The following is a 130,082-nucleotide window of genomic DNA, read 5'->3' as shown; positions in this document are numbered from 1 at the left end:
TAAAATTATGACAGTTTTTTTCTTAATTAAGTTATGACACTTTTATTTGTAAATACAATCCTTTTTTTGGAGTTTTTTTGTTTATAATACAATCCTTTGTTACAAGGAAATGGTGCAGTAGTTTCTTAAGCTCTAATTAAAATATTTAAAACGTACAAATGAGACGTAATGATTAAAACTGACACTTTAAAAAACTTATAATTTTATGTTGGAATTGATATTTAAATAATTAAATTAGTTGAACTAACGAATGTCGTCCACGATAACGCGTTTTTGACCCCAAAAAAATATCAGAAAGCCACCTACTGATGCCATCAGCTAAAGAACTGCAAAGTGTTCGTTAAACACGCAAAGAAGTGAGATCACAAAGAGTGGGGTTTACAAGAAGATCATTAAGAAACAAAAGATTATTAACAAAGTTACTTTTTGAGCTTATATAATATAGAACATAGAAAACTTGTGCCAAAGAAAAGGAATTCGTATTAGTGGTCTTAATCACGTACTATACTACATTTGTGCACTGTGTCATTCAACTAGATTTTGGAGCTTATATATATATGTATCTCGAATCTTCTATTATACATGAACAATTGTGAAATACTGGATTATATACTTCATTATGGATTTGATTTCAGCAACAAACTTATAAATTTGTATAGTAAAAGTCAACGTAATTTATGATTATTGATGTTCGAACTTTCATTTTCTTAAAATTTTACACAAATAATTAAAAATGATATATAATTATAATTCAATGATCTGATTGATCAAATTCATGTCTTATATAAAATTATTCAATAGTGTAATAATTAATGTAATTTCACCTATGTCATTTGATTCATCATAGTATGTTTTTCTTAATTTATATATAAAAAATCGATTAAAAAAGTTAAAGACAATAAAACACAAATGAGAACTTAATTAAATTATACTAAGGAATTTTGAAAAAAAAACTCTTAACTAGATATGTATTAATTAATTAAATATAAAAAAGAAGTGAACAAAAATTATATGTTAATAAATTTAATATTATTAATTAAATTTTTAATTTTCAAAAATTGGTTAAAAGAATATTGATTAACTTTGGTGGGGAGATGAGTTGTTGTGGAACAAAACAAAATGCAACATGTCAAAGTCACACTACTTAAATGAATCTTTTGGAATTTAATTAAAATAAGTAGGTAAACAACCCCTTATTATTGACAACAAAAAATAGGTAGGAAAATGATACTTCCTTCGTTCTTTTATATATATATATCCAATTACTTAATTTATCAAAATTAAACAAAATAATTGATTTAATTAATAATAAAAAAAATTGTTTTAAATTAATAATTTTTTTAAAAATTATTCTTATTATTAATATTTTTTTCTTCTAATGATTTATTAATACATTTTTTTAATGAGAGATATTTTTAATATAAAAATAATTAATGAAAAAACATTATGAATTCAATCTTATAAAAAAAAAGCATTAATCCAAATTTGAATTTTATAAATAAGAACATAGAGAGTAATACTAGATAACTTAAATTTTGTCGTATTAATGATGGTTAGGATGAATGTGCCATTTGAAATGGACAATAATGTGTTGACCTCACATTATTAGGTGCTTATCTCAAAATATAATTAATGACCCTACAATGTTATTCATAAACCTCTTACTCACAATCCACGTGGGGGCAGTGTATCCAAGAGCTAGAGTTTCATTTTTCAATGGATCCCTCCCAACCATTCAAAACGTTACTAGCTAGCATTGCATTATTATGCCTACAAATGAGTGTGGGAATGGCATAGGTTGTTTTCAATTTTCATTTTCCTTCATCATTCATCCTTCTTTACTATTCTTTTGACCATTCTTTTGAAATCGGATCCTTGTACAGTCGACACTTTGATCAAAGAATCACCATTCCCTAGTTATCCTTGAGAGAATCGATTATAATAAAAATGAATGTACAATCTTATTATTCCTTCTAAACAAGTTACCCTAGATAACCATCTCATTAAACAGCACATTGGTTCACCCGTGCAACCAAAAAATGGAGGTCAATGTTAAAGATTACCTTGGTCTGTGCATGTGCTATTGACCTGAGAAGAATTTTAAAATAGTGCTCTGCTCTTGGTTTTCACAGTGTTGCATGCTCTCTATTTGTTCTTGCTCTTCCTTTTATCCTTCCCGAATCCAATTATAATTAAAAAATAAGTATAAAATTGAACTTGTTGATGAGTTTATTGATTTTTATTCTAAATTTTGGCAATCTAGTTCACTTTCACATCAATAGTGAGTTAGGAAAATAGACCTTACGATTCTGTAAAAAGAAATTATTTCCGTACACTCTATATGGTCGTACCAACCGTGTTCAAAACCAATCCCTCCCGTGTTCTCCTCTGCGCTTGTTTTTATATCTCACCGACACTTCACCTATCAAGGGTTACAAGTAAAAATAGGCAGTGCCGTGTACTATTTTAAATTAAACACTTAAATATGAATTTAGTTCATGTAAATTTGTGTTTTATCCACAAGAATTAAAGATAAATATGAAGGAAGTTATAATTCATTTTTATTTTATTTTCAGTCATTATAATTTATAAGTTTGTTTCTCTAAAAAAAAAAATTGGTCCTTGTAAGCTTTGAGTTTAACTTCTGTTTCTGCCACTCTTTATTATTATTATTTTCTAAATCATATAACCTCCCCACTTATCAGATTCAGTTCACATCATTGTTAGGGCGACCAAAATTGCACATGGAATATTAATAGGAAACTAGATGTAAAATTAATCCACGAGGTTTTTATTATTGCTAAACTAATTCATATCGTTTATTTCTTTATATACTACCCTTGTTCCCATGAGTCAGAAAAAAAAAAACATTTGTTCCCATGAAACTGTTTATTTTTGTTATGTTCATTAAAAGGACAATAGTTTCTTTTTACAGAAAAAGATTATATCATTTTGTATAAAAAAAAATCACATCAATTACAAATTCTTTATTCAGCATCAAATGGTTCTATATCCTAAATCAAAATTTTAATTTATTTATAGGCCATAAATAAAGCTTATTAAAGAAATACACCTATATATACCTTGTGTTCCTTAATCCTTAGCAATTTCCTGCGGGTAGAAGAATAACAAAAAGTCCAACATGACAGCTACATCACTAATGCAGAACAGAATCTGCAACCCATAAAGAACAGTTACAGTTTGGGCCCAATTCCTGAGACAGAAATAAAACAAATAGAGATTTTATTTCTCTTCAAATTACGAATCTAATCGTGAAGATAGTGGGAGCAAAAAATTATGAGAATTGATTGGAGATTTTTAGGAATCCATTGTTTTTCAAAGGCCCGTTGGAATCACACAGTGTAGTAGTAGAAGTAGGATGCATTATAGTCATAGAACGTGTGTTTAAAAATAAGAACACAAACCTTTGGAGTATTCATTCAGAATCTAGCAGCGTCACTTGTATCTAAAATTGATCTATCCCACCAAAATGCAAATCCTCATGAGTCATGGCTGATGGCTGGCAAATGGACTCTGCTGGGAAAAATTGAGTATAGCTCATCTCTTATTTTGGAATGTTAGTGCTATATATGTTTCTAATAAATCTAACACTTTTAAGAACTCAAAAATATTATCTAAAAAAAAAGAACTCTAAAATATTTAATAGTCTTCCTTAACTAATTACAAATTTCATTAAAAAGGATATAAAAGAAAACTTGAGAGAAATAAAGATATATTTATTACTAGTTATTTTAAATTATTCACAATACTTCAAAATGTGGGTTAATGGTATTTTTAGTCCTTGAAATTTTTTGAATTTTGGTTTTAGTCTATATTTTTTAAAATACACTAACTTTAGTCTCAGTATAAGGGGAAGATGTTGACTTTAAGGATTAAAGCTTGGATATTTTTTGAAAAATGGAGAGACAAAAACGATTTGTTTTAAAAAGAGATGAAAGTCAATTTAAAAAAAAACAGAATTAAAAACACTATTAATCCTTAAAATTTCAATTTGATAAGCAAATTTATTGTCTGAACAAGTTTGAATTAACATTTTCTATTTGAAAACTTATACTCAAAATATTCTTACTGAGATTTTGAAAATATAAATTTATTTATAATGTTATAAAAAAAATTAAAATTGATCTATCAAATTTAATTATGAGATGATTTTCCTATATTTTAAATTAATATAATATTCATGCACACTTTTTATTGAGTATATGTATAAAGTAATTGACAATCTATGACAATGTGATCTTTTTTACATTGTTTGTGTATTTTAATTAAATTTACATATGTAATATAATTAAACATTTTAAAATAATTTATAATAATAAATACTTAAGATTGTCATTAATACTAATTAAGTTAGTTTTTATTTTGTATGTAGAGTTAGATAGACACATAATGTTTTTCTTAGGATTAGGCACCATTGAATGCTATGCTCTGCCCCAACTTTAATTCTAACGTATTGGCAAATGAAAAATTATGTATGGATATCCAATATGAACCTAGTGAAAAACCGATAAAAGTATATGATTTGATAAAAAAAAATGATAATTTGTCAGGTATTTAAAAAATATAAGTATCCATATATCATCATTTTTAGGAAATGTTGTCATGGATCCCAGCATCACTTATATCGAATCTATTAAAGGTTAATATTTTATAGGGCCAAGGCTGGGCCTCATGGTACTTCATAGTCCTAATAGTACTTTATTATTGTTTAGAAATGAACTGTCACTGGATCAAAATAAAAAGAGAGCAACGAACCATACGTAATAGAAAAATGGCTATTGTATCCTGCACTATATTATACCTCTTGTTATATTTTGAAAAGTTAATTCTAGAATATAAATTTATATTTCGGAATAAACTTTTCAAAATATAAAAGGTGTTTCATGTAATAGTCAGAGTGTAAGATATAAATGCCTAGAAAAAGGTCTATGAGTTTCTCACCGGAATTGGGGGTGGTCCAAAATGAGCCTATCTTATACACTAATTTCGAATTTCTCAGTTTTGTCGGCATAAATGGCTTCGTTTCCCTTCCTCTTTTGCTACGTTAATTCATGTGTCAAATTTTGTGACATCAAATTCGTTCTCTTTGCCCATTTATCCGCCTCCTATTTTATCTTGAAAGAAAATAAGAAATATAGTATATATTCCTTATCCTAGTGGGTTGCAAGATTTTATTGACGTCAAAATTGTGGATCGAGATTTTGTTATTAGAGTTTATATAGTTACATAAATTAGCTTGTATATAGTATTAAGTTTAAGGAAAGGAAGATCCCTTGCCAAACCATGGCAAAATTCAGAGGGCAAATACATGATGACTAAATAAGTTTAGGAGCATGTCTTTGAAATGCAGATGGCGATTTTGTTGCTGCAAGAACGTCATTCCATGCTGGTCCCATTCCCATTGCTGAAGCTCAAGCTTCATCCCTTCTAGCAGATATCAACTGGGTCATTGACTTGAGGCTACACAACGTGATCTTTGACAGCGTTCACAATAGCACAAACATGATATCAGCTGGGCTTCATTTCAAATGCTTGTAAACAGAAACTTAGTTTTGTAAACAATTTATCCATGAGTTTGATTCTTAGATAAGTCAATCAAGTTGTTCATACTCTTGGAAAGGCAGCTCTATTGTATGCTAATTCACAGTTTATTGATACTCCCCTTAATTTTGTCAATTTTTTGCTTATTAATTAAACGATGTATTTTGAAGTAAAAATGAACAAGAACAGATAAATAGATGGTGACTAGGGCCAGATGCAGAAAAGTTGTATAGTGGGAACAAAAAAAATAATATATTATATTTTTATAAAAGAAAAATATTATAAATATTTATAAAATACATAATTTTGTGATAAACAAAAATCCAAATTACTCATAATTGGATCAATGTGTGTTTGTTTCAATGACTTATATGTGTTTAGAATTACAGGAGTAGAACAGTAAAAATTAGAAGGATAAAACAATAAAATTAATATCAATTTTTTTTATTTCTTAATTATAACTTTTTACATTCATCTAAATAAAATTTATATAAAGAGGATTTAACTCACCGGGTTGATAGGAGATAGGAGATGTGAGTGTTATAAATTTTCTCTAATGTTGTGTTCAATTTCTATACTAATAACACATGTATTTCTTTCTTTTCTAAACATTTCTTTGGTACGTCCTCATTTAACGGTGTTCATTTCTGTTAATTTTTTAATTGATTTACAATTATACCCTCCCACAATGGTAAAAAAACAACTTTTCAGTCTCTTTCCAACATTTCTCATATTATTTCTCCCTCTACCCGGATACTTTCTCATATTCTTTCTCTCACATCTCATGCGATTTTATCATGTTTACTGTTAATTTTGTTCATCATTTTCTTGCTATTGGAATCTTTGTTGATTTAACTCGGTTTAGTGCTTTCATTTTTGCGGATGTGATGCTAAAATTATTGAGTGGTTTAGTGGAGATTCATCGTTGAAAATTCATTTAACTAAATTGGCTATGGATGAAATTTTGATGTTCTATTGGTGGTTTCTGCAAAATGGAATCATACCAAGAAGGGATGGATTTTGTGTAGGATGGAAAAAAAGAGAGGAGAAAATGCATGTGTAATGAGAATAAATCTCAAGAGAGATGACTGTAATTTTTTACTCTAAATAATATTATACAATTAATGTTTTTTATAAAGTATTATACAATTAATATTATAGACATGCATTTAATGTATGTATTTATAATACAAACATATATATTTAATGTACCAAATAGTATTAATCTATATATTTAATGTTGGATTTCTGCCCACTCATTTCTCTGTTAATAAATAAAATGTCTTTTTAACATTGAATTTTCATTAAAGAAAACAAATTATATCATATTATTTTCAGTCTAACTCACAAGATATAACTTATTTGAATTGAGAAATAAACAAAATCTGTAATTTTGTACACAAGGCTCTTGTGCATGGCCCGGTATCCCACAGTCTTTATTTTAATCATTTCTCTTTCTTTCCACACTATTTTGTCCTGTGAAACCTTCAACTTCAAATAGAAATTAAGATCTATATAAATTCAACCTGAGTTTATAAGATCAAACCATTTGTCACAACAGGCATGCACTGCTTAACTGGTCAGCCTAGCCCAAAGCCCGAACCATGTTTCCTTTTTCCTCTCTAGTAATTATATATTGTTTTGTACAGATGTGAGAGATAACTAGTAAATAAACCATAAATATATATATTTTTGTGGGAAAAAAGAAGAAGAATGCTTCAAGTTAAAAGCATTTATCCGGGATTCTAAACTTCAAAGATTGAGTTTAAAAGTTAAAAATGGATATTGATGGAGATGTTACACGAAGCTTGGTCCAAGACCATGCCCATCAACAAATGATGTTGTTTGAAACTTGAGGGGGTCAAGGTTATTTTTTAAAAGAATTGCAGCTCACCTACCATTACACGCACGTAATGACCTTATTAAGTAATATTATTTTAATTTAAATATTATAAAGAAAAAAACGTTAATGGACAATTACCTTGAACAGCTGTGACTTGACTGAGATATCTCCAACCAACGACTCCGCCAAATTTACTACTCGTAACTTCTAATCAAGCTTCTAGCATTAAAATCACCTGTGATTTATTTATTTATTTATATATTATTTCTTGCAATTTTCTTACGCTAAATATTTTTCAATATAGGTCATAACACATGTCAATCTCCCAAGCAACAAGCCACTCAATGGGGGAAAAAATAGGGCTGGGCTGGGAACGAATAAAAAGTTTGTCATATAAAATAAAAGTCTTCATATATGAGCCAATCGGTGACGAATTCAGGGCTTAATATTCAAATTAATGCAACTATTTCGAAGCTTTTTATACCTTCCCCACCAAGCATGCTTACGTAGGTCCTGGTGTGGTTCTTCTAACTATTTTAAACGTCTCTTTTTATTTAGTTGTTAAAAGAATTCAAAAAGGGTTTAGGGCATAACAAATACGATTAAGCTTGTTCACACATTATTAATGAAATACGGTACTCCTTGAATAATACAATGACGGAAATATAATTAAGCTATAAACACATAAGAACGTGCATGTATTATGTAGCTCTATAGAGTATAATGTGCAAAATATTCATAGGAGTTATAAGATTGATTTAATAGTTGAAAGAAAAATAAATTATGTGTTCAAATATCTTTTACAAACTAACAAGTAACATTTGAAAAAAAGTACAAAACATTCCTACCTCTTTATTTTTGTTGAGTTGCTTAAGTCTTGGTAAATCCAACATACCCAATTTCATCGGATGCATGCCCATGAAGGAAAGGTAAATCCGATATACATTCAACTAAACCACGGAAAGTAAAACTTAATTAAATCGGAGTTGTATGTCTCTGGCAGTAAAAAAAAAAAGAGTTGTATGTAAATACGCATAATTTTCTTTTCGTATTTCATTAAAATTACATTAATGGCATTTGTTAATACAACAATTAGTAACCATATACGTTTAATATACTATTTAGTATTTGCAACCCATTTTTATATTGAATGACTTTTATGTGAACACTAATTTAGTTAAACAGCGAACGAACTTGTATAGATTATTTAGTAATATAAACATACAGTAATAATAATATAAAAAATGTTAAAATTAAAGGCATGTTATTACAATCTTTTATATCATCAATTCAAAATAGATCTACACATCATTACGGTAAATTTTTACCAATTACCACCTCGTTTGTTTGACTTCAAAATAGATTTCCAAGATGACTTCCCCAAGTGACTTCAAACATGTTTTTTTAAAGCAAGACTTCAGACATGTTATTAATTAATAAGGCTCCTTAATTTCTTCAATTATTTTTCTTTATCTGTACCTGTACGATCAAAATGCACGGCTTTGAAACTTTAAAAGTCTGACCATTACGTTCTCAGCCCTGAATTGAATTCACATATTTTTTAAAAAAAAATTGTAAGATGGTAAACGAAAGAATTAAAATTATATTCATAATTTTTTTTACTAATTAAAAAACACTCACTTGATTGTTTAGAAAATAATTTTTTAATTTCTATCATTTTTTAATCATTACTTGAAATAAAATTTTTTAAAAGGTTAGTTTATAACTTACAATTTTTTATATTTTTTTATTCTTAATATATTTATCAAATTTTCTATACATCCTTTTGAATAAATCGTGATTTTATTATTTTTCAATCACTTTATGATTTTTAATTATTTCAATAGTTAATTTTATTAAATACTTATAATTTAATAAGTTAATTTTTCAACTTTCAATTAACTTTTCAGTTTTCAATTAGTTTTGGGTCAAAAATAGTACGAGTATATTTCACTTGCTCCATTTTAAAATATAAAATACACTGACCTTCAAGCTTTTTTTTAAAAAAATTAACAAAAAGAAAGAAAAACTAACTTAATGAGCTTAATAGTTTTACTAAATTATATATTGGTTGCTGAAAAATTGATGCAATAATACTCAAAACCATTATTATTTTTTTGTTGAGTAAAATTAGAATAAAAAGTTTAATATTTTATATTGAAAACCTAAAATGCTACTTCTTTTGAAAAAATAAAAAGAAAATTATAAATAACAACGAAGTTGTCACTAATATTTTTCTTTCCTTCACATATATATAACATGTCAAATTAGTGAATTTACATGTGATGAAGAACATACAGTTGATCAATGCATGCTAAACGATCGATATAAAAATGAGAAGTAAGACTTTTCTTTTAAAGGATTATTAATTCACTTTTCTTTTAAAGGATTATTAATTCACCTACTCAATATATATTTGGTTTCCAATTAACTTGGATGACAAAATTTATTTTGACTTTTTTTTTAGTTTACAGAAATTTATTTTGACTCTATCACATGTTGAATTAATAATTTGAATGTGCACTTTTTTTTTCCGTCGACGGTACGATCAGCATGCACGTACTGCTTTTGAAAGCTTTTAATAGTATTATAAAAGTTTCTGTCACAAATTAGTCTTATAATTACGTTCACATAAAGTTACGTATCGTGACATATTACATGAGTCATATGGGATCCATATTTACGTGTATTATGGATGGTATATAATCAAGTGAAAATGGAAAACTTTCACAGCTTCACATACACACACATTTTAATATTTAAAAGTATGAATATATTAAACTTTTTTATTCTGTTACACACACATATTAACCTTTATACAATAATTAAACTAATTAATTGTAAGCATTTTTAATTTTTAAGAAGTGTGAATATATTAAACTTTATTATTCTTTTACGGACACACATGTTTGAAGTGGTAAGGTATTCACCAACCAATCTTGAAATAGTCACCATATCATTTAGCCTTTATACAAGAATTAAAATAATTAATTATAAGCATTTTTAACTTTTAAAAAGTATGAATATATTAAACTTTATTATTCTCTTACTTTATTAATATTTTATCATTTTACTTGGTAGAAATATTAAAAATGAACATGAAGGGAAATAAATAATAATTAACATTTTTTAATAGATAAATAATTAAAATTGCTGAACACTCGTGAAGTTTAACGAGTGTTTTTCTTGCTATTATATTTAGCCTGTACATGTTGCACATGGAAACATAGATATAGGTTGACACATAATTAACGTTGGAGGGCTTCTACTCTAGAACTGGAAGATAATGGAGGGTGCTGAGAAACAAGTATAACTGTATAAGTTCCGAAGGTGATAACTGATAAAAATGACAGGGAAAGAAATATTAAAGAGAATCTATTTTTCAACATTTCCTTTAAATTAAAAACTAAGGTGTAGAGACTAAGCTGAGAGCTGAGGCAAATTAAAGGCTATTTTTTTATGCTAAGCCTTTGGTTCATCAAAATAAAAGGATTCTAACTAATTTATGTGTTACAATATAACCTGGTCAGCTTGTACTGGGTTCATCATCTGTAGTCTGAATTCTGAAAGGATAAATAATACTTATTTATGTGTGACTCTGATTTTTTTCAGATAGGCAGTGACACACATCATCTATGACATGTCTTCACAGGTGAAGAAACAAAGAAGGGTATTGTGGGATTTTCCATTTAATAAACTGGTGTTATTATAACCGACTTCAGCTGTTACCTAATGAGAAAAAAAGGGGGTGTGAACACAGGCAAAGTAGATAGAAAGCAAGCAAAAACAATAGCTACATTAAACAAGAATCGCGTGGTACAAATTGACTAGTTAAACACATGTTTTTTAACTATAAAATATTGTAATTCCATGGTTTAGTGTTAATTAATCAATATACTCCAAATTACTCGTTTCACCTTTTCAGTACTTGTGCTAGAGTTGTCCGGAAAAAGTCAGTAACTCAACAAAAGGTTTCAAAATTAGTGATAATTAATTAAAGTACTTCAAATTTCTTTTTTTGGCTGACCAAGTACTCCAAAGTCTAAATTACTCGTTTCATATTTTTGAATTTCTTTATTTTAATCAGCAAATAAATTATGTGTATTAATAATAAGGTAGCAGAGGTACCGAAAAGCATTCACAGAAAGAACAGAGTCCTACATAAAAATGATGCATGAATAAAGAATAACCAGGACTACAACAAATTGGTAGAAGGAGCGCCATCTCCCCCCAAGCATGAGTTCGTTAATGATTACCAAATTCCCTTTCCCCATTCATCAACTAGACTTGTACTTAATCATAGCAAATATTCCCTATGTTTTCCAACTTCTGTTTAACAAGTAAGGAAAATGTCAATCACAGGGCAAAAATTTGGAATACGTCGTAAAATCGCCGTACCCGTACTTACTAAAATAACGAAAGTGAAAAAAAAAATAAGTGACTTAATTATTAATTTGATTCTTTTATTTATTGAAAATGTTTAATTATTTTTTTATTTCTAAAAGTTTTAATCAAGTCCTTTATTTTTATAAAAGACCTTCCTCAATGTGATTCTTTATTTTTAAATTGTCTCAACGTGTTCCTTTATTTTTATAAAAAACCTCACGCAATTGAAATCTAAAGAACTAAAATTATATAATTACAATATCTAAGTAACCAAAAATACAATTAAGTTTTGTTTGTTATATTAACTATGTACAAAGAGAAGTAAGAATAAGAATTAACTAAGTGAGTCTAGATCATATAATCACACATCAATGATTGGAATCAAAAGTCAGATAAAGAACACATTGCTATTTTAAGAAAATTGTATTTTTTTTTAATGTTGAAATCATATATATTTATTAGTTATTAATTTAGTTTCTCATAATATATAACAAAATCGTGATGGTTGATTAAGTATCAAAGTGAATAATATTTTGAATATAATGATCTTATTAATACTAATGGACTTAAGGTCAAAACCTTTCTGAGTTAGAAGGATGCCATAAGCAACTTTTATTTATCCTTAACACCTCGAGAACTTGCTCTAAGTATGTAAAAAAGTTTCATGTTAATTAGGAGTATAAATTAAGAATACCTGATTTATAAATATCATTATTTCTTGAGTTAAATATTCACTTTTTTAAGATAAAATTAGATTGTCTTGTCTAACATTAAAGTGAATAATACTTTAAATATGATAACTCTAATTATTTCAACATAGTTCAAGTCGAAACAATATATATAATTTAATTCAAAAGTTATTTATTATTTTTCTAACAAATATTCTAAAAAGGTATAAAATGAGACAAGTCAGTCAATAGACTTGAAAGTTTGTTATCGTTGGACATAGCCCTCAAAACACTTACATGCAGAACTAACAAAGGGGTTTCTCATTGCCTTTTTCTTAATTTAGGAATTATTGCATACGTAACATTAAAATGTCTTAAGCGGAAGTGAAATTTGGTAGAATTAGAAACTAGAAATTCAATTGTTATTCATTTTAGAAGGAAAAAAAATACAATTTGCTTTCAGAACCATATTATATTAATTAAAGTTTGATTTCAAATACAATAAAATTATCTCTAATATTCTGCGTAGATTTTGGTTTTATATTTATAATTATTTTTATAAATTAATCTCATGTTATTAAATTCTTACTCTTTTAATGATCAATACCTTAATGATTTAAATTACGAGAACCATCTTTTTTAAAATTAAAAATAATTTATTTGTTAAGAATAATTTAATTTTTATGAATATAAATAAAAAGAACATAAATAAAATTAACAATGAAAATCTAAAAATGGTTATAAATGTTAAAATATAAATTTTATTTCCAAACTTAATATATAATATTCAAACATATTGTATTTTTCAATATTATTTTTTCTCTAGTTTTTATTGCACCATTTTTTCTCTTTCCTTGATATATCTTTTTATTTATTATTTAAATACAATCGTCCTTAATAATATTTCAGGTTCAGCAGTGAATTTTTTACTTGTGGTTTGACCGGCGTATGGAGTGACCGCCAGAATGGAAAAAAAGTGGCAGCGTATAACGCGTGGCACCCTCTGTGGGTCCCATTATGAAATCGGAAACCCTTTGACGCGCTACTCCTCCTCCTCCACACGCCTCTGTACTGTGCGGTGCCGTTTTTAACTTTCCTGCTCAAAAACATTTTTTGTCTCTTTCATTCACTACCTCATTTTTTATAACTCAGATTACTTTACTGATTCTCTCATTTATTTTTTTATCTCACCGTTTAAATTAATTTGATTGGTTTTATCGTCTAAATTTAATCATATAATTTAAACGTGTATTTTGTGACAGCTTAAAATTATCACTTCAGTAATTTTAAGTAGTTACAAAATACAGGTTTTTAATATCGTTTGTCCAATTTACATGTCATGTCATGATAAATTGAATCGATTTTAAAAATTAGAAGATTAAGTTTAATTCAAAAAATTAAAAAATCAAATCCAACATAAAAAATAGATTAGAGATGATTAGTAAATTAATTTAACTTTTTTATATTCTATGTCCTATTTCGTTCTTAAGAATTCCTATATATCATAATTATGTAATTACATCCCAATAAAAACTAATTAAATAACAAAAGTTAAGGATAGGCATAAAAAAAAGAATGTAGGTGTAAAGAAAAAGTTATGGAAAATTTAAAGCACTCCCAACACTTATGTACCAACCAAACAGATTCAATTTATAATATCTGAGATTTAAAAAGTATTGACTCGAAGTTACTGTATTGTGGAAGACTACTGGGAGTGGAAATCTATGCGGAATGTATACTTCAAATTTCAAACAGTGTTTTATCACTTTAAATCACTTCTGTTAGCTTTTTAAAGTGACTTGAATGAGATTGAGTATAAGGGAAATAAGTTCTTAGTTTAAGATCACATACATCTTTCGATGAGAAACATATTTAGGATTCAAATTCATTTTTTTTTGTTAAATTAAAATTAATCTATCAACTCAGTAACTATAGAAGTGAAAGAATTACTAACTTTTGCACGTGCATGTGTTTTTTACTCTTAATTATTTAATATGCCAATATTACTTTTTAATCAAAATATTTAAACTATTACATGCTTTTGGCACATCTAGTTTTCTTTTATATAATGGAATCTTTTGTTTAAAAAAATATAAATTACTTCAAACTTATTTTTAATCAAAATAAATTTATAAAATCTAGATCATATAAAATCAAGCCGCCAAACACATGGGCTCTCAAAGGAAATATACTAGCTAGTTGTGGTAGCTTTTAAAACAAATAATTTTTCTAAACTTCATGGAAACTCAATACTCCCCTTAAAAGTAATATTTTTTATATGAAAAATAAGCGTTAGAAAAATGTAACCCTTGCTCGTTCTATTTTAGATCAAAATCCAAAATGATTTTCTGAATACTATAGATTCTAAAAATAACATTATAAAAACATTTCAAACAAGTACACTTTTGCTCAATCAAGCAGTCTAAAAAGCTTACTCGTTGATTTTTTTAAGAAAAAAAATAACTTTTTTTTTTATTGTTTGTTTATTGGAAAGGCATGAAAAAATGCACCATTATTCCTCTAACATGGACATGACCTAATCTGGACAAAATTCCTCTTCCTCTGCAATAAAGGGTATTGATTTATTGCTTGTTAGCTAAAGCACATGTTAATGCTAACTAATGCTAATAATCAAAAACTGAGTTGGGTGTATGGAATTGGTTGCATTAGCTTAGTTCCGCTTGCGTTTCTTGACTTGTACGCGTCTTCCAATTTCCATGTGAATGCCAATTCTAATTTTGCTGACTGACTCAAATGAGGCAGCCACAATAGTTGAAATAAATTACTCATAATTAAACACATTCTCCAAGTTGACTCCCACCCAAACTTGCGGAGAATGCTAATGCCCTGTGTAATAATCTATTGCACAATAAAAGACTATGGGGAAACAAAATAGAACAATTAAAAAAAGGAACAAAAGTTGAGAATCTTCTAACGTTGACTACGAAATTTTGTTACACTTAACAAATATTTGTTTGTTAACTCAATATATGCTTCGATTAAGATCCCTTAATTATTCAATCATCAGCTACATTTATTTCCAGCCACATGATAACGATGTACCGGATAAGAAGCCTTCTCTTTGCCCCGTTAAGGCTTATAGAAAGTATTCAGAAACTTAAATTGGAAGTCTACGATTATTCGTTTTGGAAGAATTATAAAGTTTTAGTTTTGTTTTAAAAGTTAGCTTAAAAGAACTTCTCCAGTTAATTTAACATAAATGTGCTTAGTTCATTCCGTACTATGGAATTATATATAACAAATATTTGCATATTTGATTTCAGGTCTAACATCCCATACCGTGCATTAAAAAAAAAAAACAGAAGTTATAGAGTTATTTTTATTTGGAGGTAGAAAAGAATGATGTATTTGGATAGAAAATTTTAATTGAAGAAAATAATTTATTAGAGAATTTAAATTTCTTTAATCTAAAATTCATTATATGAATGTTTTTATATGAAAGAATTTAAATTTTTAAAATTTTAAAACAAAATTTTAAACAACTAAAAATGTGGAATTTTAATTTCCTTTTAAAATGTGAAAAATTGAAATTTTCTTCTTAATAGAAGAATTTTCACTTAAAAGCTTCCGAAATTTGTTCTTGAACTTGAGATTCTTCCTCCATGCCAATGATCCTCTTCTTCAAGAAACACCGTCCTCGTAGAACATCGCGTGTGGGCGTAGGATACACGTAGAATTGCACCCGCCAGTCATGAGAGCAGTCGTCGCTATCCATCACACGGCGGAGGTGCTCGCCGACACGGAGGACCTGAGTCATGCCTTACGCCGTTGACAGGAATGTGTGATCGGATGTAATGGTGTATACCGCCGTGTCCTGATTTTCCTGTGACTTTTCATACCGCATCAATGTTATTTTCTTTGAAAGCACACCAAACATATCTTTTATTCTCTTTGCATTCATTTTCTTTCACCTTCACAATTTTAATTTTTTTCATCCAAACACAAAATTTTAAAAATAAAAGAATTTCAATTGAAATATTTAAAATTCTTAAAATTTAAAATTTATCAGAATTTTGAATTTTCTCGTCCAAATACATAATATAATGTTAAATCAAACACTCGTTACATCGATAAAATTTCAAACCTTACAAGCAAAATATCATAAAGTCCGTCTTAAATTCATAACATTTAACATTACCCGATAGTTGAAACTTCAAACATCTGATTTTGAGAATATAAATACACAATTTTTTTTGTATACCTCAACATAATGAATTGATGCTTGTGAATTCGAAGTTATATTAACATTTTCATCGAAAAATAATATATATGAACCTTGAAGCCAACTTGTGATGGGAAACATAAGATTGCATAATGCTTAAACTTTTAACTAAATATTCGTATCTAATGGAGTATACATAATTAAATACCACTACCGTACCGTATGTCTACGTCGTGGGGTAAAAAATACGGTCAACCCCGTTGGTGTGGGCTGACGACATTACAACGCAAGCAAACCAAAACGGATGAAAGAAAGAGGTTGTTAGACACACCGTTTGGTTAAACCGGCCAACAATAATATTCTTTCTGATCCTTCACTTCAACCATAAAAATCAGGTTTGCAACTTTGTATTTGAAAAAAAAAATAAAGCAAAAAAAGAAAAAAAACAAAAGTGTTTTTGAAGCCTTGAGTTGCACAAAGAGACAGGTGTGAAAGGGATGGTCGTTTGAAAACCTGGTCGACTTTTACAATTCGTAATTTTACTTTTTGGAACAAATCAAATTGCTTGTTCATGGCAAACGTAATGGAAGCTTCCTCTCACTGGGAGGCTGGACCCAGTGGTGACACACATAACGCGCCTTTTATAATTGATCTTTTAAGAGGTGTTTCTATGTCAATAAAAAATTATACCTTTTTTAATTTTAATTGAGACTAGAGAATAAAAAACAAGTAAATGTTAATTAGTGTGGACAAGAAATATTTTTATTGAGAAAAAAATTATAATATTTATATTTTTTACATTTTTTTATAATTTAAATAATAAATACTTTTTTTAATTCTTTAATTAACTCCCTTGAACCTATGGTAAGTGACATCCTAATGAATATCATAATGTATAATAAATTCATACTTTTACATGAATTAATTAGAGCATCTAGATATTTAGTTGTTCTAATTTAAGATTTAACCCCTTACTGTTTGTTGTTTTGTTTTTGATTTTCTTCTCTCAGACTTTAGTCATCGTTGGACATCAACTACTCAACTACCAAAACCCATCCACCCTTATAATAACCCCCCCTCACCCCTCTTTCTCTCTCACAACCTGCTCCAGTTCATTAAACTCGTTTTTTGCTAGAAGCAGGAAGAGAAGAGAAACAAACAAACCACAAAATAATCAATTGAGCTACTTACTATAAGATTTAGATCTCCCAACAGAGAGTTTCACAAAATTGCCAAGTACCCTTTTCAGGATCAAGGAAGAGAATCAAGAACCAACAAAAGGTGTTGTTCATTGTTGTAGTTGTTTGTAACTGTAGCAACAGGAAGATGGTTGGAAAGTTGGTTGTGGTGAGGCTTGTGTTGGCCATATCTGTGTTGAGCTCTCTCCTTCTGACAACCTCGGCACAGACAGCATGCAAGGGCCAGGCCTTCACCGAAAACAAGGTTTTCACCACATGCCGTGATCTTCCTCACCTATCCTCGTACCTCCACTGGACCTTTGACCAGGCCACAGGGAAGTTGGACATAGCCTTCAGACACACAGGAATCTCTGGAACAGACAAGTGGGTTGCATGGGCTATCAATCCCAGCAACAACCTCAATTCAGCTATGACGGGAGCACAAGCTCTGGTGGCTATCATACCATCTAGCGGTGCCCCAAATGCATATACTTCTTCCATTGCAAATCCCGGAACCACACTGGCAGAGGGAGCCATCTCTTATAATCACTCAGGATTGACGGCTACCCATCAGAGCACTGAGGTCACCATCTATGCTACCCTCACTCTTCCCAGTGGTACCACCACTTTGGTCCACCTTTGGAACGATGGTCCTGTGTCTTCTGGTACCCCTGCAATGCATTCTATGACTTCTTCCAACACCCAATCCAAGGAAAGCTTGGATCTTCTTTCTGGCTCCAGTCAAGCAGGAAGTGGGAATTCACTTAGGAGAAGAAGAAATGTAAGTACCTGTTATTCTACTTGCTTTTTTTTTTTTCCGACAAATGTTGGTTTTGTTAGAGAGGGGATTGAACCCACCACCTTTCCCTTCCCCCTTAACCATCCAATCCACCTTATACTCCCTGCATGGTTTCCTTGGCATCAAACCATAAGGGATGTTTGGAAATTCGTTTTCTTCTTTTTTAGGGAGAACAATTGAAGAGTGTGTGTTGATTTGTTCAGGTCCATGGAGTGCTGAATGCACTGAGCTGGGGGATTTTGATGCCCGTTGGTGCCATAATAGCAAGGTATTTGAAGGTGTTCAAATCTGCAGACCCTGCTTGGTTTTACCTTCATGTTACATGCCAAACCTCTGCCTACATAGTTGGTGTTGCTGGGTGGGGAACTGGTCTCAAACTCGGAAGTGACTCGGTTGGTATTAAGTATAACACCCATAGAGCACTCGGGATCACCCTCTTCTGCCTTGGAACCCTTCAGGTATATGACTTAGGAAATGTTCTTGATTTGTTTGTTTCTTAAGCCTCTTCGGAATGTTATGGGACTCACATATATTTTGTTGAATACAGGTTTTTGCTCTGCTTTTGAGGCCCAACAAAGACCACAAAATCAGAATCTACTGGAACATTTACCACTACGCCGTTGGATACTCCACCATAATCATCAGTATCATCAACGTCTTTAAAGGGTTTGATGCATTGGAGACTTCTGTAGGGGATCGCTACAATGACTGGAAGCATGCTTACATTGGCATCATTGCAGCTTTGGGTGGCATTGCTGTGCTTTTGGAGGCCTACACATGGATTGTTGTGTTGAAGAGGAGGAACTCAGAGAACAAGACAGCACATGGTGTCAATGGAACAAATGGGTATGGTTCTAGAGGACAGCAGGTGTAAGGGAAAGTGGCCTCATAGATACTGGATTTTTGGCTTCTGAATTCTACTTATATGAGTTTGGTTGTTAAAACTTAAACACTTTCTGTTTGTATATTTGTTCACTTATATGGAGTGTATTTAGGACACTCCCAGTAGCTTAGAGTCTGGTTTTGATATAAAATTCTTTCATAGGATAGACAGTGAGTTCCTGGGACATGGTTTTCAGAGGATACCTTGTATCGATTTTTCTTCATATTTGTATTTATTGTTTACTTTTGTCTTACTCTTTCTCCATACCTTCCAGTTTCAAATATCTTTGCTTGTTATGTTATCTCTCTGGGTTAGATGGCCTAGTGGTATTCAATTTTTCTTTGTTCCTTTCGGTTGGGGGCAACAGCCTAGTGGATTTTATTGCATGTACAATTTGGTAAAGCTCTTCCAAAAACTTTTGTATCGAATTGAATTTCTTTTGGTCATATTGGACTTCAACAGTGGAGCTGTGAATCGCATAAAGGCTATAAAGAATACAGCCTGTACATGACATATTTTGGTGAGCATTATTGACCAAACCTCTTGGGAATCGTTTGAATTTATCAAACCGAAGGGATGGATGCATTATGCTCCCTTTCTGTCATATTCCTTCCTCTACTTGGACATTTGGACCATTACCTGGCTTTACACTATTCCGCATCAATCATTTTCTATATTTAATACACCGTTTTCCCCTTTTTCTGAGAGTTTGAAAACCGAACCCACAAGCGGGAGTGCACGCCATCTTATTTTAATTAGCAATGAGTTGCTAATTGCATTTCTTCTCGTATTTCGGCCAAACTTTTTTAACACCGAGCCAAGAGACAAAGGCACTAGGCCATAGCGGTATCACAGTAAATTAGATAAGAAAATGTCAAAAGAATCGCAGCATAATCTAAGGCGGAAGTTTACGGGAAACCTCTCATACCCCATGTGAATGGAATTAATTTAAAGCGAGTTGCATCGTTAACACGTGAAACATTTAATCAGAATTAGAGTATATATGCTCAAACAATCACATTACCATCAAATTCTGCCATTGTAACGCTATTTTCACTAATTTTTTTCTGCAACACTTTCTACAGAGAGAAAAAGAGATAGAAACCAAAGAGAAATGTGACATAAAATAAATAATGTGATGAAAAGAGATAGAAGAAAAAAAATGAATTGCTAAAAAAGATTATGAAATTTTTCAGTGAAAATAACATTACTTATTCTATTATTAGATAAAAAATTGTTGGCCTTGCTAAATAACTGTACTCAACCCTTTTATTTAATGGGAGCATTCTCTACCCAATCACCGATGATGAAAAAAATGTGTCAAAAGAGCGTGTTTTAACATTCTTAATATACTGATATTTTAGCAATGTAATATAAAAGGAATTGTACTCGTTTGAAAGGATTTAAAGTGATTTACTATTGAATACTTTGGATTCACAGAAGTTAAAAATTCTAAAACATTTTTATCAGGCAACTTTTACCAAAAACTGAGAATCTTAAAAATTATTTGGGCAAAAGCTAAACGAACTAACAAAGATGGCTTATATGATAAGTTCTTGCCATTGATTAATAGTAAATTTCTCAAACCATTTGGCGCAGAGTATCAACAAGTGCATCTTTTAAGAAAGAGTTTGAAGCTGCTACTCGCTGAGATGTTATGTCAAAATCTGCACCGGACCTGAAGTAAGTGAAACATCAGATGTTGACATAAGCACGAAATCTTTCCAGCATATCTATGCAACTTTGTGTTATAGCTTTCTAAAGTGCTAGTAAGTCCTGTCAACGGTGCATAAAATAATAAAATATGACACAATGCATGTCCATCCAACAATATCTACATAACTGTCCACAAGATGAAGATGCATCATGCTAAGAGCCAAATGGACTATATACCTAACTGTGCGGAGACTATCTAGAACTAAATACTTAGTCCCTTCGTGAAGAATAAGGATATCTAAGCAAAGTTACTTACGGATCAAATACAACACCTCCAGCTTCTCTAACAATGACAGCACCACCTGCTACATCCCTGGAAAAGGAAAGAGGCCTTGTGAATCACATTATCACATTGCCAAACATTAATGTAGAAGGAGATATTCATTCATACCAAGGACCACCAAAGCCAAGTTCAAAGAATACATCCAGCCTTCCACATGCAATTCCACAAAGATTCAGAGCGCAGGAGCCACTCATTCGAAGAGATCTCACCTGACATAGAGAAGGTGTGGTTATGGCAGAATCAGTAATATCACCTTAGTCCAATAGATTTTATGGAAAGTCCCAGCTTTACCTTGAAAAGCAAGCTTTTAATCCTATTGGTAGAGGCATCTACTGTTTCTTGGTCACGTTTTGTTCCGGCCTGCTCTTTCAGAAGGGAAAAACATTGAATTTCAAGTTTGTCTTGATTCAAAAGGCAAAATATTTATGTGGATCTGACCAATAATCTTAGACTTCCAATTCAAGTTAGTATAAGATAACCTTACTAACCAAAAGGATTTGTAGTAATTAAGCACAATAATGCGGGTAAAAAACACATGCATACTCAGTGGGGATGCAATCTGCTAAAAGATCACATTGGTATTTTGGGATGTTTTCAATTTCCCAAGATTAAAATATACTCATACAAAACACAAATTTCACTTCCAAAATTAGATTCTTATTATTTATTCAACAACTCACAGTTATTGCCGGAACAAAATGAAATGTCCGGAATTTGTTGCTTTCAACAAACAACACTCAAACGATTACATAGTTATGATATGTATACATAGGGAATAAGCTTAAAACTTGGAAGATTTAGGTGGCATACAGGAATCAAAATATAAGGCTCTAATGTAATTTGCCTTCCCTAACATGATTTCAAATCATTTTAAAACACATCTAGACGTGGAGGAGTTAGTAAAAAAATTTAATTCAGTACGGGCAAATTACAGACATACAAATAATTTGATACATCCATTTTTTTAGTATAATATTTTTTGTGGAAATAGAGACACTTCAGAGTATTATGATTTAAATGGGTTCAGCAGCAATGGCCATGACTTATGCATAGTGTCATAATTGGGTGTTAGACCAACCAAACGCAGGACATAAACAAGGTTTATTACTATTCACTGAGTGGGTTTATATTTAGCTAACTTGATCAACTGAAAGAAGCACTCTCACTTAGAAGGCCATTCCACACATTGATATTTTGCAGCAAAGTATATTTCTCAGTTCCATGTGTTATCAACACAAGTGCACAATAAGAAGAGGGAGGGAAATACCCTTCATTGATACAAAAAAAAATATGAAAAGAAAAATAGATTTCACATAGTAAACTATAACAGGTTGGACTTACCTCAGTTGCAAGAAGGGAGCTGATTAGTTCAGTTTGAGACGATACTGTGAAATTTGAATGCATAAGCATAACATTTAAATTAACAACAATCATTCAAACAATAAAGAACAGATGACACACCTTTTATGGGATTCCCATTCAAAAAGGCACCTTTTCCACGGATTCCAGTAAAAAGCTACACACAGCAATCCCAAATTTTAATTTGTATACTAAGCAACAGAGGAAAATTAAACCACAAACAAAAAAAAAAATACATGCAGAATTTTAACATTGTATAAAACTTTGCATGTTTCTAACTTATGGAAATTTTAATTGTTTTGTAGTCAATCACTAATAAAGCATCAGTATGGGGGAAGATTGCTCACCTCATTAATTATTGGATTGTATACAACACCAATCGTAGGAGTTTTTCCAATTGTGAGACCAATGGAGACACAAACAAAGGGGAACCTACAAAGTACAAATAGTAGAATTATAGTCAACCAATATGGAAATATTAGTGTATAACTAATCCATTGTCAACTTAAACATCAGAATTCATGATTACCCATGCACAAAGTTAGTAGTTCCATCCAGGGGATCAACTATCCACGTGGGTTCATCTGTAAGTTCTGTGGTGCCATAGGCAGCCGTGGTTTCTTCCCCGATGAACTAAGAACACCAATTTAAATGAACTTAAGGAAATATATACTGGCAAAAAAGAGAAAATAGCCACCCATCTTAAACTTGAGTAATGATTATATGTACGGCTGTTCAGTTTGAAGGAGATATGAATCGACCTTGTGAGTGGGATAAAGCTGTTTGAGATTATTAAATATGAGTTCTTCACATGCTTTATCAGTTTCTGTGACCAAATCAACCTGTACATCACATTAAAACAGTAAAATAAAGTAAGCAAAATAGAGATCATTCAATGCATAACAGTCAAAATGAACTTTCAAAATAGACAAAGACAATAGACAACTTCATGTAATAACATCCTCTTTGCATAGTGGCTTCGCATAATAACAATCTCTTTCTTTGTATTTGCATGACTCATTTATCACCCTTTCGGCACACACAGCCAGAACACACATCACAGAGCACATGCACAGGACACAACAAAAAAATAGGGAGATAACAGCAAAAACAAAAAACAGAGTGTAGGGGACCGCTGGACCAGCAGGACTTCGAATAATGAATGTGATCAGAAATAAAATACTATGAAACCCAGAAAATATGAAGCACGTGAAGTGTGTTGGAGTCTGGAGGGAGGGGGGAGACATTAATTGAATTGATGCAGGGCGAAGCATGGCCCTTAGTTGGAGATTATTACTATGTGAATACACCTTGGATTGTGATAAGCATGATATGTCTAGATGAGTTGAGCACTTATCGGCTAGAACTTATTTGGTTCTTCATGTGTTGGAACCAAGGGCATTTCATGTTCATAGGTCCTAAAAGTTTTGATAGTTACCATACTTTAAAGATCAGATGAATTCATTAACAAAATTGCTAAGAGTACAGAATCAGATTATGTCCATAATAATCAACGATATGAAAGAATCATATAAGGATTGTCTGAAGTATTTGTCTCTTGAAAGCTCGTACTACCTCGTTCAAAATCAAACATGATACACTTATGGTATGTTTGGAACGAATTATGTAACATGGATCCGATACTCTCTCTCCACGTCCAATACTCTCATTACGGAGAAGCAAGTATTTGTCACTTATGTTTTGACGAGGTTAATCACGTTAAAGAATTGAAAGCAAACACGCACTTAGATTTTAAAGTTTGCAATGTGCTCAGTGCACTGAAGTATAAAGACAAAAAGTACTAAATGAAGTTGTGTCATTTCAATACAAAAAGAAGAAAAACAATAAAACAAAATACAATAAATCTCTGAAAAGTAGATTGTCTCCCAAATAAAGCAACTGTACGAACCATTAGGGTAGACCTACTGGTGGGGAGTTTGGGGTAGTATGGATGAGATTCTAGGTTCAAACTTCGCAATTACAGCCACAATGCAAAGGTTTTTGAGGTCTCCACAATCACATTGCAACTGTGGTTGTGGCCCCCATCAGCTGCATTTTTTGCAATATTAAGAATCTTGACAAAACCGCAATTGCAACTGTGGCTCAATTTTAAAACCTTAATTGAAATTATAAGATTTTAGGTACAGAGGATGAAAAGACAGATAAAAGAGACTGAATCATCTGAAATTGATTTTAACTTCATATGATTACAATGCAATGATAAAACTTAGACTAACCCTTATTTATACTAATATTATATCATAATTCTAATTTCTAACTAAACAAGGAGACAGATCATGAAATACAAGGAAATAAAAAAAAATACATCTTAGGAAACAATTGCTAAGATAGTACAAATATTAGATAAGGAATTGTTGTGGAGGCTTATGACTTGGACCAGGTGAAGGAGAGTGAGGGGCATGCCGAGAATGCCCAAGCACATTGTTTATCCCGATTTGAAAACTTGATTAGTCACTAAAAGTTTAATTTAACACAAATACTAAAACAAAAGCTGGTAGAAGCATGCACTAGTGGAAAGGAGAGAATGCAAGGAAACCTGTCCTTTGTGTTCGACGTTTTTGGTCTGGTAGAAGCCTTTTCGAATAATCTGGAAAAATGGAAATCAATAGAATACAATTCATTACAAGAGAGTCAGAAAGCGAAAACGAATCAATGGAGAGGCGTAGAATGAAAACGAAGTTACCTCGCCAGCTTTCTGAGCCGCGTCGACCGCAGATGCGAGGAATTCTGAGAGCGATTCTACAGATTAAATTCAGTCAGTGAAGTGAGTGAAGTTTATAATTAATAATAATTAAGTACGAGATCCCACATCATAGATTAAAGGAGAGAAAGATAATGAGATTTATAGGTACCATTGTCAACCATTTTCTTCTTCAATTGTTGAAACTGAGACTCAGAAAGAAAAGGTACTGAAATGGGATGATGTAGTAGAGGCTGTGCTTTCTTCTTGCGCTTTCCTTTTCACGTACTACACTCTGTCTATCCAGTTCTCACTACTACACAAGCACATCAAACCGCAACTGTGTGCTATATATATATATATATATATAACACTACATTTTGGAAAACAACTAAATTCACTATTAAATAAGTTTTTATATAAATTATTCTATAATTGAAAAAAATTGAATGGAATTCTTTTCATGCAAGTAAGAAAATTTTCAAAAGATAAAAACAAGTTATTGACATATAACATTTTTTTTTAACTTCTCCCAAAACTTATACAAGTGTTTATATCATAAAGTAATTCTGAACAAATTTTAGTTAAGTTCTTTTAAATGCATTTATATCATGATTTTCTTATAAGTACTATCTTTATTTGGAAATTTACTTTTATTGGTTTTTGGTTAAAAAAATGATTTGGATTTAGACTTTTAAGTTTGTTTCACAAATTCCAGTCCTTAAATTTTGGAAATGATTTTAATCATTATTTACTGTTGCTAACAGAAAACTGTATTTTTTATTATTAAAGCTTTAAAAATAGAAGCAGTGTGAATGGCATATGGAATATGCTCAAGATTATACTGATGCGTTGTTTTGGTTCCGCGCCATATAGTTTTCCAAGTTCTAGGTTCCGTCGTCATGTTCATATATGTACCAAACATATACCTGAGAAAGTGGGGATGATTGGCACATTGGGCCCCCCTTATTGCATGATTCTCTTTTATTGGTTCGTAAAAGCCTCCTCTCAAGTCTCAACCACAAATGAAGAAAAGCTCCACCCTTAATATTGTTGCAAAATAGAGAAAAGGGGATCATGAATACTTTTTGGATTGTGGGCTTGAAGAAGTTGACTGCTAGCTCTTCATCCTTCCAAGAAAAAATGCAATTATGTTTTCCATTTTTGGGAACTTAGGTTGGAAATCATGTTATTTGAAATTGACCAGCATCAAGGAAACAAGTCATGGACGCAACTCAATAAAGCCAGTGTAGACTGCAAACTACCAAAACTTCTCAACTAGTGTTCATGATGAAGTCTTTCGAGTACCATCTCATCCCATGGGCAGTTCTCACTCTCAACTTCCAAAAAATTTCATAATGCCAAGAGCAAGTTCTCAGCCACATTCTTATTGGTTGTAATTTGTTGAAAATCACAATAAATTGCAAGTTCCACATCTTATTTAATTATTTTTTTCCTAATTTTACAATTTTTAATAAATTCAATTATTTTTTTCCTAATTTTATAATTTTTAATAAATTTTAACTATGAAAGAGAATTTAATGTGTTCCTTACACTCATATCCACAAAATACTAGAATATATCCTAAACAAGCAGCATAACGTCATCACCCATAAGTAGTAGTTAAACAAATGTGATTGTGAGATTATTGCATGACCTTGCACAATTAATAATTTACACGGCAGCTTGGAAGACCTTATTACTAACACCTACAAAGACACTAATAATGTAGGCTCATTTAAGCAATTTATTTATCTACAATTTTAAAGGGCGGTTACAAAATTACAGAAAGGAAGCATCGAAGTCTGTATGAAACGGATCGTCTCATCGTGATAAAAGACTAACAGAACTATTACAATACACAATTCGCTAAAGTGAAATGCCACACATTGCAACTTTGCCACTTAACACAATTTGCAGTTCAGGTGCGTCGCTGTTTCCTTGTTTAAAGAGCTTCAATTTCCCTCATCACTTGAGCTTTGTCAGCTTCAAATTGTTCATCCTCTGCACAATCACAACACATTAAAAGCTGATCATCAGAAACTGATAATTGATACTATAAAAGCAACTAAACTATCAAGAGATGACATCACTTACCTTTGTCAATTTTGAAGTCTTCCAACAGTCTCAGCATCTTACTTTTGTTCGCAACAAATATACCGACGATATCAGCTGGCTTATGTTGGTTAGCAGCAAATAGCTGTTATGACAATAAATCATCAATAAACGCCTGATTAAGAGCAGTCACTTCCAAATGTGTGCTATAAAATTGTTATAGTACCTTGAAAACATGAAATGCTTCAATCTGTATGCTCTTGCTTGACTCCTGCAGAAAGAAATCAGCACTGGACCCATAAAATGCCACTTTAAACACATTCCAATTTCTTAATTTTCTCTCATTTAGACATACTATCATCAGAAACTCAATTTGAGCATTAATTAGTGTTTAGTATTCTAATATTGATGCGTAAACAAACTGCAACAATAGCAGCAGGGTGAAGAGCTATATATTTTGACTGAACTGATGCACTTTCACGGCAAAATAATAAAGACGGGAATAATATAACAAGGATACATAAGGATTGGAAGACAGGCAGCACACAAGCAAGGCAAGAAGGTAAGTAATAAGACATGTCATTTAAGTTTTATGTAAAGGACCCATACTCTTAGAAGATTCATTAAAATCCTCAAGTTGTCTCTTGAGCTCACATATCTTGTCATTACGGCTGAATTTGAACGATCAAGTAACATATCTCCCAACAACTGTGAAAGAGAAAGAAATCAACTCAGCCATCATATATGCATCAATTCAACATGAAACTAACATTAATTAAACAGCAGACTGCAAAATCCAAATTTCTCTGGGGAAAAACAAAGGAAAACCACTAGCAATGTAAACGTTGACTAGATGGGATTTAAAAAAAAAAAAAAAAAGTTCAGGAACACTCAGGTCAAATGAACTATAATTGCATACACAAACAAGTGAAGATTTCTCATACCCAAATTAATTCCCTAATTTATTTTCCCTAACATCAGCCAGCTTGCTTCGGTCAATGTTTGTACAAATTAGCAAGTATAGTTGAGATCAAAGTAAAATTTATATGGATAGACCAAAAAAATTTATAGAACCTTGACAGCTTGACGCCTTGTAATATAATTGGAAGATTCCAACAGCTTAGTGTTATATTCTGCGAAAAACTGAAAGCAGGCAACAAAAAAGTAAGTAGTAGTTGATTAGTAATTGACATATAACTACTTAAATAAACCAGGTACAAATAACACATTAATATAAACTGACAACCAGACAATTATATGTATGCGGCAAAAAGTTATGAAACAAATCTTAAAAATGTAGTATTTTTAAAAAAATAACATCCCTAAATATAGTGAAGGAACATGCTTGTCTGGTTAGCAATCATTTAAGAAAATTAAACAAGTGAATAACCACAAAAACGAATATGGCTATTTGATAGAAAATATGTTCATCCACCATGCATGCAGAATAATTTTCCAGAAGTGCGCATTTTTATCTTTACAGAAGTCAATGTTTAAAAGCAGAGAAACAAAAAATATAGATCTACTAGGACCATGCCATATGAATGAAAAGAATAAAATTTACAATAGTAGTCAGAACTAGAGGTTCTAAAATTGTTTTGTCAGATTATAATTTATACCCAAAGCATTACCCGTCAAAACTAAAATCAAAATCAAAGTCATGCCCATATTAGCACCAAATTAGAAACTCTAATATGAGAACCTTAATCAACCAAATGTGTCACCCATGCATATTATCTAGCAATAGAAAGTAAGGAAAAGAAAAAAGGTGGCATACAAGTGTATAAATTAAAATTAAAATGCTACTTTATACTTGGGTTGAAGGGGAACCTACCCATTCATAATTCTTGGAAAGGAATTCAGCCACAGTAGATTTATGTCTTGTCAAGAGCTCCTGAAACAACACAACGCCATATGGCATTGACTCTTTGCAAAAGAGTGCATGGCACAAAATAAGGAAACTGTGATCACAAGTTCTTTCACACAATACCCACCTTAAAGGTTGCTGCAGCATCTGCAGCAATGTCAAAATTTGGAAGTTGGATATAGTCAAAAAACTTCTTCATACGAGGTGAGTTCAGGACATATCTGATACAAAATCATGAAGAATTACAGCAACACATTAGTTATGATGGGAAAAAAATTATAAGACCTAGGTCATTTTCCCTTTTCTAATTCCAGTGTTCAGTTCTTTATGAGCTTACTACACATCACCGTCCTCATTTGGCATGAATCTAGAAGTGCACTTAAATGAAAAGTATAGGAACCAAAAGTGCCAGTATATAACTAGAAAATGCAATACTATTCTAACAGAGATTACAACCCTGACAGTTTCTAACAGTCATCAATCGTTAATAAGCTTTTAGCTAGATAGCACACAAAACACGGTGAATTTGTCACATTCTTTTTTCTTACTTTGCAACAATCTGGTGTCTTATGCACTCCCTCAGCATCGCACCATAGTGTAAAGCCATATCTTGGTTTTCATAGCTGAAAGGCAACAATTGTAAGTCATTTGCATACTCGAATTAGAGTCTATAAGGGTAAACGTAATTTAATGAGAACCACAATATGAAACATAAGAAATAACATGGGCATCACGAGATGTAAACAAGACATACATTCGACAAAACTAAATTTAAAAATCACAAATCCAGTGATCAGGGACATGAGATTGTCATGTCTAATTGATGGAGATATTAAATTCTCAAGGTTGGTAAAAAAAAAAATTATTTCAGTTCATTTGATCAAGCAGAAGAGTTCACCATACTAGAACAAGAATCAAGAAACCAAAAGTGTCATCCAATGTTTTCTTACCCAACTATCAAAATATCCATAAGATCCATATTTTTCTCCAGGTAATCAGATGCAATCAACTTAAACTGAACCTGTTGCCTTTGTAAATTTGCAACAACTTGAGTGGCATCTTTTCTGGCCTGCAAAGCCCATAGTCTCCAAGTTACCAAATAGTAAACAATTGCAGTACAGCATCAAAATAAACATGTGATTCCACACATCACCCAGATTCTTATTTCTTAATAAGCATACCAATCCTACAAAGGGTATCTAACAGCATCAAACAGTGCAAATATCAGGAGGTCTATCATAAATTTCTTTACTACCTCCAAATTCAATTTTGGAAGACACTTGATAAGCAGTCGCAACGTATCCTCCTTAAAGAACTCCTGAGTCAACTGCGCACAGGCTTCAGACACTGGTTCAGATTCACTATTTCCATACAGGATTGACTTTAGCTCCCTGATATTTTTAAATAGCTCGGACATCTGCTGTTAGATAGACCACACAAACATCAAATAAGAATGGGTGGGGGTGACTTCGCTGGCACAAGAAGCCAAGATCCAAGAAAAAAAAAACAAACAAAATAATTCCAGCAGTTCATTTTTGCTCACACAAATTCTACTACTGCTCGTATAATGCCTGATGATGGCATGTCAAGCTCAATTATACTCGCAAAACCGAACAACTGAACAAAAATTGCAATACTAAAACACGAGCATCAACCACCAACAATTGAAATATTTAAAACAAATCATCACCTACTACAGTGATTAATCATATTATGTTCTAAACTAAACTAACGTTCTCATAAGATACAGTAGCAATTATCAAGATAAAGAACATCATAAACAGCACAGTGGTTATTCTGATGCACCAATCAAGACTCTAAGGTTCCGCTCAACGGTGATGTAATGATGTTATTAAGCATTGGGAATTCAAATAAAGAGCTTTTTTTTATTTAATCAGAGAGCAAGCACAATAGCAGAGAGTTTAGTTGAGATCAGACTCACGAAAAAAAAATTTAAAAAGTATAAAAATTTAAATTTTGAGATCTAAAGATAATGAAACGAGATGAACCTTCTCTTCACGTTTGCTTTCGCGGGTTTCGGGGCTGCGATCAACAAAGAGCAGAAGATCTCTGGTCTGGCGCACTACATCTGCAGGAGTGCGAGGCTTGGACTTGAAGAGACCCTTCATCTTCGTGCTCTGTTTAAATTTCTTTCCTCTGAAATCCCAAACAATGATTAGGGTTTCTGATTCGGGAGAGCAGAAGAAAAAAGGGGGCAAAATGAGAACAAGATGAATCCCGATATTTTTGTGAATAAAAATGTAATTTTTATTTATTATGTTTGAGATTTTGTTGGAAAATTATGGAGGAGAGGATAAAATCCACACTGAGCAAGCATGGATACAAAACGATCAGCTACAGGATTAAGATTCGACCTAACACTAACACCAGAAAAAACAACCCTGCTTTCATAATTCATCTCTCCGAATTTTATTTAACTGCTTCAGCTTCAGCAAAACTAAAAATACTCACATTTAGCAAAAGCTTAAACTAATTAAATTGTAAATAAAAGTCCACTGCTGTAACAGAGCAGCAGATTTCTCACCTAATAATTTGTTTTTTTTTTTTTTAACGAAAGAACGGTTCGTCGCTGTTATTGTCCATTCATCTGTAACTATGTATACCTATTTTATGCATGTAATTACATTCTTAAATTTTTATTTTATTCTTATAATTTTTATTTTTTTTTAAAATCATTCACTGATTTTTATTATTTTTTTATTTTATTATTTGAGAGAATATAGGTAAAGAAAAGGAAAAAAATTATTTTATTATTTTATTTTTAACCCAACTCTTTCTTGAATAAGAAATATATTGCACCAATAAGACAAGATAAATAATATAATAAGGAAATCATATTCTACTAATGCACCAAACATTGATGAGATAGGACAAGTATTATTGAGAACATCACATCTCTCGTTTTGGTACAAGTTTTGAAAACCCATTCTCAAGAATTGTTGATTCATAGGGATACATTTTTATTTTTTTTACATTTAACTCGCTTTTCATTTCCACATGCAAAGGTGAGTAGCTTACGTTTCCATGAAAATGAAAATAACTTTTTGGAGTGATTACCTTTCTCCACTTCACTATTTCATATTTCCTTCTCCACTTTCAATTTTTTCTTAATTTTCCAATTAAATAAAGATTTTTTTTAAATTAATAAATATCAATTAAATATGTTAATTGGTAACATTGCTAGAACTAGTATTCATAGGAATGTTATTAAATTTATTATATTAGAGTTGATTTGTGCTTCGAAGTAGTATAGATAATTTTAAAATTATTAATAATATTTTAAGCTTAAATGATAGTTTCTTACTAAAGTGTTCTTATTAAAAAGTTGAGGGTGCTGTAAATTGTAAAATTATTTTAAAAAATAGACTTAGTTACATTTTTAGTCCCTTAAATACTAGAATTATACAATTTTAGTCGTTTAAATTTGAATTGTACCTAATAGGCAAATATCACAACTGTACGTTTTTACTTTTTGGTTCCTCTGATTTTGATTGAGCCAATTAGATTCTTCAAGTTACAATCAAGTGATTTTAGTCCATTTGTTTTATAGACCAACATTATTTTTATTAATATCTATGAGATAATATATACAAATGAGAAAACTAAAATCCCACAATTAGGATACTTGAAAGATCTAATCGACACATTTAAGATTTGAGAGACTAAAAATACATAATTACAAACATTAATAATTAAAAGTGAAATTAAGTTTTAATAATATGCTAAGTTCCATAATTAACATAAGTTGGAGATCATATATGCACTACCCATTACCGAAGACATATGTCACTTTTTTTTGTGAGGCCCAAGGCCAGTATGTCACTAAGCCCATAAGGTTCTTTCCAGCATTCACAAGTTTCCGGTATTTATTTATGCCATTCACAAGTTTCCGGTATTTAGCCAGTTACTCGCTTTATGTAAGCCCTACTACCCTAAATACAGTAACATATGAGGACTGGTTTGCACTTTGCACAAATATGGACCCAATTTAATGCTAAAGGACTTTAAGAGTCACAAACAGGCATTTTAAAGGAAGGAAAGTGTTTTAGTCGAAGACAAGGCTCAAAACGACAATTATAAAGGACATATATTTACCCACTCTAAAGAGATGAATGCAAACTTTACTATATTTTTTGGCACCTTTTTTTTTCCTCTTCCTCACAACTCATATTTTATGGTAAGAAAAATAAAAAATAAAATCTTTAAATTTCTCTCTCCTCTTTGATGGGTGTAAAAATAATATAAAAGAATGTTATGAAAACGTTCACCATCAAACTTTTGATAAAGTATTTATTTATTTATTTTCCTTTGTGGCATATTTTAATAACTTATTAATCAAGGAATTCAACTTGATTTAACTTAAAATACTAAAATAATGTATACTTTTGTCGCAAACTAGATGTGATACAATGTATCAAAGATTAAAAAAACTATATATAATACATTAATAGATTGATTTATAAGAATTTTATATTATCTCTATATCTTACCTTTTAATATAAAAAAGAAGAAAAAAAGCTCTCTTTCCTTTTCTAATTATGAAGCGCAAATAATATATTTTAGTAGACTTTATATACATGATTTTTTTTCTAATCATGATTTATCTACATGAAGCGTAAATAACACATTAATAGATTGATTTTTTTAATGTAAAAATTATCAAAATAAGTTATTTCTCTCAATACAATTTTCATATGCATAACAAAAAAAATTGACTTTTATTCAAAATATTTAAAGAATCTAATCATTTATAAATTGTGTTGAACCTTATTCATCTGAATTTTAAGCAAATAAAATTAGAAACAGATTATCAATAAAAATATTTGTTATATTATAAACATACAAATACACTAAATGCTTTATTTTTTAAAAACAAAAACTTTCTATTTTTTTTTAAATCAATCCCTCGACAGAATATTTTAAAAATTCTGACATTTACGCAAGCATAATTTAAATTAATATATCATGAATTCTACACTACACTACACGGCAAAGAAAATTGTTCGCAAAGATTTAAATGGAAACGACCCTACACAGTTCCATAATCTATATCCAAAACAACAAGCTGCAAACAAACAAGAGGCCAAAAGATCAGACTCTAATAATTAATTTCTCAAACAACTAGCATCATCAAAATTTTAAATCATATTCCTCGATTACCATTGTGACAGTAATATCATGATTTTGAAAACTTTCACAATCGCATTTTTTTTCCCTAGAAATATAATTTTTTTTAATCATTGTAATATGTTTATTTTATTTTTTATCTCTAAAGTGTTTTAGATAATACTTTGAACAGTGACTAAAACAATAAAAAATAAAACAATTATATTTTATAAGGATAAAAACAAATTATTTTTGTAAGGACAACAATAAAAAAAATCTAAATTACAATAAACAAAAATATATTTAAGTGTATTTCTTCCATAATTTTTTCACAATTTGTTGAATAATCACTACCCAACCCTATTCACAGTATTATTCAAGAGTCATTTAAAACCTTGAGCTTGGCCTTTTAGTTTGATCCCGTTACACAACCTTGCTGCTTTTCTCTTCCATGGTTTCAAAGTAGCTAGAGAAATTATACTTAGATAAATGTTCACAAAATTAATTTTAAATGAAACTAATTGTATAAAATTAATATGACTTATATTTAAATATTTTTATTATAAAATAAGTTTAAAATTAAACTTAATATAATTTTTTATATTCAATAAAAGTTACTTAATATTATTTTAACTCAATCAAAAATCAATTCTTCCTTGTGAAATTAAATATATATGTTTTTGCTGTGAAATATTAAAAATACATAAATAGATTTGTGTTCCCCTGTTCCATGCAAATTATTTTTGTTTTCGTTTTAATCATTATAAAATGTTTGTTTTATTTTTTATCTTTAAAGTATTTTAGATAACATTTTGAGAAAAAGAAATGTCCAAAAAAAGATTTTTTTGTGTTTTATACTTTTAAATTTTAATGAGAATTTAGTTAGTATGTATTATACATTTGTTTTGTCACGGGAATAAGTGTGAGTCATGCAAGCTATGTCCATTAAGGAAAATAAAATAATTTTAATGATTGAATCAAATTGTTAGGACATTTCACAAACTAAATAAGTAATTTTTATGGTGGTATACAAATGAAATTAATAACGAATATAAATTATAGGGATTAAATTGGTGATTTATCTTAAATGAGTTAAAAAAATCATTGAATCTAAAATCTTAATTAATCGAAAGATATTTTAAATATAATAGCATTTGAGATCAAGAATAATGTTTTTTTTGTATTTAAAAGTAGAGGGAGTAAAATTTAAATAAAATTACATTAATTGATATTTCAAGGGTTATAAAGTTTGGTTGAAAGTTTAAGGGTTGAAGGAAGACTGAGAGAGTTGAAAGTTAAAGGATTGAATGGAGGAGAGAAATGTGTGCGTTCAAATCCATTGTTAACATTCTTAGAAAAAACAAACAACCAAACATACACGGATAAAAAAAATGTTAATTAATGTTTCAAGTTGATATGTGAAACTAAATACACTTAGACACTAAAATTGTAGTAATTCGAATCGCCCACAGAAATTCATATGAAAACCTTGAAAGCAGAAATGAGAAACAAGATATCCAGAAAAACCCGAGAGCGAGAATAGACGAATCCATAATCAAACATACAACAACTATTACAATACTAGCTTGATTAGCACATAACCCCAATTTTATTGAGAAAAGCAGGACAAGACACACATGAGAATGTGTAGTTGATAACAGAGAAAGAGAGAGAGAGAAAGTATGGATCTAAGAACGAAGGGGTTTGAAGGAAGTGAGATTCCTGAAATGGAGCCAAGGCTTCTCCAGCACGGTGGCTTGGTAACTGGTCGTGGTGGATCCATTCTTAACCTTGAGGACCAGGCGGTAGTTGGTGCCGACCACGACCTGAGTCTCGCCCTTTGATACCTTGACCAGCGTCAGCTTTGCCCCAGAACGCTTGTCGTACTCGCTCACCGCGTAGTTCGCGATCTCCGCCACGTGGCTGTCGTTCACGTCCTTGATGGGGCTCCAGCCGCCCAGCGCAGATTCCGACCGCCGGGCAGCGTAGGAGACCAAGACGAGGGAGAGGAGAAGGAGACAGTGGTGTCTCATTTTGAATCAAACGCTGGATCCTAAATTTGTGTCGCAAGGGATGGGGCTGGTTGTTGCTGCTATTTATAGCATTGGAAAAACGCGGTTAACGGGCTTGTCCTGAATATTCTCGTTTGGGCTAGCGCATGTTTGCCCTTCTGCTTCCTAGATATTGCGGCTGAAACACGCGTTCCTGTCCCCGCTTTTTTAAAACGTTAAATAGTGTGTTAAGGAATCAAAGCTGGTAACAATTTATAATATAAAAAACATAGCTGCACGGCAATCTCTAATTAAATCCTACAAATATTAAGGTGAGTGGGTGAATTTGTTACAAATTTAATAACAATTAACTTTAAAACATAAGTTTATAATCAATTCAAAATCCAATATACTAAAATTTATTTAGTAAATTTTTAGTCACATCTTCAATTACCTATATAAGCTATTATTTCATAAATATACACCACAATGAGAAAATCATAAATTCAATTATTAAAAAAATATTTATACCTGCATAGTTTTACCAAATACACCTATTTTCTATTTCTAAGTGTTACTCTTTATAACTCGTACATATATAGGATAACTACCAAACCCTCCTAAAAATTATTAAGTAAAAAACACGACACGAAACACACGAAATTTAAATAAAGGGCCGGGATCACTACAATTCTTTTTTTTAAGAGGGCCATAATCTTCTTTTAAATAAATATTAATTAAGAATTAAGATAATGCATAAATAGATTTAGGACAGAAATCAGCGCATTCGTGCTAAAATACAAAAATTAATTGGAGAAAAAATCAATTTCCTAGCAACCAAGAGTTTTCCTTCGTCAATGATGTCCCTTATTGTGAGTATCATTGTTTGTTCCAAAAACAATAGTTCCTGCAACAGCAAAACTTAAAACGATAGAATTCCTTTCAACCAAATGATTTTCTCAAAGCATTTGTTTACTAGAACAGAGATTGTAGGCAATTCACCCAGTGATGGCATGAGAAGAGACAGCACAACAATCCCAACAACTTTGAGTGGTACGCCAACTTTGAACATGTCTTTAATTTCTCTGTGTCCAGTGGCAAAGCCAACTACATTTGATGGTGTTGAAGTTGGAAGCCAGAAAGCAAACTCGGTTGCTATTCCTCCAGGGATTATAAGAATAAGAGGGTGCACATGCATAGTTCCTGCTATGTGATAAAGAAGTGGGACAAGAAGGGTGGCAGTAGCAGCATTAGAGGTGATGAACTCAGTAACAATGCTACATATTAGACTAACAACAGTAACGGTGGCCAAGTGTGGGGTATCTTGCAAAAAATCGACGACCCTTGACAGCACTTCTGATAGACCTCTAGATTGTATTCCATCAGCTATGGCAAATCCAGCTCCTAGAAACAAAATGAGGTTCCAAGGTAACATTTTGCAGTCATTCCAACTCATTAGCTTTTCCCCATCTTGCTTCATGTTTGGGATTATGAACAATAAAATACCCACCATAACCTACATTGTACTACATAAGGCTTCATTTTAGTTTTGTTTCAAAAATTGGAGACTCCAATTTTTGGTGTATCGAGTCATATGTAACTAAAGAAACCCTCTAAAGTAAACAAAATACTTACACTGACACTTCCATCACCAACAAGGTCTTGGGAATAAAACCCCCCATCCAGGAATGTCATCTGCAATCCTTCTTGTCATCCAAAGTATGATCAGCAACTGCATTTACCATTTTGATTCAATTAATGTCTTAATTGTCTAATTGAAAACACAATCAGTCCCTCCATGAGTAGATATAAAAACTTAAAACTATATAGACAAACATGCCCCAAACATGGACAATACCATTTTCTCAGCAAAATTCAAGGGACCTGCAAACAATCATAAAAGAATTGAAAAAATTTAACTTGTTTTGTAGCATATATATATGCCAATTTTTTTAGTTGATTAAAACTAAAAAACAATCATAAAATGAATTTTGTAGCAAAATTCATGGGACCTGCAAACAATCAAGAGTTGCAGTTCCAGTCTCCGGTGGACATTGTAGCGTTGGACGGCAAGAGCAAGAATAAAGGTTCCCAAAAGGAGGTGATGACGTCGTCCATGTAAGAGTGTGCCACAGTGTCAGCTGAAGCTATGCCGAAGAGGGGGAAGAGAAACAAGGGGAACATGGATGAGTGATCAACCACCAAGCATTTTCACTTCCCTTCATTCATTTCAGTTTGTCTCACGCGCGTGTTTATGGAGGTCAATCAAGTAAAAAAGGACACAGAAAATGTAGTGTAGTTTTCAATCGTTTTACTCATTTATCTGCTCTATATAGATAACCAGTTTTTTAAAAAAATAAGTTAAATATAAATTTTTTTATATAAAAAATAAATTATTTAATAACTATATCTATAAAATTATTATAATTTTATAACTACTTTTAAATAATCTGGTTATTTTTCACGATTGATTATTATTATTATTTTTATATTAAACAACTTAAATCCGTATTATATGATAATTAGTCAAGACCATGAACAAGTGATAGTACAAGATCATTTTTTTTTAAAGGAGTCCAAGACCATTTAGACATATCAAGATTCCACTCATGATAAAAGTCTATTATAGTCTATGAAAAATAAACACACATGATTTATGATCATTTATTTAATAACATTTTTATAATAAATCTTTAAAATAAGATATGAATTTATTTTCAACAGACTTATAAGCTTAAAAATAATAGTAATAATAATAACGACAACACAAATATTTATTTAAATAGTTTTGCCTATAAAGCTTAAAAAGCTTTTTAAATGACTTAAAATATGCTCTTTTAACTAAATAGACTTCAATAATAATCATTACTCAGTTTATTTTTAAGAAAATTTAGCTTAGACCCAAAATAAGCTCAGCCACAGGACCTATCAAATGATCTGAAATATTTCTACCCAGCACTTTGTTGCTTGGAATCATATCGCCGGACATAATAATTTAGCTGGTTAGGGATAAGCTTTTTTATCTTGAGGGTTAAAATGTACAAAACAAAATTTAGAAGGTTGAAAAATAAATAAATTTTAATGATTGAAATGTAATGGAGCACGGCTGCACCTTATCTTCTAAGGTGCATGGTAGAATTACTCGTCCAAAATGCAAGCAGATTATTAGGAACTCCAACACCTCCGGATAAAAAGAAAACATTTTACACAATACGAAAATCAATTCCATTCATCCATTACTGATATAAAGTTCAACTGCTGGAAATTCATTCTATACTTTATAATATAACCCTGTAAAAAAATTATGAACAAATCAACAAAGAAATACAAAATAAAAGCAAGAAAGAAAAGGATGGAGATCTTTCTCTCCTTCTCCTTTGCCCTGTTGATATATCCTCATTACCTAAACATAGCATAAGGCCCTGCATATTAAAAATTTCATTCATCTCCTAGACAAACAAGATTCTGCAATTTGGAGAAGAAATCAATCAATTTCCTAACCAACAAGAGTTTTCCTTCGGCAATATCACTTATTGAGTACCAGTGCCCGCTCCAAAAACAATAGTTCCTGCAATAGCAAAATTTGGAAGTCAGAATTCTTTTTCGACCCAATTGATTTTCTCAAAGCATTTGTCTAGCAAAACAGAGATGGCAGGTAAGTCACCTAGTGATGGCATGAGAAGAGACAGCACAACAATCCCAGCAACCTTGAGTGGCACACCAACTTTGAGCATGTCTTTAATTTCTATGTGTCCAGTGGCAAAGCCAACTACATTTGATGGTGTTGAAGTTGGAAGCCAGAAGGCAAACTCAGTTGCTATTCCTCCAGGGACCATAAGAAGAAGAGGGTGCACATGCATAGTTCTGGCTATGTGATACAGAAGTGGGACAAGAAGGGTGGCAGTAGCATCATTGGAGGTGATGAACTCAGTGATAATGCTACATATTAGACTAACAGCAGGAACAATTGCCAAGTATGGAGCATCTTCCAAGAAATCCAAGGCTCTTGACAAAACATCTGCTAGGCCACTAGATTGTACTCCATCAGCTATGGCAAAACCAGCTCCCAGAAGCAAAATGAGGTTCCAAGGTAACTTTTTGCAGTCATTCCAACTCATTAGCTTCTCCCCCTCTTGCTTCATGTTTGGGATTATGAACAATAAAACAGCCACCATAACCTACAATATTGTATAGAAGGCTTCATTTTGGTTCTGTTTCATTAATTTGAGACTCCAATTTTTGGTGTAATGAAGTCATGTGTAACTGAAAACAAAAAATCTATAGCAGATACAGTGCTTACACTAACACTTCCATCTCCAACTAGGCCATGGAATAAAGATCCCCATCCAGGAATGTCATCTGTTATTCTTCTTGTCATCCAAAGTATGATCAGCAACTGCATTTACCATTTCACTTTAATTAATGCCTTAATAGAAAACACATTAAGCTCATCCGAAGAATTTTAAACGTGTAGTTAGTTTGGTATACATACCCCAAACACAGACAAGACCATCTTCTCCGCAAAAGCCATGGGACCTGCAAACATCGATAAAGTATTGCAAGTTTGCAACTGCCTTAAGTTTTTGAAGGACGAGATTTTTTATTTATTATTAAAACTCTAGTTTAATTATTATTTATAAATAAAATATGGAGGACATGTCACATGTGAGGACATTGTTAAGATGCAATGAGCAACTTCCATGGGATGCGTCATTCCAAATATGCAAAAATATCCTTCCGACTCGTTTCACGCGAGGCCGGAAGATCACTCCTTTTGGACTACTATGCAAAACATATTGAAGTTGAAAAAACCAAACGTGCTAAATTTTACTTGTTTTTGGTGTGCCCGTATCTTTTTCTTTTTCACTTTCAATCTAGCTTTCATGATTTATATTAAAAAAATTAATTAATCACTTCATACAAAATTAATAGATAAAATAGAGACCCATTAAGTTCTGGATCTCTTTTTTAAAAAAAGTTTTGGACGGTTATATTATATTACTAGTACCTATTTTTCTTGAAAATTATGCTCAAGAAATTAATAAATTTAATTTTATTAAAAAAATGCATTAAGTCTTTAAGTCTTAACAGTCCGACCTTCCTATTTTGCTCATGAATAACTGAAGATGATATGTCGTGTCCTTTTTTATTTATTAAGTGATTTGTGGTGTCTTCTCCACCTCATAAAACATATGAGTAATAATAATTCTGTTGGACAAAGACATTAAAGGTCACATCTTTTATTATTAAAAAAATTAAAGTAAATGGCTAGATTGAGGTTGACAAGTGTCCTACGTGCCAGATAAGCATAAACCTTTTTTTTTTCTTTCTGAAAAACAGATATATAACTAAGATGCAAAATGTAAATGTAAGTAAGACAAAAGACAATAGGACAAAGAAACAGACAAGGCGGAAGCCTGGGAAGGCTTTTTTTGCGCGTGGTTTCATTGTATTTGTGTTAAGGTTAAACGAAAGAAAAAAAAAATTGAATACGGTTGAAGTAAGAAAGTTACCAAGAGCTTCGAGGTCTCTCTTCAAGTGAGATCTATCCAAGTAAGCAGACAAAGCCCGACCCGAACCTTTTGGCACATAGAGGAGGCAAATGATGCACCAAAAACAAATGAGGATGAGAACAGCAACAGGGAAACCATAGAAGAACCACGTGTTGAAGCTTATTGGTTTTGCCTCAGGGAAGAGGCTCTTCCACATTCCGATTATTATCAAGTTCACACCCGTTCCCGTTAGTGTGCTTATTCCTCCGATGGGCGTGGCGTAGACCACCGTCAGAATCACCGCGCGGCAGAACTTGTTCACCGCCTCCGACTGCTCGTGCACCGGCGGTAGCCGTTGCACGATCCCCGTCGCCACCGGCATCATCATCACCGCCGTCGCCACGTTGTGCAGCCACATGCTCACGAAGAATATCGTCGCGCACAGCCCCAGCAGTAACAGCGCTGGATTAACCGGGTCGCCACAAAACAGCAGTGTTACCTGTGGGCCCCATGCCACGTTCACAAATCATGTCATGCTTAGTACGGTGACGCTGTTTTTTTCTTCAATAAAACAAGAGATAGGAAACATTGCCTCGTTTCCCACCATCTAATAATATTACATTTTTCTTTTAATAATAACATTTTTTTTTAGCTAAACACAAATAAAAATATTAAGAATGTATTTGATTTAAAAGAGAAAAATAAAATACACAATCTTTTATATATTATTTCTTTCATTCATTATAAAAACACAACCTAAATTCTTATAATTCCTTATCAATATTTATACTATTTAATAATTATAAATATGAAGAAAAAAAAACATAAACCCACAATATAAATAATTTTATGGTATAAAATTATTTTATATTATCATCTAATTATAAATTATTACATTTCATAAGTTTATTAAATTTTATAATATTTACTTTAAAAAATATAATAATAATAATAATAATAATAATAGTTTTAAAAATTATACTAACAGTAATTTATAATTAAATAAAAATATTAAATTATTTTACTGTATAATTATTAGCAAAATAGTCTGATAAAAAAAAAAAGCAAAATATAGAACTATTCATTACAAAAGTGTCTTCTTCCTCTTGGATTGAGAGAGAAAGTCTAACTTCAATTATTTCCGAAAGCAAATAATTGAGTTTATGTGGTCATGAAATTCATTCCCCAAAACAATTGCAAGACACCGAAATCAAATCTGAATAATTATTAGAATAAACACTGAAAAATGTTACACACCACTATTTAATAACAAATTGTACATAAAAACTCTATAGTAATTATAAAATAAAAAATAAATAAAAAATTAAAGTTAGGAAAGGAAAAGTCTGGTTTTTGAGGAAACAAAAGTAGAGACAAAGAGGAGGTGACTCACATTCAAGGCCAATCTCCGGTGAACGTTGTAGCGTTCGACGGCGAGGGCGAGAATGAAGCTTCCCAAAACGAGGGTGATGACGTCATCCATGTAAGAGTGCGCCACACTATCAGCTGAAGCTATCCCGAAAATTGGGAACAAAAACAGAGGACACATGGAAGTCACGGGAAGTGGCACGGCCTGCGTGACCCACCAAGCGAAGACCCACGCAATCACACCAAGCATTTTCTGGCTTGTGGGTGGCGCGTCGAGCTTCACGAAGAGGCATATGAAAAGAGACAGCATAGGTCCCAGAATCACGTACAAGTTTTCCAGTGTTAGAATTGTTTTGATGCTGAAGGAGACGCTGGTGCGTGTTCCTTCCATTGGCTCGTGCACGGGAAGAAGTGGTGTTTTCTGATCATCGGAGGCAAGTGACATCGTACCGTGTTCTCCGACCATCTTGGAGATAGAGAACGATAAAACTATCGCCGCCCAGAATGAGTTTGCGGGAGAAGGTTTTTGTGGAAGAGATCAAGTTATGCGTGAGGGCTTTTATTATTGAACTTTTCAGAATTAGTGGGCAAATTTGCTTCCTTTTTTTATTATTAGGATGAGAATGAATGAGATTAGTGTTAGAATTACGGTTACTCTCTACTACAACCTAGTTCTGATTAGGATGCTTTTGGCTGACGTGGCTCTTATTATGTGAGGTGTTCGAGTTTTGAAGTCAAGACTTTATTTATGCCAAATATTAATTTCTTAACCATGTGGAAGTTGTTGGCGTGGGATCCTGAATTGGGACGTATAATGAAAAAAAGGTAGGGTCTTCTTCTTGGCTTTAACATGCGTGGTCCATTGATCATTTTTATTTATTTATTTATTAAAAAAATTAGATGAATTTATTAAAATTATGATATATTTTCAGATTTATTAAATACTTATAAAATTATTTACATATCATTTATTCATAAGATTTTTATATCAACAATGGGATTTAATATGATGTCTTTATGAGATAAGAGTTTGATTCTTATTTATTAAATTAGGCTCAATTGTAAATCTATTTTTTTATTTATCTCAGTTCACAAATTTGGTATCTTTAATTTAATTTACAAAAATAGAATTTCCCATTTTTTCAATTCAGTATTTTTAGTCCCTAATTCAAAATTTAAGCCTTTACGGTTAATTATTTATGTTGACCGTCACGTATCATACTTTAATTTTGTACATTTAATTAACATTCAATAAAAACACGATACGTGACGACGGTTAACATAAGTATTTAACCGTCAAGTAGGAATATGTATTAAAATAATAGGATTGAAAAAAGATGAAAACTCAATTGATGAATTAAATTACATGAAGATTAAATTCATGAGTTGAGATAAATATGAGACTAAATATGCAATTAAACCATTAAATTAATCTATGTTGATTGATGATTATTACATATTTATATTGATAAGTTTGGCAGCTATTATGATTGTCAAAAACATAAATTATTTTGATACGATGCAGCGGGGGAAAAGCACACATAAAACGGTAAATTCTATGCAGGGTGATTCCTAACAAGAATACAAGATTATTGTGAATTTACTTTGTATATATGTACTGATTAGTTTTGGCATGTAAAGAATACAACGAAATAATGGAGTTTCCTTCCAAGTAGAGACTCCGTAGATGGCAATGCAATGTTTTTCTTCGCAAAATTGGAAATCATTTTTAACTCATGGCTTTCACGCGATCAATTTTTAATTTAAGCGGGATATAATGGAAATTGTTTGAAAATAAAAACTACATTGATTATTTGGCTTGCGATCTGCCGGAAAACTTGAGTATGTGTTGATACTTGATAGTTGTCTATTCGTAAAGGATTTTTGTTGAATCATTTTTTTAGTTGCTTTTTTAAAAAATAAAAATAAAAATTAATTACTTATATAAACAATTCATGGTGAGTTTTTTGTCTCAATTTTTTGTGATATAAAGATATACAAATCTATGAGAATATATATATCATATATATTGTATTTCTTTAAATTTTATCTGAAATTAATTATCTAAATAGTGAAATATATTATTTCTAAGAAAAATAATTAAAAATGACATTTGATATCTTTTAAAAAATAACATTATAAAAGTTAAATGTAAATATAATCTAATTTAATAATTAAAATAAATATTTTTGAACCTTATATTTATGGTTTCATATCACTTGTTCCAATATACAACATCCATATTCAGTTCGTCTTCAATAAATTGAAGTTTTCTGCTTGGTTTATGTTGGATAATTATGACACCATTTATGCATTTTATTTTAGTGGTTGTCAACAACTAAGCTACTTGTTGAATGGTATTGGTCAATCTACGTGTTTCCGTCGGGCCCCAACCATGTACACTGATCGCGTTTATTACAAATCTTCAATCTATATGATTGCCGTTGAATATTAGCATTCAAAATATATGTTAAATTAACTTCGTGCACATCAATACATTCAATAATTGTCCCATGAAGTTAAAATGATTTTTCAATTTAATTTTAATCTACTATAAAATAATTTTTAAACATTTTACCTATAATTTTTCTAATAATTAATTGTTATAGAAATTAATAATTTTACCATATATGATAATTTAAATTAAAATGATGCCTCTTTTTTTAAAGGATAAAATGATGGCTTAAAAATCACAATATTATTTTTTTAGAGGACACAATATTGTTAATATATATAAAGGAGACAAACTAATAAATCGTTAATATTTGTAGGGTCACACTTAATTTTCTTAATTATGGTTATTTAGTTGCACTGAAAATGGATAAGATCTTTTTATATATACACTTGCAAGTTGCAATAAACATAAACATAATAGGAATGCTTAGACCTTATGGATAATGCATGATAAATTAGAACTTAATTTATGCATATTGTCAATAATTTTTTTTTTATTGATAGATATTTAACAGAATTTGATTTTACCATGCCATCTTATACATGACGTAATGTAATGTGGTGATAGGATGAACTCCGATTAAATTTTTATGTAGAAATATTTCATAATATATATATATATATATATATATATATATATATATATATATATATATATATATATATACATAATTAAATTATTGTAACTTTTACATGTCTTTATTCTAACAGTCTCAACTTGAGCTATGGATAATTATGCAAGGTAAGTGATATTAGTTTTTATTCAGTAAATTAAAATAAAATAAGACATTTGTTATATCTAACCTATCCTATTTTTTTTTATTATATGTGAATTGCTGGTTGTTATTAGTATTTGTTTATTTATTTTTGTCAAAATATGCATTATTTAATACGGGAGGCCCAATAATAATCCATGTTTCTATATGCATGATTCCTTGGACCAAAATAAATGGATAAAAATGCATGATGTGTGACTGGACTACAGCCCAATCGAAGGACGTGGCAGTGACAGGTGGCAGATGTATAGCCATGTTGGGATGAGAGGCACAAGAGTGAACACAGTGTGAGATACGATTGCATATCCACAATCATGCTCAATATATAAACTAATAAACTTATTTATTTCTTTTTGACAAAAAAGGACCTTATATGATTTCATTTTTAATCAAAGATTCGTACCTAGGTAGGAATGAAATAAAAAAAAAAACATGTGACTTTAATTTATTTTATCAGCATATTTTGTTGGTTTAAACTAAAATTAATTTATTCCCCATACTCAATATTGAGTATATGTAATGAATTATGCTTTTAATGTTGAGTTGAAAATTTGAAGATCAATTTTATTATAAACTGCTTCTAAGAAAGAAAGAAAAAACTCAAACATATCACCTCCTTTTAAATTTTCTTTGGAAAAAAAATTAATTCTACAAAGTACAAACTTAAGATAATTCGAAATCAAATTCATACACGATATGATCACCATCCAAATGACGCAAGCTACTTGCAGACTCGGAAAAGGTCAAAAGCCGCCTATTAGAAAACAGGAATCGAAACTACAAAGTTTTGGACAGTATATTAAAATGTGACTATATATTGTCATTTTTATATATCTATTTATTATTCTTATTTGGATATTTTCATTTAAAATGTTTTTCATATTTAATAATTAAATTAATATCCTTGAAAATTATAAAATTCAATTAATAAAAATGACAATAGAGGGAATAGACATATTGGATTAACAATAAATTCCTTTAAAATTGTGATATGTTTAAGTTTGAAAAAATTGTTTCTTAGTTCATTTGTGACTGGGCAACTGCCTCACTGGATAAAAATTTGCTTTATAATCACTAGATATAAAGTAGGTATTTATATCTAGTGATATGTTTAAGTTTTATATAAAGTAGGTATTTATGTCACTAGATATAAACTTTTTAATCAAGTAACAAGTATATCCATTTGAAAAAAAAAAATAATTAAATTATTTAAAATTGAGGTGTCATAAATTAATTTGCTTATATTATTATCGTTAGAAATGCTTTAAAAGTGATTCTAGGCTTGAATGCAAATACTTTCTATAAAAAAAAATTGTGAAAATGAGTGAAACTATGCAAGATCAAGTATTTTACTACTTATCCGCCTCATGTCGGCATATTATTTGAAGAAATTCCTAGCGTGGATCTCGTTTGTCTTTAAAATAGATAAAAGCCTCTTTTTTTATAAAAAAAAAAAAAAAAACTGGTTAAAAACCAACAAGTCATTGATATAATTGTTATTAAACTCGATTTTTTAAAATATAAAATTACATTTCGGGAATGCATTTTTTTTTAAACTTTTTGGAATGATCTATCCAAAAGATAAAAGAAAAAAACATTTCAAAAAAAGTGTAGAAAGTAACTTGAAAAATGCAGGAAACAACAGTCCACAATGGAACATTCATTCAAATCTTTGTGGTTGTTCAACATTTTCAATTTTTAAATTAGTTTTCCAACAAAGCAACATTAACTATGTCTCCACCCACCAGACTCTTTCTGCTAGAGTGAGAACATCACATTCAGATTGGAAAATATTTCAACTTTGTTTCACAGAGTTGAGGCCCCAAAAAAAAATTGTTAGCCCCAAAGGGATTTAGGATTTAGTTTTTTTTTCAGTGAGAATCAAATTATGTTCTTAAGAAATATGAGTTTTTTTCTTGCAAATTTGAACAACTTTTATTAGTATTCAGGCTTTAGTTTTAATAATAATAATAATAATAATTGTATTTGTTAAAGATTAATAAATTTTATGTACTGCATAATGTTTGAATGCTTTATGTAAAATAAAAGTCAGTGGATGCATCTTAACCTATTTCATTTGTTAGATAGTTTCAAGTTATGTTTCGTTTTAAAAAAATTACGTTTGTCACGTGACCATTAAAAAATTCAAAGGACGATTTGTTTCACGAAATAATATTACCTTTCATAAATCACATTGATAAGAATAATATAATCATGAATGTTATTCCTGAATATATTTTTCTTTTATTATTATTTTTGGATATATTAAAAAATATGTTTAGTTAAAATTTGATAATATTTTTTAGAATAGTTTTAATATTCAAAATAAATCTAAATAAAAATAAAACTAACATGTATGCTATACAATAGTAGTAAGGTCTTACATTTTTTTTTTATTGAAATATCACCTTGAGAATAGATAGCAAGAAAACATAATAAAAATGGAAAGGTAAAATTTTATTTTTGGTCCTCCCGTTTATCTCTAATTTTGGATTTGGTCCCCTTGTAATTTAATTCACAAATTTGGTCTCCCAGTTTTATAAATCCTGCAAAATTGGTCATAGAAGTTTGATTTGGACGTTGACCGTTAACCTCAGACGTTGACTGTCACGTGTCAATGCCACGTGTCAACGTCTGAGTGATTCCCTGTAAAGGTTTCATTTTTTTTAGGTAAAATTGTATTTTTGGTCCCTCACTTTTACTCCAATTTCGATTTTGGTCCTCTTATAATTTAATTCGCACATTTGGGAATAGATAGCAAGAAAACATAATAAAAATGGAAAGGTAAAATTTTACTTTTGGTCCTCCCGTTTATCTCTAATTTCGGATTTGGTCCCCTTGTAATTTAATTCACAAATTTGTCTCCCAGTTTTATAAATCCCTGCAAAATTGGTCATAGAAGTTTGATTTGGACGTTGACCGTTAACCTCAGACGTTGACTGTCACGTGTCAATGCCACGTGTCAACGTCTGAGTGGTTCCCTGTAAAGGTTTCATTTTTTTGTAGGTAAAATTGTATTTTTGGTCCCCCACTTTTACTCCAATTTCGATTTTGGTCCTCTTATAATTTAATTCGCACATTTGGTCCCCCAGTTTTATAAATCCCTTTATAAATTCAGCCAAATTTCATTACTGGAGAAGTTGTATTTCAAATTTCAAACAAAAATACCATTGTCATACATAGGTCACTTAAGCAGTCGTATACACATAATACCGTATGGGGAAGCAAAAAAAGAAAAAAAAATAGGGGATTATTACAGAACCTGTTAAAGTAAGAGATATGAAAATTTCAGACTCATTCATGCGTCACTTTCCCAAGTTGAACAACCCGGAAGTGGGAGAGAGACAAAGAGTGATTTTTCTCTGGGTTCCAAGTGAGTGAAAAACTTGCGATGAAAAAGAAGTGTGAGATTTATCAAGACCTACAATGTCTCTAGCACCAGTGGCTAAATCATTCAAAAGACCAATTTTATAGGAACAATTTATAAAGGGATTTATAAAATTGTGGGACCAAATATGTGAATTAAACTATAGGAGGACTAAAATCGAAATTGAAGTAAAACTAGGGGACCAAAAATGCAATTTTACCTACAAAAAATGAAGTCTTTACAGGGAACCACTCAGATGTTGACACGTGTCATTGACACGTGGCAAACAACGTTTGAGGTTAACGGTCAACGTCCAAATCGAGCTTTCAGAATCAATTTTGCAGGAATTTATAAAACTGAGACCAAATTTAGGAATTAAATTATAGGGGGACCAAATCCGTAATTTGAGATAAAGTGGGGAACCAATTTTACAATTTTGCCAAATGGAAATTACAACTTTCTCAAGATTCAATAATATTTTTGGATTTTTAGTAGAAACATTCTTCCTCTTTATTTTCATGTTATACTCATTTTTTTTTCCTCTCCTCCTATTTATTGCTATGCCAAACATCTTTAATATTTTATTTATTATAATAATATCTCTTCCATTTCTTATTCATCTCCTTGTGTCGCACAGCCGCACAAAAGTCATGGCTGGAGAATCCGTGGTTGCTATTGCTTATTGTGCCATCCATATTTAATGCTGGTTGTCCAGTAGATACGCACTTCCGGTCCCCAACGTAAGAACTAAGCTAGGAAGTCAACATCTGATTTAGGATTTCAGGACCCACTTCCATAAACAGAATGCACATCACATTTACTTTCATTATTTGTTTCTTAATTAGATTAACCTAACTTGTTTATAAACCGTACTTTCATTAAAGAATTTCTCTCTTCTTCTTCTTTTTTTTTTTTTTTTTTTTTTTTTTTTTTTTTTTACTTTTTAATCATATAAATTATAATTAGAGTTATAAAGAATTTAGCACCACACTTTAACTTAAAGATACGCTGTCCAATGTCCCAAAGGCCAATTAATTGGTGAGTTGAGTTAGAGTTAGCACACGTAACATAGAGAAGATTCTCCGGGAAGAAAAGGCCAAAGTGAGGAAATTCATGGACAAGACTCTTTGTAATAACTAAAATTTTTGAAGTTTGATAGTAGTTATATGATTTTACATAACCCATGTAACACGACGAGTGAAATTGGATATGAGTGTATGAGCAAAGCCAAAGTGATCGTGTGGCAGAGCAGCGAGAGAGAAAGCTCTTCTTGTTCTGATGTCGGATCATCTTCCGCGAGAAGTGGTAACCGACATCCTCTCCCGGTTACCGGCGAAATCCCTACTCCGATTCCGGTCAACCTCAAAGTCATGGAAGTCACTAATCGACAGCCAGCACTTCAACTCGGTCCATCTCAGCAGATCCCTGAGCTTAACCTCCAACACCACCCTCATCCTCCGCCTCGACTCTGATCTATACCAGACAAATTTCCCAACCCTAGACCCTCCCCTTTTTCTTAACCACCCTCTTATGTGTTACAGCAACAACATCACTCTTCTCGGTTCCTGCAACGGACTCCTCTGTATATCCAACGTCGCCGACGACATCGCCTTTTGGAACCCCTCCCTCCGCCAGCACCGTATTCTTCCCTCTTTGCCCCTCCCCCGCCGCCGCCTCCACCCCGACACCACTCTCTTCGCCGCCCGCGTCTACGGCTTCGGCTTCGACCATACAAGTCCCGACTACAAGCTCGTCCGCATCTCTTACTTCGTCGACTTGCAGGACCGCTCCTTCGACTCCCAGGTCAAGCTCTACACGCTCCGCGCCAACGCGTGGAAGACACTCCCCAGCATGCCCTACGCTCTCTGCTGCGCGCGCACCATGGGCGTCTTCGTCGGTAACTCCCTCCACTGGGTCGTCACGCGCAAACTCGAACCCGACCAGCCCGATCTCATCGTCGCCTTCGATCTAACCCACGAGATCTTCACCGAGCTCCCCCTTCCCGACACCGGAGGAGTCGGCGGAGGGTTCGAGATCGACGTGGCACTATTAGGCGATTCCCTCTGCATGACTGTGAATTTTCACAATTCAAAAATGGATGTTTGGGTGATGAGAGAGTATAACCGTGGTGACAGCTGGTGCAAGCTGTTCACGCTGGAGGAGTCGCGTGAGTTGAGATCGTTCAAGTGCTTGAGGCCCTTGGGATACTCGAGCGATGGGAATAAGGTTCTGTTGGAACACGACCGGAAGAGGCTGTGTTGGTATGACCTGGGAAAGAAAGAGGTTACCCTTGTTAGAATTCAGGGTTTGCCTAATTTGAACGAAGCCATGATTTGTTTGGGAACTCTCGTCACACCCTATTTCTTACCTCGTCAAATTTGTCGCAAGTCGCCGACTTTAGGCTGCCAACGTCGCAGGTACTTACTTATTCACATGCCTCATTTCATTCTGTGTCCTTCCTTCACAAAACAAACAAACCATGAGGAATAATCGATCTTCGATCATTTCAATGATATTCAACTCGTTTCTATACTCTGCCCTCTACATAATTGCTTCAAATTTATCTATACTCTGCTGAATAGTATATGCATCGGTGAAGATTTTACATTAACATTTAATTACAGACTAACGTGTATGGTAATGGTAAGTTTGTTTCACGGATTTAAAGTCTATTTCGGAAAATATACTCATGGAGTATAACATTCCCATGTTTGTTTAAAGTTATTCCCACATATTGTTCATCTGTGAGAATGTCATAACTTTCTTTTTTTATTCCCCTGAAGAGGGATGAGAATGTGATATTCCCACGGGAATATGGAAAGTTGTTTTCTAATACACATCTAACTTTCATTTTTATTTAAATTATTTTGAAATTTAAAATATAATCAAACACATTTTTAAATATTCCTAATCATATAATTATACAATATTATTCCGTGAAACAAACGTCCCTAGGTTACACTTTCCATGATTGATCATGTATAAGCTTTTACACTGACAATGCATGGAAATTAAACATTGATTAATTTCTTGAAAATTGCTGTGCCAAATTGATCTTTCAACGCCTTAGTCTGATTAAGCTTACTTCTACGGAATTCAAATTTTTCCAGGGATGACTTCCTGTCCCAGGGTTTCAAATTGACACTATGAGGAATTCAACGAAGAAGCGGTGGTACATGGGGGTGGCTGAAACTGGCTCGGCGTGTTTGTTTAGAAGTTGATTCGAGCCAAAGGGAGGTTGAGGAAAAGTAAGAAAATGTTGCTTTCGTTACACAATGTCTGTAATGTACACTTAAATTAATATAGCTAGGTATTTTACTTTGGGATGTGTGCCACGAATTCTGAAACAAACATACTCTTACTGGTTGCTTCCTGAGTTATCTGACTCTGATGATGAAATTCGTGGTGCTGGTTCACAGGATGAGTTAAATTGTTGATCAGGAGCTGGAACAGAGACACCCTTTTGCCTGTTTAGATAAGACTTTTTCCGTGTATAGTTTTTTGGACATTCTGTTTTCTTAGCGATGAAGGTGAAGAAAGGGCTGGAGTTCAGAATGTTGAAGATGAAGAAAACAATGACTGAAAAACAGATACCAAATATACAAATGCTTCTTTCCTCTCTTATTAACAGTCTCTAATTACTAAGATCCCGTAACACACCTGCTTTCTGCAATAGAAAAAAAAATGGCCTACATGGTTTTGTTGTAAAGAAGTGTTGAAGCTTGGATTGCCTCCCTGATTATGTATGTACGTTTGTTGATCCGGTTGTACCAGAGCAAATTGTAATTAAACTTTTGCAGTTAACTTGACATGTTGTTTTGGTTTATTGGTAGGTGGAATTTCCAGATTGAGTGCTGAAACTTGAAATGTTGACAAATTAACTTAACGAAAGATTTGGCACTAGGCTTTTTGTCCTTTGGATGAAACTAAGTTGAAGAAGTGCTTTCTAGTACTGGCCTTGTCCTTCGGGTACTTGTTGTTTTAGGATGTTAATCTTTTGTTGCTCAAGTGAATTTCACTAACGCTTATTTAGTGCTTGTATGTATGCTTTCACAATATGTTCAATACGATTTTTCGTGAATTTTGGTCATCTGACATAGAGAGGGTGCAGTGATTTGCATGGGAGAATTTGTTATGAAGATGCACTTAGCTTTCTGATAGTGTATTTTATTTCTAAATTCATGTCAACTTTTTATACGAAATTACCGATAGTGTATTAACGTAACGTTTTGATGTCTAGTGCCTAACCATCAATTCGTTTATGTAATGTGTGACGTTCAATTTAGAAGCTGGATGCAGTAGGCAATTGTTAGTTATTGAAATTCTTCTGAATTCCTGAATCCTCCGGGACCAAGAGGAATTTTACCTCATGGATCTATCTGAATGTATCAATGAGACACATACAGTAGTAACTTCCAATGGTTACAATTTTCTTAAGGAAGAAAAATAAAATTTCTTCATACTTAACGAATTTAATTATGTGTAAATAGTCAAATTTGCTTTTAAAGTGGGAGGTATTAATAAATTGGTCCTTGAATGATGAAAAATTTAAATTTAGTAAATGTGTAAAAATAGCAACAAATTATTGTACGAATAATTTAATGATAAATTGATCCTAAATTTGTAATTTAATGTCAAATTAAACGTTGAAAAATATAATTTATTGTTAAATTGATCATTAAATATTATAATTTAATAATAAAATAGTCTCACAAATTTAATAATAAGATTAATTTGTCACATTTTTTACACATTCAATGATTAAATTTGTATTTTTCATTTTTTAGAGATCAATTTATCATCATATCACGCTTTTAGGAACAAATTTAACTATTTTTTCTTTAATTATTAATGGAGTTTTCAGTGTTTCATACTGAATGATTTTGTTTATGCTTAGTTTCTAATCAGGTCTTTTAATGATCTGCCTAAACAAACAGTAAATGGAGCCACATTTTGTACTATTCAAACTTGATGCCACTAAAATTTAACAACTTTTTGTTATTTGTTTTTTTTTATTGGGGTCATACTTATCATTTAATTGGTCTTTATCATGATTTTTTTTGTAGTTTTCAATAATTTTTAAATAATAATAAAATATGTTAAAAGAATTGTATTAAAGAGGAGTTTTGATTCTTTATCATTATATTTTCTTTATCTCTCTATCATCTAACTTTAACTTTTTTATTTTCTCTCTCTTTTTTTTTTCATGACGGCGGAAACAATATTGATATATATTTTTTTTAAATGTGTTGTTAGCATTCCCCTAAAATATATCCCTTCATTCCCTTGATTGATCTTGCTGTATTGTTGGTGGTACTAAAAATATCAGATAAATACAATTCCACCATTGAAGATCCAAAATTAGAGGAAGAAAAAACACTGTAATTTTCATCTATAAGAGGAGTGTGGTAGTTAAGATGAAGAAATGTGAAAGGAGACTTCAATCGACATAATCTTTCGATAGGGTATGAACCGAATGGGAGAGATGCTCTAGGTTGGAAAAAGCATATCTTAAATGACCATATGAAAGATGTATACTTACTATTTGTGTTATTCTTCCACCAAAGTACAGAGATTTTCAAGCATTTTCTCTCTTGGCTGAATGTGTATGAAACAAGTGACAATGTTTTTCTGTATGAAAATGCATATGAAGTAAATGTTTTTCACAAATTTCCGTTGGTCAATTAGTGCTCCAATAAAAAGCTGTATAATTACCCGTGTCTTCAAAATAGAAAATAGATTGGCTTAAAAAAAGAAAACAGATACTACTTAAATGTCTTATTCACAAAAAAAAAAAAATACTTAAATGTCTTTTGTTTAGGAGCAAAAACAAGTACTACTCTAATATTTTATTTGATTTTTTATAATATAATATAAACTTTCACTCCACTCGTATTCTCTTAAATACAGTTGTTTTTTTCAATCATAAAAAAATAGAGTTGTTTAAGGCATTATCATTTTTTAGCAATTAAAGTACGAGTGAATAGTAAATGCACTGCTAGTATAACGAGTTTTTATATTTTCATCCAATAAAAAAATTGTTATGCGTTGATTTTTAGAATAATTATATTAAAAATCATATCTCACAATTTTTTTATTAATTAACAGTATAATAATCTTTCTATATTATACGTGCATAACATTTAAACTCTTTCATTTTATCATTATAGTCAGTTGTATATTCATACTTTATTAATAAACAATTATTCAACTTTAATTAAAAAAAATACCTCACTTAATTTAAAACAATTATTATCCCTTGTTATTTTTAAAAACATGAATTTAAAATAGTTTAACTATCATGTAAAAAAAAATAGTTTAACTATCTCGTAAAAGAAGTTTAGATATTCTTTCTCTTGTTATCCAATTACTATTTGCAAAAAAAAAAAAAAAACTATGTTAATGGGTTTAACGAAGAGTTAATAAAATAAAAGAAAAGATGATAGAAAATGTCTTCATAGTCTTGTTTCGTGCAACGGTCGTCTCACTGGGAAATATCTTCATCCATCATATATAAATAATTTGATCGCTTCCAAAAGGCAACTTAACCAAAACAGTTACTTTAACACTCAATCAATGTTTAGTACACACGGCTTTCGACTTTGTGGCCACAGCTAAATAAGAGCTAAGAAGTAGAAATGTCTGAGAGGTTTAAAAAATATATGTAGTTGGATTTTGTTTGATTTTCATTTAAAATAAAATCAAATTAATATTCTGCACATTAGTTTAGTTGGATTTGATTTTTATAATTTTTATTAAAATATTATTTCATTAAAATTTATATATTTTATTTTCATATTTTAAATAAAATTACATTAAAAAATTATTGATAACAATATATACCATAAAATTTCTATAATAAAAATCCTTAAAATTTCATCTATTTTAAATTAAATATATCTTTACAAAGTCATTTAAAAAAATAATATATATGATATAAGTTTCCTATATATATATATAACCGAGACTCAAGTTATACTCACAAAAATATATAACACTAAATAATATAAATGTTAACAGAATTATGGCGTTCACAAACCAATAACAAGCAAATCAAATCAATTGGTTTAAAAAATATCTTTACCCCCCAAATTTATTTTTCAAACAATTAAAAATAAAAGAAAAATAACGAAATAGTTCTGTCCTCTCTCCACCACACTCACCCCACGGACTCCACCTTCAATGGTAGACGCATCTAAAAGCTCGAAATAATCATCACAGTTCTTCAACTTCAGCAATAAACACACACACAAATGACACAACTTCATCCAGCATATTAAAAAAAAAAAAAAAAGATGTGTTCCTAATCCAACCTTGCGACTTTATTGGAGGGGAAGTAAAACTGCATTAATGGTCCGAAATCGAGGCTGTCGCGATAACTCTTTCTGCATTTGCCGTTCAGATCTATTAGGTTTTCTCCAGATTTGCAATTGTGAAGAAGACGGGGACAATTGTGTCCAACTTTTTCATTGCACATGACGATTTGGGCTTAACGGAAGTAATACGATTACAGCGTAGGATATGCTTGTGTAACAAAGTTACTAAAATTAGGAAGGCTTGTGTAAGAATCCAACAAAGATGATGGTGAGTGTAATAAGCCCAAAATATATATAGGAGTGATGGGTGTAATTTGCTCAAATTGTGTTAATGATTATCATTAGTTTGAGCGCTTAGATAGAATTGTTTCTTCTAACAATTGTTTTCTGATTAAGAAAATGATATTCTTTCTATTAAAAAAATATTATAAGGCATAATTTTGCAGTTTTAAAAATCCTAAGCCATTGCCATAGAACATTTATATGGTAAAAGCTTGCATAAGTTCTTGATATCTCTACCGTCAAGTTTTATACTCAAATGATAATACATTTTTTAAGAATATGTATCATATAATTTTAAATAGATATATTCAGGACGGATCCAGAGAATTTAAGTTGTCGGGGTGATAATATACATATAAATTGACAAGGTTAATAATATAATATAATATCCTTAAATATTTTTATCACAGCTCTTTGCAAATTTAATATTTTTATCATGGTTTCGCATCAAATTCTTGATGATATTCATAGCATAAAAAAATAAAAAAAATATTGAGCAACAAAAGTGATGAATAGGTCATGGAGTTTCGTAATAATATCTTCTTAATGTTTTTAATTATTAGTTTTTTTGTGGTCTAATTGTTATATTACTTTATTATTTATTAAGTTTGAAGATATATCCAATAAAGATTATAATTCAAATATTTAAGTGTTATGTACTAATTTTACAATTTTGTACTAAATATAAAATAATAATGAAAACAAATGCATGAACAATTATGAATGTGTTTGAAAATTCATTTTACTGGCGTTGAATGGACCTTTTCCATATTTTAATATAAAATGTAAAAGGCATAAAGGGTTGGATTGATAATGGATATACAAACACAAAATGTTAAATACAAGATTAAAAGAATCCAAAACTAAAATAAAAACACACAAAAACTATAAAAAAACATTAAAATACACTAAATTATAATATCTCTAATAAGCATAGAATAATAGAAGTAATTTTTTAGTACAAAAATGAAGTGCATTATTATAAAAGAAAGATTTAAAGGTAACTTTCAAAAATGAAGTTGTCCAGTAAAATAAAATGAATATGAATATATATAATAATATTAGATATAACAAATAGCAATCAGAATAAGAAAAGATAAAATTTTAGTGGGGTAATTGCCCTTACTTCCATGGCTATAAATCCATCGCTGGATACATTTACTTTTGTGATTATATATATAATTAGAAAACTTGACGAACATAATATAATAATTTGGTCTAATTTTTATATATATATATATATATAACACGAATTGATAAAAGATATATAAATTCAGATATAATTAGTTTGCAATATTAGACTTTAGAAGTTTAATGAGGAAGAAATTAAGCAAGTTATAAAGTAAATATCATTTATTCAAACCTAAAGAAACACAATAACACATCATCACAAACTCATGTAACCCTGCCAATAAAATAAACCCTCATCCCTAAACTCCAGCACCAGCAGCAGCTTGCTCACTTCAATACACAACTCCTAGAATTTCTCATGTCACCACGTGGTAAGCACGCTGATGTGGAGCCAAGTGTTGTGCTCACACGTAGGTATACCCTCCATAATACAACCAAAGACTTAACCATCATATAATAATAATATATTAATAATAAAGTAAACTAAAGAAATAAATAAAAAAAAAAGCTTTTCAACATGACATGCAAAATGGTAGACCTAATGATCCCCACAACTAGGACCATTTTTAAACTTGTTTTTCTCACTCACACTGTCCATAAGTCTAAGCTTCAGTTTTCTCAACAGGAACCTCTACTGGGGCTTCCACTGTCTCAGCTGGTTTGTTCTCTTCCTCTGTGGTTGCTGCTGGTGCTGATTCTGTTTCTGTTTCAGTAGTTTCTTTAGGCTCTTCTGCTTCTTCTTTCACTTCTTCAGTTTTCTCCTCTGATTTCTCTTCTGCTGCTGGCTTCTCTTCCTCTGTCTCCTTTGTCACCACCTCCTCGGTCTCAACTGCAACTTCTTTAGGCTCCTCTGGCTTGGCTTCTTCTGTAGTTGTTGTTTCTACTGTTTCTGTTGTTGGTGCTTCGGTGGTTTCTTCCTTTGGTGCTTCGGTGGTTGATTCTGGGGCAGGAACCTCAGTTGCTTGTTGTTCTTCTTGAGCAGGAACCTCAGCTGCTGCTTGTTCTGTTGCAGGAGCCTCAGTGGCTGGTACTGGTTCCGGGGTTGTTTCCTGGGTCTTGATTACCTCGGTTGTTTCATTTTCTGGAACTGTTGTTGGTGTTTGATGTGCAACCTGGGAGATTTCTAATTTCATTTAACAAAGTCTCGTGCCAAGCTTAAGAAAGCTGGATTTGTAAACATGAGAAGCAAATAACTTGACGGGAGAGACACACAAGTGAAACATCACATAATCAACACTAGCACAATCTGTTATAAGATAAGTAAAATAATTTTTGAACATCCAATGAAAACCTATTTGACATTTTAAAAAAAGATAAAAAGAAAGAAAAGTAAAGTACAATTACCATAATTGATATGATGTGATAATGAATAAAAAATAACGAGAAATAACAGTGTTTATGAGATATGTTAAGAAAAATGAAGTGTAGTACAAAACTCATTACTTATAAGATTAATGTTAATTGTCTAATACGAAAGTAATAGGACCTATGAATTAAAGTGTCATCTTGGTGAATGGCGATAGATCAAATTAATTATTTTCCTTTTCATTTCAGTTATAAGCTTGATGAAGTTCAACGTGGTTACGGGGTGTTAATTAGCTTCAACAACTAGTTGGGGTATGTTAGTTCTTGAGTTTAAAGAAATTAACGATAGTCTATTTAGCGAGGGAAAAAAAACAAGAAAAAAAGCTTACGTAATAAATTGATCAATCATTTTTGCTTCTGATGATGCAACTGTGATTATATAAACAAGAACAAAAAACGAGGTCCACATAGAACTGCTAATCGTAATCCAATTCCACAAACCGATGAATATTTCAGATATTGATCAACTGGAAAATGGTTCGTGATCCATATTCAATTGACCAATGATCAAGAAAGCTATGAAACTCGTTGATCCCCTCAAATTTCGTGTACTTTAAGTGGTTGACCGCAATAATATATGATTTATGGTTCGTATATAATGATGGTTATCAAACACCGCAGCAACAAAAACAAAGATAGTATAGATCGGGAAAACCAAAAAAGAAATTAAAATCAAAGTGCGGATAAGACTAGCTAGTACGATCGCAAATGCAACGTAAATATAACTTGCTAGATCGCACGTAATAAAAAACAAACTGATTCTTTGATCAATAATGAATAAAAAGCAAAGTAAGAAAATGAAGAAACGGTTATATTCGATCAGTTACTAAAGTGTTGAGTTTCACCGTGTGCATGTAGGAACCATATAAACTACTACTACTACTACACACGTGGACTAATAAAGAAATGTACAAAGAAAGGCAAAATTATAAACAACGAATTTTAACTGTGTGTTTGAATTACCTCAACGCTGGCCATTTGGAAAGGAGAGAGAGGGATTCAAATAAAGCTGAAAGTGAAAGGTTGGAGAGGTGTGTAAATGAGCAAGGCAGAGAGAAATTAAGAGTGGTTGTGATGAGTGTGGTGTGATGAAAGGTGAGAGAGAGGTTTATATAGAGGTGCAGAGTCATGAATAGTAGAAGCAATTCCAAAGAGAGAAATAGTTTGTGTGTGTTGTGATCACTTGGAAGAATCTTTCTCAAACAGAGACGGCTCATGTCACTGACAGAAAATAAAAGACACCAGTATGCCCAGTTGTCAATGTTTTTCCTTTTGATTCTTTATCTCTGCATAATAACATAAAAAAATATGTACATATAGATGATACCTTACCGATACAATTATTTGGGGTACGTGTATAGTATAGAAATGAAGTGAAACCAATCTATTTTTCATGTTATTATTTTATACTAAATATAATATATATAAATCCTTTTAGCTAGTATTTTTGAAACCAAATTACCCTTTTAAATTATTTTAATATGAAAATTTTAAATGGGCTGAATAAATTTTTTTATGACAGTTCAGATAATAAAAACATTTTCACATTAAATATTTTAAATCAAATAGTATTTTCTATCAATATATTTATTATTAAATAATCAAATTAGTATCTTTTATATTTTTTTAAAATTATATTTACTCAAATTACAATAATTTACAGGATGACTACTAACGGACCCCGTTTGTACTTCGTACGAGTGGGGTTCTATATGTTTCGGAGTTTTATATTACTTTAACTTTATGTTTTACAGTACTTTTGTTCTAATTTATATTTTTTATTATATCACTTATTTTATTTTACATTTATCTTTTTTTTTCTTTTAACTACAAAAAATATGTGTGGATATAATTTCTCAACATTTTGTAGAATAATATAGTAGCACCTTAAAAAATGTGCTCTACGCCTCTACCCTTTAGAATCGACCCAACTTTTCCCTTGATCGAAAAGCTAGCCAGCTAGGCACCCAAAACTGGAGCAATCATAAATAATGGAAAACAAATGAACAAAAGATACAATAATTTTCAAAGACAATAACAACACATACGAGCCTCATCTCACTCATGAGAGAATTTAATTACTTCACTTCTGTAGATAATTAGCATTGTTATGCACCTACAAAATGGGGCCTTGGTTAATGGATGTTGTACTGATTGAAGTAATATTTTCTCCTAATTCAATGTAATTAAATTAGTGGGCACATAGCAACTCTGGCATGGTATTATTATGAAGTGGAGGAAGCTTGTTGCCCGTAACATGTTAAAGAAAAGATAAGTATGCCTTTTCCCTGTTATGGTCAAGTTAAGCTGTTTGCCAAAATTTAAGGTTTTGTGAGATAATTAGCTTTTTGCTATGCATGAAGCAAAATTTTAAATGGCCATTTGGGAATTTGGAAAAATGGCAAATGGAAAGGCAACAAAGGAAATAGGCCGGTGCTGGATGTGGGGCCCGTCATCAATGGGCATCATTAACCTCCAAAACCCAAAATGAAAATGGTGGGCCCACATCAGAAAATATAGCAAGAAAGAAATTAATTGCGTGGACAACTTTTGGTTCCCTGAATCGGGCCATTTGCATTGGGAAACCCTCCTTTTCCAAAAGATGAAAATTTCACACATGGCCCCACATGGCTATGCTTTCCACGTCATACCATTCTTCCTCTGCCACACGAAAAATACTTGTGTGTCCAGTATTCTTCAAAGTTCAAACATATATTTCAATACGTTTGGATGAGATATACGTTTTAAAATACTCTGTGATAACATTTTACCCATAAATTATTGCATAAAAATTAATTTAAAATACACTAGTTTTTATTTTCATCATAGATTAATTTTTAATTTGAAATTTAATTATATATAAATCTCCTTGTTTTTTTAAATGTATTATTTAGAAATTAAACCTAAGTCTTTTTTTATTAACTCAGCTTAGCTTGTATTGTTAATTGAGTTACTTATATTATATATAGATTTTGTAGTTGTATAACAAAATAAAAAAAATATATACCATTAGTAAATGTGGGCATATGTACGTAATGTTATTTTGTAGTTTTACAAAGAGATGCATTGCGTGAGGTGATTCGATCTTTCACAATACAAAATTAACTTTTGTCCTTTATTTATATTTCTTTCTAACCCATACACCTCTTATTGCTCTCTTGCGCAATGACACTATCATGTTGATCATGAAATTATAAAACATTATCGTGGATCTTCATAATAATGTTCATATATAGTATCAAGATAATATTAATTCTAATTCTGAACGTAAGCAGAATTGTTTCCTAGCTTCTGCCAAATTTGTGTCACTAATTTATCAATTCCGTACCTTCCCCCTCCCCCCGCATCTCCCGTTTTCTCTATGCGCTGTTATTTTCAGTTACTTAAATTTGATCGTTGTTATCGATATAATTTTATTTAGTAACATGATGCCTTACTCTCTGAAAACAATAGATCAATCGTTGTGGAAGATGTTTGTATTACAATTGCTAAAAATAAAAATACTTCTAGGAATCGTATGTATATTGGGCTATTGGGTTAACCAACCAATTTGGTCGAGAGTAGGCAAAATTTCTTGCAATGTTTTAAATGATGACTCAAACATGAATCATCATTCCGACATTCTACCGTTGTTGTATTATATTAAAAAGACACTAATATTGAAAATAAACTAATCTGAGTTGAATTAATTAACTTTTAAAATTAATAATAACACAAGTTGATGTACTGAATTCATTTCTTGAGGAGTTCTTATTATCACAAGAAAGCAAAGCAAGAAGGGATTGGCTGTAAAGCGACAAAGTTTAGGTGAAAAGTGGAGGGGGCGGTGGAGAGTCCCCACTCCAAAAATGGACGGCACACATTCTGAAACGTAAACTGATGATGGATTTGATTTGTAGCCAATAACCTTAACCTTGGGCCAATAGGAACATGCCACGTGAATGCTAACTAGGATTACACCTTTGAATGGCTTTCATGTTCTTGCTTTGCTGTCTTGGCTCAGATAACATAACATGCAATGCTCGGTGACTGAATCATTCCAACGTTGATGATGTGGACCAATAATCGCCAACCTCATGTGGGGCCTAGCCTACTCTCTCAAGATTCCCTTGCTGCATCATGCTCGTATATTCTATTCTTTTTTAAGCCTAACTATTTTGTGACCTTGCGCTTTATTTATTAATAATTTGGTTACTAATGCACTACAACGGCACGCCATCTATAGCTAAACTTATCTAGAAATACTTTTAGAGGAATAAAATAAAATAAAATATTTTTTATGAGTTAAAATAAGTTTTTTGTTAATTAATTTATAAAACTTTTTACTTAATGTAAGGATGGGAATTGCCCAGTCACATCTCCATCGTGGCATCGAATCAGAAATTGGCGCTGCGGTCAATCCTAGTTTGGTTTGAGACAGCGACTTGTCGATTTCCAATTCGAAATCCTCTGCCCCTTTGTAATCACGGAGCAAGAAAATTGGCCAAATACACGTTGATACAGCATCACTCTATGAAAAAATATCTGATCATGCATTATTAGAATAGAAAACTAACAGGTTTATGATTTAATTAGCATTCGAACCCGTACAATACATGGTTTTTTTTAGTGAAAAAATGGCTATTTTTGTGAAATAAAAACACAAGAGAGAAAAAAAAATTTATTTTTAAAAAAAATAAAGTAAAAACTGTTCCGCCATTAATACTTAACGATGGCTTACTTTTAACCAAATTAATACCCATCGATGTCATCAAGTCTAGTGTTGTTGTAGGCAATAAAGTAAACTTCTGTAATACATGGATATGATACAAAATTATATTTTAAAATGGTTAAGCCAAGAAATGATTAAAAACAATTACTGCTAAGTATAGAGTTATTGAACGATAGATCACATTCATGATCCATGTATGGATCACACGGCTGCGTTATATACTTACTTTTCGAAAGTCAAATTTCCCAAATCTAATGTTTACATAAGAAGGAAGAGGAAACTGAAATACAGAGACAGTAACATGTTCTCCATATTGAAAATTAAGTAGAATATTGAATCAGAAAAAAATGGAAATAGCTATTTACAGAGTTCTTATATATCAAACCTGTTAAGAATTGTTAGTTTGTTAAAAAAATTAGTTAGTTGTTAGTGGCCTCTTGAAAATAGTTGTTAGCTCTAGAATAGAGCATTCACATACTTTTATTGTATCTTATATTCAATCAATTATAGCTTCTTCTTTTTTTATGATATTCTTCTTTTATACTTTGATTTTTTTTTTTATGGTACATTCCTGTTTCTTACTTTGATTTTTATGATTTGTGGCTACAATACGATAGTATATTTCTTGTCTCTTTTCTCAAAGTTTTGATATGGGATAAGAGTTCTCTCATGAAAAGAGCAATGATTCGGCTGCTGGAGATGATAAAAATGAAGGAGATATGCTTGTAGCAATGGATATGAAGTCCACGATTTTAGATGCAAAAGAAACAAAGGCAAAGAAGAACATGCAGAAAGTGGAAAATAGTAAGGATGATACGTTTGAGAAGAAAATCAAACGTGAAAACTTATGGTGATCCTCTTTTTTTACTTTGGTCATTATGAATTATGATGTGCGGCCAAAATATGGTGCTCCTGGTTATGTTGGTCATTATAATGTGGTGAATGTAAAATGACTGAGGACTTTAAATATAAAAACATGAAAGTAGTAAATATGATGGCAAATTATTTAAGTTACGACTCTTTGCTTTGCTCTAAGTCTTGTTTAATCTTAAACATTTTAATTTAAACTAGTCAAATGAAAGGTCATACAATTCAACTAATAAACATTTACATACTTGACATTTAAACCTTATAGCTCATGGTATGAAAATTGAAAACATATAAACATCACTATCATATTATAACTCGTATGTCTAAACAAAATTGTTTTACATAAAGTGTTTCCACGTTGGCTTATTAGCCAATAAGTTTATAATGTTTGCAGAAAACAGTAAAATATTTTAATATATAAAGTTAAGTTAATCCCATCAATATATATATCAATATATATAATAAAAGAGACTTGAAATGTTAGTAGATTTTTTTCAGCATGATGTTAGTATGAAGTTTTTCGGTCGAAAATAATAATAAATCTTTGTTGGAAATTTTGAATGTATAAAAAATAAATATTTTTTTTAACATAATTTATTTCATGTTTAAAGATCGATAAGAATTCTAATCTTATCTTAAATCACTTTATTATGAGATATGAGTTCTTATCATTCGTTATTAACCTGAAATGTTAGTAAATGATTAAAATTTCAACTTTATAATAATTATTGATAGGATATAATTAAATTTAATGAATCAAGTTGTATTTAATGAAGAATTCAGTTGGACACATCAGTACTTTTTTATTATACTATTTTGATATTAAATAGTCATTTTTTTATTATGGAATTTTGATTTTTTATTTAAATTTTAAGTTCAATTTTTTTTTTTACTTTAATCCATTAAAGTGTTTCTGTTAGACCAATTTGTCCACTCAATCTATTTTGGTTTTTGGTAACTAGCAGTGTTAATTTTCATTGACATAAAAAATTAAATGTTTATTTGATATGACATGTCTCATAGCTTGCTATCTGCTATCAAGTTAATCAAATTAGTATATTAAATTATAAAAAATGACTACTTTAATTTGATCTAATAGAGATACTATAATGGACCAAATAATTCTATTTCAGCCTAAATAGCATATGGTCACTCATGTTTATTTTTAAAAATTGATTACTTTAAAACATATTTCATAAAAATAGTAATTAAAAGTAACAATGATATAAATATACAGTTACATTTAAGATAACTCATAATATATTTTTTAATTAATAATGAATCATAGAAATCAATAAATAAATTATCATATATATATTTTTATATATAGACCTTATTTTTAATTTAATTATTAAATATATTTCACAAATAATAGCAACAATAAAAACAATAATAATTAAATTAATGATTTTATAAATACACAATTAAACTAAAATGATTTATAACATTATACATTTCATATAGATATTTTATACATATTATTACTTTGAAAAATAACATATCATAATAAATTTAATATTTTTTAATACAATATCTATTCAATTAAAAAGTAATCATATGTTCAATTATATTTAAAATACTGTTAAACAGTAAAAATTAATATTTTTATGTATGTACATATATTTTAAAAAATACTGAATAAAATATCAAATTTTGTAATTTTAACAAACCTGTACAATGCACAATTTAAAATCTAGGTAAAAAGTAAAAAACACCGATTACTCTATGTAATGCCGGTGTTTTCTTTGCACTCGATAAAAGTTGCTTTTAAATGACAAAGATAATACTTGAGCAGTTTAATATTATTCTTATCAATATAGGATCTCTATTAGAGATTCCCTAAAGTTTTTAGTGGCTACATATCAGGAATAGATCCACGCTTGTATTAAATGAGGTCAATTTTTTTATATAATTATTTAAACATCTAACTTTTAATAAATATTTTTTTAATTAATAGTAAATTTTAAAATATAATCCATTACAAAAAAAAATTGAATAAACATCAACATAAAAACCAATTTTTTTTTACATTTTTTATTAGTATTTGTATAATTTTTTCTCGTATACACAATCCAAAAGAAGAGGGGAAGGGAAGCAAGATATATATATATGACATATTATATAGATTATGGTAACAACTCTATATTAATTAGAGATGTGCCCTAAGTGGTATTATATACTTTTATATAGTATTGGTATGTTTGAAATCCTTTAAATCCTAATAACTCATTTTAAATAAACTTCACGTTTATGTTATTAAAGAGAAAATAACGTCTTTATTTGTTGATCATGTGGATCCATTGGAGTATGCTTCCTTTTGTTTGAGTAGATTCAATCAACTCCATTATTTTTAAACAATAATTAAAGGTAAATACTCATTTTTATCTCTGAATGTGTAACTTGCTGACAAATGTATCCCTGAAAGATAAAAATGCAAAACTTAATCCAAAAAAATGTAAAAAGTACGATAAAAATACATCCGACCGTTAACTTACATCTATCATCATTAATAAAATAGTTGACGTGACACAGAGGGACGAATTTGTCACTAAAATGATTGTCAATGTGATCATTTCTAATTGCCAGCATAGAGACATATTTGTCATATAATATTTTTTTGACATTTCGTCAACACAAATGCCTCAAAGATGAAAATGCAAAATTTAGTTCCCGAAAAAAATGATAAATATATCCGAACGTTAATAATAGATTGCGACTAATTATTATAATTTTGAAAAATTTATAATTATTGTAACAAAATTTTGAGAGAACTACATCACACCGATAAGTGTCTGTTTTAGTTATATAATTTTTAAGCTTCTTCAATGGTTGAGACATGCATAAAATATTACCAATGGAAGTGAATTTTTATTATTTTGGTGAATTCTTCTTACTTTTCTTCAATTACAAAAAAAAAAAAATAGAGATGATCACTTTGACAAGCATTTAACTAACAAATTTGTCTCTTTATGTCATGTAAGTTATTTTATTAATACTGATGGACAAAAATTAACAGTCGGATATATTTGTCACACTTTTTACATTTTTGAGGATTAAATTTTGTATTTTTATTTTTCTGGGACATATTTGTCATTGAATTACACATTAAAAGACAAAAATGACTATTTACCCCATTCTTAATGATGAAGAAAAGAAAGTTTGTTTGAATGGCCATATCCTCGCTTGAAACAGGTGAAAGGTTATGCTTTTAATCAAGAAAACTTGCGAGTATATATGATAGATAATACAATGAAGATAAAACAGTGTTATTGGAGTGGTGTTAGAGATATTGATTCACAAAAGAAATAGTCAGTAGAATTAATACTGTGACGTTCAGTTTGAAAAGTCAAGCCGGGGGACTCATTGTCGAAGTTGCTTTTGGGAGACATGATTCATTTTGGAAAACGACAACTTGGCCAACATCGTTTTCACTCTGATCTTTCTTTTTGGAACTTTCTTTTATTATTTTTCGATAATGTATTTGCTTCATCGTTTTGTGTCCCAAATTAGCAACATATATACTAGGTCCCTTTTTGAAAGTTGGGACAGGGATAGTGTGATGTTCTAATAACTTTAACTGTCGTGAATGATTGTAATGGATTTTATATCTAAATTTCTATTAGATATTGGACTTATGACTCTTGACTCCCCAACCCTTAACCAAATAGTTGGTTGAATCTTTAACAATCTAGATCGCAGGTTCCTTCCCAACCGCGTATATTACGTTTTTTTTCATTTAGCAGCATTGCATTGCCAGCTGCCATCACATATTATTGGAATGCATACAAACAACAAAAAACAGACAAAAAAGTTGGTTAGTTTATTAGTTAAGAGAGGGAGGAAATACGCGTCGGGGGAAGAAAGAAAGTTGCACTAGATATAATCTATAAGCAAATAATTGTGTGTCTGTTCCGGGAGCTTGCAAATCAATTTTTTGCGTTAACAAAACGAATATATCATAAATCTTCTGACAAAAATTTCTGGGTAACCAATCAATAGAAACAAATGGGATAGTTCCAAACTGACACGAGAGTGTTTAAGTTTAATCAAAAGTTATCAGTTCCAACTTAATACTCCTGTCTAGAGGGAGAGCTTTGCCGATGATCCTACCCATGAAGCTTTGAGTAGAATTATCTGCAATGAAAAATACTTATTTGTCTATACCAAAAAAAGAGAAGGGGATAGTTCGAACATAGCATGAGTAAAAGGTTCAAAATATAATGGGAAATCTCTCATGCTTTAATTTTTATGGACATAACCTAATCTAAAATAATGCTTTTACGGTTTCTAAAATAATGGGATAATATATGAAATTGATGATCCCCTAACACTCAGCAACATATGAACAATATCTTCGAGTACGGTGGATGGTAAAGTTCCAACAGCAATAGTTTGAGTATATAATGTATATATCCTGCTGTTCTGTGTACCGTGCATTCCATGAAGTGCTCAACAACCAGCTTCCCCCAATCCCTGCTTCAGCATGCTGCTCAAGATTTGGTAACACTCAACGATTACAAGTTAGAGTGGAAATTTATTGGTGAAATATCGAATTTTCTTAAAAATCCGCAAATTTGGATCAATCGTATTTTGAACTGTGATTTTGACATTTAATAGCAAATACCCATATGCTTGTTTGTGTTTATTTTATCTGTGTGTATTTTTTAATTTTCTTAGAAACACGACAACGTGAAGTCGAGGATTAATCATACTTTGAAGTGTGTTTGGACTCACATCCAATACATACTAATAAGACCACATAAAGTATATGTTCAATTATGAAAAAAAAACTATACTGTAAATTATTTCTTTTGGTGAAACGTGCATAAAATACAACAAGATTGACACAAACACGCTGGGAGTATGTACTTAAAAATCCCTGAGCTCTCAACTCAATAGTAGTTGAAGAGAAAGATACTACACACAAAAATATATGGTTATATATATAGAAAAACCTAACATAAGCTACATGGAAACATTAGCCATCCATTATCGAAGGAGAAAAAACAGCTCGTGTGATTTTGATATTTCATGGTCAATACCAATCCTTCTTTGAGCCTTTGGCATTTATTTCATTTGTATATCCTACATTTCCAGTAGATAATTTTACTAATTACATGGGAGACGGATAATAGCTAGACGTGTTTTCATATTTTTTTTCATTCAGTTTTTTAATAGACCAAAAATATCTTTTGTTTCTCCTTGAGTCGATTGTATTTAATGCAGTGTTGCATATTTAAAATTTGAACCCGAGACTTCTAATTATTCTAGAACGATCCGTTTCAATTGATCACGCGATTGATAGATCGTCATTCAGTGCATAGATATGCTTCTAGTTCTTAGGATGCACCATTAATTCTTGATTTCTTGTATTACGTTTACTGTTTACAACACTATATTCATTTCTTATAAATTAACACTTCCCTCTATTATTTAATTCAAAGATATTTTTTTTTTAAGTTAAAAAAGAAGAAGTTTACGACAGTTATTGGGATTTTTGAAAAAGAAAATCCCCAAAAAACTGTTTTAACATTTTTCATAAAATTTAACATAATAATTTCTAAAAATTGCAAAAAAAATTATAATGCTCCAATTAATAATCATTTAAACTAGTGTTATTAGACTTAGACCGGTTATCGACTCGGTTGAAGAACATAAAATTTAACATCAGTTGATTAGTATGATCCGATCTATATTAAAAAAAATAGGTTTAATTACATGTCAATTTGTATATTTAAGATTTAAAATTTAATAAAATTTAACATATTTAGAAGCAAAGTTATAAACTTGATTAAAATTTTGAGCATGCAACATATTTTTTTAGAATTCGGTATATATAAACAAACTTAAGTTAGAATTTAAAATATATATAATTGTTGTACAATGACAAACATAATCTAATACACAAATTAGTCAAAAGAAAATTGAAAATGATAACACCTTTATCATCTCAAATTTCAAGATGTGATTATGATTGGTAAAAAATATAAGCAAATCTATAAAAAGTACAAGTGTAAGATATAATTTTATTTTTCTAATATGAGTGACGTTGTTCAACGGTAAGAAAAAAAATATGACTCATTGAGTCAACTGGGTCATCAAGTGGCCGATTAGAGATTGGGTCACGTCAAGTTAGATTGAGTCGCATCAGATCATATGTAGAATCGGTCCAATAAGTGACTTGGATCAATTGAGGACCTAGTTCTTGGGTCAATGGGTCGACTTGACCGGGCCAAATGCTAAAATAATGAGCAAAAGAAAAATTTAAGGACTATGACCAATCGCCGAAAAGTTTAGAAACGAAAATAAAAAATTTAAAAAAGTTTATGGATGAAAACATATTTTATCCTATTTGTAATTATTGATACATTTTGAAAGTAGATTTATAAATTTTAAATATCTCGAATCTAGTTTTGATATTAACTTTGTTAAAAGATAAATTTGATTTTTTTTTGTGTGTTTTCAAATATTGATTGTAAAAGGTTAGAAATAAAGTAGGTAGCTAAACCATGTCACACACACCCAAATATTTCTCTTATTGAAATGAAGACGGTACTTTTCCACAAAATAAAACTTTGAACCTTTAATCACCTATTATAGGAACTTTTGGCCGAAAATATGATTCACCAAAACGCATGGAGCTTCCCTAGTTTAAACCTTCAACAAAGATAAAACACGCTATCCTCCTGGATTTGGGCCAACCTAGTTTGAGCTTCGGGTGTTTGTATTGGTCCCTATTCTAATCATTCTTGGACCTTACTTAGAGGGAAAAAATCTAGTATGCCCCCGATTTGAATTTTCCCACCTCTTGCTCTTCCGTCTCCCCCACCCCCTCTACTCTCCAACCTCTTCTCTCTGCCTCTTCTTCCCAACCCTCCTCCTTTATTTCCCAACCACACTCAACCCTTCTCCCTCTCTTCCCAACTCCTCTAAGATATTTTTTGTTGTTGCAAATTCATGCTTAACAAAATCATGATTTTGTTATAAATGTATCTACAACGAAATCTCGATTCCATTGTGTATTCTAATACAACAGAATTGTGATTATGTTACCTATTTTTTGGGTTAAGAAAAAAACAACAAAATTATGATTTTGTTGTGGTTCTAGAAAAATAACATAATAAAATTGTGATCTCGTTGTATTAAAGGGGTGCAAAAGAAAACATTGAAATCCTGATTATATTGTTATGTCTGTGGTGACAAAAAAAAAATACAATAAAATCAATTTTTCATTTTTCATTGTATATTATACAACAACATCAAGGTTCTGTTATGTTGAAGGGAGTGTGAAAATAGTTGAATAACGAAATCATAATTTCATAAGAAGTATAATTTTGGAATAAAAAAAAAAGACCAACCACTTGTTAGGGGCCCAAAACAATTGAAATGGAACCAAGTAACTCCCTTGAGCTTCGATCTCTATTAGGCCTGGCCCAAAAGTAATACTTTTATTCAACTCAGAAATAATTGATGAAGTTCGGCTAGAATTTTTATTTTTCAGTTGACATAACTGAATTGGTTTGAACTTCACCAAAGATAAACCTACGCGAGTTGGGTTAAAAAGGCCTTAACATGATTTGGATCTACAATCTATACTCTGTATCATTGTGAGAAGAAAAAAAAATCGATAGAAATAGAAGACAAATAATTAGAAAAGAAATAAGTAGGTAAAAATAAGTATTATGTAAATATATATTTATGCTGTGTTTATTTTTACGGAGACAAACAATTTACAACAGACAGGTATTAGTGTTGGGTTGGTATTTAGTGCAAGTGATTGAGAAGGGAAATAACTTTTAAAATTAGTGGGACTCACTGACTTATTTATAGCCATCTTCTGTTTTCTTTTTCATTTCTTTATATTTAATTTTCTTCAACAAAATATCTTTACTTTCCATTTTATTTTTCAAATATTTTCACATATCTTTAAATGTGTTCAGAAAGAGTTTATTTCAAATATTTTTCTCTTCTGTATCAAACATAGCATTAGTGTTCAAATATCCACATATTTTGTCACCTCAAAACACGGAGGGTGTTTCGCTTTGGGATGGTTCTTGCTATACCTATAGTATTCTCGTTAAAAATTAGGCTGACTGTAAACTATTAGACATGGATCAGACAATCCAATTTTGCCAAGGAAAAGGTTATTTCGAAAATGAAGATACCTAAACTTTTCTTTTGGAGAGCTACTTGGCACAAACTCCTCAAGCCACGTACTTCAACTAAATAAGAAAGCACAGAACGTCTTGCAATTATCCTTACGCCTGTAATGTTAGCATAAACATTCAAGGTTCTATATAGGTATAATACTGTAAAATTCCAAAGTAAAAAGATAAGATACATGTATAATAATGAGAATTAAATTTTTACCATTAAAATTTAGTGGTTTAAATACAAAGTAAAAAATTACATTTTACTAGATGAAGATTATTTGAATAAATGCATTGAAAGTTATTTTTGTTTAAACTTTCAAAAAAATTGATTTATTATAATTAGTGACAATTTACTATAAATATAGAAGAGAATTAATGTATAAGACACATATTAAAAAGAGGATGTGTCAGAAGAGTGTTATCATTTCTTATAAATATTAAGTGGGATAGTCGACTTTGTAGAGTAATACATAATTTAGAGTGAGTTATAATTTTATAATTATTTTTGTGATAATAAAATAGGGTTGAGAGGGTTACATGGATATAGGCAGACAAGAGGTATCAAATTACACTAAATTCTTATGTTTATTACTATTCTTTATGATCGTTTATGTGTGTGGATAATTTTATTTGAGAGAATTATGGAACAAATACAACAATTTAATTGAAAAAGAGTAAGATCACATTTTTTTCTAACCAAGTTATTTGATAATCTAATGGATATAACTTAAAGTAAAACATGAATTTATAATTTAATTATTTTGTCAAATTTTATCAAAATTTAACAATAAAAAAATTTAAATAATTTATATTTTAGTATATTTAAAAAATATATTATATTTATTTTGAAATATGAATGAGATATTATATAATTATAAATTAATATAAAACTAAAACGAGTTTAATCCTGTATAGCTAATATTTATTCCTATCACCTCTTAATACACGATTGAAATCGTGGATAATAGCACAAGACTTCGTGATACCTAGCTTTGCGGTTGAAGCATGGATCAATTACTTTACCCCATTTCATATCATCAAATGTTAAACCTTGCCTTTGGTTTTAAGCATGTTTTTCCATCTTCTATAAACAATATAGTTTTCTATCTCTTTTCATCAGAAGATGCGGAATTGAACTGCTTTTTTTTTCCCCTCATGTTGAAAACTTGAGATTGTTCCATCTTCTATGGCATCCTTTTCTATCACTGGTCCCATAAAATGCAAAAGAATTACCTCATTTTTTCCACTGTCCTTTTCTACTACCTATAATTCTTGTAATATTTCCATTCCTAGAAACATAACAAGAAAAGTTCGTGCACGTAGCAATACCCTATCTTTATTTTCATACCAATCCTCGATGCATAGGAGCTTGTATTATGAGAAGCAGAGAGGCCTATCCCTGATTGCCTTTGATGGTAATAACTCAGAATCAGAAGGAGAAGATGGTCATCATGGCCTTGACTCAGTAATGAAACTGTACTCTGCCTTCAAGAACAAAAAAATACACGAATTATCTGCAGATGAACGCCGACGTGTGAGCAATTTCCTCTCATTCTTCGAAACCTTCCAAGGAAGAACGGTATCTTTTCCTCCCTGTTTAGGTAGGCTTAATTTTCCGTTTCTTAGGATTAAGTTCATTGTTTGGATAAGAATATTCAAGCAATTTAAGTAATTGTTTAAGATATTTTCTACTCATGAAGTCATGATATATGTTAAAAACACACTCTTTTAAATACATGTCATCTTATTGATTAAAATTTATTCACATTATAAATAATGTTTTTCTTTCTTTATTTTATATTTCTTAATCAATTTTAATAAATCAAAATGTATTTTAAATTAGTTGTTATAAAAATTAATAAATTTATCATATATAAATTTAATTTATAATTAAATAAATTATTGTTAAATTTTTATATTATGAATATGAATGCGTACATTATTTATTCATGAATAAAACACACACTAAAATAATGCTTAAAACCATTTTAAATATCTATAAATGCTTATCCAAAACCACTATTATAGTTTGCCATCAAAACAAGGCCAAAGTCAAGGGAGAGAAGACCTTAAATGTAGATGTGAAATATGAAATATCTAATTCATATTGTCTTGCATTGCAGCAAGTGTTGGAATTCTTTTCTTATCTGACAAGTATACTGGGAAACAACATTCAAATTATATTTAAACCGACTCCCCATGAAGGCGTAAATGCTGGTCTTCAGTGGAAATTCGGTAAGCAGCCTCCATGCCATGATCATAACAAGGAAATTAGTTATGCTTAGCTTCTATGAACTACTTGTGTAATAAGAAGCTGTCCTTACAATTTGTACATTGCAGAATGGGACAAGATACACCTTCCCCTTTGGAAGGGTTTCAGCTTACACATAAGCCACACTTACCACGGAAGGGCAGTAATAAGGTTTGTTTAATCTTGGATCGTAAACTCAGAAAGATTGAGAAAAGTTGTCAATACTGAATTTACTAATAAATATTTCTCATAGTTCATATATAGTGTCATATTTATGTCTAATTCAGGAATATTGAGACGTTTATGGAACCACTGCTCCACTTGAGACCCTTCGGACTGGTAAGCAACATCAAGTTTTTAAACTAGAATATTGGTGTAAATCGCCTTACCCTTTTCGTGTATCTTATGCAGAAAATGAAAATAGGCCTTAGAGAATTCGTGGAGAAGATAGCCTCATTTATGGTGTCAGAATTCGGGAATAAGGCTAAAAGAATTTTATACCTTGTGCTGGCTGTGTCTTCCCTAACTGCTTTCTTATTCTTCATGAAACTAGCTTTATAGAAACCTGTCTTTTGGATCATGCCATGGTCAATTTATTAATTTTAGTGGCAAAAAGTAACAGTTTGGTTTTAACAAGGTAGCCTTCTAGACAAGATTTGGATCTCTTATATTCCTTCTTTGATGTTACAGGAATAGAACGACACTAACAATTAACTAATATATGTATAAAATCCATTAAACTAGTGTCTTTTTTCTGGTAACATAAGAGAAAAATATGAAAGGATTTAAATCCTTTTATACTTTTGATCCATCAAGGACAAACAAGATTGAACAATATGTTAATGTACTTCTTGACGTTGATGCAACTATGGATAATTAAATAGCATTTAGTAACATATTTGTTAGTAAAACAGAAACATGCATTCCCAGTGTATTTGGCATATAAATTTTAAGCATATGGACGCTATTTTGTTGCTAGTTAGAAACAGTAGTTTGACCACTGCTATAGACTCTTTAGCGTCAGCTAGAGCAACGCACTCACATTAATTTCAGAAAATGTTTGAATTAGTGTCAGTTTTAGCTGACGCTGTTGATAAATTTTTCCATTTAAGTTGTTGCTTGTTAAAACTGGTCAAACCATCGGACTACAATAAATGCCTTCAATTGTTGACTTAGTCGACGCCATATTCCAAAAGCAAAAAAATCAAAAGTGTTCTAAAACAAATTTACAAGTGTGTTACGAAATGAGAATTACATAATAGATTTTAAAATTTGTTCCAAAACACCTATTTCAGACTAGGATAACCCTCAAGAACATGTATTTCAAAATAGGTGTTTCAAAACATATTTTTGACGAGACAAAAATCCAACACAATTTCAGAACATTCATTCCGCAAAAGTCAAACACTCACACCAGAACCCAACACAAAAGCAGGCTAGAGCATTTTTAACCAAAAAATGATCATCACTTACCTTTCCCGATATCGTGTGACTGAGGGTGGGTGACAACGTTGAAGCAACTATCGTGTAGGATTTTTCGACTAAGAGAAGGGGGTCACTCACAATCGCGTGGGGGTGCAAGGGCTTTTGAAGGTTGAAGGGAGGTGTTAGGGATTATAGGTTGAGATATTTGGGGTAAGGAAGTTTTGAGACTCAATCATTAAAGATAATTTTGTCCACACAATTAAAATGGAAAATGCAATTACCAAGTAGAAAAGATGAAGCAAATGTCAATTATAATGGTCAATAAAAAAAGTATAATTTTAATTTATGTTTCTAAAATGAGAAATCAAGCATAATAAAAACAAAATTTTGGGGTTTTTTTCTTCTAATTTTCTTAGGATAAGTCTACACAGAGTCTTCATGGAGTCAAACTACAATGGTCCAAGTCTAACATGGGGTTAAAATTTCCAAACCTTATAATTTATCAAACTAGTTTAGCCTTACCCTTACCATGTATAACAAGTTTAGCTCAACTTCATTGACTAACCCATTTTGACAATTCTAAATTCTTCACTATTTTGACATTTTTCATGTAATTTTTTTATTATTATGTTATAATTATTAGTTTTGTTGATAATTATTTTTTTTATCAGAAATTTAGTTAGTCATTTATTATAGAGTCTCTCATTTTAATTTAATTTTTTTTTATTTACAAAAATGGAAACTGAGATCTTGTTTAAGATAAACAAATTTAGTACCACCTGTTATTGTATGTAAACAAGTTTTGTGCATCGTAATTTTTATTCAATTCTATTTTTTATTCCCTTGGCCCTGCAAATTGTAGTCTCTAGATTATTATTATCCAATAGTATATTTTTGTACACGTTAAAGATGAAGAGAAGGTTTCCTCGAATCATGGACTTCGTGGAGGCAAGTGCTATAAGAGAGTGACATTTACGATCTTCCCACCCCTCTCACTCTCTCATATCATATTTTCTCGTTGAAAGTTCCTCTCTTTCGGATCACCACATGACCGTTTCCTTCTCTGTTATTTTCCCAAATAAAAAAAAAAAACAAACACCCCCCCTCTCTCTTCTTTGCGTTCTTGGCGTCTTTTCTTGCTGCGAGAGTTACCTCTCATTTTTCTATTCCATGTAGTTTTTGCCTTTGTGGGATTCTTTGACCGACTTCTTTCTTTCCTCCTAGACTCTCTTTTTTGTTTTCCGAGCCCAAGTTAGCCTTTTTCTTTTGCCATTCTCGTTGTGTGGAAGATTCTACCAAGTGGGTGTGTGTGTTTGTCTTTTTCTCTGCGTTGATGGGTTGTTGATGTCTCTGGGCATTGCGAAAGACATGGGTTTTGATGAGAAAGTGAAAGACAATGATGGTGCAGGGGATGATGATGCCTCTCATCGGGTGCACGCGGCAAAAGCTGGTACGGATCATGAAAGTGGACATGAAGGAGGAGGGACCTTCAGCAGATACAGGAGTGAGAGTTCCATTGCTGCTACCGAGGATGAAGATGATGAGGAGGAGAGGAAGATTGAATTAGGTCCTCAGTGCACTTTAAAGGAACAACTCGAGAAGGATAAGGTTCTTTTCTTTGTTTTCTCTTCGGAAACATATATGAATTTTTCAACCACTCTCTCATTAGTGTGTGTGTGTGTTTAGGATGATGAGAGCTTGAGGAGGTGGAAGGAGCAGCTTCTTGGAAGTGTTGACATAAATTCTGTTGGAGGTAATTGCGTGTAGAATTGGCTTCCATTTATTCAATTTCTGTCTGTTCATGTTATCTTATTATATAATGAAATTATTCGAACCTTTTGAATCATAGTCGTAAGAAAGAAGAAATATCATTCTGCCAAACTTGAATTAACTATATTGGTCATCGATTTGAGAAAAGAAATACAAAAACAAATCTGTACCGTCTTTTGGAAACTTGAACATCTCATTTCTTCTTCAGTTGTTTAACATTGATACTGTTACCATTTTAACACTTTATCATTATTTGGTAATTGTAAATTTGTTAAAATCCTACTACTGTTAGGTTCTTTTAATGGTTTATACATGTAAGTGGTAAAATTTGAACTGAGAATATTCAAATCATTACATTTTTCCATTGTTCCGTCTTGTAACTTGCTCTCATGAAATTCTTTCCCTATGTAACTTTTCATCACCTAATTTATTATGTATATTGTGAATAATTCAGAAACTCTGGAGCCAAATGTGAAGATCCTTAGCCTTGCAATTAAGTCTGCTGATAGACCTGACATTGTTCTTGCAATACCAGAGGGAGGAAATCCCAAGGGCTTATGGTTTACTTTGAAAGAGGGTAGTCGTTATAGGCTAATGTTCACTTTCCAGGTTGAGAATAACATAGTTTCAGGTCTCAAATACACCAACACTGTGTGGAAAACTGGTGTCAAAGGTAAGTGCTATATAATATATATGACTCGGTCAAATTTTGTGAAACAGATATTTTGTCCATGAGTTTATCACATTATTAAGCTTTGTTTGTTACATTACAGTTGACAGCAGTAAAGAAATGATCGGAACCTTCAGCCCCCAAGCAGAGCCTTACACACATGAGATGCCTGAAGAGACCACACCATCTGGGATGTTTGCTAGAGGACAATATTCAGCAAGAAGTAAGGTAATGTTAATATCATGAAGAGATTATTTCTCACTGCATACTGTTTCACACTGACCTAAGACAAAGGTAAAAAAAAGAAAAAAGAAACTGGTAACTTCTGTGCATTTACTATCCCATTGCATTTTTCAAGCAACTTTATCAATGAATCAACTACTTTCTTTCACTAGAGAGTTACTGCGTTACTGTATATGGTTAAAAAAATGAGTTAATTATAAACTAGACCTTACTGCTTCCTTATTGATACTATTATCACACTATTTTGGACACCTAGTGAAGCTGAATTGATGCTTAGTTTGGATCTATCAGCCCACCAATAAATGTTCTAATAAATTTGATGCCAGACTTCATGTGCATACCTTCAACCACTCATTTAAAGTTTAAATTTATGAGACACTCATTTAATTCTTGTAGAAACTTCTGTTGTAATGAAAGTCTTTGCATATGGATTAATGTAACCTAATTGACTTCTGATTTTATTTCTCTTTTTTCAGTTTGTTGATGATGACAACAAGTGCTACTTAGAGATTAACTACACTTTTGATATCCGAAAGGAATGGCAGTAGGAGTCAACGGACTTGTCCTTAAGTGACATGTTCAATCTTAAATCATTGTTATTTTGTGCTGAAATCTCCTTCAGTGTTTACCTGCTTCTTTTTCATTATTTAATTATTTCTAATCCTGTCTGAAGCCGGTAATTTGAACAATGAGAGGATTTGGGAGATGAAATTGGTATTCAGTTGATAGATAGTTTTATCAATAAAATTGAGTTTTGCCTGTTGGTGCACAACTATGCTCCTTGTTTCTTCTCAGGGGAATGTAAGTAATAAATATGGTGTTTCAAAAATTTGGTGGGAATTGTTAACTTTGGCTGAGCACAGCCACACACATGAACAATTTTTAAAAAAATATAATTTTATGATCTTATATGAGGAAATAGTTGCACCCTTTTCAAATTAACTTAATTTTTTAAACATTTCTCATTAAAAGATATTTTTTTGCTTTGTTTGGGAAAGAAATTATTGATTGGATTCTTCAAACAGGTGATGAGGGGATCAAAATCCTCTACAACCAAATTGAGTCCCTTACAGCAAAATTCTTTTGTAGTGGGAATGTGGAGGAAAGAAAGATCCATTGGTTCAGTTGGGAAAAAATTGGCTAAAGTAAAAAAAACGAAAAGGAGGCATTGGGTTTAGAATGGTGATTGCTTTCATCAAGGCTCTGTTAGCAAAGTAATGATGGAGGTTGTTAAGTGTTAACACACAACTCTTATGGCTAGAGTTCTAAAATCAAAATAAGTGATGATGGAAACTTGATGGTGTTTGAGTTGATAGATCCACAAACCATATCTTGGAAGGAAGAGATGATTAGAACTATGTTTCCAAATCAGCAAGTCGAAAAAATTCTTGCCATTCCACTTCGATCTTTCCCTGACTAGGACCAAATTCTTAGGGCAACACATAGAAAAAGGGGTGTATTCAGTGAAAATGGACTTTCATTCGGCACTTTCGAAACTGTCTGGACCAAAACCTTCTTCTAGTGCAACAAAATGAAGGTGTAACTTTTCCATAGAGTTAAAAAGACGGAGAGATGTTGAAGAAAATCTTACAAGAATATTCGTCTTCCACGTGATGCACGAGATCAAATTTTCCCTCGTATTTAACATTTCATTTTAATTATTTTATTTTGTTGGAGCTAACCCAACTGAGCCAACCTACTGCCAGATTTACAAATTACAAGCAAACACATGCTTACTTACTTTTGCATATGCACCACCTCCTTGACCTTATGGGAAAATAAATAAGAAAGATGGTGGGCCTTTTGTCCTTGAGTTTGCCAATAAAATATCTATATACTGGCATTGGAATTTGCACTCTTATTCCAACTTCCAACCCACAAGGGTACACTAACAGTACTGATACGGTAAAAATTGTGGTGGAGGAAGAATGGAGATGGAGGGGGAGATAAAGAATTTCATCATGGTATGGAGCATAGCTTCAGCAACAATGTGTTACTGCCACAGAATTGGGAAGCTAATCCCAGAAGGCACATCAAGACTCATAGCCCTATTCCCAGCCATAGGGATCCTCCTTCTCCTCCCTCTAAGGCTCATCTCCGTTCACCTCGGAGGCCCATCTGCTTTCTTCCTTGGTTGGCTTTCAACCTTCAAACTCATCCTCTTTGCCTTTGGAAAGGGTCCCTTATCCTCCAACCCTCCCCTCTCTTTGCCTCACTTCGTCCCCATCGCATGCCTCCCCATCAAATTCGAACATGACCCAAAACACCAAATCCCCCAAAAGAAACACAAATCTCCCTTCAGTTATGCTTCAACCTCAATGGTTATTATATTGGCTGCTTTAATTCCTCTCTACGGGAAAAAAGAGTATTTTCACCCAAAGTTTGTATTTTTCTTGTACGGCCTCCACATGTACATAGGGTTAGAGTTCATTTTCGCCACGGTCTCCGCAGCAACGAGAAAACTCATCGGGGTTCAGCTGGAACCACAGTTCAAGGAGCCATACCTATGCACTTCGTTACAAGATTTCTGGGGGAGAAGGTGGAACATCATGGTCAACCGTGTTCTTCACCCCACCGTGTACGATCCCGTGAAGAATCTCTCTGCACGAGTCCTTGGGAGAAAGTGGGCCCCACTTCCTGCAATTCTCGCTTCCTTTGCCGTGTCCGGGATGATGCACGAGCTCGTGTTTTACTACATCAAGCGGGAAAAGCGCACGTGGGAGGTATGGGAGCCCTCGTGGGACGCCACGTGTTTCTTTCTCATTCACGGGGTGTGTGTGGCCATGGAGGTTGGAATCAAGAAGAGTCTCAGAGGGAAAAAACAGTGGCAGGTGCCCAGGGTGCTGTCGTGGATGCTAACGTTGCTGTTTGTGCTCTACACAGCGATGGCCTTCTTTCTGCCCGCGCTAGCGCGGTGTCGCGTTTATGAGAAGGCAACCAGAGAGTTGACCGCTTTGACCCAGTTTCTCATGGATGTTTACGGTCTTTATTCACTCCAAGGATCACATAAATGAACATTGTTGCTTTGGTTTCATTCCTTTCTTTTTCATTTGTTTCAAATTTGTAATTGACACCTAAGACTCATATATTTCAATTCCAAATTCTCTTTCATTCTCAAGATTGGGATATTTTGATCCTCCTGTTTCATGCCAAATAGCCTTCACTGCATAAATTGAGAAAAATCCCTCTAAACCACAGGCAGCGGTCCTAGCTAGATTCACGCATAATTACGTAAGCCACCATTACCAACCATGTTTTACACCTTAAACTTTCGTCATTTTTCACTAATGAAAAGACAAATACAAACTTATACAATACAATCCATTTAATTATGGGTTTAACCGAACCACTACAAATCACGTCAAAATTGCTCGCATTACGTAAACAAGGCTCATCATTATTGCATAGGCTTGATCAATTTTACTTTCATGTCATTGTCTCATATCATGACATTATCATTTCAGCAACACGAGTACCAAATCCAAAAAAAAGAAAAATACTATCTAGCAGGAATATTGCATCCTGTTATATTAAATTTTTACATGACATATAAATATTCACAAATATTAATAAAGTAACCAATTTATAAAAAGATAATTATAAAATATTTTTCACAATAAAATAACAAAAAAAAAATCAACACAAAAATATTTATTCTCCATTCCTTACCCTTATTTGCTTAAAAAATTGCGATGGGATAGATGGTTGTGCAAACCGAGAGAGCCATGAGCTGCCAGAGTCATACAAGAGTAAATGTACGTTGTGTTTAATTGCAAGGCCTGCCAAGAAATTTAATGCTTACACACTACCGATGTCCTTATGTGGATCTTAGAATTCTGGGTTTCCCACGAATGTTTGCCAAAATTTTATATAGTGGAAGTGCCATGCATTGCTAGTTGCTACCACATATCTGTCAGCATACACTACTCTTTTCTACAACTTGTGAAGAGCACAGCACCTTTGCAGGCAAAAGCAAAGCATTCTGATGCACATGGAGACTAAGAAGCGCATAGTAGTATCATTGCAATTCCAAGCACAGGCCCTGTTGCTGATAATGATGATGGTGGCTTCACCTATCATGAGTTGTCCACCCACAGATGGAAGGGGCTGCAAAGACTGCATTGTAAACCAAATGAAAAACGCCTGTCCACCAAATTGGTGTATGTCCAAGTGCAAGTGCAGCTGCGTCAACTACCACCTCCCCCACCAAATTATCACACTATCCATCATTATCTTAATTACTCGTTTTGGCTCAACCACTATGTTGTAACTATATATAAGCTAGTCCAATAACCCATGCATATTGCACTTGTTATGAATTTGCCATCATCAGTTCATTTTAGTAAGTTTAAATTCAACTACTTTAATTATATTAGTTTTTTTCTTTTTTTATTCAAAATAAATTTAGAAAAATTGAGTCTGGGGTCTCTGCCTTATGGGAGCCTATTGAGACCAAAGAGAGACTTCAGTGCTGAAAGAAAGCTTACATGATATTTACTTATTATTATCCATCTACGAAGTTCTCAAATGATAGTGGAATCGGAACTCGTAAAATCAGTTCATTCTATTCAGTTGAAATTAAACTGCTTTAATTATCTTTGTTCCTTTTGTCTTCAAAATAAGTTAAGGTAAATTAAGTCCCAATTCTTTAGGATCGGAATAAACTTTACCACTCATACATAAATACTTACAAAATACCCATCCACGAGATTCTTATCAAATAAACGAACCAACTTTCTTGTCTCTTGACATTATCTTAATTCCTTTAGACCATGTTTATTTCACTGCCTTGTACTTACTATAGTCAATAGCTAAAGCAGAAAGTTTTGAAGGTAAGCAACTATAGAGATTATATTGTACAATTAGAAAAACACATAAGAAAGGCGTGTATGTGTACGTAGAATCATACATACATAAAAGGGGGAGTGGTGAATCAGGGTTCACGAAGAAACCTTTGTAGGCAGCGAAAGCCGAGATTCTGAGCGCAAAACCGTTCCATTTCATCGCCGCCGCTCTCCCGACAAATGCTTTCTTCCATGTCGGCCAAGACTTCGTCCCAATTCTTCATGGGCCACCAAGTGGACTCATCGATTTGGGCTTCCGAAATAGAGTCCAGTATTTCCTGGAGGCCCACGATCCTACGGCTGACTTTCCTCCGGGCGTCCCTGAGCGTTGGATCGATTCCGGGCACGGAATCCAGCCTCAGCAGCAGTGCCATGAGCGCCTCGTTCATTCGCAGCTTCTCGAGGTGGTTGGCGCGCACGGCGTCCACCGTGTCCTGCCGCTGGATCAGGCGCTGCAGCCGATCGGCTTCGGCGTCGACGGCGGCGATTTTCCTGTAGAGGGCGCGGATGCGGTGGGCGCGGTAGGCGGATTGGATGAAAACGGCGGCGCTGGATGGGGAATTGGTTGGTTGTTGTTGTGGAGTGTGGTCATTGTGGTAGGTGGAAGATGAAAAGGCTTGTTTGGAAGAGGGTTTCATGGGAAAAGGGTGTTTTGATAGTCACACATTGCACACAGACACAGTGACAGTTGTGTGATGTTGGAGATGAGATAGATGATAGGTAACCTTTTTTGGTTGACGCGGGACCCCACTTGCTTTTCTCCAACCTTCCTTTGCTCCCACTACTCTTTCTTTCAGGTTTAAATTCAAATCCTGTGATAACTTTTCGTCGATGAATACCAACATGAGATTTTGAGATACTGATAACTTAGCGGGACTTTATTTCTATTTAGTAATTATCCTGTTAAAAAAGATTTGAATAGGACAAATAATGTACCTCATTTTTGTGTTAACTGAAACTTTTAACGTGAATTTTTATTATTCGAGTTATTGAAGTAGACTTCAATTCCATTCAAAGAACACCCAAATCCCGTAAACATGTCACGCGGCGTATATTCAGTAAACTTGTGTCTCGATTGGACATTAGCAAATAGCAAATCCAGATGACTAGTCCATTGTCACTCCTACAGCGTACAACTGATATGGCACGAAGATCGCCTTGTATATACGACTATACCACGTGCAGCAGGATAATTTTGTAGAATTTGATAATATTTTTTTTATAAGTATTGGTTTATTCCAATGTTGGATCCACACTACAGCATAAAAAAAGAAAAAGTATAATACTCATAAAAAACCAGCTTTATTAAAGTCATATTATGCGCCGAGTAAATTAAACAAGCAGGCTCTTGATACAACTCCTCCCACCACAACTGGAAAAGACTATGGAATGATACTAGCCTCATGGAGCTGCGGGTACAATCTTGCCTGAGCAAGTACCAAACCCAACAGAGTAACCATTTCCCTGCAAAGTAAGGCATTTAGATCTTATCATAATACTTCCAGTTTTACAACTAATAAATAAGAAAGATCAAGAACTGTTTCATGAATATAAAAGTTTCAATGTGATGATCAAGAAAAAAAAGTGACTACCATGCCTCAGCTATAAACAAAACAAGTATAGCACATCATTTGAAAACAATTTCAGCAGTCTAATTTAGAGGTAATAGTTTTATAAAAGTTTCCAAGAATATCATTTCATTCCAAGCTCAATCTTAACCAAAATCAATTTTCCAATACTCACCCACAGACTCTTCAATTATAAAACTGATAAAAATACAACTGTTCAAGAACTTCATTTCTAAATAACATTCTTAAAAACCAAGCTAACAGATATCAACAACTAACTCACTGACTTTCTCACTAGCTAATATTAACAACTAACAAAACTAACATAGTCCTAGGTTTGAAATTCATTTAATTTGAACAGTTAAAAATTAGATACAACTAAGAAATTTCTCATGAAAAGTTGAAAAAATTACAACACTTTTGCAAAAGAGGCATTGAAGATCTTAATTGATTGTTACCTTGCAATATCCAGTTAAGATGACTTCGTCTCCATCTTCAAGAAATTTCCGATTTAACTCATTCACTGACACTGTGTTTTGTCCATTCCATGTTAATTCTAGCAAGCATGCACGGGACTCTGGCTCCTACAGTGAAAAGCACATATTTTAACTGAAATTAGTTGATCAGTTGAAAAGGGAGAATTCCCTCAAAGAGAACGAACAAACAGGAATCAAAAAGTTAGACTGCGCAAAATATGGAATCTTACAGGACCACTAACTGTCCCAGTTCCAAGGAGATCGCCTGGCCTAAGGTTGCAACCGTTGATTGTATGGTGAGCAAGTTGTTGGGTCAATGTCCAATATCTACAGAGAGGTAGAATAAGTGGGATTTTTTGTATTATGTATAACTGTTTCAAAGTATAACTTTTTCTCATAGGCAAGGGCAAGCAATTATCAGATAGAATGGAAAGATGTGAGAGCTCCCACTTGTTCAGTGTACCAGGGAGAATATATAACCAAGCACAAGTCAAACTAGGCACAAAATAATACTAACAACTTCCATGCCATTCACTTCTTTTAAATAAACAATGCCATCACAATTGCCTTCCAAGCTAATATTAAATAAACTGAGAGAGAGAGAGAGAGAGAGAGAGAGAACTAATTAAATAAACTGAGCTATCAATATTAGTTGAAGAGAAATTCCTTACAAGTGCTTTAGATTAGTCCGTGACACCACACCCGAATCTTCATGCCCAGCAGGTTTTATGTGAGCCTTGCAGCAAAAAGCAATTTTATGATTAACATAACAATCCAAAAACTTAAACTGTATTTTGTTAGGATCCAATTGCAAGGTATAGGACTTGAGTCCCACACTTAAAGTATGGAATTCTAGTGTGGGGTTTATAAGGTTTTGGGCACTCCAACTACAACTGCTAGCTTTTTTGCTAGCTTTTGTGGTGTGGTTCTCCCAAAGTTCTAACCATAAAGACCAAAATAAATACCTACTTCAAATATAGTAGTACAGAAGAACCATCAAGAAATACCATTAATCTGAGATACAAGAGGAAGTAATACTAAGTACATGCATATAAAGGTGCTCTAAAATACCTCTAGGGAAATATCATAGATTTTGGGTTCTTTCTCAGTCAAGTATGGAAGTGGAGAAGGATCCTGCATTTTATGGATAGATTAAATAACATGCCATGGTTATTTTGAACTGCAGACATGAACAACCAAATTATAAAGTTCCTACAATGCCAATCTTGAAAGAAAGAAACCAGTTACCTGTTTTGGGGCTTCACTGGCAAAAGGTTCTAATGCTTCCAAGGTCACAATCCAAGGTGATATTGTTGTGCCTGTATAATTTTAGTTAGCACCCTAAAGGATGGTTAACTCTAAAATAAGTAAATAACAACTGTAAAGTGATAGTTTATATCTAGAGCAAATGGTACATGCAATCATCCACGTTGGATATACTGCACAAGTCCAAATGCCCAGCTTTTTTCCATAGGACTTAAAAGATATTAAGTAATTATTTGAAACATCTTACCAAAACTCTTGCCAAGAAATGGACCAAGAGGAATATATTCCCATGCCTGAATATCTCGAGCTGCCAAATACAATTCAAATAAAGCATCACTTGTTGAGCACCATAACATAACAAGAGAGAGAGAGAGAGAGAGAGATTGAATTGGAAACTACCACTCCAGTCATTCATCAGAACAAGTCCAAAGATGTGATCTTTAGCATTGTTAATATCCACAGGTTTTCCCAATTCATTTCCAGGTCCAACAATAGTAGCCTGCAAATAAACTATGATTTTAATAATTTAATCTAAAATGAAACAAATGAAAAATAATGCAGTACCATGATAACTATATACAAAGAAGAAAATGAAACAATGTTTAACCTCAAGTTTTATATTTTTAAATAAAACCTTACATATGCATTTTAGTGAGTAAAATGGCCAGAGAAGATATGCATAAACAACAAGCTAACCATTTCCAACTCAAAGTCTAGCTTTAATGAAGGGCCAAAGTAGGGGGTAGAGCTGCCAACTGGATGAGCTTGACCTCTGGAAAGCACAAAAAGTGGCATGTCATAGTGAGATAGAATGCAGAGCAATTAAATGCATAATGTCTATAAAAGGAGCCAGAGCCTGGCGCTGTGATAAGAATGTTTCTATTTTCATGAAATATACAACACATGAAGATTGACACTGGAAGCCATATCCCTTCCACAGTTCACTCCATATGCTAGAGCCATAGGCATGCATTACAATTTGCAAAGCATCCTATGTTAAGCAGCCAAACTTTGATGCAACATATCTTTATATGTTCATAACCATAAGACTTATAAAAAAACAGAAGATTCAAAAGCTGCTTAAGCAAGCAAGCACAAACTCAACCAGAAAAGTTTACAGTTAGCATCAAAACTAATCACCTTGGCCGGACAATATCTGTTCCGGAAATAACAACAGAAGATGCCCGTCCATGGTAGGCAACAGGCAGGCGATACCTGCAATACAAGTTTAACCTTTTAGTTACAGAAAAAATTGCTCAAGTTTATTTGTAAAGCCTTTTAAATCAACACACCAGTTATCTAGAACAGGAGTCTGCGGCCCACGAAATATGATCCCACAGTTTTTAGTGTGATGCAGAGACGTAAAGAAATCGGTGTAGTCCCCAACAGCAACAGGGAGAAGCAACTCCACACTACTCTGAAAATCCAAACACCAAAATCATTAGAGAAGTGACAAACACAACACAAACATTTTAAAATAATAAACGAGTAATGTCAATGTAGAATACCATAGGCACAAGTGCTTTCTGCCTCAAAACCGCATTGTCCCTCAAGGTTGGCTCAGTTGCTGCATTGAAAAACAACCCAACTGACATAAAAACCAGCCATTGCAGCTCACACAAACTTTAACATGCACGTACACCCTCATAAGCAGTGCAATGTAAAAAAGTGAACAAATAGGCCTTGTTTGTATACTGTTTTCTAAAATAGTTTTCTATTTTCTAAAATTTGTTTGTCCAGATAATGAGAAAATATCTCTCATTTCTGTTTTTCTTAGTTTTTAAAACACTTGTTCTGGAAACAATTTTCAAAACTTAATAGAATTTGGATGAAAAATTAATTGAGTGTTGTAGAATCATTTTAAAAAAAAACAGTTTTTAAAACAAAAAAGCGAGAGGTGAATCAAACATGCCCTTGAACAATTAAACATGAAACAAAGTAAGGTTAGATGTACCTGATAAAAGCTTTTGAAGAGTAGCACGAGCTTCCTTCCAGGCTGGTCTTCCAAGTGATACAAACTTATTTAGATTAGGCTGTAAAAGTACAGAGATAATACAGTTAGACCACCAGAGTTTCCCCATTTCCCATACCCACCACGACCCAATATCGTAAAACCTTATATTAATTAAAAACAAAAATAAAATGTTACATGTTACACAAAAAGATGCATGACTGCAAGAGAGAGAGAGAGAGAGAGTAAAAGTGTTCATCCTAATATTAAGGTACTCTACATTCTTCCCTTCCTTCAAGTTTTTCAGGAAACGAAAAGATTATGACAAGTCCATAAATTAAGACATCTTAGGCTAAAATTAAGGTACCCTCTTCGTTCTTCGTTTATTCGAGAAAAAAAAACTTTGATGTTACCCAGATTGGTTAATGCATGTTTGGATTTGAGTTGAGAGCTCAAAAGTACTCTTACTCCCAGAGCAATAATTTCATCCTTATTCAATAGAATTGGCATATGTACTTTTTCCAACTTGTAGTTGTATCCAAACGTAGCCTTAGTTGGTAGAACAAGTGAAACGCAGATTGAAGTTGTCAAGTTGAGGAAGTTACCTGGAGAAAAGCATCGGAGTTTTTGAGGAGAGGACCGTCGAAGAGACCAGCGGAAGATATTTCGGAGAGGTCGAGGACGAAGTCGCCGATGGCGACGCCGGGACGAGGAGGCGAAGCGGATTGGGGCTTGAAGACTCCGTAAGGGAGGTTCTGTATGGGGAAGTGAGAATCTGGGTGGACCGAAACGAAAGATTGCAGCACAGCCATGGTACCGTAGTAGTGCTGATGATGTTTTACTGCTCAAGCTGAGGTCAATGCTGACAGCACCACCGTCAAAGAGAGACACTGAACCGAGAAAGAACAAAGAGAGAGTGGTGCGCATCAGCAAGTTACAAGAGTGTGTTTTTAAATTACGGGAATACCTACTTCCGTCTTAAAATAAACATTATAGTATTTTTTTATAAAAAAAAAACTAACTAAAAATTTGTATATATTTATATTTTTAAAAACTAATTAAATCATTATAATAAAGAGATAATCTATTTAGCTGTAGAATTCATCTTTTATTCTATTCTCATGTATGTAAAAAAATTATTTATAAAGGAATATTTAGTAATTTCTTTCTTTAAAAATTAGATTGAGTTGAATAATTGTTTTAAAGAGTTTCTTCTTTTATTTAGTTTTAAAGTATTTATTTTGTTCGATCATAATTAGGAATTATGGGATGGTTGTTGAGAAGGAATGAATGAAGGGGTTAGATACTGGATAGCCACAACTACCTCCCACTCGAAGTATCCGCGCACCTTACAGGAGCTCACCAGAATCTCATGTCCTAAAAATATGTTTGTCCCTAAACTAATACCCATGTGAATAGCAATTTTAGCATTTCTTATTATATTTTGTGGATAACTAGATTTTTTATTATTGTTCAATACTACTAGTTCAAATATCTGGGGTGGAATATTCGAAAGTCTACATAAGCCAAATTCTAGTTGTGTATTTACAAGGATTTCGACACTTAAATAAATATTTATAGGAGATGATGTGTGTAAGGGTTAAACAGATAATACCTCAAGTGTGTTAGGCTTGTTTATTGGGCCTTCTTATTTCTTCAGGATAATGATTCTCACGTCTCTATATCAAATCACTTTAGTTGTGATGTTTTTTTTTTAAGGCAATTGTGATGCTTATTTGTAATGCTTTTGTTACTTTTGTAGTTATTTTCTCATAAGAGTTGCTGTTTTTACCTCCACTTTTGCTATTTTGTAATGATTGTTGCAAGCAGCAATTTTGCGCTAAAACTTCTGTAAAAAAAAACAAAGAAAAATTGCTGAAACTATTAGGAGAAAAATAAAATAAAATAAAAACAAAAAAAGAGTAAATACAGCTACCTTGCAGACAGAGATATTTTTCATGGGAGTTGTTATCTCCCTTCGCTTTTGCTATTTACACCCCCACGTGCTTTTAAATAAATTATTTCCAAAATATCCTTTTTTTATAGGAAGAAACATGTTTTCTTTAAGTAAAAGGAATACAAAAATATACAAAATGAAAACATCTTTTTCCATTGTGTACTTTACACAATAGGAATATATTTTTGTTATATATTTTTTTATCCCTTTGACCAAAAAAATACATCAGTCTCTCAATTCAAAAAACTGTTTTTATTCTTAGAGTCAAAGATACTAACTAAAATGACGATGTAACACTTAAAAATGAATACATGCCAAATATTAATAGCATTACATCACCACATTTTACCATTTTCGTTAACATCGGTTGCCACGACAGGTTAAAGACTAAAATCATAATTTTCAAATATGAAATACTAAAATCATTTATTTTCAGTTTGAAGAAAGAAAAAAAACTTATTTACCACATTTCATATACTAAAAACATAATTAACCTCATGTTTTAAACACATTTAGAAATGTATCAATAAAAGCATACGCGTCTCCTCAACATTTAAAAACAAACGTTTAGAACTAATTGTTTAATTTTTCAAGAATCTCTTAAAAATTGATAAAATCAAACTATTATTTTTCAAAATAAACTAAATTAAACACATGTGAATTGCAACGTAAAAAATTATAAAACAGATATTTATAAAATATTTAGTTATTTCAAGTAAGTTTTAACTCATCTAAAATAATCTGACCATAAACTGATGATCTCCAACTTAAATACAGTTAAATTGGGTAACAGCGGCTTGAACAGAATTGGTTCAGTAGAAAAAAACGAGTAACAGCTGAAAGTGGAAAAAAGAAAAAAGAAACGAAACTGAAGATTCGTTTTATGCAGCGTGCGTGTGCTTTGCGTTGGAATTTTGCCATCAGATGCTGAGCAGTGAGCACAAATTTTCTTAACAGAAATCTGAAATATGGAACCCTAGATATAATTTGTGTGTATCTCGGAATCGGTGAACGTTGAGACGCAGAGAAAATGTCGACCGACCTGCAATTGAAGTCGAGTTGTAGCGGATGCGGATCAACGACGGATCTCTACGGAAGCAATTGCAAGCACATGACTCTGTGCTTGGGCTGCGGCAAAACCATGGCGGCCAAACGCGCCAAATGCGTTGATTGTGGCGCCACCCTCACTCGTTTGATTCGAGTTCGGTTTCTCTTTCTCCCCCTCTCACTTTTGCGTATTATTCTAATTTTACTCTATTCGGCGTTGCCAAGCTAATTGAACATGATATATTCGGTTTCTTCATAGGAATATAATGTTCGTGCAAGTTCCCCCAATGATAAGAATTACTTCATTGGAAGGTTCATAAACGGTTTGCCTGATTTTTCGAAGAAGAAAAGTGCTGAGAACAAGTGGTCTCTGCAGAAGGATGGACTACACGGACGCCAAATTACTGATACTTTGCGGGTATTGAAATCTATTCCTTTGTGGTTATAGTTTCCCTCATCGTATTTAGTTAGAATGAGTGCTTTAAAGCACCGTATTTCTCAAATGAAATGCTCACTGAAAAATTGGAAACTTGTAACACTTGATATATTACTTTATTATTAATAAAACAGCATATCAAGTATATTACATTAGGAGATATAAGGTTGGTTGGTTGGGTGGTTAAGAAGGAGGGAAAGGTTGCGGGTTTGAACCCCTCCTGCTAACAAAAACTAACAAACTAACAATTAACATTTGCCAATAAAAAAAAAAGTATATTACATTGTGCTAATGAATACACGATGCATCATGTCACGGTAAAGTCGAAGTCCAGAGCTTGAATTGCCTAGTAGATGGTTATTAGGGAGATGGATCTACGTTAGTAAAAAAGGAAGTGAATAGTTTCTAGGTAATTGTAATAGATCATGTTTTTCTTAATGCATAATTTCTTGTTGCATTACATAGGAGAAGTACAAGAACAAGCCTTGGCTCTTGGAGGATGAAACAGGTCAGTCCCAGTTCCAGGGTCATCTAGAAGGTTCACAATCGGCTACATATTACCTGCTAATGAAGGAAAGGAAGGAGTTTGTTGCCATTCCTGCTGGTTCTTGGTATGCTTGTTGTGTTAAGGATTGTGTTTGACTGTGAGAAGAGTGCTCCTATGAAATTTGCTTGTTTTTCTTTTATCATGTAATGTCCTATTTTTATTACCGGTCGAAAGACAGTAGGCAGATGTGTTGTATGGCATGTTTGTTTTTTAGGTACAACTTTAACAAGGTTGCTCAATATAAGCAATTGACATTGGAGGAAGCAGAAGAGAAGATGAAGAATAGAAAGAAAACTGCAGATGGATATCAAAGATGGATGATGAAAGCAGCAAATAATGGCCCAGCTGCATTTGGTGAACATGGGAAATTTGATGACAACGAAAGCAACACGGGTGGAGGGAGAAGCCATAAAAAAACTGATGAGGATGATGAAGGTCATGTGTCTGATAAGGGAGAGGAGGATGAAGAGGAGGAATCAGAAAGGAAGAGTAGACTTGGACTTAATAAAAGAGCTGGTGAAGATGATGAAGAAGGTCCAAGGGGAGGGGACCATGATCTAGATGACGACGATGTTGAGAAGGGTGAGTATCTTGCCTTCTTTGTTCATTATGTTTCTGATGAAAATGGTGGCAAAGGTTGTCATTTTATTTCTGATTAGTTTTATGAAGTGTTGACCTATCTACTATGCAATTGCATGCCATAATCAATCAGAATAGAAATAACACTTGTGCAACTGCTGAGGTGGGATATGCATCATATAATGTTGGAGATGAGAGGAAAAAATTCTGTCTCTTCTAAATATGATTCAGTTCTATAGGAGTTCTTACAATGTCCATCTTTTCCAGTATCTAATTGATTACTTCATTGTTGTGACTTGTGTATCTGCATACTCACCGGAGGATATTACGTTATTGCTTAGAGAGTAAATAAATAATTAAACTAAATGCTTCCATGAATCAAAATATAGGCTTCATATAATTCAGGTTTTTAAGTATTTATTTTGAACTTGGATGTAGCTACTAGCTAGGATTATAGAATTCATATAACTTGTCAATACTGGTGGCCATAAGTTTGATGTGCATGTGTGATTTATCAGAAGTTTTGAATTGTAAAAATATATTATAGGGTAGGTGCATCTTCAATGTGTCTAATAAAGTTTATTTATTTTCTAGTATTATGACTTTTTTATCAATACTATTAAAAAAGCTGACAAAGAAATTAAAAAATTGTGAAAATTAACTCATGAGAACATCTTGTTTGAAAGTTAACTGACTTGACCGTCTGCAAACCAGTAAATAATAGACTGATAGACACATTAGACTTGGCTAAAGCATCAATTTGCATGTTGCAGCAGCTGTGCATCTTTTCCCATGTAATATTTCTTAGAGCCAATCATGCATGGTAAACCCTAAACATGAAGGCTGAAGCCATGAATTATATAATGTTCTGAATTATACATCTGTTACAGGCGATGATTGGGAGCATGAAGAGATTTTCACTGATGATGATGAAGCTGTTGGCAATGATCCTGAGGAAAGGGAGGATTTGGCTCCTGAAGTTCCTGCTCCTCCTGAAATCAAGCAGGTTAGTTTCAACTCCACAAATATTTGAGAGTTGTGACCTAGAAGTTGGATATCTAATGGTGCTCTGTTTGGTCATTATATTGCCACTTCTGTGTCCTAGCTTCTATAAATTAATGTTATATATTTGGTATGGATGTCAAATTATTGTGATACGACAGCTACAGCATTCCCCCCCCCCCCCCCCCCTTTCCTTGTAGCTCTCCATATGCTATATCCTCACTGAAATAAGCACAAAATCTGGAAGTCGTTTTCTTGGTTGGAAAACATAAGAAATAAATTTAAAGAGAATTTTCTTTCTGAAATAACCTTAACAGAGAGGCCTGTTTATTGATTCCAGCATTAGAACTTCAGTACTTGATTAAGCTACATTTTATTAAGGGATTTACTTTCCTCATTCTCATGACTGCCTTGGTTTCCTTTTTACATGGGAGTATGCTATATGCTATATCCTTTCAGCCATGTTCTGATATTGTCATTTTGGTTACTTACAATGTATTATATTATGTTCTGCATATGGTATAAATTGGAGTGGACAGCATTCCCTCATAAATCATTCCTATAATTGCAATTGCAGGATGAGGAGGAGGAAGATGAAGATAATGAAGAGGGAGAAGGTCTGAGTAAATCTGGGAAAGAGCTGAAGAAGCTGCTTGGAAAAGCTAGTGGTCTGAATGAATCTGATGCAGAGGATGATGATGACGATGACGATGATGTATGGATTTTTTTTCCTTTTATTTTTTCACTTCGCCATTTTCTTTAATTTTTTTTAGATGTACTATAATTGTTAATTGTTCCTTGTGCCCCTGATAAGATGAAAAAGTTAAACATAGCTTAGTGCAAACAGAAATCCCTTTTGTGGTGAGCCTTTTGCATTTGTGACTTCAGATAGGGGAAGTGGTTAATTTGTTTTGATTTCATTGGAATTCTGGAAAACCTTGCATATGGTTTGAACTGGACTTGAGCATTTTTCATGGATTTATGAGTCATTTTTGTTTGCCTAGGTGGATGATGATGTTGGTGTCCCTCCTGTCATTGCTACAAAGCAAAAGGATGCCCTTAAGGAAGAACCCATTGACAATAGCCCTTCAAAGCCAACAGCAACAGGACCTGCTCGTGGAACACCTTCTTCAAAGTCTTCAAAGGGGAAGAGAAAATTAAATGAAGAAACAAAGCCATCTAATACCGCAACTCCAAAGAAGGTGAAAGCAGAAAATTTAAGTCACTGATTTTTGTGAGATTGCTTGACTATTAAAATTATTGCTTTACTTTTCCTTTTCATAAAAATGTTGGCTGCTTGGTTAACTTCGATAAATTTAGCACTGAGCAATTACCTTGGTTTTTAGGTTTATTTAAGAAAGCTATTTTATTGCGAAAGTCGATACTACTGAATTGGAAAACTTTTTTGAGAAGATTTGGACAAAAATGCTCTTAATTTAACTTGGAAGCAATTTTTCCTTTGATGGATTCAAACACATTATGGCTTTTATTGTTTGTTTATAAGATGAGAGATTTTTAAAAGACTCTTTTATCAAAGAACTTTTTCTGTTACAAAAAGAACTTGATTTTAGATGCTAATCCAAAAGGTTTTCCTATAAATATCATTGAAATTCTTTGTTATCTTATTAAATCAGGAACCAAAATTGTCCGCCAAAGATGTAAATGGATCTGCATCTAAAAGTAGTGCACCTCCAAAAGGTACACCTCCATTGTCATCAAAGGGCGGGTCTTCCACAACAACAACAGCTTCTGGACCGGTGAGTGAGGAAGAAATTAGGGCTGTTTTAAGGCAGAAGACTCCGGTGACCACTCAGGATCTTGTAGCTAAATTTAAGGCAAGACTAAGATGTTCAGAGGTAAGTGTTACTTTTGCTTTATCCTCAATTAAACTCAATATGTTTGCTTAATTATTCTTATAACCAATTAGTGTATGCCATGGTCACAATATGTTTCATTATCTTTATGATCCAAGTCTGCTTTTCACTGCTCAATACTCCCCAGGCCCCAATCTAATTCCTAAATTGGCTCCAGTTTTTGGAAATTGATATACATTGAATTTTTATGGAGCTCATTTTAATACGCTTAAAATGAATTTGTGACTCTGTCAATGTTGGATTAAAATGATGCAATCTAACTAATAATCTTATAGTGAATTACTGCCTTGTTCTTTTGGATAGATGTTGGATGCATGAACTATGTATTACGTAAGGATAAGAATGCTTATCTGGTACCTTTTCTTAGCTTGAGGCCACAGAATATTGAGATAAACAGCGTTTGAAGATAAACCACAAATCGAATGGTAGTTTCTACAATATTACCATAACTAACTGTTAGCTTGTAAAAACCCAACATGGTTTGCTACTTTGCTCAGAAGCAAAAAAGAATAGGTGGCGGCATTAAAGGGAGGTAAAAACACCTCTCCCTTGCGCCAACATGGGAACTGTTCCCACCACCCAGCTTGCTTCCGGCCATTTTATATTCTTTTCCTGAAATTTTTAAAAGTTTTTCCCCTTTTGGTGAAGGTTTAATAGTCTTCTCTAACTTGTACTTGTATATTTTATATACTTGCAATTTTCGTGTAATCCATTTGGGTTGATGGCTAAACTGCATCTGTGGTTCTTTGCTACATGCAGGATAAGCAAGCATTTGCTGAGATCCTTAAGCGAATCTCTAAGATACAGAAGACTACAACTGGAGCCAGTTATGTTATCCTGAGAGATAAGTGACAATGTAGACCCCAATGATTGGTTCTGACGGAAATGCAGCACTAAAAAGAAAATAAGTTCATATACCATCTATATTTTTCACATTATGGGCACCATCTTCGAGATTTATACTATTAAGCTAATGCCCATTAAGTGTACGACTTTTGCTTTTAAAACTCGTTGAAAATCAGTTTTCATCTGTTTACAAATGCAAGTGGATATATGATACGGAGGTGATGTATTACACCAGTGTATTGAATAAACAGCCTGTACCAATTAATGACATGGTAGATGCAAATTGTACAAGAGCAACAATACTTATGTACGTTCTTCGTTATTTTTCGTGTTATGTGCAAATTATTAGGTACGACACCGCCCTTCATAAATTTTGTAAACTGTAGCTAGAGGAATTTTATCAATCGTGATGACATTTCGAAATGCTGCAGGAAAATAAAATAGTTACTGATAGCGCAATAGGTAGTCACTGTAATTTCAGGAATTAAAATTCTTACTCTTAAAAACATAACAGTTAAATTCATAAAACAAGACAAAAAAAAAATCCTTCTTAAACTAGACATATACCCACATTAAAAAAAATGGCACATAGCAGGGTCCCAAATCCCAAAATAGTGTCTTAAATACATATATAGGGTTGGGACAGGTGTCAGTAAGCAAGACCTATGATGAGAAACAATATAACCGTGAGCTTTAACATAGTGTTGTGAGCATAACGTGGTGAACCAGAAGGAGTAGTGGGCGCCACAGCCTCATCTGTTAGGGTAGAAGTGGAAGGCTCTGTGATACGTTCATCAGCCTTGGGCAGAACCTCAACGTGTAGCTTGAGACCATTTTTGCAATTCTCTGGCTCGCTGCTCACAAAATACCTCATTCCTTCACTCTCAAGAGGGATAGTATGCAAACCCTCTGTGTACACGTTGATGGGGTTGCTCACATTACATGCCTCATATTCCTCTCTGCTTTTCAGCTCAGCGACTAATCCCTGAGCCACAGAGTAAGTGAGCCCTGCTCGTTTTGGCACGTGCACAGGCCCACAGAATTATTGTTTATTAATATTTAAGCACCGCATAAAGACAAGAAATTAAATGCATCATGATGATGATACCTAAAAAACTTGTTTTTATAAGGGGAGTTATATTCATTTACATAATTTTTATACAAATTCTTACAAAATAAAGAGACAAATAAAAAAGATAAGAGGAAAAAATATATAATAATAAGATGAAAAGAAAAAGGCAGAAAAATAAATTATAAAGAGTTGTAGAAAGACATATATTATTTATATAATTCTTTTTATATTACATTTTTATCTTTGAGGTCATTGCTTGATTCCTCATTTCATCCTTGCATGTTATAACCCTAACATAAATTTATAATGCAACAAAGTATTGCGTCAAATTAAAATAAATGCTACCTACAAATAACACTGTTTAAATAATAATGCCATGCATTTTTAAGTCATTTTATTTTCTTTATTTAAGTGGGTGCTTAGGTTTTATTTGTTGACAAAAAAGAAATCGAAAACTCTGAAAAAAAAATCCTAAAAAACAATTCCAAAAAGGATGCAAGCTTATGCTTCCACTGATTAATAGTACACATATGAAACCACTAAGATCTATTGGGAAATTTGAGTAATGTGTATGAAGTAATAAGTTTTAATCTCAATAAATATCACCATTGTGAAAAGAAAAAATAGTAAATATATGAAAGCAAACCTAGAAGATACGCAATCTAACAACCGCAGTGCCTGGGCTCCGCCGGTTAAATGGAAGCATAGAACAGACGGGGAAAGCCAATCTATGAAAGCTGACTTGTTATTTACTCCTTATTTATTCGCTATTTTGCAAGAATAACATAAATAATATAATCAACGACAAGCCCCAAATCATGCAATAAAAAAGGTAAAAAAAAAAAAAAAAACATTTATCATTCTTAATTTTCATCCACGAATAAAAAAAATCATAATTTTCATCACAACCAATAAAGTACTCAAACTAAGAATGAATAAAGAAGGGTAGATAGAGTGGGAAAATAGAACAAAAAGAGAGAAAGAATTAGAGACTTACAAATTTGGTCTCCAACCCTGAAGACTCTGCTTGCAGACCAAGAAACGAGGTCGGAGGTTTGATCCCAACCACGGTCTGCTCCGACAACATGATGCACCTGCGCTTCCACCCATTTCCCACCAAGGCAAATGGCCACCAGAGCAACAATAAAAACAATTCCTTTACCCATTTTCATTTTTCTTATATTCCTCAAACTCAAAACAAAGGTAGTAGGGGGTGCGTGGAGAGAGTAATGGAGTGGTGGTGAAGAAAATTAAAGAAGGCGCTTTATGGTTATAAAGGAATGGTTTTTTTTTTGCTGAGGAAGGAATAACTTTCCGAGTAGCTTCCTTCCTCTCCCAAACTCACACGATGCAAAGCAAGGACTGGTAGTTGTGACTCTCCTCCCACACTCACTACAACCAATTGTCAATTGTATATGGAAATGGAAGGTACTCTTACTCTAGTCTACCTCTTTCTATTTCTATGCCCTTCACCACAATAAAGTGAACGGTCTTGATCATTTTCACCATAGATAGACCACTTTACCCCTACCACATTCATTGCCTTCTTTACTTTACTTTCTCATAACAAAAATGTTCCTGGGTTCGTCCCTAAATATAACATTTTTAGTTTTGTTTGTTATTTTTTATAAAACATTTTTCAAGTTGAATTTTGTATTAATTATTTTTTTACTCAAATTTTTTTAGTATTTTATAATAAATGTTATATATTAAAAGGATAAATATATTATCTCTCTTGTTTGAATTGGATAAAAAAACTAACACACCTTAATTAATTAAATAAAAAAAAGTAAGTAAGTGAAAAGAGAAGAATTATAAGTCTCCACAATTTGTAAGGATAATTTAGAAAAAATAATATAAATTATTAATAAATTTAATGTTACTTAACTTTTTTTTTAAAAGATATCAAATAATTAAAACAATCTTACATTTTATATTTAGGGATAGTAGTAATTAATACATTCTTATTAATAAAATTTTGTTGTTCACCAAAATTTGTTGAAAATTATAAATTTGTGTAGGTGTTATTCTTTATTTAATGAATATTATTTATAATTTTAATAAATTTTGATTAATAAAATAAGTATTAAGAGAAGTATGTTAGATAATGCGGAAGTAACACTATGACACTTTAATTAGTTTAGGCATTTTAGTTTTGAATTCTGTAAAATTCCCGGACATTTTTTAATTATATTACTTGTTTTAATATTTTTGGTGTAAAATGCTAACAAAAAATAAAGTAAAAGAATGTTAAAATAAATAACTCTTTGTACAAGGTTTTTCCCCCAGCCGCACTGAAAACCTTTCTGTAAAAGAAAAGGAGAGTCCGTGATAAAATGAAATATCGTGCAAGTATGCAACCAACAACGATCCCAAAAATTCAAAAAAAAAAGGCAATAGAATAGCAGTTATGGCTATGGGGTTCATTTGTGTCCTCTAAGTGAGAGGTTCCAGGAATTGGCAACTTGGGATGAAAACATGTAATACCAATCGTATGAAATAATTATCCTAAAGAGAACACGTAAAGTAAATGACTTTATTATTATTATTATCATTAGTGGAGAGAGAGGTATCCCTATCTCTTTACTTATTTTAACTAAAAAGAAAAAAAAATAGAAGTAAAAAAGAAACCTAACAAGATGAAAGTAGCAAGTATTTATTAGAAGAGAAATAATAAAAATTTAAACAAAGGATAAAATGGTTTAGTGAAATGTGTATATTTATTAGTATAGATTATTATCATTATTTACTGAATGACTTTATTATTTTATGAACTGTTTTTTTTTTAATAAGCAAACTATTTTATGAACAGCTTAAATGCTCCAAACTTATAAACATACCTTTGCAGCGGTTTGATTTAACAAAATAATTGTTTTATTTTTAATTATAAAAATATTGTCTTTTTTATGAGATTAATTTAAAATATGAAATAATTGGAGTTTATGATGAATTTTGAAAATGAATTAATTTTTAAAACTTAGAAGCTAAAAATTCAGTGGAAATTTAATAAATTTTGAAGGATCTTATATAATATGAAAATATAAATTAAGATTTGAAGGAGGGAAATTTGGAGATTTTTGTTGTTTTCATAAGTTTTTAGTTTTTGTTGTGTAAAAGATAGTAAAAATTTGATGGGTTACTAAAAACTGGTCGAAGTTTCAATGGAAAAAAATGAATTAGTTTTTCAGAATCAGTTTTCCATAATGTTACTGGCTAACAAAGTTTAGAAACAACAAATATGATAATTGTTTAACTTTATTCTAGACTAAGTAATTCAAAATCTATGAATTTCAGATTACTCAATTCAGAATACTGTTAGACAGCTTTCGGATTTGTTATTCTAGAAACATCATAGCGCTGTTCTCTATTCTATTGAGTAATCCAAAAAAACAACATGGATTCCGGATTACTCAATCCATTACATTTTTTTGGAACAACAAATTCAAAAGATTAAGAAAAATTCTAACGATCCCATTAACTTACAGATTAGTCAATCGGTAAATACAAGTGCAGGAAAAAAAAAAACTTAAATAAACGAACTCACCATAAAGAAGTTACAATAAAGGAAGAGTAGCTCGAGGATATTAAAAAGTTTGGGGGTGGAAGAAGCAAAAAGTAGGGTGCGTGAAGCAAAAGCCAGCATTCAATTGGTAAGTTTTTACAGATAAGCTGCCAATAATGATAATGGGACTAGTGAGAAAAATAGCCCGACTTCATGACATAGCTCATTTAGCCCAACAAAAGCATAAGGGCTAGGTCGCATATGCTTTCGCGGGTAAAAGAAGAAGAAGAAAAAAAAAAGCCTCGCTAATTTGTATATAAATGTATTTATTAAAATTCTATTCCCTTTGATATAAAAAATAATAAATTAAATATTTCGGTCTATTAAAATATTATGATTTTTCTATTCATACTCCTATTTTTTTAATTATGTTCCTTCGAAATTTCTTCCCCATATTGTTTTGTTTGTTGAAAAAACGAGAGTAAAAAAGAAATTCCTAATACTTGGCGAGATCAAATGAAAAAATTATGTTGTTTAAAAATATATCACATGTAAAAGTCTTAATATTTAAAGGAACTAGAAAATAAACCAAAAAAAATACATTTAATGGAAAAATTAACAGAAGAAAAATTATGTGTATTATGGGACCCACGAATAGTCAACATTAGCTAATCCACTACCACAATCTCTTTAGTAGTAACTATATGTGTATTTTCATGTATAGTTATCAACTTGTTAACTATCTTCGTTATAAGACCAACGGAGCAGCAGGAAGATGTAGGTAGCATGTCCATCCATAATCCACAATTCAAATAAATATTGATTTGAGTATCGGAGTTCTTTTTCAGGTATCTCACTCCGTGTGTCATTTGAAGGGAACTTGACAATAAAAGGAGAAAACTAATTACAGGATTAGGATTAGGAAGAATCTGATAACAGTATAAAAAAATGATTAATCAAATGAGAAAATCTTGTTATTATGAAGAATCAAAAACATAATTTGAAAAAAAATCCATTTGACTTGCAAAACACGACTTAATTGGTACAATCAAAATGTGAGGAGTAGAAAGTCACAAACTCAATTTTCATTGCTAATTTCTCATTAATAATGAGTTGGGGTATAACTTTGTATACTGTTGGTTTCTTTTTTATTTTATTTTTTCTTCTTTCTATAATGAAATTAAAGTGATAGATATATATATCAGAGCTGATGAAACTTGAAAGGCCACAGTTCGTGGCAGTTGAGGTGAGATGTTGGCGGTGGAGGTTTCGTATTCGATGGTAGAGGGTGGCAGAGGGTGGTGGTGCTTGGGTGTGGCGTCTTACATTGGGACTATGATATGAGCAGAGGGATGAAAGACACTCAATTACTTTGATTCGAGGTCAATTAAGAGATAAGTTTGTGGAATATTTCTGTGTATTATTATTGATGCTGTCATGATTTTATAGGTTGTCGAATATAAGCATAAGTTCGAATTACTGATATCAGAATTTGTGCTTCATCACAACACTACAAAATCTACTATTCCACTTCTAACAAAACGAACTTTATCCTGTAACTAACGTGCAGGTATGTTTATGTTCCGATCAGACTAAGTCGTGAGGATTGTTTTGACATTTTGCATCCAACTTAACAACTTTAGTAACTATGCTCTAGGGGAGCAAAAAATGCATTTGAAAGAAGGGAATGTGTGTGCAAAAAATCCTAAATATGAGAGAGCTCAATGTAATTTGCTCTTTAATTATTTTTTTATAATTGATGCCCTATCATTCAATCCTGGCTGCATCCATGCTCATATGATCGAAAATCTTACTCTTAAGCAATCATTTCATTTACCCAAACTTTCCACGCCCTCACTCATATATATACAGCACATTATTTGCAACAAACCTAATAAAACAATAAAATTTTATATTACCTTATCTTAATCATGTCCAATACAGTACAACGTAAAATCATCCCAGACTTCTTGACGTGGTAATTAAATCTGAGTTTGATTCAATGAATATAGACGCTTATTTGAGGTTCATTGAACCTGGTCTCTTCTAAGCACAACAAAACAAGAGAACATTCCTCACCTTGCCCCCCAACGACTTGCTATGCTCTAAAAAAATCACTCTCACTTTGCATGTTGCATCTGCATGCACAACAGCGCCCAATTTCCACATCGCAACATAAGATCAGACATATATAAAATAGAAAAATGTGACAATGGCAAGAAAATATTCACGATGACAATGCCAAAAAATATATATGTTGTTGAGGCCTCAGAGTAACGATGAAGGGCCCACATTTAATTTCCTTTGGTGGGCTAGACTTAAACTGTCCGTCCATTAGGTCAGCGTTCTTGTGGATCGCTTCTAATTTTTTTTTGTTTATATATATATATATATATATATATATATATATATATATATATATATATATATATATATATATTAATAATATTTTATCATTGAAAAGTGATATTTATACACCTATTTTTGAAAGATAAAAAAAAGGTTACACAGTAATAATCTATACAATTGTACACTATTATTCAATGACTAAAAAAGGTTATTCACGAATTACTATATATTAATAAATTTATTAATTTTTGCCATAATTATTTTTACAAACATATAAAATGATGGTTACTATTAACATTAAACTTTTGTAGAACGGAGAACATTGACAAGGATGGAAACCTGCCACTCTCGCTATTGTCTCAAGCTTTTACCAAGTTCACAATAAGCTACTTTTCAAAAACTGACTTTTAGGCATTTTACAATTATCGAAGAGTTTGCAACATAAATAAATAAAACTTATGAAATATAAAGGTTATGTTTCACATCATGACATTTCACTTAATTTTAAATTTTGTTTAGTCGATTTTTTGTTTTACTGTTTGATAAATAAATTTTTTAAATAGACTTTAAAGTTTTTTGAAATGGTACTTGAAGTAATGTTTTATATTTTGTTCTCTTTTTATTCTTAAAATATTTATTCAATTTTCTTATTATCTTTTTTAAATATTTCATTTTACATTTTTTAAGCTACATCAACAATTAATTTTATCAAATACTTATAATTTAATAAGTTAATTTTTTAATTTTCAACTAATTTTGTCTAACATAACCATAATAAGGGATCCATTTGATTTGCTAAAATGTATAACACTCCATAGGACAAATATTTATGTTTCAAGTTTGATTTGAAAAAAAAAATTATGGAACAATGCTAATGACAATATCCCCACTTCTCTCTTATTTTTAGTTCATCCATTACCTATTAGTTACAATAACAATATCATGTCATATATTTTGAATTCATATTATATACTAATTACAATAAACTCATCATGTTATGTATTTCGAATTCACATTATCCTATCATGTATTTTGAATTTATATTATTGACTAACTAACTTATTTTTATATATTTTATATTTTGAATTCTCATAAAATATATTAAAAAAATAAATTATATTAAGATAATTAATATTAAAAATAATATTTTGATAAATTTTATATTATTTTATGTGTTAGCCATTATTAATCAAACCATATGTGCTGTTTTCTTTCTCCTGTAGCTTAACGGGTAACAACACAACCTAAAAGTACTGATTGGAAATTGCCCATCAACATGTGAATTATTGTTGTGTGTGAATTATTGTTGTCATTAAAACAATGAAGTTCCCCTATACCCAAAAAAACCCATAAATTTCCCCAATTCAAAAGAAATGAGAATGAACAAATAGTATTTTTTTTTTTTACACGTAAAATATATCGATTCTTTTTAATTTTGAGAAAATATTTAATTATCTGAACTACTTTGCAATCAAATATTATTTTATTCATGTTACATTCATTAACTTTTCAATACATATAAATTACGTACGAATATTAATTTCTATGAGAAGTATCAGTACATAGATAAAATAAATTAATTAATGATATCTCTACATATATAATCATCATACATTGGCAACGATTGGAGAATCCTTTGTATCAAATGTTTAGTTTTCCTTGCACTATTAATTCAAAAACAGATTTTTGTATATCAAATTTTAAGTTAAAATGTTATATCAATTTAAATTTTGCATTTATTTTTCTCTTAATAAATATTAAATTTTTATATATGATGTCCACCAAGAATAAAGAGGCATATATGTTATATATCGAAAAAAAGAGAAGAATAAATAGGCATAAGATTTAAATATGTACTATATTAGAAATCTAGAAGATAAGTTCCATTTCGAATTTTATGTCACCATTATATACGTTTTAATGTACGTAAATAATTAAGTTAGAAGTAACGGAAATTACTATAAAATAAAGAAAGCTCAGAGAACCAAAAGCATGCAAACTTTCTTTTCCAATAACGATGACGATGAGGTGAGTAGAAAGTGAGATATTCAACATCTAAGTTTGTTTGTTTTTTTTCCCCTTTTTTATGTAAATTAGTAACTCTTTATATATTTATTTATTTTTCTCTAAAAACAAACTTGATAAGTTTTGACTGCGCTAAATCTTATGTAATACTCGTAGTAAAATGCCAATGTTGATGATTTCATTCTTTGTAACAACATTTAATACCGAACCCGGACGCTTTTTCTGACCAGGTTCATCAAACGAGTCCAATAATTGGCCTACATTCATAATTTCTAGTAAAAATAAAAAAAAATCCTCAACCGTTCCCTGTTCAACAAGTCAATCATAGTACACTGTGTTCAACTTTCAACATTCATGTATAAATAATGACGCCATTTCCCAATTGTCTTAACTCTTACTCTATTTTCTCTCACTCCTTTCATGTACACACCATAGCAACATTTCAACGTCACATGTAATAATTATACTTCACCACCCCACCATTGCTCTACTTTACCTATATATATTTATTTACATGTTCATTAAGAAATTAATTAAATTTTTGAAAGTGGTGTGGTGCATATTGCATAATAATACTCTTATAGATATGGCAAGGATTCCAGTGAGGTTTCAGAGAGTGGCAGCGGCGTTTGACGCTGACGTGGCACGCGTGAGGCTCTGCGAGAGCAGCGGGAGCGAGCACTCGCCGGAGAGTTTGACCGATTTGTCGGATCTCGTGAAGTCCTTTATGGAGAAGAACGAGACAACAACCACCGGGGAAAAAGAAGAAGAAGAAGAAGAAGGTGGTGGTGTTCATGAAGAAGAGTTAGAAAAAACTGAGTGGTCTGATTCGGAGAAGAGGGAAATGCTGCAGAGTTTCTTGTATGGGAAAGAAGATGAGACTGATGAGGATGAAAGGGACGCCAAAGAAAAAATTAGGAGAGAGGTTGAAGTTGCATTTGGACTTGTTGGGAACAATTACAAACGCAGGTTGATCTCTCTGTTAAGGGAGAAAGGTTTTGATGCTGGTTAGTATTGCAATTGCATGCTACTAATTGATTTGGTATACCATTCACACAAAGATTGCATACAGTTTCTTATTTGTTTTTAGCATCAGAATTGGAATTTTATTAAAAAACAATTATTAAGATCAAATTCTAATTTTTATTTGAGAACAGTACCAAACATACTTAATAACAACTTCTAAGTTTTGTCCCACCTTATTAACGTTTAGCTCTTGTTTCTTGTCTTGCTCCAAGCTAAATGAGCTTAATTTTGATTCAACTCACCATCACTTTAATTTGGTACATTTGAAAATGGTTGGCTAAGAAAAAGAATGATTCCCTTTCCTTTGGTTTATTCCCTTGGATCAATTGATTAATCTATTATATTATGTCTACATCTAGATCGTTCGAGAGGGGCAAGTTTTATTCATCATACCCATGTGCCCCAATCAGGATGAACAGTATTTTTATTTTTTATGTTCAATTATTTTTAAAATAGCATACATGTCAAGTTGCCAATCGATTAGCCGCATATACCAATAAGAATAAGAATGGTTATATATATTTATATTGTAGCAAAATAATACTATTGAAAAGATCAACAAGTTATGGGACTTTGTTTGATAAATTATACCCTCTCTGTACAGGTCTTTGCAAATCCAAGTGGGAGAAAAATGGAAGATTAACAGCTGGTGATTATGAGTACATTGATGTCAATTTTAAGGGAAAACGCTACATAGTTGAAATTTCCCTTGCTGGCGAGTTCGAAATAGCTCGTCCCACAGATCAATATTCTTCCTTGCTAGATGTGTTCCCATTGATATTTGTGGGTAAAGTGGAAGAGATGAAGCAGGTTGTGAGGCTGATGTGCACTGCTATCAAGGGCTCCATGAAAAGAATGAAACTGCACATACCACCATGGAGGAGAAATGTGTACATGCAAGCCAAGTGGTTCGGTGCTTACAAACGAACAACCAATGCAGTTGCAACTAAAAGGGTATCATTGCCTTTGTCTTCTGATGAGTCTTTGTTTCCTAAAAGGTCCATTGGATTTGAAGTGAGACCTGTGAAAGCACACAAGTGCAGGGATGTTTATGCCACTAATACTGGCTTCAGAACTGGTCATTTGACTGCTGTGTTTAATTCTGATAGCCTTGGTGCATAATTGAAGTCATATTTATTCTATTTGTATACAACTATACAAGTGCTTTTCTTGATGGTTGGAAGTTGATGAGTGGTGGTGTGAACTGTGAAGTGCCTTAGCCTCAAAAAGTGCTTAATTGAGAACAATTTCTCTGATGCACAGCTCTGGCATATTTTTGTCTTATAGGTAGATCATAGATGTGGTAACTGGTAAGCAGGGTTCATTGTTATGCTAGCATTTCTTTTATTTATTCGGGAAGATAATGTTAAAAGAAAAATCATTGTACAATAAGATAAAGAATCGATTTCTTGGCAAATGGAAAAGGATCTGAATATACAGCCTTCAAATCCAATGTTCAGCACACTAGTCCGAATGGCATTGACAGAGCAGCTCAAAGATAATTGCAAAGACATTTATTGGTCTGCCTCCAACTTCCTGTGCCTAGTGCCAGTGGTCCCCCAAAATGAATTGTATTGCGCCACGCAGTGGCACATCTTCAGGAATAAACTATAGCAAGTGGATAAATTATTCACCAAAAGCTAAGTTACAATATAATTTTTTTCAACTCTAGCACTTCCAGAAAACGATCGAGATAGTCTTGCTTGAAATAACTGTATAGTGAGTGGACCACTTCACTATCCTAGTCTCTAGCTAGATGCATACATCAATTTATTTTGTTCAAATTTGAAGTGGAAAAATATAAATTAAACTAATCCAAATCAGTTTAATTAGTTTATATGATCGTCAAATTCAAGAATGAACACCGGTAGAAGCAACACAATCACAAGTTTGCTTCATTCAAAAGTCGTTCTTTACTGTTCTCAGAGTCTAATATCATTAAATGCAACATTTCTTTTCCAGCAATTGCCAAAGATACCTTTGCTTCAAGACGAAAACCTTGCTACTCCAATTAAGACCGGAAAAAAAAAGTCTGATAATTCAAGATCCTTTAATTCTTCATGATAATAAGTTTACATCTCTACAACATCATCACATCTTAACACGGATCGGAGTAAAATTCTTTGATATCATTAGATCTGAGGTGTCTTCATCATTTTCTCTGATCAAACATCAACAAAAGCTCGAGCTCATTACAACAATGAAATTTGATAAATAATGGATATCCCTCAATAGAGATAGGTAAAGAGAGCATATGGATGGATCGATTATGTGAAAGAGAGGATTACAAAGATCTATTTGGAGCTTAAATTAAAATAGTGGTATTATCTTAAATTTAAGAAAATAAGTTCGACAACATTATAATATATGAATTAATTTAATACAAGGATGTTTGAGAATCTTAGTTTAAAATAAAGATACTGAGAAATAGAATTGCACAATATAAATTTTGGATAGAAAACTTAAAAAAATGAAGAAAATAAACTTTAAGAAAATTCGGAACTATTTGATACAAGAAAGAAATTAAAACACTCTCAATATAAAAATCTACCTAAGTCAATAGCATAAAATATAATGGATAAATTTATTTAAACTTTAAAAAAAAACATCTTTAAAATAAGTATTTTTTTAAGGAACAAATAGGATTTGTTTCTTAAAAAAAACAAAATAATTTATTTTAGATAAAAATAATTTAGACAAACACATAAAAAACTATAAAACTATTTATTTTATTTTGAAAAAAAAAATACTTACTTAGAAAATAAGCTAAAACAAACTAATTGAATATCACAATCACTACAATTGTAAATGTTAAGTAAATATACTGAAGATGCATAAGTAATATTATATTTAAAGCTTTGAGACAATTATTTAAGTTAAGAGATTCCTTCATATAATACTCTGGACGGACACTCATTGAATTGAATATCTCAGTTTTCTTGCAACCTTTTAAAATTTTCTATCGTGAATTTTTATTGGGCAACTTTATTAGTCAATGCCTTTATTTTAAATTAATATTCTCAAATATCTCTTATATGGATTCGAATATCATAATCTTATCAAAATTACTTTCTTATATTCAACATAATACCTTTGCCGATGCACAAACTTCAGGGATGAAGTTCAAAGTCCTCTTCACTGAATCAGTCAATGCAAGGTAAAAGGTAAAGGTATGCGGGTTCTTAAGACATGTAGAAAAAAAATGTGTTTTACATGTAAAATCACTGATGTACAAGCATGAATTAAATTATACAAGACTATTGTCTTAAATTTTGTCCATAGGCAGTTTATTTCTCTCCTTCAGAGATTCTAGGAACTATAGGCTAACCGCCATTTCAGTATCGTTCTTTTAGGGATTGTTTGTATTGAGTGCAACAAAGTTATCTTTACCGCACAGGCAAAAACTCAATTATTCATGCAATATTTCAATCAGGAAAAATTCGTTGTGAAAGAACAAAATTACATTTCTGATACAAATACAATCAGGCAATTAGTCATTTCATACTACAGAGCTCGAAGACCTGCTGTTTTAGAACACTTCTAAGAGACTTGGTGGGTATGAGGGATGATTTTTAGAAGAGGGGGACAAATTAAGTTAAATTTATATGTAATTCTCTTGTTTAAAAATAAATATCTACCCTTTCTTTTCCTTCCAATTTCCAAACCTCCTCTTTCTGTTTGATCAGTACCATCTTGGCAAGTATCTAAAAACATAATATTAGCCATGGAAAACAAAAATAAAAATGATAGCAAGTCACGAGAAATCTGCAAGCCCTTTTGAATCTGCAAACAACAAACTAAGATTATTTAGCAAGTCTAATTGAAGCAGGCTTAATACAAGAGTGAACAAAAGTGATTAAACTAATAAAACCATACATGAGGGAGAACGAAAATAAAATTAAACTAATATAGCCACGGCCTCAGAATTGCAGAATAATAACAGCAAGGCATGACAATGCCATTCAGTCCCGAAAGATGGTTATGGTAATTGTTATCATCATTGGCAGGTGGCTATACTGTAATTTGGAAAGACAAATGAAAAAAGTTGGACGCACACTAGCAATCAAGAAAGTTAAGCTTAGAACATTCAATATATTATTCACATACAGGAATTTCAATTTAGCAAAGGCAAAGAAGAAAAATAAGAAGAATGTGTGTGTATGTAGGCACCCATAGACGCAAGCTGCTGAAAAATCAAAGCAGATTGCCTGGAAAGTGACCATTGTAAGTGTTCAATGTAAGAGAAGGGTCTTCAAAAAAAGCGAAATCATAGGCTTATTTTCCTCTTCTCCCCTTCTCAGCACAAACCCAAAAGGGTCAAACAAAACAAAAAAGAAATGAACTTTAGGAGGAAGAGGGTGAATGTAAGAAGCTCGGTAAGCAGATTTGTTGACAGAAACCCAAAAAGGATATCACAACAACCGGCCAGTTAGCTTCTGTAATAGAATTGATGTAGCTACAGCCGCTATGGCACACTCAAGATCAAGGGTACAGCTTTTTCGCTCCAACCCTTCCCTTGGTACATGTAGCCTCACCAAAACAATATCCAAATCAAATAACCAACATTTTCAATTGGGATAATTATCAACACACAAACAAGAGTTTTCCCCCAAAAAAATTCAGGACTTCTTCAATCACAAAATCAAAAGTCATTTTCACAACACCAAATACTTATATCATAATCTAATAATAAACAGCCTCAGAATTGCAGAATAATAACAGCAAGGCAAAAGAAGCCATTCAGTCCCGAAAGATGGTATTTGGTGACTGATATCATCATCAGCTGCATTTTGATTTCAGAATGACACGAAGGCAAAGTGATCATCAAGGAATGACCTTTGAATTAGCTACAGCTATGGCACATTCAAGATCAAGGATACTGGATTTTAGTTCACACCCTTCCCTTTGTACATGCCTACATGTAGCCTCGCCATATCAACATCAAAATCAAAAAAGGGTGAAAGATAATTTGGATGATTACCGAAGCACAAATTTTGGTTGCGAGCTCGACGCCGTAAGCCTAACCCTAGAAGACAATTTATGGGTGAACACAGGGGGCTGATGACTGTATTTATTGTCAGTCACTGTGCTCTCTACTCTGAGGAAGGATCATGGCCGTTCAATATGATGAGTACGAAAGGAGAAGAATAAATAAATAAATATTAATTAAATTAATATATTAACTTAAATATATTTTTCCTCCGTATAATTTACCTTAAATTTTTAAGTTATTAATTACATATTAAAATAAAATAAATATTTTAATACTAATTTATTAATATCTCAATTTCTATCTCTTTTATTTTCAAACTTTTTTTTTATCCTTTTTTCTTCTCTAGTGTCTTCTTTCAATTTCCAAGTTTCATCATTTATCGTCTTTCTCACATCCTTTGTCTCCTTTCAAGCAATTGTGATGACAATAACAATGATAATGAAAGTGTTTGTAACGATAATGATGATAATGATAGTCAAAGTCAAAACATTGTTAGTGATAAAAGTGACAATAATAGTTGTGGCAAAAGCGACAATAATAATGGTAATGTTGACACTTATGGTGGTGACAATAAAAATAGTAGCAATGGTGATGGCCACAATAACAATGTAGTAATAATGGTGGTAACAATAACAATGATGATAAGTATTTTTTTTCACAATAGAAAATTTAAAAAGCTTGATTGTGTTAACAGTATAAAATTAAGCTTTAACACCAAGGTGTCAAATTAAACTTTAACATCAAATCTTATCCATCCATTTTAATTTAATGTAATGACTTTTATTAACTCATTAAAAACCCATGTCCCCTTCTTTGATCCCTCACATGACTCTCTCCCTCCCTATTCTTTTATCAATTACCTCTTCTAACATGATATTTTCTTTAGTAATAGTGATGGAAGATATTTTCATATTGTTTACCTTAAAAGAATGTGATTTAAAGGTAAGGTGAAACTTGTGAATAACTCATTTTGTTTTGGCAAAACAATTTTCTTGCCTTTATCTCATGGAATTATGTCTTCCAATCACCGAGCCCTAAAAACCTCCTTCAATCACTTTTTGCCTTTTACTTTTTCCTTGTCTGACCAGATATATCTTAATATCCTTGTGTGAAGTCGTGCTTATGAATGACAACGCACATTGAATTGGTGATGTGTCAAATTTTGACGGTTCAGAGCAGTGGAGTTGGGGGATTTATAGTGGATGAAAGGAGTAATGGGAAAGAGTTATATGAAAAATCCGAAGAAAGGGGGACAAGGTTCAATGGTTATGAAGACAAAATCCCATGAAAAAGGCAGGACAATGGTTTTTCCAAAACAAAATGGGTGATGCATGAGTTTTGCCTTGCCTTAAAATCACATCCTTCTAAGGCAAACAATAGAATAATATCCTCCATCATTGTTACCAAAAAATTGTCACAAAAATTGAGGTAATTGAGAGGATAATTATGAGAGAGAAGGCCATGTGAGGCATCAAATAAAGGGAGCACATGAGTTTTTAATGAGTTAATAAAATACATTAGCTTGAATTAAACTTTGACAACAAGGTGTCAAATTAATTTTTGATATCAAATCTTATTCATCCAATTTAATTTAATCTAATGGCTTTTATTGACTCATTAAAGCCTTATGTGCCCCTCTCTTTTATCCCACATGACCATTTTCCCTCCTAATTCTCTTCTTAATTACCTTCTTTAACATGACAATTTTTAGTAATAGTGATTGAGGATATTGTTGCATTATTTACATTAAAAGGGATGTGATCTTAAGACAAGGCAAAACTCCTTAATCACCCCTTTTGTTTTGGCAAAATAATTGTCATGCCTTTATCTCATGGAATTATGTTCCTTCAATAATTTTTTACCTTTTACCTTTTTCCATTACCTCTTCCAACTAGTTGTATCTTTAACTCCAAAAATTAAATTCCACAACGTGATCATAATTATAAACAAAATATAAATCCACACAAGAGAAATACAAGAGTTGTAAAGCAAAATAATAATAACAAGTAGCAAATAGAATCTCACAACTTAATCAATTCAATTGTAGCAAATAGTCAAATACAACATAACAAGTAGTAATCCCATATTTATTAAAAGATTATTAGAACATACTTGACTATTACCAAAAGACTAAACTGAAAAGGCAAGACAAAAATAAAATATTAAGAATAATAACTACAACAAAAAATCAACAAAAAGTACAAGGATGAGTAAAGTTTCATCACATATAGAAAGCAATTAAGTGTGCTTAGTGTAAGACCAAATTAATTGTTAATATCATGGTTGCATGCCAAAATTTGTCTTAGTCATGTGAATTCAAACACATCTTAAAAAAACTAATAATCAAATAGTTAAATATTAACATAAAAGAGGAAAATTATAATATAAAATCATAATTGATAGGAAAATTAAACAAATCAAATAGAAATAACATAGAGAAATTCAAGAAAGGACCCATACACCTTGAGAAAATATTTGTGCAAACAATATGAGGACCAATTTTTTTACGAGCAACCATAGTCTTTATTATTATAGTTTTGACTTGGTTTAGATTGGTTCTGGAGACATCATTTGCAAATCAAACCAAACCAATAGGTTAGACAAAAAAAAATGATTCAAACAAATCTAAAAAAAGTTTTGATTTCCAATTTTCTGGGTCATTTTTTTATTGGATTGGATCTAAACACCCTAAGCTACAATGATCAAAATCAAGAGAAAAGCAACAAAAATGATGGCTAACCCTAAATCAAAATATAAAAAAACCTAAATAGGTAAACATATACATGATTAAATCTGAAGACACACACACACACATCCACATACAAGACGTTCACCATCTGGTATAATTTGTATTCAATGGCATCTCATTCATCAAAGTAATGGATCAAAGATAAGTTGTCTCCAACAAGTCAACCTTTTAGGTTTTGCTTGTTCCAAGTAAAATCAAATAGGAGAAACAAGATTGAATCTTAAGGTCGTGACAAACATTGAGTGAAATATAAGATAATAACATTAACCGATGGAAAGTGGAATCTAAAGAAAACAAATGAGAGAGCATAGTAATGGGAACAAAAGCAAGCATTTCTTAAGGTGATTTTGGAATCGACAAAGATATGAGAAACAAAAGGAGTTAAGAATAAGGTATTTGAAGAATGTAAACCTAATTGACTAAATGATAATTTATTAAGACAAACGATATTAAATTGGGCTTTTTAATAACCAAACTTGCTATTTACACCCCCTAATTTTGCTAAGTAAATCCCATATCCCCTTTTAACATCTTAATTACCCGTTATATCCTTTTTCCTTAAAAGATTACATTTATTTGAACCTCTTTTCCTTTCAGAAAATGTCTTTCTAGAATAACATATACTGATTCCAAGAAGACATTAGATTAAAAATTAAAAAACAAAATGAATTTAAACTGAATTCAATGTTAAATACATTTTTTAAAACTTGTTTGGTATAGTAAATTTGGAGAAAAGAAAAAGAAAGAGCAAAAGTTGAAGTATAATTGTTCATAAATCAATCCAATCCAATCCAAATAAAAAAAAATCGATCAAAAAAACCAAAATCCGAATGGATCAAAATTTGAAAAGACCAAAATTTTTTGTTGGATTGAATCAAATTTATTTTGAAATTCAATCCAAACCCAAGTTATATATACATATACAATTTTATAAATAATTTCATGCTACTATTCGTGTTTACATTTTTATTTTTTATATATTTATAAAATTATCACATAATTTATACTTACTTGTGAAAAATCTATTTGATTAAAGATAATTTTTAGTTACTATTTGATTAAAAGTACATAAGTATAATTATTAAATTATGTAAATTTACTTTTAATAGTATATATTTGAAGAGTTATACTAATATTAGTTGTTTATTGACTTATAAAAAAGTATTTAATATCTTAAATTATTTTTTACTGTGTTTATTATATATGTTATTATTTATTTAAAGATAAATAAAAATAAGACTAAAATAAAAAAAAAATCAATCCAATACCAATCATTTTGAATTGGATGGATTAGATTGAATTTAAAATTTTAATCAAAACTGATTGTATTATTAATTAAAAAAATGGAAGTGATGGGATAAGACTCTAACATCCTAAGTTGGAGGTAATTCAGATGGAAAGTTTTGAACTCTGCATGAGATCTACTCCTTGAGCGTCTTTCCACTTATAATAAAATTGTTAAATCGTGAACCTCGTGTGGAATATCGGCTACAGTGAGATCCCTTATAAAATGGAAAAATATCTGCCCATGACCTACCCAATAAGAACAGAGAGTTGGAATCTGGTGAAAGTCAGCCACTGTTCACACCAACGGACATTATTCGACGGTGACGATGGAACCGGCGTCGTCCTCGTCCTCATCGGAGCACCACCGAAGCTACTGGCGGTGGAGCAAGTGCGACTTCTTCCCCGAGAAGTCATTCGAGAACGGGAAATCCTACCGCGCAGCCCTGGCCGCCACGTGTCCGCGCCTCAAGGACCGGCTCCTGAACCGGTCGAGCGACGCGCACGAGCTCCTGGTGCTCCCACGCACCAGCGAGCACCGCATGAATCGCTGCCTCACGTGGTGGGATCTGACCTGGCTGGCCTTCGGGTCCGTGGTGGGTTCCGGCATCTTCGTGGTCACCGGGCAGGAGGCCCGCCTCCACGCCGGCCCTGCCATCGTCCTATCCTACGCCGCCTCCGGCTTCTCGGCCCTCCTCTCCGCCCTCTGCTACACCGAGTTCGCCGTCGACATCCCCGTCGCCGGCGGCTCCTTCTCCTTCCTCCGCATCGAGCTCGGTGACTTCCTCGCCTTCGTGGCGGCCGGCAACATTCTCCTCGAAGCCCTCGTCGGTGCTGCCGGCCTCGGGCGCTCCTGGTCCTCGTACTTCGCCAGCATGGTCAAATCCGACCCCGACTTCTTCCGAATCCACGTCCCCTCCTTCAAACCCGGGTTCGACATGCTCGATCCTCTCGCCGTCGCTGTTCTCCTCATCGCCAATGGCATCGCCGTCAGCGGCACTCGCAGAACCTCCCTCTTAACCTGGCTCACTTCCGTCATCACCGTCTTCATCATCGCCTTCATCATCGTAGTCGGCTTCGTCCACGGAAAAGCCTCCAACTTGACGCCGTTTCTCCCTTACGGCGTCGACGGCGTCTTCAACGCCGCCGCAGTAGTGTATTGGTCCTACTCCGGTTTCGACATGGTTGCCACCATGGCGGAAGAAACAAAGAACCCTTCGAGGGATATCCCTATTGGCTTAGTTGGATCATTGTCGATGATTACTGTTATTTACTGCTTGATGGCATTATCCCTTGTGACTATGGTTAATTACACCCAGATTGACGTTGATGCAGCTTATTCTGTAGCTTTTGTTCAAATTGGAATGAGTTGGGCTAAGTACCTTGTGAGCCTTTGTGCCTTGAAGGGAATGACTACTAGCTTGCTTGTTGGGTCAATGGGGCAAGCTAGGTACACTACTCAGATTGCAAGGTCGCACATGATCCCACCCTTTTTCGCATTGGTTCACCCGAAAACCGGAACCCCTGTGAATGCCACTCTCTTGACCACTATTAGTAGCTCTGTCATCGCTCTTTTCTCAAGCTTGGATGTTTTGTCTAGTGTTTTTTCTATCAGCACCCTTTTCATTTTCATGCTCATGGCCGTTGCGTTGCTTGTGAGGAGATATTATGTGAGGGAGAGTACTGCCAAGAGTGACTTGGTCAGAGTTCTTGTGTGCTTGTTTGTTATTATTGGTTCTTCTGTTGTTGGTGCTGCACTTTGGCACTCAGGGAAGCTGGGTTGGATCGGTTACACTGTTGCTGCTTGTGTTTGGTTTTTGGGCACTTTGGGAATGAGTTTTCTTCCTAAGCAGAGGGCTCCTAAGGTGTGGGGGGTTCCCTTGGTTCCGTGGCTGCCCTCATTGTCCGTTGCCACGAACCTCTTTCTCATGGGATCCTTGAGTTCTGAGGCTTATTGGAGGTTCTTAATTTGCACTGCTGTTATGTTTGTGTACTATTTTTTTGTGGCTGTACATGCAACTTATGATGTGGACCATCAAGATAACGGTCTAGAAGGAAAGAATGATGAAGGAGTGGGAGATAATAATACCAATCAAGGGGTGATATAGAGAGTTTCCAAGAACAATTCCTTGTTACTGCTAGCTGCTTAATAATGTTGCTATTGCATAATTGTATAGATGCATCATTTAAGATTTCATGGTTTTGTGAGGCTCTGGGCATAATGTTCTCTGCTCAGCATTGAATTGAAATTAGCCTGTCGGTGACAATGCTGGTTGTATTGGGTTCTCTTTTGTGTGGACATTAGTGTGTGATTTGATACCATAATGTTGTCATATGTTTGAACCCGTGCAACACACGGGATTTAAGTTATTTTTAGATTTTTACATAGGTGAAGAATTTTATATTCTTATAATAAAAATATGTTAGATAATGTGTATAAGATGCAAACTTCCTTTGAGGATGTTAAAATGATGTTTTAGTTTCAGTTTCAGGTAAATCTTTTAGACGGTTCAAATATTTTAATTGAAATTTTTTTATTTTCAAAATTTTGTGGTTGGATAAAGAAATCAAATTTTTCATTTTCAAAATTTTAAATTAGGTTCCACATTCTATTTCAAATTTTGCTTCTCCGTCATAGTCTCTGAGTCCAATGTCACTCACAAAGTCATCAACCATCGCGATGTCATTCAACTCTCCCTAAGCATCACCTTTCGCGCGGTGGAGCACAACTACTTCACTATAAAGAAACTCTTAATCAAACACGACCTAATGAAACGCGAGACAATCGTGTTCTACGATTGCCTCGAAACCATTGACGAAACCCTCGATAAGCTTAGAGAAGTACATCACAACATTGAACTCTATCCTAACATGAAAACTCTATACACTGACGATCTCAAAACTCTCATCAACGCTGCCATAACAAACCAAGTCACGTGCCTCGACGGTTTCTCTCATGATGACGTAGACAAGCACGTGAGAGAGACAAATCTAAGAGAGAAAGTGAGGTTGTGAGTGCGAGTAAGTGCAAGGGGTTGCGAGTGTGAAAGCAAGAGTGCGAATGTGAGGTTGCGAGCAAGAGGTTTCGGTGCGGTGCGAGTGTCTATAGAAGAAGAAAATTTCAATTTTTCACGTTTTAGAAGAAAATTAAAATTTTATATTTTTAGTTGTTTAAAATTCTGTTTTAAAATTTCAAAAATTTAAATTTCACATGAAAAATTTAAACAATACATTTTAGATTAAAAAAATTCAAATTCTCTAATAAGTTACTTTCTTTAGTTAAAATTTTCTATCCAAATGCACTTTTAGGTATCAAAGAGTGTTTGTCAGTGCCTGATGAATAAGAGTATAAAAAAATAAGTGCAATAATCAGCCAATAAGGATTATCTGCCTGCAACAATTAGTGAATAATGAGTATAGGGTGTATCCAAGATAAGTAGCTTCAGAGAATTCTTTCCCTTAAGCACTCCATGAGGACATTTTGACTTGAGAGTCCTTGTCTCTGCCTACCATTCCACTTATAACTAAATCCCCTCATGCCTCCACAATGACCACAACTCCCCCTACTGCTATTTAATATTTTATATGAAATAATTCTCTTACATAGGCAACTAACTTTTATTTCTGTTACATCATGAACTATTCACCTTTACCCACTACTATAAATGTTTCCAATTGATAGTCTAGCACTGTCTAGCATTAATAAACAAACAACATGCCCCAAGCAATGATTGTCAATAGATGAATGGCATCCATAGATTACAGATCATACACGGATCAGCATTGCCTTAAATATTCGAAATGAATACATGAAAATAATGCATACGTTTATTAGCTTGAGCTAGTGTCACTTTTGAAGCTACAGATCTTGTATCCACAAAACCTGCCATGTTCTCATTCATCAGAAGCCTCTTTTCCCAGCGAGATCCTGAAAGCCAATCACCAAGCTTGGATTGATCAATTTGTTGGTAGGTAGAATAAGCACTTAAACATCATCCATTGTACTATTTTCTTTGAAACACTTTTTTCTCTCCATATTTTTGTTTGATTATTTTAAGTGTCTTTTGAACAAAAATATAAAGCAACACAGTTGAAAGCCAATGCTTTGTTTATAATCTTACCAAGAGGGCGAAAATATTCCAATATTTCATTTTGAATAAAATATATAAATTTTAAACCATAAAACCCATAATTGGTTGGACTTGAGCACTGGGATACTGTTAGTCTTGCAAATAAAAATGTGAAGAGTAAGGATGCAGGATTGGAAATTTAAATAAACAAATAAAATATTCTAAATGAAACAACCTTCTTGTTCATTCTCTTGCAAGGAGAGTTACTTCTTATATTAGTCCCACTTGTTATTATCTGATTCCTAATTGTATATATCAGTTCATTATGAATGGCATGATTTTAATTTGTTTAAGTACAGAACAAAAAAAAAATAAAATCCCTGAAGTACCTTATCATAAGGTTTCCGCTGTATTATCTAGTGAGTAAGGCAAAATTTCAATCCCTATTTTTATTTTTTTAACTTTTAAAAAGTTTAGATGGAATCATGGAAAACAATATGTTTTATTTATATGTCTAATTAAGTTGTATATGGATGAAAGTGTCATTATACTCTTACTAATAATAATAAAAAAGATTCATTTAAAATTAAATATAGAGAATACGGATAGTTAAATTCGGATCGGACCCGCCTCAGTGCCATCGGGCCATGATACACGTTATGAACGGTCGTGATTGGCCACAACACAAAAAAGTGATGCACTGGATCTTTGACGGGTACACGGAAGTCGAATGATAAAAAGAAAGACACCTGTTTGTCTTTAGAGAATGTAGGAAAGGAAAGGGTTTTGTAGAGGGAGAGAATTCCAAACCAAAAATCCGAAATAAATAATTTTTTTTTTAAAAAAAAAAAGAACCGGGTGTGGGTGTTGTTGGTGTTGGCGGAGGCAGATCGGAGATCTGTGATAGATATAGATGGAGGGAGTTGGGGCCCGGCTTGGGCGGTCCTCGACCCGCTACGGACCGGCCACGGTGTTCACTGGACCGGTCCGGAAGTGGAAGAAGAAATGGATCCACGTGTCCCCTTCTTCTGCTTCCTCTAATTCCAACGCCAATAATCATCACAACCACGCTTCCCATGCCTCTCATCTTCTCCTCTACAAGTGGACCCCTCTCACCCACAGCCAGAACACCGCCACTACTAACAACGCTAACGCCAAGGACTCGCCTCCGGAGCCTCCCGAGGAACCGCCTCGAAGGAAATTCAAATATGTTCCGGTATTCAAATTACGCTTTTCTTCTTCTCCTATTATTATTTTAGGGTTTTATTGAAAACTCATTCAATTTGAAATTATGGAATGGGAATTTCACTCCCGAGGAACCCGTGTAATATGCGTTCTTTGCATTGTATAAATGGATTGCTTGTAGTGACTACAATGTCCTGATAATTTGTGTCTTATTCGTTTTTGCTTGATTCTTTTTGTCCCTTTGTTTGGAACACGGGTTGAAAGTTGTGTCCTGATGTCAATTCATTTTTTTTTAAATTATTTTTATTTATAGAAGATAATAAATGATCATGAGAGATTCTTAACTGTAGCTTCCTGTTTTTTCTGGTTAAGATTTGCAAATTGGGAGACTGAATCTAATTGATAGAGATTTAATTTAAATTAAGCTTGAGGGGTTTGTTGGTTGTTTCCTGTGCATGTATGTGTGAGTATTTCATAATTGCAAGTCTGCAATTTATTTGATGGATGAAAAGAACAACTCTAATGCAGAAAGTGACATTATTCAATCACTCAAATATCTGAACTAAAGTTCTAAGAAAAAAGAAAAATAAAATGATAACCAAAATGTTGGAGACCAGGATTGGTGGAGATGGAAAGGAGGGATATATACCTTCTTGGTGAGTTGTGGCCTTAAATAGAGCCTAATGCAAAAAGAGGATCCATTTGTTAGAACTATTCACACAGCCAAATTGGTTTTCAATCATTTGTTATTTTGTTACATGCTTAGATCCTGATCTCTGTCTTCAACTTCTGTATTTCTGTTTTAGGGCAGGGGCTAATTCAACTTCCCTGTTGGTAGATGGTTTTTAGTTGAATACACATGTGTTTGGGAACAAATTGTTGGTGTCAAACCAGTCCCATCAAGTTGTTGGTCCAAGTAAACAGTCACTTCTGGACTAATTTTGATGTCAAACCAAAAAGATGTTATAGTCTTTTGAGGGCCTGGTTGATGTTCCAAAAATCATTTGAGTTCTAAAACAGGGGTTCATTCTTCTTTAATTATATTGGATGCATCTGTACTTTTGTTAAAATCTAAAGTATGTGTTTGCCATGCATCACTGGTAAGATTTCAGATTGGTTGTATTGATGCTGTTAGCTGCAGTTTGGCTGAAGATTTAGCTGTTTCCTCCCTTTAATGGTTGTGGGACATAATTCTGTGTTGTATTGCTCTAGACTTATAGTGTTGCATTGGATGCTCTATGCTAATGTTGAAAATGGTATGTGCAACATTCATTGGTGTGTCATGTTCCTTGTGAAGTATGAACGCATCCTCAGCAAAAGAATCACCAATTATTTTGCTTTCAAATGCACAGTATTGTATTTGTGAGTTGTTAAAAATTGTCACAGAACTAATGATATTCAACAGTAATAACTAAGCTGGACTAACCAGAGCTTTTGATCCATGGTGTACTTGAAGTCATCTGTGGTACACTTAAACCATTTATGAATCAATTTTTGTATTCATGCTTTTAGTGATGATAATAAATTGATACTGATTTATTCTGTCAAATGGTAATGAGGTTTGGGAAGGTGTGGTAATCTGGGTTGTCTGATGATGCAGGTTGCTCTACTAGAGGAGCAGAAAAATGAGGGTGCAGAAAGTGAGGGTACTGAGAAGGTTGACGAGGAATCTAAACCAATTGATGCTGATTCAGGTGCAGCAGAAGCAACTCACAAGAATGAGACTTTGGATGAAAAACCTGACATAAATGATGTCCCAATGGAAGAAAGTCAGGTAAACCTTTGCATGTCTCTTTTGTTTACTTCATGTTTCTTAACATTTTCTTCCATTTTTCCAAAGTGTATCGTCTAGAAAGTAATAACTGCAGCCCACAATCTATTCTACACTCTCATAAATTGATGAAAGGGAGCTATTTCTGAGGTTAAAATCAGACAATGATAGTTCTCATCTTTCATTTTTAACTTTGGACAATTTTTATGCTTCAAATTAGGCAATTTGAAAATTTATGGATTGGGCTTACATTTCTCAAATTTATTGTGTCTGTTACTAAATTTAAAGTCCATAGCAGTGACTAGTGAAGGACTTGATCCCATTTCTTTTTAATAATATGTAAATTGTGACTTTGGCCTTATATTTCAGTCTCAGTACAAAAATCAAGTGGTGCGCCAAGATCTGAATGAAAGCACATTGGACTTAAGTTTGGGCTTGACATCACATGATGATGAACATGATTCTGATTCAAAAACTAATCAAACAAGAGATGGCCAGTAATGCAAGTTAACTAAGTGGTACTGATACATGAACAGCAGGGGTCTCATGATTCTCCAGATAGTGAGAACATAAATGATTCAGTCTATATACCTTGTTGAAGGAAAGGAATTTTCCCCTGGCTTTGTGTTCAACCACTGGTTATTTTAGGTTGAATTATTGTAACGGAATATGCCTATAACATGGATTTTTTTTTTATTGAGTGTCCTTGCAGGGCTGAATGTAATATGCATTGGAGGAACGGATAGTGTACCTTTTTCCCCAATCACTGGACAGATTTTTTCCAGATATTTATTGAAATAGGATATTCTGGACTTTGAAACTACAATAGTTTGGAGCTAAATTGTTTTTATTTTCTTTTTCAAAATAAATAAAATAAATAACATTCCTGATGAAAATGTGCTTCTGATGCTTTCCTACTGACTAGAAATGAATCATTTGGCCTTTTGAATTATAATTACTACCATGGTTCCCTCATCATGTATGGTCTGAGTTTATTTCATCTTTTATTTTTGGTAGATAATTTCGAAGATTATCAGATCCACTGTACTTAATGGTGATGGTGGATTAATGATGATACTTGGGGTTAGTTTAGTAGAGTGAAAAGAAAATGAAAAAAATAAAATAAAATAGAGAATAAATATTTGCATTAAAATAGTGTGATAGAAGTGTAAAACTTGCACTAATTTTTAAAAATTTATCCATCTTTCCACTTCATTTCTTCTCTCCCAAACCAAGCCTCAAATTACTTTTTAATTGTTACTTTTAACCCCTGTAAAATAATTTTTAGGCTCTGTATTATTTTTTATTTTAATATTTAATTTACAAAAAATTATAAAATGTTGCAATTTTGCTGATGGACTAATAAAATGACACTTTCTAGGCTGCAACATGTATAACATGACATTTAATATTATTTGATGATATCATACTTGATGACTTCATTAGTCACATTAACACTTAGCAACTAAACAGAAATATTCAATTCAACACTTCTCTTTAAAAATACTTCAAAAACCCCCTTTTAAAAGTAGAAAATTACAAGTTTAACAGGAGCTGAATTTCACCCTCCGATTTGAAATCTAGGCAATATTTAAGCCATCTACAGAAGTACATACCGTGGTGCATAAAAATGCTAACCAGTTTAAGTGGCAGATTGACTACAAGGGTTCGTTTGGTAAGACAAATTTTTTCATAGCATAATTCCTAAAGATCATGAATCCTTAAGAATGAATAAAATTTATTTGATTAATAATTGGAATCTTAAAATAATTTTTCTAAAAATTACAAACTTATATTATTTTTTATCACATTAAATAATTTAATAAAGAGAAAGATGATAATTTTGTTATAGCAAGAGAAAAATTACTCGAGAAAATTTTCGTAAGAAATTGATTAAAAAACATTCCTAGGAGACATTCTTTTCCAAGAATGTTATTTTTTAAAAATTAATACCAAACATGAGAAATTAAATTTTTTAACCTCTAATTCCCGAGAAACCAAAAACTTTTCTGGTGCCAAATGCCCTCCAAGTGTGATTGCTTCAAGACCTATGATTTATAATCATGGTAAGAAATATCAAAGACGCCCCATAAGGGGCCAGATATATTCAGTTGCCCGCTTATCTTGATTCCCTTATTTTGCCACAATCAAACACACAAGTGAGAATGCTTTAACAGTTTGAGACTTGGGAAAGTACAAATGAACTACCAAGTAAGAATACAATTATATAACGGAAATTACAGCCTGGGCATCTGCCTCCAACTACACAATAACTTGGACTTTTAAAATATTTAATATCATTCTTTTGTGACAGCCACCTCCGCCTCCGCCTCAGAGGAATAATCATGCCTGGAAAGTAACACAAGTTTTAGGTTCATGGAGAATAGGTTCTAGTGCCAACAACAATTTTTTTTCTTCAATCCCTATTGCCTTCTTTAAACTAAAATACAGTGAAGGTTATCACATTGCAGAGTTTAAAATAAAATTGCAATTGTTTTTCTTCAATCCTATTGCCTTCTTTAAACTTTGTTAAAAAATATCTAAATTTGATTTTCTGATAAATGGATCCAATATTTTGGGGCCTAGGATGAGTGAGATGTATGCAACCTTACTCTCGCATGAGGAAGAATCTGTTTGTGACTCGAACCCAAGAACACAAGGTCATGAAGTAGAAACCATCAGAAACTAAAATAAATAAATATCCCTTACCGCAATTTGCGTGAGAGTTGGTATAAGCCTGTCCCTGCCATTGCAATGTTTACACTAAACAGGTTCCAATTTTTCTGTGACATGGAAAATAATTGTGATAAGGTCATTTGCAATACAAGAGAATTATGCAACTACAGACCAGAACTATGTACACATCATGTACTGTGATGAAGGTAATAACGAAATTTTGCTTGCTTTGGAGGTCCATAAATAATCATGCCTAAGTGAACTAGTTAAAAGAAATCTGTCTTTAGAAAATCAAACTTACTGGGGTGATTACAGTGCTGTAACGAGACCAGATAATTCCAGTAGCTGTGACCGCTGCATAAAAACCAAAAAGTAATCAGCAATGTATGGATATAAATAAAACCCAATACACAATGATATACACTAAAACTGCCCGCAACTAGAATACTAAGTGTTGTTTATACCTTTTGAGGAACCCATATAAGGATCAAATATAAGCAAAAGCACATGCGAGTGCGTGCATGAGAGACAGAGAGAGGGAGGGAGGGGGGGAGGAAGGGAGAGTAGTCTATGATAGATAACAGTAAATGCAGTTGTTTATGTACATGCATACCTATTTGCTGAGGATAGGAAAGTTTCTCGGGTGGTTTTGAGAAATCAGCAATGTTGGCAATGCTGATGCCCCACTTAAAGGTAGGTGCCCAGAAGTGAACTGCATAAAATAACCGGTTAACATATAGGTTGCCAATGACAATTTTAACACCTAATAATAACATTGGTCACTAGAAACATAAAAAAGAGAACACAATTTGAATCAGTGGGAAAATAATGCCGTACACTTGTAAAATATAATCTTCTAGGTATTGGTACTTTAAGCAAGTGATGTTTACAAAGTACAACACAAGCAAATCTATGTATATAAATGACTGGACTTCATTCAACAATTGTTATCTTTCTAACTGCAACTCCGAAACTAAATTACCTTTAACTTTCCTTTACAAATAGACAAATTCAAGTTCCACTACATTCTTTAAATCATGTTATAAATCATAATACAACAACAACATCATGCTTCCAATACACTAAAAACATGGAGCACATTTCCAGTTTTTTCATACAAAATCCAGCAAATATTATTCTTCAAAAAAATGTGATATTTAAATGATCATATCCTTCAAAGCAGCATCGCATTAGCATGCACAAGTTAGTTTACTAGTGTCTTCCACTTTACACAGATGACAAAATATTAACATTAATTTTTTTGTCAGTCACTCATCTCATTTTCAATTTTATCTACCCAACCTTCTCCTTATGTTCATAAATTAAATTAGTAGACGAAGCCCAAAGTTTCCAACATTCCCAAATATCTAACCATCAGTTTCGTAATCCTTCACACCCGAAAAACCCTTTTCTCAAGATGCAATCCAAGGTCAAATTAGGTTTTTTTTTTCAAAAAAAAAAAAACATAGGTTGTAGATAAAGCCTTGCACATGGCCTTTTATCAAATCACTAAATCAAAATTCGTAACCTAAGCCAAACCCTGTCACTGATATATATATATATATATCAACATCATCACACGGAGCAATGAAAATCGGAAGCGTGAGAAAATAACAAATACAGAACATAAACACGAAGGGATTGGACAAAATCAACTCACTGGTTTTAGGCCCAGCTGGGTGATTCCATAAAGCTTGAAGCTTTGCAGCTGCCATGAATTGAATGTTTGTTCTTCCCTTCGATTGAAAGCGAAACGGGTTCAGCTTCTACCACTGCATCAAGAGAGAAAAACAACACATTTAAATACAATAATATTATTATATACCATAATCATCTACGATGCAGTAGATCCACTCCGCAACCGTAGTCAAATCACTTTGCGACGCGTGTCTTGAACTCGGTCAACACTTTGCTCACACTGACCTATTTTGGTTTTGGGAGAAAAACTAGTAAAAGTGGAATCACGTGCTTGAATTTTTTAAAATAAATAATAAGAATAAGATTAACCATCTATATAAATTTATATAAAAAAATAGTCTGTTAAAAAGTCTAAGTGTAAAATAAACATACTATATTATTGACACTGACTTGATAATAAATCAAGTTGTAATTTTAATCGACTTTTCTTATGTATTTTGTGTATGTTTTATTTCGCTATTTATTTTTATTTGCGTGTTTCTATTTGCTTGGGAGGGATTTGGGGAAAACCACCGCACCGCCATAACAATCAACTTCCTATCGTGACCAACCTCCGACCACCACCAAACAGAATTATCGCACCACCGTCATCTCCGACCGGAACATCTCCTCCACCCTTAATCCACCGTGACCTCTCTCTCTCCGTCGATCCTCCTCTATGTTTGATAGTGAGCATGATGTCATGAGCTTTGAACATCCATATGAAAGCAATACCTAGGATTGGCAGTGAGGGATTTATGTGCGAGGCTAACTTCAATGTCGACTCAGTCAAAGATCCAAGTGATGCAACGTGTTGGAAGTGAAGCTAACTGGGCCACATGGAGCTAACAAACTTAGTTGATTTAATCATAGTCCAACTTTTTAGGCTTTAGCCCTTTGGGGATATGTAGTTTTTCTCTTTTGGTCCCATTGTTGTGTACATATACATGCTTAATGTTGAACATGACTATGGTAATTTGTAATATGTATGACAAGAAGTTTTAGTTTTTCACTTTTAAATTCTTCAGCATGTATTTGCTTTCATTATATGTTGTTAAATCTCTC

At 32.3% G+C, this 130,082-nt stretch overlaps 17 protein-coding genes, 1 long non-coding RNA gene, 3 other non-coding genes and 2 pseudogenes across 29 annotated transcripts; 9 read left to right on the top strand and 14 right to left on the bottom strand.

Annotated features, from left to right (window-relative positions):
• Positions 1-17,627: 17,627 nt before the first annotated feature.
• LOC100803576 (cytochrome b561 and DOMON domain-containing protein At5g47530) lies at positions 17,628-19,755 on the top strand. The gene is made up of 3 exons (XM_003534818.5): positions 17,628-18,601; positions 18,823-19,077; positions 19,167-19,755. Exons 1-3 carry the CDS (start codon positions 17,969-17,971, stop codon positions 19,491-19,493), a joined length of 1,215 nt encoding a protein of 404 aa, XP_003534866.1. The 5' UTR covers positions 17,628-17,968; the 3' UTR covers positions 19,494-19,755.
• Positions 19,756-20,893: 1,138 nt separating this feature from the next.
• On the bottom strand, positions 20,894-25,899 carry LOC100799849 (inositol-phosphate phosphatase). The gene is made up of 12 exons (NM_001255373.3): positions 25,734-25,899; positions 25,565-25,620; positions 25,418-25,468; positions 23,622-23,702; positions 23,390-23,493; positions 23,208-23,292; positions 22,963-23,017; positions 22,843-22,886; positions 21,793-21,861; positions 21,610-21,710; positions 21,475-21,531; positions 20,894-21,180 (listed from the first exon to the last, which is right to left on the bottom strand). Exons 1-12 carry the CDS (start codon positions 25,744-25,746, stop codon positions 21,084-21,086), a joined length of 813 nt encoding a protein of 270 aa, NP_001242302.2. The 5' UTR covers positions 25,747-25,899; the 3' UTR covers positions 20,894-21,083.
• A 1,282-nt stretch (positions 25,900-27,181) lies between these two features.
• On the bottom strand, positions 27,182-32,122 carry LOC100797189 (putative MO25-like protein). 4 transcript variants are annotated; one of them, XM_014761527.3, is made up of 12 exons: positions 32,029-32,122; positions 31,493-31,640; positions 30,739-30,903; positions 30,434-30,552; positions 30,032-30,106; positions 29,611-29,704; positions 29,451-29,510; positions 28,691-28,759; positions 28,226-28,324; positions 27,843-27,887; positions 27,659-27,761; positions 27,199-27,565 (listed from the first exon to the last, which is right to left on the bottom strand). In XM_014761527.3, the coding sequence occupies exons 2-12, from the start codon at positions 31,610-31,612 to the stop codon at positions 27,507-27,509; spliced, it is 1,008 nt and encodes a 335-aa protein (XP_014617013.1). In that variant the 5' UTR covers positions 31,613-31,640; positions 32,029-32,122; the 3' UTR covers positions 27,199-27,506. The 4 variants fall into 4 exon arrangements, with proteins under 4 accessions (NP_001350744.1, NP_001241904.2, XP_014617013.1 ...); XM_041004808.1 differs by lacking the exon at positions 32,029-32,122 and adding an exon at positions 31,859-31,873 and having other exon boundaries at positions 30,739-30,900; NM_001363815.1 differs by lacking the exon at positions 32,029-32,122 and having other exon boundaries at positions 27,182-27,565; positions 31,493-31,929.
• A 4,078-nt stretch (positions 32,123-36,200) lies between these two features.
• Positions 36,201-37,313, bottom strand: LOC100813916 (cysteine proteinase inhibitor 1). The gene has a single exon (XM_003534686.4). It carries the CDS (start codon positions 36,641-36,643, stop codon positions 36,299-36,301), a length of 345 nt encoding a protein of 114 aa, XP_003534734.1. The 5' UTR covers positions 36,644-37,313; the 3' UTR covers positions 36,201-36,298.
• Positions 37,314-37,451: 138 nt separating this feature from the next.
• On the bottom strand, positions 37,452-39,675 carry LOC102664499 (tonoplast dicarboxylate transporter-like; annotated as a pseudogene).
• Positions 39,676-39,802: 127 nt separating this feature from the next.
• On the bottom strand, positions 39,803-44,299 carry LOC100790349 (tonoplast dicarboxylate transporter). The gene is made up of 6 exons (XM_003534797.5): positions 43,487-44,299; positions 42,115-42,592; positions 41,094-41,137; positions 40,902-40,997; positions 40,266-40,779; positions 39,803-40,169 (listed from the first exon to the last, which is right to left on the bottom strand). The coding sequence occupies exons 1-6, from the start codon at positions 43,925-43,927 to the stop codon at positions 40,132-40,134; spliced, it is 1,611 nt and encodes a 536-aa protein (XP_003534845.2). The 5' UTR covers positions 43,928-44,299; the 3' UTR covers positions 39,803-40,131.
• A 6,667-nt stretch (positions 44,300-50,966) lies between these two features.
• LOC100812846 (F-box protein CPR1) lies at positions 50,967-54,155 on the top strand. Of its 3 annotated transcripts, XR_005886472.1 has the most exons (4): positions 50,967-52,475; positions 53,169-53,306; positions 53,478-53,801; positions 53,892-54,155. XR_005886472.1 is itself a non-coding variant. In XM_003534684.5 (2 exons), the coding sequence occupies exons 1-2, from the start codon at positions 51,337-51,339 to the stop codon at positions 53,206-53,208; spliced, it is 1,179 nt and encodes a 392-aa protein (XP_003534732.1). In that variant the 5' UTR covers positions 50,967-51,336; the 3' UTR covers positions 53,209-53,884. The 3 variants fall into 3 exon arrangements, 1 of the variants encoding a protein (XP_003534732.1); XR_415810.4 differs by lacking the exon at positions 53,892-54,155 and having other exon boundaries at positions 53,478-53,884; XM_003534684.5 differs by lacking the exon at positions 53,892-54,155 and having other exon boundaries at positions 53,169-53,884.
• A 4,813-nt stretch (positions 54,156-58,968) lies between these two features.
• LOC100783793 (uncharacterized) lies at positions 58,969-61,237 on the bottom strand. 2 transcript variants are annotated; one of them, NM_001254277.2, is made up of 2 exons: positions 61,116-61,237; positions 58,969-59,899 (listed from the first exon to the last, which is right to left on the bottom strand). In NM_001254277.2, exons 1-2 carry the CDS (start codon positions 61,128-61,130, stop codon positions 59,390-59,392), a joined length of 525 nt encoding a protein of 174 aa, NP_001241206.1. In that variant the 5' UTR covers positions 61,131-61,237; the 3' UTR covers positions 58,969-59,389. The 2 variants fall into 2 exon arrangements, with proteins under 2 accessions (NP_001241206.1, XP_014635049.1); XM_014779563.3 differs by having other exon boundaries at positions 58,995-59,951; positions 61,116-61,236.
• A 13,678-nt stretch (positions 61,238-74,915) lies between these two features.
• On the top strand, positions 74,916-76,996 carry LOC102664061 (uncharacterized). The gene is made up of 5 exons (XM_041005319.1): positions 74,916-75,465; positions 76,010-76,121; positions 76,227-76,308; positions 76,425-76,476; positions 76,549-76,996. Exons 1-5 carry the CDS (start codon positions 75,073-75,075, stop codon positions 76,696-76,698), a joined length of 789 nt encoding a protein of 262 aa, XP_040861253.1. The 5' UTR covers positions 74,916-75,072; the 3' UTR covers positions 76,699-76,996.
• A 1,493-nt stretch (positions 76,997-78,489) lies between these two features.
• LOC100812303 (rho GDP-dissociation inhibitor 1) lies at positions 78,490-81,014 on the top strand. Its single transcript, XM_014761824.3, has 5 exons — positions 78,490-79,170; positions 79,249-79,315; positions 79,787-80,005; positions 80,106-80,230; positions 80,722-81,014. Exons 1-5 carry the CDS (start codon positions 78,907-78,909, stop codon positions 80,791-80,793), a joined length of 747 nt encoding a protein of 248 aa, XP_014617310.1. The 5' UTR covers positions 78,490-78,906; the 3' UTR covers positions 80,794-81,014.
• Positions 81,015-81,436: 422 nt separating this feature from the next.
• On the top strand, positions 81,437-83,363 carry LOC100777374 (acyl-CoA--sterol O-acyltransferase 1). Its single transcript, XM_003534777.5, has one exon. It carries the CDS (start codon positions 82,174-82,176, stop codon positions 83,257-83,259), a length of 1,086 nt encoding a protein of 361 aa, XP_003534825.1. The 5' UTR covers positions 81,437-82,173; the 3' UTR covers positions 83,260-83,363.
• A 464-nt stretch (positions 83,364-83,827) lies between these two features.
• Positions 83,828-86,278, bottom strand: LOC100820130 (BAG family molecular chaperone regulator 5, mitochondrial). The gene is made up of 2 exons (XM_006586706.3): positions 85,198-86,278; positions 83,828-84,361 (listed from the first exon to the last, which is right to left on the bottom strand). The coding sequence occupies exons 1-2, from the start codon at positions 85,725-85,727 to the stop codon at positions 84,322-84,324; spliced, it is 570 nt and encodes a 189-aa protein (XP_006586769.1). The 5' UTR covers positions 85,728-86,278; the 3' UTR covers positions 83,828-84,321.
• On the bottom strand, positions 86,146-91,275 carry LOC100817986 (fumarylacetoacetase). The gene is made up of 14 exons (NM_001255212.2): positions 90,956-91,275; positions 90,354-90,432; positions 89,908-89,966; positions 89,692-89,816; positions 89,540-89,614; positions 89,096-89,171; positions 88,799-88,898; positions 88,647-88,706; positions 88,382-88,452; positions 88,205-88,267; positions 87,805-87,869; positions 87,364-87,460; positions 87,116-87,241; positions 86,146-86,553 (listed from the first exon to the last, which is right to left on the bottom strand). The coding sequence occupies exons 1-14, from the start codon at positions 91,160-91,162 to the stop codon at positions 86,491-86,493; spliced, it is 1,266 nt and encodes a 421-aa protein (NP_001242141.2). The 5' UTR covers positions 91,163-91,275; the 3' UTR covers positions 86,146-86,490.
• Positions 91,276-93,076: 1,801 nt separating this feature from the next.
• LOC100813730 (transcription initiation factor IIF subunit alpha) lies at positions 93,077-98,938 on the top strand. Its single transcript, XM_006586705.4, has 9 exons — positions 93,077-93,508; positions 93,614-93,772; positions 94,256-94,401; positions 94,552-94,919; positions 95,807-95,922; positions 96,496-96,633; positions 96,923-97,120; positions 97,553-97,774; positions 98,552-98,938. Exons 1-9 carry the CDS (start codon positions 93,338-93,340, stop codon positions 98,642-98,644), a joined length of 1,611 nt encoding a protein of 536 aa, XP_006586768.1. The 5' UTR covers positions 93,077-93,337; the 3' UTR covers positions 98,645-98,938.
• Positions 98,939-99,089: 151 nt separating this feature from the next.
• LOC100811582 (uclacyanin 1-like) lies at positions 99,090-101,153 on the bottom strand (annotated as a pseudogene). The gene is made up of 2 exons (XR_136839.5): positions 100,708-101,153; positions 99,090-99,646 (listed from the first exon to the last, which is right to left on the bottom strand). The product of XR_136839.5 is annotated as an uclacyanin 1-like (transcript).
• Positions 101,154-107,771: 6,618 nt separating this feature from the next.
• Positions 107,772-110,480, top strand: LOC100811764 (uncharacterized). Its single transcript, XM_006586704.4, has 2 exons — positions 107,772-108,593; positions 109,217-110,480. The coding sequence occupies exons 1-2, from the start codon at positions 108,101-108,103 to the stop codon at positions 109,732-109,734; spliced, it is 1,011 nt and encodes a 336-aa protein (XP_006586767.1). The 5' UTR covers positions 107,772-108,100; the 3' UTR covers positions 109,735-110,480.
• Positions 110,481-112,024: 1,544 nt separating this feature from the next.
• LOC106794526 (uncharacterized) lies at positions 112,025-113,703 on the bottom strand. 2 transcript variants are annotated; one of them, XR_001382562.3, is made up of 2 exons: positions 113,594-113,703; positions 112,025-112,395 (listed from the first exon to the last, which is right to left on the bottom strand). It is a non-coding gene; the product is annotated as an uncharacterized lncRNA (long non-coding RNA). The 2 variants fall into 2 exon arrangements; XR_001382561.3 differs by having other exon boundaries at positions 113,449-113,642.
• Positions 112,528-112,619, bottom strand: LOC112997965 (small nucleolar RNA SNORD96 family). The gene has a single exon (XR_003263013.1). It is a non-coding gene; the product is annotated as a small nucleolar RNA SNORD96 family (small nucleolar RNA).
• On the bottom strand, positions 112,973-113,077 carry LOC112997952 (small nucleolar RNA snoR109). Its single transcript, XR_003263001.1, has one exon. It is a non-coding gene; the product is annotated as a small nucleolar RNA snoR109 (small nucleolar RNA).
• Positions 113,307-113,398, bottom strand: LOC112997962 (small nucleolar RNA SNORD96 family). Its single transcript, XR_003263010.1, has one exon. It is a non-coding gene; the product is annotated as a small nucleolar RNA SNORD96 family (small nucleolar RNA).
• Positions 113,704-117,793: 4,090 nt separating the features above from the next.
• On the top strand, positions 117,794-120,153 carry LOC100811241 (cationic amino acid transporter 8, vacuolar). The gene has a single exon (XM_003534681.5). It carries the CDS (start codon positions 117,968-117,970, stop codon positions 119,744-119,746), a length of 1,779 nt encoding a protein of 592 aa, XP_003534729.1. The 5' UTR covers positions 117,794-117,967; the 3' UTR covers positions 119,747-120,153.
• Positions 120,154-122,399: 2,246 nt separating this feature from the next.
• On the top strand, positions 122,400-125,487 carry LOC100801458 (uncharacterized). The gene is made up of 3 exons (XM_003534740.5): positions 122,400-122,924; positions 124,494-124,667; positions 125,034-125,487. Exons 1-3 carry the CDS (start codon positions 122,622-122,624, stop codon positions 125,163-125,165), a joined length of 609 nt encoding a protein of 202 aa, XP_003534788.1. The 5' UTR covers positions 122,400-122,621; the 3' UTR covers positions 125,166-125,487.
• A 1,211-nt stretch (positions 125,488-126,698) lies between these two features.
• LOC100500320 (mitochondrial pyruvate carrier 2-like) lies at positions 126,699-129,135 on the bottom strand. Its single transcript, NM_001249387.3, has 5 exons — positions 129,001-129,135; positions 127,954-128,052; positions 127,642-127,694; positions 127,374-127,447; positions 126,699-127,013 (listed from the first exon to the last, which is right to left on the bottom strand). The coding sequence occupies exons 1-5, from the start codon at positions 129,053-129,055 to the stop codon at positions 126,962-126,964; spliced, it is 333 nt and encodes a 110-aa protein (NP_001236316.2). The 5' UTR covers positions 129,056-129,135; the 3' UTR covers positions 126,699-126,961.
• Between the last annotated feature and the right edge of the window lie 947 nt (positions 129,136-130,082).

This window comes from Glycine max, chromosome 9, assembly GCF_000004515.6.
Source record: "Glycine max cultivar Williams 82 chromosome 9, Glycine_max_v4.0, whole genome shotgun sequence".
NCBI lineage: Eukaryota > Viridiplantae > Streptophyta > Magnoliopsida > Fabales > Fabaceae > Glycine > Glycine max.
The sequence above is the reverse complement of the archived record's forward strand: the minus strand, read 5'-3'. Positions and strand labels throughout refer to the sequence as shown.

Coding starts and splice junctions, on each gene's coding strand:
- LOC100803576 (XM_003534818.5), top strand. CDS start 17,969: ATGGTTGGAAAGTTGGTTGTGGTGAGGCTTGTGTTGGCCATATCTGTG. Junction 18,602..18,822: donor CACTTAGGAGAAGAAGAAAT/GTAAGTACCTGT, acceptor TGATTTGTTCAG/GTCCATGGAGTGCTGAATGC. Junction 19,078..19,166: donor TCTGCCTTGGAACCCTTCAG/GTATATGACTTA, acceptor TGTTGAATACAG/GTTTTTGCTCTGCTTTTGAG.
- LOC100799849 (NM_001255373.3), bottom strand. Junction 23,703..25,417: donor ACGTCGAACACAAAGGACAG/GTTTCCTTGCAT, acceptor TGTGATGTACAG/GTTGATTTGGTCACAGAAAC. Junction 23,293..23,389: donor ACTACTAACTTTGTGCATGG/GTAATCATGAAT, acceptor TGTACTTTGTAG/GTTCCCCTTTGTTTGTGTCT.
- LOC100797189 (XM_014761527.3), bottom strand. CDS start 31,612: ATGAAGGGTCTCTTCAAGTCCAAGCCTCGCACTCCTGCAGATGTAGTG. Junction 29,705..30,031: donor AGACACCAGATTGTTGCAAA/GTAAGAAAAAAG, acceptor ATTTTGTATCAG/ATATGTCCTGAACTCACCTC. Junction 29,511..29,610: donor ATGCTGCAGCAACCTTTAAG/GTGGGTATTGTG, acceptor GTGTTGTTTCAG/GAGCTCTTGACAAGACATAA.
- LOC100813916 (XM_003534686.4), bottom strand. CDS start 36,643: ATGAGACACCACTGTCTCCTTCTCCTCTCCCTCGTCTTGGTCTCCTAC.
- LOC100790349 (XM_003534797.5), bottom strand. CDS start 43,927: ATGGTCGGAGAACACGGTACGATGTCACTTGCCTCCGATGATCAGAAA. Junction 42,593..43,486: donor ACCGGAGATTGGCCTTGAAT/GTGAGTCACCTC, acceptor TGGGGCCCACAG/GTAACACTGCTGTTTTGTGG. Junction 40,780..40,901: donor TTGGAGATGGAAGTGTTAGT/GTAAGCACTGTA, acceptor ACAATATTGTAG/GTTATGGTGGCTGTTTTATT.
- LOC100812846 (XM_003534684.5), top strand. CDS start 51,337: ATGTCGGATCATCTTCCGCGAGAAGTGGTAACCGACATCCTCTCCCGG. Junction 52,476..53,168: donor TTAGGCTGCCAACGTCGCAG/GTACTTACTTAT, acceptor AAATTTTTCCAG/GGATGACTTCCTGTCCCAGG.
- LOC100783793 (XM_014779563.3), bottom strand. CDS start 59,920: ATGAAATTAGAAATCTCCCAGGTTGCACATCAAACACCAACAACAGTT.
- LOC102664061 (XM_041005319.1), top strand. CDS start 75,073: ATGGCATCCTTTTCTATCACTGGTCCCATAAAATGCAAAAGAATTACC. Junction 75,466..76,009: donor AAACCTTCCAAGGAAGAACG/GTATCTTTTCCT, acceptor CTTGCATTGCAG/CAAGTGTTGGAATTCTTTTC. Junction 76,309..76,424: donor CACGGAAGGGCAGTAATAAG/GTTTGTTTAATC, acceptor TGTCTAATTCAG/GAATATTGAGACGTTTATGG.
- LOC100812303 (XM_014761824.3), top strand. CDS start 78,907: ATGTCTCTGGGCATTGCGAAAGACATGGGTTTTGATGAGAAAGTGAAA. Junction 79,316..79,786: donor TGACATAAATTCTGTTGGAG/GTAATTGCGTGT, acceptor TGAATAATTCAG/AAACTCTGGAGCCAAATGTG. Junction 80,006..80,105: donor GTGGAAAACTGGTGTCAAAG/GTAAGTGCTATA, acceptor GTTACATTACAG/TTGACAGCAGTAAAGAAATG.
- LOC100777374 (XM_003534777.5), top strand. CDS start 82,174: ATGGAGATGGAGGGGGAGATAAAGAATTTCATCATGGTATGGAGCATA.
- LOC100820130 (XM_006586706.3), bottom strand. CDS start 85,727: ATGAAACCCTCTTCCAAACAAGCCTTTTCATCTTCCACCTACCACAAT. Junction 84,362..85,197: donor GGCTTTCGCTGCCTACAAAG/GTTTCTTCGTGA, acceptor TTTACAATGCAG/TCTTTGCAGCCCCTTCCATC.
- LOC100817986 (NM_001255212.2), bottom strand. CDS start 91,162: ATGGCTGTGCTGCAATCTTTCGTTTCGGTCCACCCAGATTCTCACTTC. Junction 90,433..90,955: donor ACTCCGATGCTTTTCTCCAG/GTAACTTCCTCA, acceptor GTACTTTTACAG/CCTAATCTAAATAAGTTTGT. Junction 87,242..87,363: donor CTGGGACAGTTAGTGGTCCT/GTAAGATTCCAT, acceptor TTTTCACTGTAG/GAGCCAGAGTCCCGTGCATG.
- LOC100813730 (XM_006586705.4), top strand. CDS start 93,338: ATGTCGACCGACCTGCAATTGAAGTCGAGTTGTAGCGGATGCGGATCA. Junction 95,923..96,495: donor CTCCTCCTGAAATCAAGCAG/GTTAGTTTCAAC, acceptor TTGCAATTGCAG/GATGAGGAGGAGGAAGATGA. Junction 97,775..98,551: donor CAAGACTAAGATGTTCAGAG/GTAAGTGTTACT, acceptor TGCTACATGCAG/GATAAGCAAGCATTTGCTGA.
- LOC100811764 (XM_006586704.4), top strand. CDS start 108,101: ATGTTCATTAAGAAATTAATTAAATTTTTGAAAGTGGTGTGGTGCATA. Junction 108,594..109,216: donor GGAGAAAGGTTTTGATGCTG/GTTAGTATTGCA, acceptor CTCTCTGTACAG/GTCTTTGCAAATCCAAGTGG.
- LOC100811241 (XM_003534681.5), top strand. CDS start 117,968: ATGGAACCGGCGTCGTCCTCGTCCTCATCGGAGCACCACCGAAGCTAC.
- LOC100801458 (XM_003534740.5), top strand. CDS start 122,622: ATGGAGGGAGTTGGGGCCCGGCTTGGGCGGTCCTCGACCCGCTACGGA. Junction 122,925..124,493: donor GGAAATTCAAATATGTTCCG/GTATTCAAATTA, acceptor CTGATGATGCAG/GTTGCTCTACTAGAGGAGCA. Junction 124,668..125,033: donor TCCCAATGGAAGAAAGTCAG/GTAAACCTTTGC, acceptor CTTATATTTCAG/TCTCAGTACAAAAATCAAGT.
- LOC100500320 (NM_001249387.3), bottom strand. CDS start 129,055: ATGGCAGCTGCAAAGCTTCAAGCTTTATGGAATCACCCAGCTGGGCCT. Junction 127,695..127,953: donor TTCCTATCCTCAGCAAATAG/GTATGCATGTAC, acceptor GTTTTTATGCAG/CGGTCACAGCTACTGGAATT. Junction 127,448..127,641: donor ACAGCACTGTAATCACCCCA/GTAAGTTTGATT, acceptor TCCATGTCACAG/AAAAATTGGAACCTGTTTAG.